The sequence below is a fragment of the Triticum urartu genome, chromosome 5A, assembly GCF_056163025.1.
Source record: "Triticum urartu cultivar PI428250 chromosome 5A, HENAU_Tu73, whole genome shotgun sequence".
Taxonomy (NCBI): domain Eukaryota; kingdom Viridiplantae; phylum Streptophyta; class Magnoliopsida; order Poales; family Poaceae; genus Triticum; species Triticum urartu.
The window spans coordinates 437,007,463-437,151,641 of record NC_141877.1 but is presented as its reverse complement, the minus strand read 5'-3'; positions in this window follow the sequence as shown (position 1 = coordinate 437,151,641).

Below are 144,179 nucleotides of genomic sequence, written 5' to 3'. Positions count from 1 at the left end.
CAGTAAAGTAGAGATAAGTATTTCCCTCAGTTTGAGAACCAAGCTATCAATCTGATACGTCTCCAACGTATCTATAATTTTTTATTGTTCCATGCTATTATATTATCTGTTTTGGATGTTTTATATGCATTACTATGCTTTTTATATTATTTTTGGGACTAACCTATTGACCTAGAGCACAATGCCAGTTCCTGTTTTTTCCTTGTTTTAGAGTTCCGCAGAAAAGGAATATCAAACGGAGTCCAAACGGAATGAAACTTTCGCGATGATTTTTCTTGGACCAGAAGACATCCAGAGGAGTTGGAGTACACGTCAGGCAAGCCACGAGGTGGCCACAAGGACGGAGGGTGCGCCCACGGGGTAGGGTGCGGCCACCACCCTTGTGGGCCCCTCGTGACTCCACCGACCTATTTCTTCCGCCTGTATATTCTCAAATATTCCCAAACCAATCAGGAGAGCCACGAAAACACTTCTCCACCGCCGCAACCTTCTGTACCCATAAGATCCCATCTAGGGGCCTTTTCTGACGTCCTGGCGTAGGGGGATTCGATCACGAAGGGCTTCTACATCAACACCATTGCCCTTCCGATGAAGCGTGAGAAGTTTACCACAGAGCTACGGGTCCATAGCTAGTAGCTAGATGGCTTCTTCTCTCTCTTTGATTCTCAATACCATGTTCTCCTCGATGTTCTTGGAGATCTATCCTATGTAATACTCTTTTTGCGGCATGTTTGCCGAGATCCGATGAATTGCGGATTTATGATCAGCTTATCTATGAATATTATTTGAATCTCCTATGAATTCTTATATGCATGATTTGATATCTTTTCAAGTATCTTCGAACTATCAATTTGCTTTAGCCAACTAGATTGGTTTTTCTTGCAATGGGAAAAGTGCTTAGCTTTGGTTTCAATCTTGCGGTGCTTGATCCCAGTGACAGAAGGGGAACTGACACGTATTGTATTGTTGCCATCAAGGATAACAAGATGGGGTTTTCATCATATTGCTTGAGTTTATCCCGCTCCATTATGTCATCTTACTTAATGTGTTACTCTGTTATTCATGAACTTAATACTCTAGATGCAGGCAGGATTCGGTCAATGTGTGGAGTAATAGTAGTAGATGCAGGCAGGAGTCGGTCTACTTGATATGGACGTGATGCCTATATTCATGATCATTGCCTTAGATATTTTCATAACTTTGCGCTTTTCTATCAATTGCTCGGCAGTAATTTGTTCACCCACCATAATATTTTCTATCTTGAGAGAAGCCTCTTGTGAAACCTATGGCCCCGGGGTCTACTTTCCATTATATAAATTTTCCGATCTACAATTTTAGTTTCCTATTTAATTCCTTTGCAATCTTTTACTTTCCGTTCCAAAAACCAAAAATACCATAAATATTACTTTATCGTCGATGCATCTCTATCAGATCTCACTTTGCAAATAATCGTGAAGGGATTGATAACCCCTTTATCGCGTTAGGTGCAAGTTAGTGTTTGTTTGTGCAGGTATTCATTGACTTGTGTGTTGTCTGCTACAAGATTTTTTTTGCCTACAAGATTGATACCTTGGTTCTCAAAACTGAGGGAAATACTTACTCTACTTTGTTGCATCACCCTTTCCTCTTCAAGGGAAAAACCAATGCGAGCTCAAGAAGTAGCACATTCCAGTAGGAGAAAACGCACAAATCACCGAATACCTGCACAAACAATCAAACAAATTGCATCCAACTCGATAAAGGGGTTGTCAAACCCTTCACAGTTACTCGCAAATGTGAGATCTTATAGAGATGGATAAACAATGAAGTAAATATTTTTGGTATTTTTAGTTTATAGATTGGAAAGTAAAAGATTGCAAAATAGTAGATCGGAAACTTATATGACGGAAAATAGACCCGGGGGCCATAGGTTTCACTAGAGGCTTCTCTCAAGATAGCAAATAATACGGTGGGTGAACAAATTACTGCAGAGCAGTTGATAGAAAAGTGAAAAGTTATGACGATATCTAAGGCAACGATCATGAATATAGGCATCATGTCCGTGTCAAGTAGACCGAAATGATTCTGCATCTACTACTATTACTCCACACATCGACCTCTATCCAGCATGCATCTAGAGTATTAGGTTCATAAAGAACGGAGTAATGCATTAAGTAAGATGACATGATGTAGAGGAATTAACTCAAGCAATATGATGAAAACCCCATCTTTTTGTACTCGATCGCAACAATACAATACGCCTTGCTGCCCCTACTGTCACTGGGAAAGGACATCGCAAGATTGAACCCAAAGCTAAGCACTTCTCCCATTGCAAGAAAAACCAATCTAGTTGGCCAAACCAAACCAATAGTTCAAAGAGAATTACAAAGATATCAAATGATGCATAAAAGAATTCAGAGGAGATTCAAATAATATTCATTGATAAGCTGATCATAAATCCACAATTCATTGGATCTCGGCGAACACACTGCAAAAAAGTATTATATCGAATACATCTCCAAGAACATCAAGGAGAACATGGTATTGAAAATCAAAGAGAGAGAGAGAGAGAGAGAGAGAATAAGCCATCTAGATGCTAGCTATGGACCCATAGGCCTGTGGTAAACTACTCACGCTTCATCAGAAGGGCAATAGAGTTGATGTAGAAGCCCTCCATGATTGAATCCCCCTCTGGCAGGGCATCGGAAAAGGTCCCTAGATGGGATCTCACGTTACAGAAGGTTGCGGTGGTGGAAAAGTGTTTTCGTGGATACCTCTGGTGGTTTGGGGATATTTGGGAATATATAGGCGAAAGAATTAGGTCAGGATGTGCTTGGGGGGCCCACAAGGGTGGGGGCGCGCCCTCCATCCTTGTGGCCGCCTTGTGGCTCCGCCGACTTCATCTCCAAGTCTCATGGTTGTCTTCTGGTCCAAGAAAAATCATCGCGAAGATTTTATTCCGTTTGGACTCCGTTTGGTATTCCTTTTTTGTGAAACTCCAGAACAGGGAAAAAACAGGAACTGGCACTGGGCTCTACGTTAATAGATTAGTCCCAAAAATAATATAAAATAGCATATTAATGCATATAAAACATCCAATACAGATAATATAATAGCATGGAACAATCAAAAATTATATATATACGTTGGAGACGTATCAAACTCCACTGTCATATGGTCCTAGAAGATGCTGACGTGCTGCTTACATGTGTGATCAGGCATTATTTCTTCGGTGATGATGTGTTGTCTCACCAGGCAACGGTTCTGACATGTGGGGCCATTGTTGTGTTAACATAGATGCTGGTAGGCGGGTGCATACATGGGTGGCTTCTTACAGTGGGACCATATGTTTATGATGCCATTAATGTCGGTCACAGTATTTAGGCGCGGTCAATTTGTATTATATTCCAATTGGCGGTCACATTTGATACAATATTATTTTATTTAAATAAATTTAATATGAATTCATGCAAAATTGGAATTTCAATCCAAAAATTCAGCAGGCACTACTTTTAGTAAATCGCAATCTTCACAATTGTCAAACAGACTGTATAAGACATTACAATAGCCAACCATGGGCCACAACTGCAGAATGAGAATTAGACACATATGACTTAGTTGCATTACTCACATCTCATAAGATGGTGTCGACGCAGTCCGGACGATGAACTTTAGCAATCCATCAATATCATCAAGCCTTTGTTCGAGAACCAAGGTTTTCACTTCCTTCACTTTCTTGACGAGGTCAGGTTCTTATTTTTTGCTCTACAAGGGCAGTGTTCATTGATACAAGACGGTTATGCAGATATAATATTCCCAATTTCAGACTTCCAATTTCAACCTATTGCTCTGCAGGGCCTTCTTGACACCTTATAGAACTTTTTCGGTCTCTACAAGAGTAATCTTCATAGATTCTTGGCCATGCTGCATATCTGGCATGAGATGCTTCGCAGCTACATGTTCTAGCTCACGCTCTTCCACGGCCTTGGCAATAGCTTGAAATTATAGTTGTTGCCATGTCAGTGCCTTCCCCATATCATCTACTTCATCATGCTTGTTAACCATGGCATGTTGCACGTCTTTTGGTTGTTCCTACTGCACTACCAAGGCGTTGATGACAATATTAGATTATTGTTTCTGGGGCCAAACATTAGATGTATTGTCATCATTTGAGAATCCTAAGTTTCCCTATAGATAAAATTTATAGAGGTTACAACATATACAATAATTCCAAATTGTACATGCATCTACCAGAGTATACAGTGGTTGGGTGAAGAAAGACAGTCTTACTAATTAAGCAAGTGTTTACAGAAAAGAGTTGAGCTACTCATCGGCTGAAACCGCTTTCTCTTTGTTGTTCTTGAGCTTGGGGTGCATCTGAAGTTAGATACATGGGTTTTTCGAACTCTTCATGTACCGTATGTATACCCTTAGTCACTACTTCAAGTTGATGACGGCAATTTTCCTGCCATAATATAGTTGAAGACATTAGACTGCAACAATTTACATTATGTATGCATTGTTACAGCAAGTAAACAGATTATAACCATAGCTGCAGGGCTTGCAATAACAATGTCCTCTACATTTGTAGTGGTGGCCAGATCTGCATCTTTGTGTTCACTTTTAGTGCCAATGCCACAGTCTATCACATCTTCTTGATGGTTTAGACAGCGAACGGGACCTCTGATATCTGAGAACACACGAAAATTTGTGAGATGATCTAGAAAGCAAGGTACAAACTTAGAAAACTCTCCATTTTGATACAGGTTATTCTTTTCATGCATTCACTAATGTTCTCCTACTCCATTCGTAACATGTTAGCATATGCTGCGTAAAGATTATGACTTGCTGAAAGTAGGTTCAATATGAGACAGTGGTAATTTTAAATATTGGTGCATACCGATTAAACATTCACGTACTTACACTAAGATGAAGGAAATGAACTAGTAATAAGAACCCTAGCTATATTGACCAGCATGCTTAACCCGAATACAACTTTCACATGAAAAGTAAGTAGATGCATAGGCCAATTAGGTTTGAGATAATGCAGTTGACATACCATGTGAGTGGACGGTCCCTAGCGGAATGCCGCCGGTCGGGTCTCCATGGTAACCGAGGGATTTGTGGTCGCGAGGCAAGAATGACCGGCCAGGACTGGATCAGATCTATAGACGAAGAGGAGAGATAGGAGGCGGCGTATTCTTTCTTCAAGGGGGAGGCGACTAGTGTTGAAATAAGAGGCATGATTTGCGGAGGTTTGGGGTTTGTTCTACGAGACGTTCCAAAATGATGAAACATGCACGTCAATGTTCTAAGATCCAGGAAATGAATTAGCAATCGGTATATTGTCAACATGGACTAGTTCAGAACCAAAGCATCTTGAGAGAGCATACGGCTGAGTCAAAGGAAGATGTACTCAAAGAACCATAGCTAGAATGACATGCAATGTTAACCAGAATAAGAACCATGACTTTTTTATTATTCATAAAAACAACACCGCAAATAGAACTCGTCGATTAGGATGATATCTTGGGGTAGTTTTACCAGTAGAGCAGATGGGGCTAAGCCAAACGCCGTGGGTTCTGAGAGACTCCCTCCCCGAATGATTTGTGGACATAGCTAGCGAGATCCACCGGCAGGAAGGGAGAGTCTGGAGGCACACACACACATAGAGAGAGAGAGGGAGAGGAAGAGGGAGGTATAGGAGGAGGCGGCTGGGAGATTAACAAAATTGATCAAAATTGACAAAATTGAGTGTTAACCAGAAAACAAAATTGACCAATAATAAAAATGTGTAAAACATGAGACCATGGGATATCAAACCCATGATCATTATGTTGGGGGACGTTGCATGGAAAACAAAACAAAAATTCTACGCATATGCAAGATCTATCCACGGAAATGCATAGCTACGAGAGGGGGAGAACATCTAATACCCGTGTATATCGCCAAGCAGAAGTGTTTATCAATGCGGTTGATGTAGTCGTACAACTTCAGATCCGTAGCGATCAAGCACCAAATGCACGGCACCTCCGCGTTCAGCACATGTTCAGCTCGGTGACGTCCTCGCCTTCTTGATCCAGTAAGAGAGGCGAAGTAGTAGATGAGTTCCGGCAGCATGATGATGTGGTGAAGGTGGTGGTGAAAACTATTCCCACAAGGCTTCGCCAAGCATAACGGTTTAGAGCGAAGGACGAACTAGAGGGAGAGGGGGCGCCGCACATGGCTTGGGGATTCATGGTGTGTGCACCCCCTCCCCTCCTCTCATATATATAGGTGGAGGGGGAGAGGAGGAAGCCCTAGGCGTGCCCCCTTTCCTTCCTTTAGGCATGGAGGAGAAGGCAGGAGGGGGGAGGCGGTTGCCCTGCCTTAGGCCCCCCTTCCATATTTGGTGCGGGGGGGGAGGGGGCGGCTGCCCTAGGGCACCCCTCCTTCCTTCTGACATGTGGGCAAGGGAGGTGGAGCGCGTCCAGCCCCCTTGTGGGCTGGTGCGCCTCCCTCCTTGGCCCATAAGGCCCACCAAGTAGATATAACCTACCGGTGGCCTCCCGGAACCCCTTCTGGCACTCCGATGGTAATCCAGTGCATTTTGAAACCCGAATACCTTCATCCTATATATCAATCTTTACCTCCGGACTATTCCGGAGCTCCTCGTCATGTCTGTGATCTCATCTGGGACTCTGAACAACATTCGGTCACAAACATACATAACTCATATAGTACAATATTGCCAACGAACGTTAAGCGTGCGGACCCTATGGGTTCAAGAATGATGTAGACATGACCGAGATGCTTCCCCAGTCAATAACCAATAGCAAGACCTAGATGCCCATATTGGTTCCTACATATTCTATGAAGATCTTTATCGGTCGAATCTTTATGACAACATACGCAGTTCCCTTTCTCTATCGGTATGTTACTTGCCCGAGATTTGATCATCCGTATCTCTATACCTGGTTCAATCTCGTTACCGGCAAGTCTCTTTACTCTTTCTGTAATACATCATCTCATAACTAACTCCTTAGTAACTTTGCTTGCAAGCTTCTTGTGATGTTGTATTATCGAGAGGGCCCATAGATACCTCTCTGTCATACGGAGCGACAAATCCCAATATCGATTCGCGCCAACTCAACAGACACCTTCGGAGATACATGTAGAGCACATTTATCATCACCTAGTTACGAAGTGACGTTTGATAGCACATAAAGTATTCCTCTGGTATCCGGGAGTTGCATGATCTCATGGTCTAAGTAATATGTATTTGACATTGAGAAAGCAGTAGCAATAAACCAAACGATCATATGCTAAACTAACGGATGGGTCTTATCCATCACATCATTTTCCTAATGATGTGATCCCGTTATCAAATGACAACTCGTGTCTATGTTTAGGAAACCTTAACCATCATTTGATCAACGAGCTAGTCTAGTAGATGCTTACTAGGGACTTGGGTATTTGCTTATGTATTCACACATTATTTAAGTTTTCGATCAATACAATTGTAGCATGAATAATAAACTTTTATCATGATTAAGGAAATATAATAATAACCACTTTATTATTGCCTCTAGGGCATATTTCCAACACATTATGTTTGTAGCATTAGTGGCAATACCATCCATGCTATACAATTGAGTTTTGAATTTCTGTGATTGTAAATTGTATTAAGGAATTAGCTAATTTAGTACCCTTTTGACCGTCGGATGGATGATGGACGCCTCACCTACGTCTACCTCCTCGCATACCTTTTCAACCACCTCCATTGCGTGCTCACTAGTTCAAGATCGCACCAGTCCACACTAGGCAACTGCTGAATATAAGGAGTGGTTCCATCAACGGTATCAACGAATCCCAGAGAAAACCCCACAACCCCATTTCCATCGACAATGGTGCGCACGCCCCCTACCGCCCCTACAACTCTATGGTCAGCGACATGCCGCATAGGTCACAAGGACCACACTATGTCGAGCCTGAACAAACCCAACCCACTCCTGGCTCCGACCCGGCACCAGCCGATGTTGCGTCTAATCTGTCCCCCTCATCAACGATGTCGTGTCAGGCACTTGGCTCATCATCGAGGAAACAAAAACCCATGGCCGAAGAGATGGGTGACATGAACTGTGAACAGGCCTCACAACTATGGCACATCAGTGACACATAGGAGGACTGCGCCGTTGAGGTCCTTTGTCAAATAGATGAGGTAGGCCATGAGTGCAACCAACTCTTAGAGTGAGTCGACGAGCTCTGGGTAGCAGCCCGCTGCCAAGTGGTAGACATGCACCGTGATATTGACGAACTCGAGCCAATATTACAGGTGCTTCGCCACGTCGTCGTTGAGGCAGAGATTGAGGCAGCGTAAAAGATCTCCAATGCGACAACGTGCGTCAAAGGAACCATGTGTGGGGCAGAATGAGCCACCGAAGAGACCGTGATTGCAGCCGAGATCAAGCTTTCCAGGGCCACGTCCTTTGCGGAAGAAAAAATCCGCCAGACAAGGGTTGAATGTAGGCACTACAAAAAAAACACTTCTATGATGATACATGTTTGTCATAGTAGGTCACGTTTTCTGTAATGCATGTTGATACGTCTCCAACGTATCAATAGTTTTTTATTGTTCCATGTTGTTATATTATCATTCTTGGATGTTTTACAATAATTTTATAATAACTTTACATCATTTTTTGGTACTAACCTATTGGCATAGTGCCCAGTGCCATTTGCTGCTTTTTGCTTGTTTTTTACTTCGCAGAAAATCAATATCAAACGGAGTCCAAACGCAGTGAAACTTTTTGGAGAATTTTTTTGGGCTAGAAGATACACAGTGGGCCAAAGAAGTACCATAGGGGTGCCCCCAGGGGGCACAACCCACCTGGGTGCACCTGGGGGCCCAGGTGGGTTGTTCCCACCTCGGTGGCCTCCCGCACCGCCTCTTTGCTCTATAAATACCCCAATATTCCAGAAACCCTAGGGGAGTCGGCGAAAATCAATTCCAACCACCGCCAGTTCCAGAACCACATATCCAATCTAGACACCATCATAGAGGGGTTCATCATCCTCATTGGTGCCTCTTCGATGATGCGTGAGTAGTTCATTGTAGACCTACGGGTCCGTAGTTAGTAGCTAGATGGCTTCCTCTCTCTTTAGATTCTCAATACAATGGTCTCTTGGAGATCTATTTGATATAACTCTTTTTTGTGGTGTGTTTGTTGGGTTCCGATGAACTTTGAGTTTATGATCAGATCTATGTTTTTATCCATGAAAGTTATTTGAGTCTTTTGATCTCTTATATGGATGATTACTTATAGCCTCGTATTTCTTGTTCGAATCTTTGGTTTAGTTAGGCCGACTAGATCGATTTTTCTTGCCATGGGAAGAGGTGCTTTGTGATGGGTTCGATCGTACGGTGCTCGATCCCAGTGACAGAAGGGGAAATGACACGTATGTATCGTTGCTATTAAGGATAACAAGATGGGGTCTATTCCTACATGAATAGATCTTGTCTACATCATGTCATCGTTCTTATTGCATTACTTTGTTTCTCCATAAACTTAATACACTAGATGCATGCAGGATAGCCACTGGTGCACGTCGGTCCTAACAAACAAAGTTTAACCCCTTTCCGCGACGGCATTTGGAACCGTCGCCAAGTGAGTGTGGGCGATAGGGGGGTCCTTCCCACATGACCCAGAAACCGCCAGGGATAGGGCCCCTACAGTACTCCTACTCATTTCTGCTCGCATTGCCATCGCAGTTGGTATTCTGTGGTGCTACGTTTACGATGCGCGGCCCATCACAAATGTTTCACTATTATAGAACGTGTATGACGCGCGGCCCATCACAAACGGTTCACCGTTAAGAAGATTAATCGCCGTACGAGTGTCAGATAGGATTAAGAAATGTCGGACCGTCGTAACATCGTTGTACACGACAACTATCATGCACACTATCCTGTCATGCAACATTTACGATGCATACTTCATCAGAAACAGTTCATGGTTGCGAATCGTGTACGATAAGGCAACTAACACAAATGTTTAGTTCGCCCGCACCGTTTGTGATATTGTCTGACATCGCACACGGTTTGCAAACGGCAACTGTGTGCATGCTTGCACACGTTTCCTCTCTGTGAATGATACGTCTCCATCGTATCTATAATTTTTTATTGTTCCATGCCAATATTCTACAACTTTCATATACTTTTGGCAACTTTTTATACTATTTTTGGGACTAACATATTGATCTAGTGCCCAGTGCCAGTTCCTGTTTGTTGCATGTTTTTTGTCTCGCAGAATATCCATATCAAACGGAATCCAAACGGGATAAAAACTGACACAGATTTTTTTGTAATATATATGATTTTTGAGAAGAAAAATCCACGCGAGACGGTGCCTGAGGTGGCCACAAGGCAGGGGGCGCGCCTGCCCCCCTGGGCGCGCCCCTGACCCTCGTGGGCCACCCGTACGGCGGTTGGTGCCCTTCTTTTGCCACAAGAAAGCTAATTTCCGGATAGAGATCGTGTCAAAATTTCAGCCCAATCGGAGTTACGGATCTCCGGGAATATAAGAAACGGTGAAAGGGCAGAATCTGGGAACGCAGAAACAGAGAGAGACAGAGAGACAGATCCAATCTCGGAGGGGCTCTCGCCCCTCCCATGCCATGGAGGCCATGGACCAGAGGGGAAACCCTTCTCCCATCTAGGGAGGAGGTCAAGGAAGAAGAATAAGGAGGGGGCTCTCCCCCCTCGCTTCCGGTGGCACCGGAGTGCCACCGGGGGCCATCATCATCACCGCGATCTACACCAACACCTCCGCCATCTTCACCAACATCTCCATCACCTTCCCCCCTCTATCTACAGCGGTCCACTTTTCCGCAACCCGCTGTACCCTCTACTTGAACATGGTGCTTTATGCTTCATATTATTATCCAATGATGTGTTGCCATCCTATGATGTCTGAGTAGATTTTCGTTGTCCTATCGGTGGTTGATGAATTGCTATGATTGATTTAATTTGCTTGTGGTTATGTTGTTGTTCTTTGGTGCCCATCATATGATTGCGCACGTGGATCACACCCTAGGGTTAGTTGTATGTTGATAGGACTATGTATTGGAGGGCAAGAGTGACAGAAGCTTCAACCTAGCATAGAAATTGATGCATACGGGATTGAAGGGGGACCAATATATCTTAATGCTATGGTTGGGTTTTACCTTAATGGACATTAGTAGTTGTGGATGCTTGCTAATAGTTCTAATCATAAGTGCATAGAATTCCAAGTCAGGGATGACATGCTATAAGTGGCCTCTCCCACATAATACTTGCTATCAGTCTAGTAAAGTAGTCAATTGCTTAGGGGCATTTTCACAACTCCTACCACCACTTTTCCACACTCGCTATATTTACTTTATTGCTTATTTACTTACAACAGCCCCTACTTTTTATTTACTTGCTTTTTATTATCTTGCAAACCTATCCAACAACACCTACAAAGTACTTCTAGTTTCATACTTGTTCTAGGTAAAGCGAACATCAAGCGTGCGTAGAGTTGTATCGGTGGTTGATAGAACTTGACAGAATATTTGTTCTGCCTTTAGCTCCTCGTTGGGTTCTACACTCTTACTTATCGAAAATTGTTGTGATCCCCTATACTTGTGGGTTATCAACACCTTTTTCTGGCGCCGTTGCCGGGGAGCAATAGCGTGGGGTGAATATTCTCGTGTGTACTTGTTTGCTTTATCACTAAGTAATTTTTATTTGTTGTTCTTAGTTGTTTTCTATCTTTAGTTATGGGTAGGAAACACAAAATACCAAAAAAAAAATAGTTGTACCTACTAAACCAATGGTTGAAGAACCACTCAAAATCTATCACACTGCTGAAGCTTATTACTTGGATCATCTTCGATCCCTATGTGCTCGTGCTGAAACGCCAACTAGCTTAGTTGAGGGCAAATCTTTAGATGAGCATGCTTATTATGTGCGACACCGAATATCTGAAAAAGGGAAAACTTTACTGGATCAAATTCATCGTTTGCAATGCTATGCTTGGAATTTATGTGAAATATATGATTATACTTGTTGTTCTGAAGACCCTAAGAAACACCTTCCCTACCAATGTTTGTTTAGAGATAATGGAATCGTATCCTCTTATGCTAAGGGTGTTTATAGTTACTATGATGTTCAACAAATCGAAGAATTTTTTTCTTTTAAGGGTGCTTATGAAATTGCTTCTTTGATTGAAAAGTATGATGCTACTCTTTACAAATCTGAAATTTTTGCCATACTTAAATATTGCTATGATAATTATGCTTCTAATGCCTATGTTGAACCATATATTGAGTACTACTCCGCTGTCCAAGAAGAGACTAATATTTTGCAGGAGTCTATGGAAGAAGAAATTAATGAAACTGTAAGCTCATTGGATGAAAAAGATGAGGAAGAGAGCGAAGAACAAAAGGAGGAAGAGCGGATTAGCTACCCGTGCCCACCTTCTAATGAGAGTAACTCTTCAACTCATACATTGTTTAATTTCCCTTCGTGCTTACCGAAGGATGATTGCTATGATGATTGTTATGATCCCGTTGATTCTCTTGAAATATCCCTTTTTGATGATGCTTGCTATGCTTGTGGCCAAGAAGCCAATATGAATTATGCTTATGGAGATGAACTTGCTATAGTTCCTTGCGTTAAACATGAAATTGTTGCTATTGCACCCACACATGATAGTCCTATTATCTTTTTGAATTCTCCAAACTACACTATATCGGACAAGTTTGCTCTTATTAAGGAATATATTGATGGGTTGCCTTTTACTGTTGCACATGATGATTTTGATGAATATAATATGCATGTGCTTGCTGCTCCTACTTGCAATTATTATGAGATAGGAACTATATCTCCACCTCTCTATGTTTCCAATACAACAAAATTGCAAGAAACTGTTTATACTATGCATTGGCCTTTACTTTGTGTGCATGAATTGTTCTTTTATGACATGCCGATGCATAGGAAGAGAGTTAGACTTCGTCATTACATGATATATGTTACCTTGTGCTCACCACTAAATTACAAATCATTGTTAATTAAAATTGGCTTTGATATACCTTGGGATCCGGGTGGATCCATTACTTGAGCACTATATGCCTAGCTTAATGGCTTTAAAGAAAGCGCTGCCAGGGAGACAACCCGGAAGTTTTAGAGAGTCATTTATTTCTGTTGTGTGTTTTTATAAAGTTTAGAAATAAAAATAATGTGCCAAGGTTTGCCTTTAGGATGTTTACATTTGCTTGATGGTTTGTACAGTGCAGGACAGAAACTTTGGCTGTAGTGCGTGATTTTAAATTTTTTGCTGGAACGTCAAATGGTTCTGATTATTTTTGAACTGTCTTCCTATACAAATTGTATATTTTTCCTAATTTTGGTAGAATTTTTTAAGTCTCAGAAGTATGGTGAATGTTCAGATTATTACAGTCTGTTCTGTTTTAGATAGATTCTGTTTTTGATGCATAGTTTGCTTGTTTTGATGAAACTATCAATTTATATTAGTGGATTAAGCCATGGAAAAGCTATATTACAGTAGACACAATGCAAAAAAATATGAATTGGTTTGCAACAGTACTTAGAGTAGTGATTTGCTTTATTATACTAACAGATCTTACCGAGTTTTCCGTTGAAGTTTTGTGTGGATGAAGTGTTCGATGATCGAGAAGGTCTCGATGTGAGAAGAAGGAAGAGAGGCAAGATCTCAAGCTTGGGGATGCCCGAGGCACCCCAAGTAAATATTCAAGGAGACTCAAGCGTCTAAGCTTGGGGATGCCCCGGAAGGCATCCCCTCTTTCTTCAACAAGTATCAGTATGTTTTCGGATTCGTTTCGTTCATGCGGTATGTGCAATCTTGGAGCGTCTTTTGCATTTAGTTTTCATTTTTCTTTTATGAACCATGCTGGTATGAGGTAGTCCTTGGTTGATTTATAGAATTCTCATTGCACTTCACTTATATCTTTTGAGTGTGGCTTTATAGAATGCTTCATGTGCTTCACTTATGTCATTTGAAGTTTGGATTGCCTGTTTCTCTTTACATAGACAACCGCCATTTGTAGAATGCTCTTTTGCTTCACTTAGATTTGTTAGACCATGGGCATATCTTTTGTAGAAAGAATTAAACTCTCTTGCTTCACTTATATCTATTTAGAGAGATGACAGGAATTGGTCATTCACATGGTTAGTCATAAAATCCTACATAAAACTTGTAGATCACTGAATATGATGTGTTTGATTCCTTGCAATAGTTTTGCGATATAAAGATGGTGATATTAGAGTCATGCTAGTGGGTAGTTGTGGATTGTAGAAATACTTGTGTTGAGGTTTGTGATTCCCGTAGCATGCACGTATGGTGAACCGTTATGTAACGAAGTTGGAGCATGAGGTATTTATTGATTGTCTTCCTTATGAGTGGCGGTCGGGGACGAGCAATGGTCTTTTCCTACCAATCTATCCCCCTAGGAGCATGCACGTACTACTTTGTTTCGATGACTAATAGATTTTTGCAATAAGTATGTGAGTTCTTTATGACTAATGTTGAGTCCATGGATTATACACACTCTCACCCTTCCATCATTGCTAGCCTCTCTAGTATCGCGCAACTTTCGCCGGTACCATAAACCCACCATATACCTTCCTCAAAACAACCATCATACCTACCTATCATAGCATTTCCATAGCCATTCCGAGATATATTGTCATGCAACTTCCATCATCATCATATACATGACTTGAGCATTCATTTTCATATTGATTTGCATGATCGTAAGATAGCTAGCATGATGTTTTCATGGCTTGTCCATTTTTTATGTCATTGCTACGCTAGATCATTGCACATCCCGGTACACCGCCGGAGGCATCCATATAGAGGCATACTTTGTTCTAGACATTGAGTTGTAATATTGAGTTGTAAGTAAATAAAAGTGTGATGATCATCATTATTAGAGCATTGCCCCAGTGAGGAAAGGATGATGGAGACTATGATTCCCCCATAAGTCGGGATGAGACTCCGGACTTTACAAAAAAATAAAAGAGGCCAAAGAAGCCCAAATAATAAAAAAAAGAGGCCAAAGAAGCCCACCAAAAAATGAGAGAAAAAGAGAGAAGGGGCAGTGCTACTATCCTTTTTCCACACTTGTGCTTCAAAGTAGCACCATGTTCTTCATATAGAGAGTCTCTTGAGTTATCACTTTCATATACTAGTGGGAATTTTCATTATAGAACTTGGCTTGTATATTCCGATGATGGGCTTCCTCAAATGCCAGAGGTCTTCATGAGCAAGCAAGTTGGATGCACACCCACTTAGTTTCAGTTGGAGCTTTCTTACACTTATAGCTCTAGTGCATCCGTTGCATGGCAATCCCTACTCACTCACATTGATATCTATTGATGGGCATCTCCATAGCCCGTTGATACGCCTAGTTGATGTGAGACTATCTTCTCCTTTTTGTCTTCTCCACCATCATATTCTATTCCACCTATAGTGCTTTGTCCATGGCTCACGCTCATGTATTGCGTGAAAGTTGAAAAGGTTTGAGAACGTCAAAAGTATGAAACAATTTCTTGGCTTGTCATCGGGGTTGTGCATGATGTGAATATTTTGTGTGGTGAAGATGGAGCATGTTATTTTGAAAAGACATGATTGATTTATTAGTAGGCTTGAAGTATTATTGTTTTTATGTCAAATGATAGACTATTGCTTTGAACCACTCATATCTTAATATTCATGCCATGATTAGATTACATGATCAAGATTATGCTAGGTAGCATTCCACATCAAAAATTATCTTTTTTATCATTTACCTACTCGAGGACGAGTAGGAATTAATCTTGGGGATGCTGATACGTCTCCGTCGTATCTATAATTTTTGATTGTTACATGCCAATATTCTACAACTTTCATGTACTTTTGGCAACTTTTTATACTATTTTTGGGACTAACATATTGATCCAGTGCCCAGTTCCAGTTCCTGTTTGTTGCATGCTTTTTGTTTCGCAGAATATCCATATCAAACGGAGTCCAAGCGGGATAAAAACTGACAGAGATTTTTTTGGAATATATATGATTTTGGGAAAGAAAAATCCACGCTAGACGATGCCCGAGGTGGCCATGAGGCAGGGGGCGCGCCTGCCCCCCTGGGCGCGCCCCTGGCCCTCGTGGGCCACCCGTAAGGAGGTTGGTGCCCTTCTTTCGCCGCAAGAAAGCTAATTTCCGGATAGAGATCGTGTCAAAATTTCAGCCCAATCGGAGTTACGGATCTCCGGGAATATAAGAAACGGTGAAAGGGCAGAATCTGGGAACGCAGAAACAGAGAGAGACAGATCCAATCTCGGAGGGGCTGTCGCCCCTCCCATGCCATGGAGGCCAAGGAGCAGAGGGGAAACCCTTCTCCCATCTAGGCAGGAGGTCAAGGAAGAAGAATAAGGAGGGGGGTCTCTCCCCCTTGCTTCCGGTGGCACCGGAGTGCCACCGAGGGCCATCATCATCACCGCGATCTACACCAACACCTCCGCCATCTTCACCAACGTCTCCATCACCTTCCCCCCTCTATCTACAGCGGTCCACTCTCCCGCAACCCGTTGTACCCTCTACTTGAACATGGTGCTTTATGCTTCATATTATTATCCAATGATGTGCTGCCATCCTATGATGTCTGAGTAGATTTTCGTTGTCCTATCGGTGGTTGATGAATTGCTATGATTGATTTAATTTGCTTGTGGTTATGTTGCTGTCCTTTGGTGCCCATCATATGATTGCGCGTGTGGATCACACCCTAGGGTTAGTTGTATGTTGATAGGACTATGTATTGGAGGGCAAGAGCGACAGAAGCTTCAACCTAGCATAAAAATTGATGCATACGGGATTGAAGGGGGGCCAATATATCTTAATGCTATGGTTGTGTTTTACCTTAAAGAACATTAGTAGTTGCGGATGCTTGCTAATAGTTCCAATCATAAGTGCATAGAATTCCAAGTCAGGGATGACATGCTAGCAGTGGCCTCTCCCACATAATACTTGCTATCTGTCTAGTAAAGTAGTCAATTGCTTAGGGGCATTTTCACAACTCCTACCACCACTTTTCCACACTCGCTATATTTACTTTATTGCTTCTTTACTTACAACAGCCCCTACTTTTTATTTACTTGCTTTTTATTATCTTGCAAACCTATCCAACAACACCTACAAAGTACTTCTAGTTTCATACTTGTTCTAGGTAAAGCGAACATCAAGCGTGCGTAGAGTTGTATCGATGGTCGATAGAACTTGAGGGAATATTTGTTCTGCCTTTAGCTCCTCGTTGGGTTGACACTCTTACTTATCGAAAACTGTTGCAATCCCCTATACTTGTGGGTTATCAGTGAACCGTCTCGGATTATGGTGCATATCGCAAACGTTTGTGTTTTACCAACCGTGTGTGCCGTAACAACGTGGAGAGTGTAATTTCACCCTAATTTAATTGATGCTTTTCCAAATTGTATCGGTTTTGGATTTGAATTTGAATGTATGCTACAACTTTATTCATATCCATCAGGTTCAAACAACCAATGCATTATTCGATTCATAGGTACATATGTTCAAGAATTACATAAGAACCAAATAAAGAATGATGAACCATAGTTGTATACTTGTTCTATTAAAGACGGTAAAGAAGCGAAATATATTCTGGTTGCTGAACAAGGTGAAGTGGAATGCCCATATTGTGCCCTCCTCCATGCAGAAGGCACGCACGACTCTAGTCCAACCCCTTGTAATGGCCGACCGCCCATCCTTCACGGTCTTCATGAAAACATCTAGATAATCATCGTGTTCTGGTAGAAATACTTTAACCTTTGCATGCCCACCAATCATGTAGTTTGAGAAGTAATCTTGAGTAAACTGCTTTGGCAACCACTGCAAAGGAAAAAGATTCAGACATTGTCATCTAACACAACTCATTATGGGCTGTAAAAAAGAAGGCTGGAGAGTTCTTACTTACCATCATGCAGTTCGCTGTTGTCTTGGATAAAGTGTAAACAAATAGTTTAATTGCCATCTTTGGACCCATTTTGCTAACAATCTTTATCAGCTTCCTCACTTGATGCTGGTTCATCGATATCTCATTGCCCCATACGCAGAAAGGGTCGAATCATGGATCTTTACCAATGACATATGTACCTAAAAGCACCAAGTTAATATTAGAAGCTAAAGAGCAATTGCACAATGATGTAGCACAACACTCTTTTATAATATGTCTATATACATCTGTATGTGGTAGTCCATTTGAAATCTCTAAAAATACAAATATTTAGGAACGAAGGGAGTATCTTATAACATCCAATATACTCACATATTAGATGAATTAACATCTTATATTATGGGCTAGAAGGAGTTTAGTGCATTCTTACAAATTATCGGTTGATTAACTGTTGCTATATCCATGGGTTACGGTTAGTTTGAGCTAGTTCGGGCTCAAATAGCCCTAAAGTTTATCTAAACATGAGGGCTAGTTTGAGCTAGTTGCATCTATAACCCACCCAAAAAAATATCCAACCCAAGAGGTGCTAATTGGAGCTAGTTCTCCTAGTGCATTTATTGTCAATCTAACCCTGCCATCCAAACAACTCTTTGGATGGAGTTAGTTCAGGTTTAGTAATGAGCTAGAAACTAACTCTAACCTCTAGCTAAGTTGAGTATCCAAACAGGGTTGTGTTGTTGTTATTGATGCTGCTGCTCTTCTACGTATATCTAGACATCATTAGAACATTAATGTAACACTCTTCCTTGTTGATATGTAGCCTAGGAATGCATATTTAGACATCAAGTACAGTGCATGTTGCTATGTAGCCTCAGATATATTACATATGGCCCTAGTTAACCTAATGATAAATGGGTTGCAGATATAGTCAGTTAAAAGTCTGATTCACCGATTAGCCCCTTATTAGCCGTCGGCCTATATGGTACCAGCTACTGATATCCTGAACAGTGAGCAGATATAAGCCATGGGATGAAACTAACCTCAATGGAAAACATTAGTCGTTCCCAAAATTGTCCTGTGTAGGTACATCGAGAAGCATGTTAATCACAATAGTTCATACTTGCACATATAGAACATCGCGTTGTGAATAATTGGAATAAACAAGGCATACTATGAACAACCAAAGATAGCATTTGAAATTGGACATATGCTAAATACAAACAACCGAAAAATCAAAAAACTTTAAAAGAGGCATATGCTAGCTATAACAGGCTTAACAGCAAGCAAATATATGCATTGCTATCGGTATGTTTAAAATTGGATTGATGAAATATACTGCACAGTAAATAATTGCATATATAAAGCATCACATTGTGAACAACTGAAATAAACAAGGCATATTGCAAACAACTAGATATAGCAATTAAAACTGGACATATTCTCACTACACTACAAAAGGGACTTGACAAAACAAATCATGGGTTTCCCCTTGTGAAGAGGCACAGCAAAACAAATCATGGGTTTCCTCACTTTTCACAGATGGGACCGTTCTCGTGGGAAGAGCACGAAGCCTGGATGCGCTCCATGTTGTCGCAGATGGGCTCCTTCCCCTCGGAAGAGCGCGGCTGTAGGGTGCCCTCCCTGATGTCGCAAACGGGCGCTTTCCCCTTGGAAGAGCATATGGGCTCTTTCCCCTTGGAAGAGCCGGAGAGGGTTCCCTCCTCGTGGTTGCCATCGATTAGGTCTGACTTGGAAGTTGTGGATCCCAAGCTAGCGTCGCAGAACGTGTCCTTCATAAATGACAAAAGGGGCTCGATGGCGATGTAGAATGGCAAATTGTTGACAGCGAGCGAGAGGAGATCAACGGTGGGGCCATGGATGAGATCGACGGCGGTTGAACCCGAGGGGTTGGGGTGGGCCACTTAACCTGTGACCTAGCCCGCCTTAGGCTATCGCTGTCGATGACCTCGATGTCGTAGCCGGTAGACGAGACATGCCTGCATACTCTAGCTGGCTGCTTGGGTGCCTACCGCCAGTAATGGTCGTCAGCTTCCTCGACGACATCGGGCGACGAGACCGCTATACACCTCTTTTGGGCCAGTCGCTCCTCGAGCTCCACGGGAAGCATAGCTGGGCTTAGGCTGCGACGCTCTGGAGTGGGGGTGGGGATTTGTGGGAAAGGGGGCGTTTGGTAGGCATCATCTAAGAAACTCAGGGCAGCCTGGGTATGGAGATCGGTGGGTAAGCTGCACGAGCAAACCGGTAGATGTTGACAATGGAGGCCTTGTGGAGGCAGCGGCGGCGGGGACCTTGCTAGGGTTTCGAGCGAGGGAGGGTGTGTGTGTGTGCGCGCACACGCCCGAGGAGGTTTTGGTGTGTGTGTGTGTGTGTGTGTTTGTGTGTGTGTGTGGAGGGGCGCGGGGTGTTTGAGGAAATGACGTGGGTGCTGAAAATTTTACTACGCGGGATTGAAATGCCGGGCTATTGAAAATTTTGATGATAGTGCATCGCACACGGTCCGAAGATAACAACCGTGTGTTATGAAACAAAAAAACCCTCGAGGCGGGCAGATATTTTCTAGGGATGCAGGCGGGATTGGAAAAAAGAAACATCGCACACGGTCCGGAGATAACAACCATGTGTTATGAAACAGAAAAACCCTCGAGGTGGGCAGATATTTTTGAGAGGGGGAGCCTCGTGGATCCCAATGTACTATGCGGATATGTGTGTAACAGGTGCACCGGCGTGGCACACGATTAGTTTGAGTGAAGCGTGTGTGTTGCATCATCTGACTTATCTAATGTTCATAAATTTGGTGAAAAATGACGCGAGAGAGGGTCAGAACACGAACACACTTGCATGTGGACCAAATTTATGTATCAAAAGGGCGGTTTGGTTTTCAAATACCAAATGCAACTTCGATGTGGCACCTCTCTCGCAAAGCGCACTGTATTGCTTGCCCCCCTGTGTCGGCATGAAGGGAATCCTAAGCTATGAATGCATGCCCCCTCCCCCCCAAGCGAGGTTCACCTAGCAAATTGCGAAGTAGCTAGCAGCCCCCCTCCTCCCTCGTGTCGGCACGAAGGGAATCCTAAGCTATGAATGCATCCCCCCAACCAAGGTTCATTCACCTAGCAAAGTGCGAAGTAGCTAGCAGCCCCCTCCCCCTCCCTCGTGTTGGCACGAAGGGAATCCTAAGCTATGAATGCATGTCCCCCCCCCCAACCGAGGTTCACCCTAGCAAAGCGCAAAGTAGCTAGCAGCCCCCCCCCTCGTGTTGGAACGAAGGGAATCCTAAGCTATGAATGCATGCCCCCCCCCAACCGAGGTTCACCCTATCAAAGTGTGAAGTAGCTAGCAGCCCCCTTCCCTTGTGTCAGGACAAAGGGAATCCTAAGCTATGAATTCATGCCCCCCAACCGAGGTTCACCTAGCAAAGTGCGAAGTAGCTAGCAGCCTCCCTCCCTCGTGTCGGCACGAAGGGAATCCTAAGCTATGAATGCATGCCCCCCCCAACCGAGGTTCACCCTAGCAAAGTCGAAGTAGCTAGCAGCCACCCCTTCCTCATGTCGGCACGAAGGGAATCCTAAGCTATGAATGCATGCCCCCCCCCCGACCGAGGTTCACCTATCAAAGTGCGAAGTAGCTAGCATCCCCCCTCCTCGTGTCGGCACGAAGGGAATCCTAAGCTATGAATGCATGCCCCCTCCCCCCAACCGAGGTTCACCTAGCAAAGTGAGAAGTATCTAGCAGCCTCCCACCCCCCCTCCCCTCGTGTCGCCACGAAGGGAATCCTAAGCTATGAATGCATGCCCCCCCCAACCGAGGTTCACCTAGCAAAGTGTGAAGTAGCAACCCCCCCCCCCACACACACACACACTTTCAGTCAGCGGGCCAGAGAGGCATATATCTCACGAAGATGGATCGTAAAACGGATCAAGAATAATCCACCTTGGTCGTACAACCTCTCTCTTGTTGTTGGTCAAAGTGATGGCCGTCCATGCAACCCCGGAGACGGGCTAGCTCACCAATAATCACGCAAGTAGCTAGTACCTGAAAACAACCACTGCATGTGTGTGGCCCAAACATATGTATGGAGAGGTGTGTTTTTGAGTAACAATGGGACAACTTTGATGTGGCACCGTGATTTCGAACTAGAAATCCCTAGACTGAGTGAGGGTTAGGTTGATGATGCATATGTATGTAGGTCAAAGTGATGCATGCATGCATCGACGATGGCCTCATGGGACCACAGATGGAAGCATCACACGTGAGTGTCCTAGCTAGGATATGCATGTGGCCCAAAAGGTGTTGTGTGATGTTTGAATAACCAATTTCACAATTTTGATGTGGCACGTGCCTCGGAAACCAAAAAGTCCCGACACTAAGTGAGGTGTACTTGTTCACGGACTCGTACGTATAGTATATATGCTAGTCCCCTCCCACCTCTTCGACGTGTACTATATACCACCATAACACAATCAAAAAAGATTCTACCTTGCTGTTCAAATTAACCTCACTGCCGGCTGTTCGTCAAAGTGATGGACGATGACCTCGCGGACCCACGGAACCATCAATTGCATGTGGCCAAAACATTTATGTATGACAGGGTTGTGTAATGTTTTCACGACTCTGATGTGGCACCGACCTGCCTAACAAAATGGCCAACCCACACAGTGGCTCACAACTCATAGTGTACTGCGAGCTACCCGCCACCCCCAGACGCACACACCCACACACACACCGCGAATCTACCGCACCTACAATGCATGTTAAATTAATTATCCCGTGGTGAACATACATGTTACCAAAGGAGGGACGTTTTAATTTCAAAAAAATCACAGAGATCATTAAGACGTTTTATTACATTGATTGATTGATTTTCTATGGGTATAATGTGCAAACATCAAATTTGAGCTACATGCACACGTGAGTGCACCTAAATGGATTGTAAAAACACATGTGTCTCACTGGGTGCATGTTTACTCCCCGTGCAACAAATTTCAAACATTGAGAATCTTGATTTTTAAATTCTAGTACATCCAAAACTTATTTGAAGTTCATGAAACTTATCATGTTGTCATATGGACACCAATACAAAATGGCATTGTATTTTTTTTGTCAAATTTGAGACCAGTTTTCATATAATCTTTATCTAATTACAGACGGGAGATTATTAATAATTGGAAACCAATAATCCAAACGGATTATTTATTCGAACCATGAGCGTTAGACCAACAATTGATATGTGTCATGCTTCGGTTAAGCAATAAAGCGGCGGCATTAATCATCCAAATAGAAAAATAATATACGTGTCGCCGCGTGACCCGTGTGGCGTGCGAGCAGGCATGAGTTGACGGGACGCATCCACCGCGCACACAGACGAGGAGGCATGCGTGCAGGTGTGTGAATTGACGGAGGCGTGCTCACTGCGCAGTGTCATCGGGAGGCGTGTGAGTAGTTGTGTGAAACTTTGCTAGGCATGCCAGCAGTCTGGTGCGCAGGCTCACCGGGAGGCGGGCCATCGGTTTGACCGCCGCCCGCCTCTCTCCCACAACTCCCACTATTCCATATTAATGGTGCGCCTGAGCGGCCGCACCCCCCATCCTCGCTACACACACACAATCCTCTCTCTCCGCTTGCATCCTTGACGCCGCTCTCATTTCTCAAAGCTGTCAATGTATGAGGATGTCGCCGAAGCGCCTCATCGGAGGGAGTGGCGACGCCGGGGCTGCTAAAGCACCGGAGCACGGCATGGAGATGGAGACAGAGGTTGCTGTCACCACCGGTGAGTTATCGCTGCACCCTGACGTCGTCAACGGTGTCGAGCTTCCACAGCCGGAGGCAGAGTTCCACACCGACTCCGACGACCACTCCGGCGACAAATCCGACGACGACGGACAGCTGGTTAGTCATCTATACCCATTTATGTGTCAAATAGATCATAGGGTTTCTCTAGTTACTCTTGCCTCCCCCTTTTTTGAATAGAAATCCTATGGTTATGTTCTCCTAATCCATGAAATCTAAGTAACTTTCGTTAAATCCGTGTAGTGTATTTATTGTTTGAATGGTACAGGTGATAAGTGATTAGTTGTTTTATCTATGCAAATGATTTCTGCTAGTAATCTGACTAGGTTAGTGTTTGTGCTAATAATTCCTAGCCAGGACTTGACAATTGATTTTCAATGACCTACATATGTTTGTGCCATTATTTTCTTCAAGATTGGTCTGTACATAGACGACTGCGCTTAAAAATCGAATCATAATCTCTGGATATGTATAAATAAATAGCCATAAATTCCTAATCCTACTTCACGGCATGTAATCATTGATTTGATGCCAAATTTGTTTTACTATTTGTATAGGTGTTGTCTGACTATGTGGACATTGAGGATGAAGATGTCCAGAGAAGGTACAACAGGCAAATCCTGAGGGAGCTTTATGCGGGAATGCATAACAGGCGTATTAGGACCTGGAATGGCGGCTATGGATGCCCATTTTGCAACCAGAAGCTTCATGACGCGTATCTAAGTGTTCTGACGCATGCAAGAGGACGGGCCGTTGGCTCCTTCTAGCAGAAGTATTCTCGCAGGGTGGCGCATGGCACGTACGCCGAGTACCTAGAGAAGCTTCAGGATCGTGCCGGCCTGTGAGATGAGATGTGGGATGGATGAAACTATATATGTACGCTTGAGTATGCTTAATACTGTTAAACTATGTACTACTTATGGTTGAACTATGCTTATCTACATGTACGCTTATTATCTATGTCTGAGTATATTAAATATTTCGCCAAATTTTGGTAAAAATTACAACAGGGGACCAATAAACCAGGACGGAGGTAGTACGTCTATCACACACGGTTCCCAAAATTGAAAACATGTGCAATGACTTTCATTTTGCCTGCTGCGTCAATCACACACGGTTCGCTCTAGCAAACCGTCGCCCCCAAAAAAATTTTGTGGGACAAAAAACCCTCACCACCCAATTCAAAAAAGAAAAAAGAAAACACTCATCATCTCCACGTCATAAAAACCCTCACCCTGCCCGCCACCCCCTCGGCCCCTCCGGTACATTCCTCATTCACACCTGCACAAACTCCTTCGCGTCTATGCCATGGCATCGCCTATCGCGGCGGTAAACACTTAGCTCGACGTCTGCCGCCGCCAGGCTGCCGGCAAAGCCCACCGTATTTCGCCACTTCCGCTTGCCGCCGCCTATCACCATCGACTTTCTCGACGCTGCTCACGGTCGACCCAGCTCCGCTCAATTGGGGAATCTGTCGTACTGGGGGTTCTTTCTCATGGACGACAAGGTAACTAGTTTAACGAGATATTATCTCATCTATTATCCTAGTTCATCTGCCTCCTTTAATCACCCGACGGAAATCGCTGTGAATTCATTTTTATTCGAGCTGGTTGGAGGGTTTTCTTTCATTCATAGGATGTACAGTGCACCGACACTTCAGGACTTTGCGACCGCCGCCAGAGATTCCATCTCTCCGTACCAGATAACTTGAGCCCGCGCGCGGTATGTTCAATCTCATCCTAAATCGGTTAGCATGGCCTACTTTCCAGAACATATTCTAAATATTGCTACATTTGGATAAAAGGTGCCACATGCACCATATACGTCAAAGGGGATTTTCCCCTCTTCTTTCTATATTAGGCAAATTAATGATGTATTGTTCTTTCGATTACTCTCATTTTTCCATGACATCATGTTTACCCTATCTGTTTAATTATAGATTTCTGTCCTTCGATTTGAACTGATGTACAGTTCTTTCAATTTGTGCCCATATTTGCATGTTACCATATTTTCTTTAACAATCCTATCATTTTCTGCAGAACATCCCTCGCTATGCAACAGATTATGTAGTGCACAATTTTTCCCTTTACATAGATCAAGGCTCCACGGATGTCATACTGCACACAAACCATGGATTTACAATCGTTGCTACTGTAAGACTTGATGAACATGGTGACTTCTATTTTGGCACTGGCTTTTGGAATGAAATTGCAAAGCTTTATGTACTGAAAGCTGACACTAAAATTGCACTGCACATAAAAGGGCTTGGTCATGAGATATATGCTAACTTCCCCGACAAAATCATCCATCCAGACTTTGTTCGAAGTAAGTCTTCTTTTCAACTATCTGCATATGTTGAGTTACCCCGCAATGTCAAATAAATTGTGTAGTATTTAAGCAACCAATTGTTATCCCCTTTTCTTACTATATTCCTACCTAATAACTTCTAGTTACCAATACACTTTTCTATTGCCCTGTTTTAACTAAATATTCTCAGTACTTCCATTTCTATCTGAAAGCGCCGCTGGCAAGGAGATTTCGGAGGTGGAGAACGGGGCTGCCAACAAGCGAAGGCGGGGCGAGCTAGAACCGCAAGCGACTCCAGCAGGCCTAGACTTAATCAGCAGCCTCCCCGATGATATGTTGAGAGTTATCATCTCCCTCCTCCCAATCAAATATGGGGCGCGGACAACCCTCCTTTCCCGGCGGTGGCGCCCCCTATGGAACTCCAGCCCTCTCGACCTCATCGACACCCACGAGCTCTGCCATGGCTATCGCAAAAGCTTGGATGCGTTCTCCAAGATCCTCGGCAGTCACCTTGGCCCAACCAAAGGCTTAGAATGGGCAAGTTCCGTTCCAACGACAAGGACCGAGCCAAGCTTGACGACTGGTTTCGATCCCCCGCCCTAGATCAGCTCAAGGAGCTCACTTTTGATGATGGGCATATGTGGTCGCTGCCAACAACCGCACTCCGCCTCGCGCCCACGCTGCGCGTCGCCAAGTTCAGGAACTGCCATTTCCCGCCCCTTAATGACGCGCCCGCTCTTATTCTACCACGACTGAGGCACCTCAAGCTCGGCGCCGTCTTCCTCTCAAAGGGTGACATGGATCGCCTGCTCCGTGGTTGTACTGCACTCGAGTACCTTCGTCTTCAGGCGATCAATGGGTTGAGTACCTTCCAGATCACCTCCATGACTCTCCGGACTATTTATGTGTGTTGCTGGTGCGGCAAGAAGACATCACAAGATGTGTACCACGGTATGGTCATCCAGGACATACCTGCATTTGAGAGATTACTTGTAGTTGATCAAGAAGGTCCAACAAGAATCAATGTTATTTTTGCGCCGAAATTGACAGTGATGGGCTACTCGTCTGGCAAATGCTCCGAACTTGTTATTGGATCCACACCCGTTCAGGTACAACAGCCGCCTTCTACCTCTCCTTCTACAATTAACATTATTTCTAATTTTGAAGATGTTTGTTCGTTTGTCATTCAGAAAATGATTCCAACAAGCTTGAGCCCGAAACTGCGCATAGTGAAGGTCTTGGCACTAGAATCTATCGGGCCCGACCTGGAGCAAGTTGTCAGATTTTCATGAGAAAATATATTGACACGCGAGCTACATAAAAATGTCAATTTTGAGATTTCAAAAACATGGACAGTGCATGTACTGTTCACTAAAAAAATAGTACTCCCTTCGATCCAAAATTAATTGATGCAGCTTTAGTACAACATCAGAGGGAGTATAAGTTATAACTTTTCTGTACAAAAAAAGAAGGGTAAAACGATAATCAATCATGCCAAAAGGGAGAACCAAACGACTGAACATGCATCACCTCATCAAGCTGGCCAGGAGACGCAAGGTACACATGGAGACAACGAAAGTGTGACTACACGATCAGCAGCGACGGCGATATCGACCGAGCCGACGATGAACTGTCCCAAAGCTGTGGCTCGAACATGCACACGCAGCTTCTACTGTATTAATCGTCATCCCTACTCAGACGTAAATGCGTAGACTGATCGCTCAGCGGGTCATAATTAGGATGGCCCTGGCATGAGCCCTAGGATGAGACCGGCTAGCTGTAGCTGATGCAACCAACCTCAGTGAGAAACACCAGGAATGCATGGGCTGCATAGCTAGCTAGGGCGTCGCTAGAGAACATCACGTACAGATTCCCGACTCTGTCCCCTCTCGTCGTCGGGCGTGACATGGACAATCCAACTTACACTATTCGCGCCCTCTAAAACTGAATTGCTGCGTACGTAGGTCGTGTGCTGCGGTCTGGGCCGATTTGAAATACCATGTCCTGACCTGCCTGACCTATTCTCCATCAGTGGATCGATCGTGCAAACGCGTGATGGGCAGCCGCGCATCACACTGCTCTGCCGATCGGAACGTTTCGATCGTGCCAAACCCCCGACGAGCCGTGTACACGCTGAACAGAATGTACAGGATCTATCGCCGAATGGGCGCAAGCATATACGTAGTACTAGCAAGCAAGATCGGTATGTAATGTACATACAGCGGTGTCAGTTATCGACATGTACGTACGTGCAGGATCGTGTATACCATATGCATACGGACACGGAGCAAAACGTATGGAACAGTCCTTGCCGTTGTCGAGCCTGGTACTTGGTACTGAGTAGTAAAGACCGAACGGCTAATCTTTGTGGGCCACGGTCACATGCATGCAAGTATAAGTCACTCACTGCCTTGTTTTTGCACGCGATGCATGCATATCTTCGGCGCAGCGCCACATATTTCAAGCCTACCAACCTCTACCTTACATTACATGGTCTCGATCTGTAGCTCAGGAGAAGGTACCTGGTGCCCATGTCGTCGTTGGCCTTTTGATCACAAAAGGCCATCAAGTGGATCGGCAAAGAATATATACACACAAAAAGCAGGGGCCAATCTTCTGCTTGCCCTCGGAAAGCGTTTAGATTCAGCGAGAAGCTTTGGCCGCGGCATGTGCACGGCTCATGGCGGCCACGGCCAGCGCGAGCGTCCGTACGCGCGCCCGCCGGCTTTGTTTATTAGAATGGCCACGGAATGGGGCGGTGATGGGGGGAGGCATCGGTCGGGATCACGTACACACATGCGAGCCTCCGCCTCGGCTAGCGATCGAGCGACCACGATTTTGGCGATCACGGCGGAGGCCATGATTCCTTCATGCGCCCGCACAAGAACCCTAATCATTATTCGACCCGATCGAAGGCTCACACACGCGAACCAAATCCCTTTATTCCCGAGAGATCCTGTCTTAGGCCTAGGAGATTTCGTTCCATATTCCCCATAAAGATTGAGGCCTTGAGCTTTACCAGGACACTAGCTGGTACGTACTCACCTACTCATTACCCTCTCAGTCTTAACAATGGATATATGGACGTGTCAAGGATGATGATGGCAATATGCTTGACAACCATGCAGAGAGGCAAGTGTCCGACTGTCCGGTAGCTAGCTAGTGTGGTATTGAAGCAACAAAGTGCCATGCATGCTGCTCGCTTTGGCACATGTATAAGCCTGTGGTCCTGCCCAGTTTAGCGAGCCCATCATCTCTAGTTGCCTTTGTCCTAGCTGGTTCTGGTTCACTGTTACAACACACACTCACACACATACATGTGCGGCACTTAGCTTAGAGTGTTCTCTAGTGCAAGCTAGCTACAAAACAACGGGAAGAAATTGTCCCATATACATGGCACGGCATATCATCATTGCCTCATGGACACATTTCCCTTGGATATGTATGCTGCAAACAAACTTATTTGCTCTAGAATCTGACTAGAATCCACACGGGCTCGTACATTTCTGTCCCTGTCTTCCCCTTGCCCTTTTCCGGCTGTCATTTACGCATGAGTTTGAACACTTCGGTTACATTATCTCGTCCTAGCTATTCCTATTTTTAGAGAAGTGGCAACACTTCAATGGAGGACATGGGCATATATGTTGTTGCATGCATGATGCATCGTCCATCGGGATATCCCGTGCAATGATGGTCTTGCTCTTGTAGCGGCTGCATGTTGGGCTGGGTTTGCTTTTGGCTAGGTCGGTGGTAGCACACCAGACTTTTGTGTAGCAAGGGTGGGATGGGCCTACAAACCGTAGGAGGGGGGAGCCAAGTTAATGCAACGGAGACAGACAAGAATGATCCAGCCCCTATCGCCTCTTTTTTATGCTACTCCTACACGGAGGACCACAAAGTTGTGGGGCAGTTGTACAAAGTTGAATTGTCAGGGCACGGAAAGAAATGGTGAATAGTCTCAAAATTACCCTCCCGGCAGGACCATTATTGCGGTTTTGCCACTCCCAAAAATTTGTGTTATGTCACCCACGGGTAAGTCTGAAATGTACTAATACTACTACCGAGCATTTGACAACCTTTTTTGCTTTAAGATGTCCCACTTTTTTTCTTGAACATAGTACAGACGTAAGTGTTCATACATACACATATACACTTATCCCTGTGAACGCACACACGCGCATCCTACCCTACAACCATCTCCGAGAGACTCAGCCGGCATATCATCTTGAGATTTTACGAAGTCATCGTAGGTGTCTCGTAGTTGATGGGAACGTCTTCTCCTATTAAATGTGCATCGCCGAAAATTCTGAAATAAATCCAGGATAAATACGAGCAGCAGGACTTGAATCATGATGGGCTGGGAATACCACTGTCCACCTAATCATCCAACTACAGATTAGTTCGCTAAGATGTCCCACTTACTAGGCATGGTGACTATAGCAAGATTGAGAATATTTGGATTTGCTAATTCTCATCTAGAAGAGAATTAGCAAAGTCTTATCTGATCCTTGTGTCAGTTGATTTTTGCACGGAGATTCATGTCCGTTTTTCTTTTTTTTTTTTATACTAGTGTCATCCAGATGAAACATAGTTCTTCTCAAACAAATTGCAAAAATGGCGTATATTATAGGACGAAGATAGTACATGCGAGCTAGACATACCCGGAAATATTATATACTAGATTTAATGTTCTCTCTCTCCCTCTTATTAATATAAAGACGTCCACATAATCTATGCATGATCTTTCGAGATGTAAATCTTCTTAGATTGCTAGAAAACCTAAAATCATACATAAGAAAAATATTCCCTAAAATATAAATAATTTTACGGAAACACTAACGCCCACACGTGTGGAACGTCTTCAACTCGCCCACACGCATGGATCGTCGTTGGTTGTTTTTTGCACGAATCCTGACACCAAAAGATGGATTTGGTGTGCCACGTAGGACAAGCCCGGTGTGTGGTGTGTAGGTAGTTCGTCCGCACGCTGTTTCTCCCTCGGACGAGACCGGTTGCGAGTCGGGGCGTGCGGTGGAACTGCTGTCGCGCCCGCACGCCGCGCACGACTTCTGTTCCCCATCTCCCATGACTGCCCTTTTTCCCACTCTCCCACACCAAGTTGTCATTTGCCATGTTTTCTGCAGGGTACATGGCAACTGCCCTATTTATGATTGTAAGAAGATGGCAACTCTCTTTACCCCGAACATGTTATTGTTGCCACGTCTGTTTTTGTAGCGCTAAATGGCAACTGTCCAGTGCTAGTGCGTGGCAACTGTCCTATTTGTGATTATAAGCAGATGGCAACTCTCTTTACCCCGAACATGTTATTGTTGACACGTCTGTTTTGTAGCGCTACATGGCAACTGTCTAGTGTTAGTAGGTGGCAACTCCTAAAGATACCACCGCCGCCCACATTCCCGTCTCCTCTCCCACACACCAAAAGCTATCAGTTGACATGTGTTTTTGCAGGGTACATGGCAACTGCCCTAGTGTGCTTGTAAGCAGATGGCAACTCTCTCTTTTATCCGAACATGTTTTTTGCCATGTTTTTGTAGTGCTACATGGCAAATGTCTAGTGTTAGTAGGTGGAAAATTCTAAAGTTTTTAAATCATGACAACTGTAGTAGACCAGACCATACATGGCAACAGTTACAGTTGCCCAAAAATGGCATCCGACACTTGACCTGAGATGGCAACTGCAGTTGAACAACCATGGCAACTGTAGTTGTCAGACATGGCAACTGCAGTTCAGCAACATGGCAACTACAGTTAAACGAACATGGAAGAGGGTTCAGACCATGGCAATCGCGGCGAGACGCGTGGTTACTGCCACGCGGGGCGTGTGGCTCGCAGGCGGGGAGGGGCGAGGGCCGAGACGGGTCGTGCGGGCCGTGAGGTCGCTTTCCCGGACGTGCTAGTGCGGGCGATTGCGTCGCACACCGAACGTGCGGGCTGTGGTGGGGTGCGCGCGGACGTGCTCGTGCGGGCGGGCCTGTGTCGATGCCACACGGGGCGTGCGGCACATACCTCCTAGATGCCACACGTGTGGCAGTTATCGTCGTTCTAATTTTATTGCGGGGGAATATAAACAATCTTTGAAGGAACGGGTGGTGTAATGGAAGGGCCGCCAAATTTGTTAAGGTTCAGACATACATGGAAGTGATTAGAAGGTCGCCTAAATATGAAAGATGGCAACCCCGCCACTTGCCTTCGCCATACAATCACAGAGTGCTGAACTTCAAAAAGAAGTTCACCGAGTGCCTAATTGATCATCATTTTCGCTATGGTTTTGCGGGAGAACCTGAAGCCCTGCACTTGCAAGACACGAAGAAAAAATGTGTCTGGTTGTTAGAGAAAAGTGGTTATTTATCTGTTGATTCTTTCTGTGTAACTCTCATATATTACTACTCATCAAGTGCATTCACCTTCTAAGAATATTTGAGAACACGAATATCCTTGAAAATTAAAACCAGATTTCATGTGGCTAGCGGTGCAAAAAAATAGTATGCTCACTAAGGACAATTTCATGAAAATAGTACAGCCACTAAGAATTGTTTTCTGTTCTAACATGGATGATTGTATTGACCACTCATGTTGTAGGGGGGAAGAAAATTGTCTCTCGGTTAGGTGGCTCACGATCCCCCGTAGGGCGCAAGCAAAACACCAAAAGCCAAACATAATATATGAGCATAAAAGATAAAGTCAAAAAAATCAAAGCCCATGTGGAAGAAGGGAGCACATAAATCCCATGGCTCACTATGCCAATGGACCAAGACCCCTCCATCTCATGGATGAAGTGCTTATGCAAATACCTTTGTTTTTCTCATTCCCTTGTAGGTAGACCAAGAGGCCCCTACTTCTCACTTCCCACCAAGGGTATTAGTGATCATTGTACAAGTCCAAAGGCTTATATGAGGCACCCCATGGGTCATTTGTAGCTCATCTTTCGTATGAATCAAGTGTTCTCGGCTATGGTGTGGTTAAAGCTTCTTTGAGGTGATCCGAATCAAGTGTTCTCGGTTATGCATGGTGTGGCTAAAGCTTCTTTGAGGTGATCCGTACATACAATCGGGTTCGAGGGAAATTTCTCCCGTGCGTTAGGGTGAGAGAGAAAAAAAGAATAGCTAAGAAAATCGCTTTTGTGCCGATGGATTGACCACCGACACCTGATTAACGTATCATACCCAAGGCCACGCCCTTGTTGTATCGAGACTAGGTGCTCTCACTAATGGGTCTTGACTGGACCAAATTATTAAATGCAACCATGCATCTAAATACTTAATCGTGATGTTGCATAGTACCCGCGCTTCATGTTGTTGCTCATTACAACAATAATTTAAATGTTCTTTAGCTAAGTATGTGTGGGGTGGAGTTTATGTAGCATTGAATCATGTGTCTGTACCACAGTATATACGTCACCTCAAATGCTTGGGTGTATTAGTCCCGTTTTAGAGAATGGATGATGATTCATGTAGCAGTGGGTGCTATGTTTCAGTCTATATGGGAAACAAGGAGTGTATCTTGTTTTCATGGTTTCATCCTAATGAGCCTACTGACCTGATTTACTTTTATGTGTTGCGGGTAGGAATAATGGGGGAAAAGCCCAAGAAAGAGTTGCAAAACAAATGCACATGGGAGCAAGGCTACTATCGTAAGGTTGTGTGTGTGTGTGTGAAGCTTATCACGATTGACATGGTTGGATGCTTTAGAGGAGTCGAGTGACTTTATGTATCAGACGGTTTAATTATATCGTAATTTGGGTTTGCTTCTTTCTCTTCAAAAAATAGCCGATGTTTTCTGCCACCAAAATTTTAGGTGACCAAGAAATAGGAAAATCCCTTAAACACTGCATGTTTAGGTGTGTTTGTCCATTTGGCGTAATTATATAAGGACACTTCCATTGTTGAATGTTTAGGCACAACTATATCCCGGTGCATTGTATCTTTGATATGGTTGATATTTCGGATTGCAGATCCCACTTCTAATGGATTATTTGAGTATATGATGACACAAGATTTAATTATCTATGCATCCTATTGCATGTTGAGAGGGTTTCATCCTATCCCATTGTTAATTCTACAGTACATAGGCAAAAATCTGAGGCAACAACCTATGAGGCAGCGCCGTGGTGTAACACTGAGAGCGCTTAAAAAACCATCCATTGACTCCTAGTCATGATTGCACTGCTTGGACATGAAAATTGCGTGACAGAGAAACAGGGTGTCACCCTGTTGGCTAAGCATGTAAGGAGCACACTAGGCCACCAGCGTTCGAGCCCTGAGTGATGCTAGTGCTTAGAGATTTTCTTCTATAAATATATAGATCCATGAGCTAGTGGAAAGAAAAAAAGGCTAGTCGTTCAAAAAAAATGGTGTGACCATGGTGAGGTCATCCTGGAAGAAGAACGGTATAAGGGCATCTTCAATGACATCCAATGCTAGCAACATACATTTCAAACATTTTTTCAACAAACCGGATGAAATTTCTGCAAACACGATCATATTTCATACAAACATGAAGGATTTTATACAAAAACGACAGATTTTACTACATTTCGAACATTTATAAAAAAAAAGACTCGCCCCTAAACCTATCCTATGGCGGCGGCACCCGGCGTCCAAGCCCGTGTCGTCCTTCTTCCGGCGTCTCCATAAGCACCGGCGATAAGACCGATGAAGTGAAGGTGCGGTCTCCGACGAGGAAGAGGAGAACACGGGAGACGGACTGGCCCACATGGGACACCAGGCCCCGCCGCCTCCAGTGGCCTACTCATCCTTGGAGGAGTCCGCGCCTTGTCCATTGCCAATGGATGTGAGGACCATGAGGGAAATGGTGGCGCCTTGGCTGTAGTCGTCCCACTGGGCCGACTGATGGTTCGTCGGCGGCGCGTAGGAGGCGCAGTTGACGTCGTTCTCCTCTGTGATCGCCTGCAGCTGCACATCCACGGTTGTCGCTTCCTGACAAGCAGCAGCTTGAGCGCGGACGGCATCGTTGATGGCACGTTGATACGCGATGAAATTTGGGTTTGTGGCGGCCATGGCCGTCACGGCCTCCTTGCTCACGCGTTCGCCGTAGATCTGTTCCTCCGCCAGCCAGTGCTGCTCCAGGAGGAACAAGTTGTACAGTTGTTTCTCCTAAACCTGCTGAAACGCCGACAAAGGCGCCGACGCAGGCTGTATTTCCGCCATGGCGGCGTTGAACCGCGCCTGTGCCTGCTCCATGGTGAGCCAGCGTGCACAGGAAGCGCGGGAGCCGGAGCGGAGTTGTCAGAGCCCGTCTCCATCGTGGTGTCGTCCTCCTCGTTAGAGATCTCGGATGAACTGGCCGGCAAGCCGGCCTCGATCCTCCTGGCACAGCGGCTATGCCAGGTAGCGGCAAGGGCGGCCACCACGGGCTTTATCCCGGGCGATGGGCTGTCCCACAATGCTTTCCCGCTGGCGGTCATGGCAGATGCAGTGCAAGTGAGGAGGATGCGGAGGGGCTTGTGTTGTCGTGTAGAGTTAGTCGGGCGTGGCCACCTTTATATAGCGGATTCCGATGAGGCGAGGTGTTTGGGTGCGTCAATGCGCTGCACCGGAGTGGGTTTCTCGGCCAACGAGCCTGCTTAATGGCGGCAAACGGACTGATCATTGAACTGGCGCGGTAGATATCCGTCTCGTCCCGTCCAGTCACGCGTCTCCGGCATTAAACATGCGCAGACACCGAAGACTCGTCGCGGGCGGCACCCTCAACCGGCGAGCCACTTCAATGTCGGAGGCAGTGAGAAGTCAAGTCCGTCCTGAGCCGTCTTTAACGTAGAGCGGCGCGCTCTACAGCGGCATGAATGCGGGCAGCTGGAGCCGAGCTGGAGTGCGTCCAGACCGCCCCACGAACCGATTTAGGTTGGCGTTGAATTGCTTTCGCGGTCCGGACCGTTGCGGCAGGTTTAGGAGTCCGGCTCCGTATTTTCCCGCTTAAATTAGCACGGCCAATTATCTGCGCTCTAGTCTCGTTTCTGTGCCGCATGCTGGCCGGCCGTACGTAGTAGTACCTGTCAGCCGCACAGTCCCGAGGGCTGAGGCAGAGCAGCCCCCGGGCGCGACCTGGCAGTCGCAGCGAGCACGAACCAACATGGGATGATCGGCGCAGCGAGACATTCGGGAAGGGCTAGCGACGCCCGGCACGCTGGCCGCTCCAATTCCCAGCGCGCTTCTTGCCACCCCTAGGCACGCACCGCACGGGACGCCCCGGCGGACGTACCGCTGCCCCCCTCGCTGCCGCGCGCGGACCGATCGAGATGCACGCACGTACGGCGACCCAGGCGGGGGCCGATCCATCGGCGCCGCGCGCTGACACGCACCACGCCGGCCCTGCCGGCCTGCTGCTCCGCCGCGTGGGCCGCCGGCCGGCTGCGCGCTGCGCCGCCTGGCCTCGCTGTAGCTCGGTTCAGTGCGGTCTTAAGTCTTAACCCCGTTTTCTGTCCTCGATCACCCCTGCAGTGACGCTGCAGGCACTGTGCCGTGCCGTGGCAAACCGGTCGCCCGCGGCAGGCAGTGTGGATCGGTGTGGGATGTCATTTGAGCTGCATGCATGTTCAAATGCAACGCGGAGGCGCTCGGTTTGACCGTGTGAGGGCAGGGCTAAAGTAAGCAAAGCATCTTTCACGGTCTCGGCCATGCATTAATGGCATTGGCCATTGGTGAAGCTTTGGCAGCATGCAGGGGCGATTCTACTGGGGGGCTTTAACAGGCTCAAGTCCCCCCTCCAGCACTGTAAAATTTGTTTCTATTACTAGTTTTAAGGCTCAGCCCAACTACTTGCAGGCCTAATTCAACACATATTTGCATGACCCAGGCAGCCCAGCCCGTTCTCCATTTTTTTTCTAGATTCGCCACTGGCAGCATGGTAGGTGACTGGCCGGAGCGCTTTCACCCTGAGCTAAGCTAAGCTAGCAGTAGGAGTGGCTCTTGACTGCCCCGCCCTGCTGACCCATTTGTCCTCACTCGTCCTCAGAGAAAGAAAGAGACAGGCAGCCGTGTAAAGCGTATCGTCTTTTTGTTCGCTTTAACTTTTCCTTCCCCCTCCTCCTCCCCACCCATCCATCTCTGAAAATGAACTACCGCGTGTTATCACGTGGTGATAACAAAGGGAGGGGCCGGGCACGTAGTGGTACGCATCTCTCTGATATCTATGTCTCCGTCGGTCCGTCCGTCCGTGGCGACGACGATCGGAGACCCGATGAAGAGTACGTACGTTTTCGTAGTTTCTCTCTCCACCGGATCGATACGGGAATCACACTCGATCACACACACGACACACATGCATGCATGCCGTGTATACATGCATGCGCGCGCAGAAATTTGAAGCGACGGCTTTGATGCATTGTAATTGCATGCACTCCTCGCTTCGAGCCGTGGGATTCAGGCAGGCAGGCAGGCAGGCAGGGGAAGCAAGCGCCAAACGGGCACCACCACGTCTAGCCGCTGCTACTCAGACTGCAGATTGACGCGACCGGCCGGTTGTCGCGTGGGTTAGCGGCTCAGCGCAGAGTTTCTCTGCTCGATGGTGATAAACACAAAAGGAAAGGCGAGCTAGCTACGCGGCTACTGCTTAGAGATTCCCGGCCGGCCAGCCGGTGAGATGACTAGATGGCCAGTACATGCATCTTGCATGTGGATAGCTCCGGTTTCCGGCCGTTTGCACGATGCGCCCGCGAGATTTGATCCGCCAAGAAATCACACCGCTCGTTCCAGCGGGTCAAGCTTGCTGGCTTGAGAGAACTGCATGCATGAACCGCACGCAGCTTCATGGCGGTCGACGTGGTCACGGATCACTCGGCGATGGGGAGGGGAGCCGCAGTGGTGCTGGTGCCAGTGCCGCGATGCCCACACAGACAGTACCACAGTGATCAGCAAACGGCCGGTCCGCACAGCACAGCCTGACAGTAATAAGCGGTCGATAATTAATTGAGGAATGAGCAACGTTGCTCTTCGCGTTGCGACCACCACCGGACACACCGGTGGCGGGCCGCGGCCTGCTACTGCTCTGCGCGTCTTAGTAGGAAACGGATCGATCAGGAGTGGCAGAAAGACAACGCATGGCCCATGGGAAGGTATGATGAAACGCTTGTATTATTGCCGATCATAATCCGGTTAGTTAGTTGCCTCCGTGATTCGAGGCTCCAAATACTAGCAAGGCATAGTGCCGATACAATGATTTGGCCCTTGACTCAAAAGACGCATGTGGTACACGTCGTATTTCGCAAAGCCAGGAGCCGCCAACGGCAACAAGACGGTACGCCGTACCCCCACTGCTGCTACATATCCTGCAATGATCGTTCGTGCATTACCTCATTGCGTTTGCGCTTTTGCATGCAGCCTAGCTTGGACCGGGTTTGTCCCGTCTGGGCTACAACGGGACAAAACGATATGGGATACACGTGGCGTGCGTACCACCTACGGGCCCTCCTAGCTCCGGGGCCCCGCCTGTCATCTCCGAGGAGCGAGCGTTTACTTCTAGACTAGAGTAGATACCTTCCCATGCATGCATGCAATGCATCGATGCGGGTATGCATGCTGCATGGACCGGGCTAGCTAGCTAGTGGTGGTGGATAGATAGTGGACGTGCCCAGCGATGGCTCTACCTCGCCCACTGTCCACCGATACCCCGCCACCGGCTTGCCAGCTCGGGTGATATTCTTCTCGGGCATAACACGACGAGGAGACCAAGTAGGTTAGCGCGGGACATTTGCTGGTGCCTTACTGTGCTGCTAGCCGCTAGTCTGCTACGCACTGTACTCCATCGCCAAACTTCTCGTCCAGACTCGAGAGCCTCTCTCTGATAGGACCCGGTGGAGAATGGCACAGGCACACTCGCACAGCCTGAAGGAAATGTGGCGTGTAGTTTATCGTCGAGTTCATGGTGTGTTTTGATGTTTTCTTCGTATGGACAGTGAGAGCAACTCCGACGGGCAACCCATTTCGTCCGTCCATACCCGTTTGGGTCACTGCGGACAAAAATACCGGCCCAACGCGCCGACCCAAATTTAAATTGAGTCTGTTTCGTGTCCGCGCCGATGCATTTCAAGCCTAAACGGACACGAAGCGGCTCGTTGCGCGTCCCCTCAATGTCCGCCACGGCACCACATGTCGGCCAGCCTACCACCGCACGCGGTCGTATTTAACGCGGTCACCAACCGCGGGCACACGCGTCAATGACAGGAAGCTAGGGGGCGTCCTTTTTTAATCCATGCGTGCGGCGAGAGGGGGGGGGGGGGGGTTGGGGCTCATCCACTTCCACTTCGGCTGCCCGTCCACAACTGGCCGCGTGCTCCCTCGCCGGCGACACAGCAAACCCTAGCCATGGGCTTCTTAGGCGGCACCTGCAAGAACAAGGGGAAACTCACCCCCGACGCTTCCTCCTCCACTGACGTTGGCGCCTACCGGCCCCGCCAAGCAGTGTCTGCACATTCTGGTGCACCAAGCGCGGTGGCACTGGCAATACACGCAGCCGCTGCCGTACCTGGACGAGAACCTGTCGCATGACTGGCATCTAGATCCGCAATGGATCTCGATGCCAGTGATGCTGCAGTCCCAGCCAACGCAAGGGGAGGAGGTGCGTAGCTGTGGGAGTTGCTCACGCCAGAGCAACGTCGGATGTCGGAGTACGCGTCGGACTCTCCCGATTGGGACGTCTGGTTTGCCCTCGAGCACGAGGAGCAATGGCGCCACGGCTTGCAGCACCACCACACCAACCCCTCGCTGCCCCCAGCCGTCAAGCCAGAGGAGGAGGAGGAGGCTGCCTACGAGGCGGCGCTGGCGGCGGCCATGCATACCTCCATCGAGGAGGAGCGGCGCAAGGCGGAGGCGGAGAAGGCAGACTACCAGGCGCGGTTGGCGGAGGCCCTCGCCCTCTCTGCGGCGGGCGACTGCGTGGTGCCGTCGTCGCCGCCATCGCCGCCGAGGCTTACTCCCCCGATGCCCAAAGCCGAGCCGCCGCCGGAGCGGACCGTCGCTACGTCTGGACTGGAAAGGTACGCGAGTGAGTCTGCGCCCTCCCCCCCCCCCCCCCCCGCCCCCCTCCCATCTGGTTCGGTGTGACCCCGGCGCAGGAGGCCGCTTACCTCGAGCAGTGGAGGCATCGTGCCTTGGCGGACGAGCACGCCGAGGGTGAGCGGCTTGTGCGGATGGAGCGCGAGAAGGAGGAGGAGGAGCGTCATGCCCACGACGCAGCAAGGCGACGTGGCATTCCCATGGGATGGCCCAGCACCGGAGCTCATCGACCTCACTGGCCCGGGGGAGGACGACAACGCCTAGGGCAGCGCGCAGGGATGCGACATTTTTTAAGTTCAATTAAGTTTAAGTGGATTTTGGCCGGCGACCAGAGTTTTAATGTTTAGTTATGGTTGCTTGGACTTCTAAATGCTGAGTTTTTTTTCCTGTCCACACGCAAAAAAATGCTTTGGGCCTGCGTTGGGTGCATGACCCAAATCCAAAATCGAACACGCCGACCCAAACGGACAAAAGACGGACAAATCACGCGTCCTTTTGGGTCGGCCGATTGAAGTTGCTTTGAGTTCTCCCCAAACAATGTCCCTTGACTGGTTAATTGGTAACTAGAGTAAGCTTGAACTTACTACGTGCTCTTTTACTTCCACCCAAGACCCAAGATGCCCTTGGCTAGGTCTCATTTCCCCTTGCTATCACCCATCAGTTGCTACTTGCCCCATCCTTTCGGTTGTTGAGTCCCTTTTTAGCCGAGCCACCACACCATGTGCCCCCATCGCCCTCACACCGTAGTGGTGGATCACCTCAACATGTCAGAGATCGACATATTAATGAAACAAAAAGAGAGCGCGCAGGAAAAAGATGGAGATGGGGCGAGGACAGGATAGGAAAGAGAAGTGGCATCTCAATCTCAGGGCTAAAACTGCCCTACCAAGGTCCTCGCAACGCAAAAAAACAGAAAGCGCGAAAAGAAAGGCTAGCTGGGTTGTCTCACTAGGGACGCAGGACAAATGGTGCTCCTCTACTGGCGCAGAGATAAAGCAAGCCAACTTTTTTATCCTTTTGTTTGCTTCAATGATAAGTCACTTGTTTGTTGCCATCTTTTCTTCAAAACAGGAAATTTTCGGTTCGGACTAGTTATGGGCTAGGCTAAACTGCCAACTTCAAATTTCAGATCAGCTGCCATGTGACTGTGAGTGATATATTTTTGGCATTTGTGCGCATGAAAAAGACTGTGATTCACTCCATTATTTCATTCGGGAGAAATTATAACCTCATGAACCAATGATAAGGTCTTTTTCTTTATTGCGCCCTTGGTCGGTGTTGCGTAACCCCACCCCGACCCCATCGTCCCTGTAATTTTGCTTCTTTTGGCATCGTTATCATCCCCTTTCATTGAAAATTTAGGTAACCTAGCTAACATATACATTCAGCTTTCTGTGAAAATTTAGGTAACCTAGCTAACCTAGCTAACATATGCTCCTCAAAAGAAAATGAATAAACTGTGAGAGTTTGTTCCTTAAAACTAGCCAGGACGCAAATGCGATGGAACATCATTAATTATGTTTATATTTTTTGGTATGCAGAATCATACGTGCTAACATATACACACCACTTTTTAGAGGACGTTGAGGACCGTTGCCTCGCTAATTGTAATCTTGATGGTTGAGTAATAGAAGTTTATTCACAAAAAAATGCTAAGCCGATTGGTCATTTTTACATGATAATAGATTGGTGCCATTTTGCACATGATTTTTTTTATCAAAACATGTATTTATATGTGACATCACATAAATATCGGGAATTAGCATTTAACGACCATTTGGTAATACACGTTATTAGATTGGTGCACATACTTTAATCTTGCGACTTTCTTATTCTTGTATAATACACATGAACAAAACAAGTGTGTATATCTTTCGATTTATTATTATTTCTGTTGCGGGGATCATTTCATTCATTTAGCGGCAACATAAGTCACTGTGCTTTGATCCTACCAAATAAATCAAGGGAAATTTAATTTTCGAGACTAATATACAAATTTATAGTCTAATATATTTGATTAAGAAACTATCATGGCAAACAATAATTAAGCAATGCATCGGTTTTACCCTATTGCTAATTCACTCACTATATCCTTGTGTTCATGACTTGAAATTAATGATGATGTACCGGGAAGTATATTAAAAGAACTCAACTTGTATAGATTATCTTAACTATTCGATTTTAAAAAATATTTGTTGGATTTTTTTTATTAACAATCACACATTGTTATTCATATGTTTCTTTTCCACACAATGTGGTTCACGTGGTAAGGTAATCACAAGTTGAACGGGGTTTCAAACGCCAAAACAAAAGAAATTCTTGAAATGAGCCTCGTATGTAATTAAGTAAATGTGTTAGCATATGCATACATACGTTGTTCTAACTTACACATGTTTGCACTACTTGCGCAAAGATTTCTTTGTAGTTTCTTTGTCATGGTGTACATGTTTTCTAGGTTAGGGATTGTGTGGACTTAAGAACACCTATCTAAAGATCCAACATAGTTCTTTTCTTTATCTATAATTATGATGGTCTAGAGAAGGTGATGTGTTTATGTACAATTATGTGAATCTAATGACTGTGATATATTTAAATACAAATATGAAGATCTAAGGGTCGTGATTTGCTTAGGTGCAGTTAGGAAGATGAACTAAGGTCGTGATTGTTTCGGTTTAGTTATGAAAATTTAAGGGCTGCGATGTGTTTAGCTACAATTATAAAAAAACATTTCACTGTTTTGTCAGAATTTGTTTAGTTATGAAAATTATTTCACTGTTTAGTTATGAAAATTTAAGGGCCGCGATGTGTTTAGCTAAAATTATAAAAAATACTTCACTGATCTGTTTATTACGTCAGATCAAGTTGTTGTAATTTGTTTATGCAGCTATATATAAAGATCTAGCGGATGCGTTCATGAGATATAGAGTGTTTCACTAAGTCAATAGACTGATGTTTTACTGTTTTGTCAGAATCTCTAGTGATGTCTCTAGCATGCGGTGATTTTAGCGTATTATAGATACATCGAAAAGAAAGATGAGAAGGATATCAAGCATCTAAAGTGCATGTACGTGCACAATACTCCATAGTAGTTCAGTTGGCTTTTGTGATGGTGGGCTAATGCATGTTTCTTCGCATGAAAGATATATAGGCCATGCATGATCATTCAGGAGGTTAGTTGGATCCTTCCAACCGGGGTTGGCTAGCTACTCCATTCACCCCCTGCCTGGACCGTGCAACCCAAGAGTAGGGTAGCTACAGTGTGCAGCAAAGGCCCTTTTCCTGAAAGGCCTTCTCAGGAGACCACCAGGTGGCCCCAAACACACAAACAGGCCATGTGAGCGGCTCATCGTAATGTCAAACGATATGGAATCTGTAGGTAGGTTGGTTTGGCCACCTAGTAGCGAGATGAAAAGGAGCCCCATCCTCTGGTGGTCACTCGCCGGTTTAGTTACAGTCGTTACTTGTTGCCTACTTAACTTATCAATAGGTGCGAACCTTAATTGGCTGGAAATCCAGCTGCTCTGAAGTGATCCTTCGTACTGCCATCCTGCCAATCAATTGCACGCTCCAAGTGAAGTGCAAAATCATCTACTCCTGGCTTTCTTTTTCTCTTGTTTTTGAGGCATGCCTTTTGACGGGAAAGGAAACGCTTCCGAATTCGTGCTTCTTGTTTAGTTGCTTCCTTTTATTGAGTGATGAATGAACTCGGTGTTTCTTGTGAAGCTGCGATCTTTATCTGGTTAGTTCAGCATTTTGGTCTTTTTTGATTTATGGGTTCATCATTTGAAGCCGTTCACATTATTTTATTTGAAAGGATTGAACCCGTTCAGATTTGCAAAAAAGCATCGAAGCCGTTCATTTTTATTGAGTTCTTTTTAGGTGAACGATAAGCTGGATATATATTAGTAGATAACAACCCGGTTCATTGTGGACCTGCGAAGAGACCGATTCAAAGCCAATAAGGCCTTGTACAATGGGAGATGCTTAGAGGGGTGCTTAGAAAAATAAACCAAGATTTTCTGAAGCACCGGTGCCTATTTCTACAGGAGAGACGCTTAGTTAAGCGTCTACCATGTACAAATAAGCACCGGTGCTTAAGAAAAGTCTGGTTTATTTCTCTAAGCACCTCCCATTGTACAAGGCCTAAGATGAAAGAAGTTGCCATCATGGTGGCCATGGTGACCTTAGGGGCCAGTCCTATCTGGCGCATAGGTGCCTCCTCACATGTCTGGTCCTCTGTTTGGGCCGGGCCAATTCCGGGTTTCCTCTCCCGTCGGTTTTGGGGAGATTCTAGAACCTTCCTTGAACCTTTTTTCCCTTTTCCTATGATTTTTCTTCCGGTTTTCTTTATTTTTATTTTCTATTACATTTCTTTTATTTTTCTTTTTGTTTTGCATTTTATTTTCTTTTTAAATTTTTTATTTTGTGAACACCTATCAAATTTGTGATTTTTTTACGCCGTGAACATTTTTGAAATCATGAAAATTTTCAAATTCACAATGTTTTTTTTAACAAATTCACGAATAGGAGGTCTCCTGCGGGACCTCCGATGTTTCAAATAGACGAGGCAATGCCCGTGGGTGAGCCGAGTTGGGCCGGCCCAGTAGGAGCCGATTGGGGGGTTGTAGGCTACTATTTCCTTTGACATTGTAGAAGATTTTTCCTTTTCTTTCTTTGTTTTGCTCTTTTTGCTCTTTTTGGGGTTTCCTATTTTGGTTCATTTTTCCTTTTTTATTTTTGATTTGGTTTTTATTCTAGTTTTCCTTTTCATATTTCGATATACTCTCAATATATTTTTATATGTGGTGAATTTTCTAAAAGACATATTGTTTATTAATTTTAATGTACAGTGATTTATTTTTATATACATAGTGAAGATGTTTAATATACAATAATTTTTTTAAAATACACTCTAACATTTTTAAAATAAGCTCTAACATGTTTAATATACAATACAATTTTTAAAATACACTCTAAGATCTATATTTTTTGTGCAAAAAAATATATCTATATTAAACAAATCCAAGAACATTTTTTGATAAAAAAAGAATTAGGAAACAGGATAGGGTAAAATGAAAAACAGAAATAAGCAGACTGCAAACTAGGCTGGCAGCCCATTGGCTTCGTCCAGTGCTCCTGTTCCGCGGAAAGTGTGCTCCGGACAGGATCACGGGAGCTGATATGACCGGGGTTCCTATACGGCGCGTACCGGGCCGGGGAGCGATGTAGCGCGTAACCCCCATTTGGCCGGCCCATTTCGGGGTTTCACCCCCAACCGGTTTTGGGAAGGTTCTACAACCTTCCCTGAACCGGGCTTTTCATTTTTTTTCTTTTTCCTTTTCTGTTTCCTTTTCGTTTTTTCTTTACTTATATGTTTTTATTTTTACTCTTTTTTTAATTTCCGAAAATCTATTAATTTGAGATTTACTTTTTAAGTCGTTAACTTTTTTTTGGAATGATGAACATTTTTTTCAAAACCGTGGTTTTACTTTTACTAATTCGTGTATATTCTCCAAAATCATGAACATTTTTTTGTAACCATGAACACTTTTTATAACTCACGAACATTTTTTCGAAATTGTGAACATTTTCTTAAATTTTTGAACATTTTTTAGAAATTTGTGAACATTCTCTTAAGTCGAGAACATGTTTTTAAATTCATGAACATTTTTTCTAAATAATGAACATTTTAAAATTATAGACTAAATTTTCAAAATCTTGTACATCTGTTTCCAAATTTGTGAACATTTTTGGGATTAGTGAATTTTTTTTCAATCATGAACATTTTCTTTCAAATTCGTGAACAGTTTTTAAATTAGCGAACAATTGTTTTTGAATCATGAACATTTCTTTTCAAAATCGTGAACTTTTTCGAATTAGCGAACATTTTTATGAAATTGACAACCATTATTTGACTTAGCAAAAAAATGAGTCGTGAACATTTTTCTCAAATTCGTGAATATTTTTTGAATTAGCAAATATGTATAGAAAAAGTTTGCTAATTCGAAAAATAATCACGATTCAATAAAATGTTTGCTAATTGAAAAAATGTTTGTCAATTTCAAAAAAATGTTCGCGATTCAAGAAAATGTTCGCTAATTCGAAAAAGTTCATGAATTTTCACGATTCCAAAAAAATGTCTGCTAATTCGAAAACTGTTCATGAATTTGAAAAAAAATGTTCATGATTCAGGGATGTGGTTCAGATTTGAAAAAAAAAGAAAAAAAACGAAAAACCCAGTTCATGGAAGGTTGTAGAACCTTCCCAAAACCGGTTGGGGGTGAAAACTTCACAGCACAAAACTTAACAGAAAACTCGTGAGCTCCATTAGTATAAGAAAACAAATCACCACTTAGATACTGTCAAGACAAGATTTATAATTTTTCTCACATGATTTCTACTGTAACCTATCATTTCTACAATTAAACTAGAAAACAAGCAAACTATGCATCGAAAACAGAATATGTCAAAAACAGGATAGTTTGTAGTAATCTGTAACTCTTGAATACTTCTATAACTACAAAAATTCTTAAAAATTAGTACAACGTGATAAATTTGTTTATTAATCTTCTACAAAAAGAATCAATATTTTATCACGCTTCTGTTAAAATTAGAATTGTTTTCCTGAGTGCAAACTTTTCTATTTTTCAGCAAGATCAAATCAACTATCATCATAGATCATCCCAAAGGTCTTACTTGGCACTTTATTGAAACAAAAGCTATAAAACTTGATTACTACATTAGCATAATCATGTGAACACACAAAAACATTAGGTAGAAAAATGGGTTGTCTCCCAACAAGCGCTTTTCTTTAATGCCTTTCTAGCTAGGCATGATGATTTCAATGATGCTCATATAAAAGATAGGAATTTAAACATAATGGGAGTATCATGAAACATATGACTAGTATATTTAAATCTAGCCCACTTCCTATGCATGAGGATTTTGTGAGGAAACAATTTATGGGAGCAAGAATCAACAAGCATAGGAAGGCAAAACAAACATAACTTCAAGATTTTCAACACATAGAGAAGAAACTTGATATTATTGCAATTCCTACAAGCATATAATCCTCCCTCATAATAATTTTCAGTAGCATCATGAATGAATTCAAAAATATAACCATCACATAAATCATTCTTTTCATGATGCATAAGCATATATTTTTATTACTCTCCACATAAGCAAATCTATTCTCATTAATAGTAGTGGGAGCAAACTCAACGAAATAACTATCATGTGAGGCATAATCCAATTGAAAATTAAAATCATGATGACAAGTTTCATGGTTATAATTATTCTTTATAGCATACAAGTCATCACAATAATCATCATAAAGAGCAACTTTGTTCTCATAATCAATTGAAACCTCTTCCGAAATAGTGGATTCATCACTAAATAAAGTCATGACCTCTCCAAATCCACTTTCATAAATATAATCATCATAAATAGGAGGCATGATATTATCATAATAAATTTGCTCATCAAAACTTGGGGGACACCAAATATCATCTTCATCAAACATAGTATCCCCAAGCTTGCGGCTTTGCATATCATTAGCATCATGGATATGCAAAGAATTCATACTAACAATATTGCAATCATTCTCATCATTCAAAGATTTAGTGCCAAACATTTTAATGCATTCTTCTTCTAATACTTTGGCATAATTATCAGAATCCTTATTTTTATGAAAGACATTAAAAAGATGAAGCATATGAGGCAACCTCAAGTCCATTTTTTGTAATTTTATAGACTAAACTAGTGATAAAATAAGAAACTAAAAGATTCGATTGCAAGATCTAAAGATATACCTTCAAGCACTAACCTCCCCGGCAACGGCACCAGAAAAGAGCTTAGTTGACGGGGTGTTAGTGCCGCTTACCTAACCTCCCCAGCAACGGCGACAGAAAAGAGCTTGATGTCTACTACGCAACCTTCTTCTTGTAGACTCGTGTTGGGCCTCCAAGCGCGGAGTTTTGTAGGACAGTAGAAAATTTCCCTCAAGTGGATGGCCTAAGGTTTATCAATCTGTGGGAGGCATAGGATGAAGATGGTCTCTCTCAAACAACCCTGCAACCAAATAACAAAGAGTCTCTTGTGTCCCCAACACACCCAATACAATGGTAAATTGTATAGGTGCACTAGTTCGGCGAAGAGGTGGTGATACAAGTGTAATATGGATAGTAGATATAGGTTTTTGTAATATGAAAATATAAAAACAGCAAGATAGCAAGTGGTAAAAGTGAGCGGAAACGGTATTGCAATGCTTCGAAACAAGGCCTAGGGTTCATACTTTCGCTAGTGCAGATTCTCTCAACAATGATAACATAATTAGATCATATGACAATCCCTCAACATGCAACAAAGAGTCACTCCAAAGTCACTAATAGCGGTGAATAAACGAAGAGATTATTGCAGGGTACGAAACCACCTCAAAGTTATTCTTTCTGATCGATCTAGTGGATATTCCTATAAGTGTCACAAACATCCCTAGAGTTCGTACTAAAATAACACCTTAAGATACACATCAACAAAAACCTTAATGTCACCTATATACTCCAATGTCACCACAAGTATCCGCGGGTTTGATTATACGATCTGCATCACACAATCTTAGATTCATCTATTCAAACCAACACAAAGAACTTCAAAGAGTGCCCCAAAGTTTATACCGGAGAGTCAAGACGACAATGTGTGCCAACTGATACGTCTCCGTCGTATCTATAATTTTTGATTGTTCCATGCCAATATTCTACAACTTTCATATACTTTTGGCAACCTTTTATACTATTTTTGGGAGTAACATATTGATCCAGTGTCCAGTGCCAGTTCCTGTTTGTTGCATGTTTTTTGTTTCGCAGTAAATCCATATCAAACAGAGTCCAAACGGGATAAAAACTGACGGAGAATTTTTTGGAATATGTGTGATTTTTGGGAAGAAAAATCAACGCGAGACGATGCCCGAGGGGGCCACGAGGCAGGGGGCGCGCCCTAGGACCTCATGGCCACCCCGTAAGGCGGTTGATGCCCTTCTTTCAGCGCAAGAAAGCTAATATCCGGATAGAGACCGTGTTAAAATTTCAGCCCAATCGGAGTTACGGATCTCCGGGAATATAAGAAACGGTGAAAGGGCAGAATCTGGGAACGCAGAAACAGAGAGAGACAGGGAGACAGATCCAATCTCGGAGGGGCTCTCACCCCTCCCATGCCATGGAGACCAAGGACCAAAGGGGAAAACCATTCTCCCATCTAGGGAGGAGGTCAAGGAAGAAGAAGAAGAAGGAGGGGGGCTCTCTCCACCTCGCTTCCGGTGGCGCTGGAGTGCCACCGGGGGCCATCATCATCACCGCAATCTTCACCAACAACTTCACCGCCATCATCACCAACTCTTCCCCCCTCTATGCAGCGGTGTAACCCCTCTTTTACCCGCTGTAATCTCTACTTAAACATGGTACTCAACGCTATATACTATTTCCCAATGATGTATGGCTATCCTATGATGTTTGAGTAGATCCGTTTTGTCCTATGGGTTATTTGATGATCGTGATTGGTTTGAGTTTCATGTTTTATTATTGGTGATGTCCTATGGTGCTCTCTGTATCGCGCAAGCGTGAGGGATTCCCGCTATAGGGTTTGCAATATGTTCATGATTTGCTTATGGTGGGTGGCGTGAGTGACAGAAGCACAGACCCGAGTAAGTAGGTTTACGTATGGGATAAAGAGGACTTGATACTTTAATGCTATGGTTGGGTTTTACCTTAATGATCTTTAGTAGTTGCGGATGCTTGCTAGAGTTCCAATCATAAGTGCATATGATCCAAGTAGAGAAAGTATGTTAGCTTATGCCTCTCCCTCATATAAAATTGCAATAATGATTACCGGTCTAGTTATCGGTTGCCTAGGGACAAATAACGTTCTCGTAACAACAAGCTCTCTACTAAAACTAATTTAGTTGTGTATTTATCTAAACAGCCCCTACTTTTTATTTACGTACTCTTTATTATCTTGCAAAACTATCCAACAACACCTACAAAGTACTTCTAGTTTCATACTTGTTCTAGGTAAAGCGAATGTCAAGCGTGCCTAGAGTTGTATCGGTGGTTGATAGAACTTGAGGGAATATTTGTTCTACCTTTAGCTCCTTGTTGGGTTCGACACTCTTACTTATCGAAAGAGGCTACAATTGATCCCCTATACTTGTGGGTTATAGCGTGGGGTGAATATTCTCGTGTGTGCTTGTTTGCTTTATCACTAAGTAATTTTTATTTGATGTTCTTAGTTGTTCTTTATCTTTAGTTATGGATATGGAACACGAAATACCAAAAAAATTAGGTGTACTTGCTGCTCATGGAGATGATGAACCTCCTAAAACCCTCGATGCTCGTTATGTGACAGATATTATGTACTACTTTGATAATCCAGAGAAAACCCCATTCAATTTGGTAATGGGAGACACGTTGGATCAACGTGAATACTTTAGGGATTATCGCTTGACTAAAAAATGGAAACTATTATGGGATCAAATTTATATGTTGTATTGGTATGCTTGGCAACTTTGCTTGAGATATGATTATACTTGTTGCTCCAGGATGAAGGCTGCACACCTTCCCTTTTCATGCAAATTTAATGATAATTAAACCTTGGCTTCTTATGCTAGAGGCATATATGATTACTATGATGTGGAACAAATAGAAGAATTTGTTGCTTTTAAGGGTGCTTATGAAATTGAATCTTTGTTTGAAAAGTATGAAGCTTTTGATGATGATGTTTATAGGCCTGAAAATTTTGCTATATTGAAATATTGCTATGATAATTATGAATACAATTCCTATATTGATGCACTTATTGAGAAAGTCTCCGTTGTCCAAGAAGAGACTAATATTTTGTAGGAGTCTATGGAAGAAGAAATTGATGAAACTGTGAGCTCATTGGATGAAAAAGATGATGAGGAGAGCGAAGAACAAAAGGAGGAAGAGCGGATTAGCTACCCGTGCCCACCTTCTAATGAGAGTAACTCTTCAACTCATACATTGTTTAATTTCCCTTCATGCTTACCGAAGGATGAATGCTATGATAATTGCTATGATCCCGTTGATTCTTTTGAAATATCCCTTTTTGATGATGCTTGCTATGCTTGTGGCCAATATGAATTATGCTTATGGAGATGAACTTGCTATAGTTCCTTATGTTAAACATGAAATTGTTGCTATTGCACCCACACATGATAGTCCTATTATCTTTTTGAATTCTCCAAACTACACTATATCGGACAAGTTTGTGCTTATTAAGGATTATATTGACGGGTTGCCTTTTACTACTACACATGATGATTTTGATAGATATAATATGCATGTTCTTGCTTCTCCTACTTGCAATTATTATGAGAGAGGAACTATATCTCCACCTCTTTATGTTTCCAATACGATAAAATTGCAAGAAACTGTTTGTACTATGCATTGGCCTTTACTATGTGTGCATGAATTGTTCTTTTATGACATGCCGATGCATAGGAAGAGAGTTAGACTTCGTTGTTACATGATATATGTTGCTTTGTGCTCACTACTAAATAACAAATCATTGTTAATTAAAATTGGCTTTGATATACCTTGGGATCCGGGTGGATTCACTACTTGAGCACTATATGCCTAGCTTAATGGCTTTAAAGAAAGCGCTGCCAGGGAGACAACCCGGAAGTTTTAGAGAGTCATTTATTTCTGTTGAGTGCTTTTATATAGTTTAAAAACAAAAAAACAGGGGAACCTGAAACTTTTCAAAAAGAAAAGCGAAAGTGAGAAATACAAGCATTGTTGAAGTGGGAGCTAGCCTTGAACTTTGTTCATGCTCACGGAAACTTTGTGAATCTTGATTACAGAAACTTTTCAACAAAAATAATTATCCCCTTGTACAATTTCATTGTATTATAAAAATAATTTGCCAAGGTTTGCCTTTAGGATGTTTACAATGCTTGTTGGTTTGTATGGTGCAGGACAAAAACTTTGGCTGTAGTGCGCGATTTTACATATTTTACTGGAACGTCAAATGGTTCTGATTCTTTTTGCACTATCTTTCTATACAAATTGTTTATTTTTAATAATTTTGGTAGAATTGTTCAAGTCAGAAGTATGGTGAATGTTCCGATTATTACAGACTATTCTGTTTTAGACAGATTCTGTTTTTGATGCATAGTTTGCTTGTTTTGATGAAACTGTCGATTTAAATCAGTGGATTAAGCCATGAAAAAGTTATATTACAGTAGCTACAATGCAAAAACAAAATATGAATTTGTTTGCAACAGTACTTAGAGTAGTGATTTGCTTTATTATACTAACGGATCTTACCGAGTTTTTTTGTTGAAGTTTTGTGTGGATGAAGTGTTCGATGATCGAGAAGGTCTCGATGTGAGAAGAAGGAAGAGAGGCAAGAGCTCAAGCTTGGGGATGCCCGAGGCACCCCAAGTAAATATTCAAGAAGACTCAAGCGTTTAAGCTTGGGGATGCCTCGGAAGGCATCCCCTCTTTCTTTAACAAGTATCGGTATGTTTCGGATTCGTTTCGTTCATGCGATATGTGCAATCTTGGAGCGTCTTTTGCATTTAGTTTTCATTTTTATTTTATGCACCATGCTGGTATGAGATAGTCCTTGGTTGATTTATAGAATGCTCTATGCACTTCACTTATATCTTTTGAGTATGGCTTTATAGAATGCTTCATGTGCTTCACTTATATCATTTGAAGTTTGGATAGCCTGTTTCTCTTTACATAGAAAACCGCCATTTGTGGAATGCTCTTTTGCTTCACTTATATTTGTTAGAGCGTGGGCATATCTTTTGTAGAAAGATTTAAACTCTCTTGCTTCACTTATATCTATTTAGAGAGATGACAGGAACTGGTCATTCACATGGTTAGTCATAAAATCCTACATAAAACTTGTAGATCACTGAATATGATATGTTTGATTCCTTGCAATAGTTTTGCGATATAAAGATGGTGATATTAGAGTCATGCTAGTGGGTAGTTATGGATTAGTAGAAATACTTGTGTTGAGGTTTGTGATTCCCGTAGCATGCACGTATGGTGAACCGTTATGTGATAAAGTCGGAGCATGATTTATTTATTGATTGTCTTCCTTATGAGTGGCGGTCAGGGAAGAGCGATGGTCTTTTCCTACCAATCTATCCCCCTAGGAGCATGCGCGTAGTACTTTGTTTCGATAGCTAATAGACTTTTGCAATAAGTATGTGAGTTCTTTATGACTAGTGTTGAGTCCATGGATTATATATATGCACTCTCACCCTTCCATCATTGCTAGCCTCTCTAGTATCGCGCAACTTTCGCTGGTACCATAAACCCACCATATACCTTCCTCAAAACAGCCACCATACCTACCTATCATGGCATTTCCATAGCCATTCCGAGATATATTCCCATGCAGCTTCCATCATCATCATATACATGACTTGAGCATTCATTGTCATATTGCTTTGCATGATCATAAGATAGCTAGCATGATGTTTTCATGGCTTGTCCGTTTTTTGATGTCATTGCTACGCTAGATCATTGCACATCCCGGTACACCGCCGGAGGCATTCATATAGAGTCATATCTTTGTTCTAGTATCGAGTTGTAATATCGAGTTGTAAGTAAATAAAAGTGTGATGATCATCATTATTAGAGCATTGTACCATGTGAGGAAAGGATGATGGAAGCTATGATTCCCTCACAAGTTGGGATGAGTCTCCGGACTTTACCAAAAAATAAAAGAGGCCAAAGAAGCCCAAAAAAAGAGGCCAAAGAAGCCCACCAAAAAAGATAAAAAAATTTAAAAAAAGTAAAAAATGAGATAAAAGAGAGAAGGGACAATGTTACTATCCTTTTACCACACTTGTGCTTCAGAATAGCACCATGTTCTTCATATAGAGAGTCTCTTGAGTTATCACTTTCATATACTAGTGGGAATTTTCATTATAGAACTTGGCTTGTATATTCCGATGATGGGCTTCCTCAAATGCCTGAGGTCTTCATGAGCAAGCAAGTTGGATGCACACCCACTTAGTTTCAGTTTGAGCTTTCATACACTTATAGCTCTTAGTGCATCAGTTGCATGGCAATCCCTACTCACTCACATTGATATCTATTGATGGGCATCTCCAAAGCCCGTTGACACGCCTAGTTGATGTGGGACTATCTTCTCCTTTTTTGGCTCCTCCACAACCATCACATTCTATTCCACCTATAGTTATATCCATGGCTCACTCTCATGTATTGCGTGAAAGTTGAAAAGGTTTGAGAACGTCAAAAGTATGAAACAATTGCTTGGCTTGTCATCGGGGTTGTGCATGATTTGAATATTTTGTGTGATGAAGATGGAGCATAGCCAGACTATATGATTTTGTAGGGATAACTTTCTTTCGCCATGTTATTTTGAAAAGTCATGATTGCTTTATTAGTAGGCTTGAAGTATTATTGTTTTTATGTCAAACGATAGACTATTGCTTTGAATCACTCGTATCTTAAAATTCATGCCATGATTAGATATGTGATCAAGATTATGCTAGGTAGCATTCCACATCCAAAATTATCTTTTTTATCATTTACCTACTCAAGGACGAGCAGGAATTAATCTTGGGGATGCTGATACATCTCTGTCGTATCTATAATTTTTGATTGTTCCATGCCAATATTCTACAACTTTCATATACTTTTGGCAACTTTTTATACTATTTTTGGGACTAACATATTGATGTAGTGCCCAGTGCCAGTTCCTGTTTGTTGCATGCTTTTTTTGTTTCGCAGTAAATCCATATCAAACGGAGTCCAAACGGGATAAAAACTGACGAAGATTTTTTTTGGAATATTTGTGATTTTTGGGAAGAAAAATCAACGCGAGACGATGCCCGAGGGGGCCACGAGGCAGGGGGCGTGCCCCAGGGGGGCAGGCGCGCCCTGGGCCCTCGTGGCCACCCCATAAGGCGGTTGATGCCCTTCTTTCGCCGCAAGAAAGCTAATATCCGGATAGAGATCGTGTTGAAATTTCAGCCCAATCGGAGTTACGGATCTCCGGGAATATAAGAAACGGTGAAAGGGCGGAATCTAGGAACGCAAAAACAGAGAGAGACAGAGAGACAGATCCAATCTCGGAGGGGCTCTCGCCCCTCCCATGCCATGGAGACCAAGGACCAGAGGGGAAACCCTTCTCCCATATAGGGAGGAGGTCAAGGAAGAAGAAGAAGAAGGAGGGGGGCTCTCTCCCCCTCGCTTCCGGTGGCGCCGGAGTGCCACCGGGGGCCATCATCATCACCGCAATCTTCACCAACAACTTCACCGCCATCATCACCAACTCTTCCCCCCTCTATGCAGCGGCGTAGCCCCTCTTTTACCCGTTGTAATCTCTACTTAAAAATGGTGCTCAACGCTATATATTATTTCCCAATGATGTATGGCTATCCTATGATGTTTGAGTAGATCCGTTTTGTCCTATGGGTTATTTGATGATCGTGATTGGTTTGAGTTGCATGTTTTATTATTAGTGCTGTCCTATGGTGCTCTCCGTGTCGCGCAAGTGTGAGGGATTCCCGCTGTAGGGTTTGCAATATGTTCATGATTTGCTTATGGTGGGTGGTGTGAGTGACAGAAGCACAGACCCGAGTAAGTAGGTTGTTTACGTATGGGATAAAGAGGACTTGATACTTTAATGCTATGGGTTGGGTTTTACCTTAATGATCTTTAGTAGTTGCGGATGATTGCTAGAGTTCCAATCATAAGTGCATATGATCCAAGTAGAGAAAGTATGTTAGCTTATGCCTCTCCCTCATATAAAATTGCAATAATGATTACCGGCCTAATTATCGATTGCCTAGGGACAAATAACTTTCTCGTAACAACAAGCTCTCTACTAAAACTAATTTAGTTGTGTCTTTATCTAAACAACCCCTACTTTTTATTTACGTACTCTTTATTATCTTGCAAACCTATCCAACAACACCTACAAAGTACTTCTAGTTTCATACTTGTTCTAGGTAAAGCGAACGTCAAGCGTGCGTAGAGTTGTATCAGTGGTCGATAGAACTTGAGGGAATATTTGTTCTACCTTTAGCTCCTCATTGGGTTCGACACTCTTACTTATCGAAAGAGGATACAATTGATCCCCTGTACTTGTGGGTTATCACCAACCCCTATGAATAAGTTTACAAGGTCACAGAACCCGCAAGCTGATCACCAAAACATACATCAAGTAGATCACGTGAATATCCCATTGTCACCACATATAAGCATATGCAAGACATACATCAAGTGTTCTCAAATCGTTAAAGACTCAATCCGATAAGATAACTTCAAAGGGAAAACTCAATCCATTACAAGAAGGTAGAGGGGGAGAAAACATCATAAGATCTGACTATAATAGCAAAGCTTGTGGTACATCAAGATCGTGCCAAATCAAGAACATGAGAGAGGGAGATCAAACACATAGCTACTGGTACCTACCCTTAGCCTCGAGGGTGAACTACTCCCTCCTCGTCATGGAGAGCGCCGGAATGATGAAGATGGCCACCGGTGATGATTCCCCACTCCGGCAGGGTGCCAGAACAGGGTCCCGATTGATTTTTGGTGGCTACAGAGGCTTGCGGCGGCGGAACTCCCGATCTAGGTTTCTTTTCGGGGGTTTATGTATTTATAAGAATTTTTGGCGTCAGTTTCACGTCAGGTGGGTCCACGAGGGGCCCATAAGGACGGAGGGCACGCCCAGGGGGTAGGGCGCGCCCTCCACCCTTGTGGAGGCCTCGTGGCTCTTCTGGCCCAACTCTTTTGCTTCGGGGGCTTCTTCTGGTCCATAAAAAATCACTGTAAATCTTCAACTCATTTGGACTCCGCTTGATATTCCTTTTCTGCGAAACTCAAAAAGAAGGACAAAACAGAAACTGGCACTGGGCTCTAGGTTAATAGGTTAGTCCCAAAAATCATATAAAATAGCATATAAATGCATATAAAACATCCAAGATAGATAATATAATAGCATGAAACAATAAAAAAATTATAGATACGTTGGAGACGTATCAGGGCTATTATTGATTGCAACAAAAGCAAGGTCACTTTTCATATCAATGGTAATGAGCATACGGTCCACTTTCCGAAGAAACAATTTCAAGTGAAAGGTGTTAATGTTATTGAAAAGACTCTGACAATTACTGTTGAAAGTTTTCAACTCCCTCTACCTACTGTCAAAAAGAAATATGGAACACTTATTGTTGGGGAGATACATCCCCGTTGAGGTAACTTAGTGTTTTACGAAAATTCTTCGGATTCATGCTAATCGAAAATGGTTGTTAATAAGACTTGATCAACCTTATTAATGGATTATTTTCTAGAGGCATGGGTACGATGAATTTAGTAGGCACAACCTTCTGTACCCACTTTTATTTTTTCTATTATTTTTAGTTAAATACAACAAAATGCCATGAATATTCTGTTTTCTGAATTATCTGTGCAATAAAAAAGTGCCCAAAAATGAAAGTGCTCAAAATGACCTGAAATTTTAACACGATTTTCTCTCTCTGAATATTTGAGAATTTCTAGTACTGAAAACACCATAGCGGGGTGCCCCAAGTGCTCACTAGGCACCATGGCGTGCCCTGGTGGGTAGTGGGCCCCACAAGTACCCCCTCACTCTCTCCCATACCTCACGTCGTCACTCACCTCTTGAAAAAATCACTCTAGCTCTCTCTCTCTCTCTCTCTCTCTCTCTCTCTCTCTCTCGTGTTCTTGCTCCCAAAGCTAAGATTTTTGATCTCTTTGCTCGGGGTTCCGTTTCCGAAACTGTTTTGGGCGATTGCTTCTTGGTATGTGACTCCTCCATTGCTCGAATTAGTTTTTGTTTTAGTGGTTTATATTTTGAGTAATTAGCTACTCTTGGTGCTATTGTAAATGAGCTTGCATGTTACATTCTTTGAGCTCCAAGTAGTTTGAATGCTTGATATAGGCTCTGGACATCCATATGAGTAGTTACTATCAGTTTTGTGAAGTTTTGATGACATCATTTTGTGACCCAATTTTTTTCCAGAAATTGTTCACAGATAAACTGCACATCTTTAGGAGGAGTTCTTCAAGGTGGAGGTCCTCGGAGGCATCGTCGAGCGAGAGTTCGATACATCAAGCCTATGTTGAACCAAGGGCAAGCTTGGTGCGGGATACCGACACCAGACCGTGCCTATGGCCGTGTGACGAGTTCATGATAGGAGCGGGTATTAAAGAAGAATTTGATCAGTATGTCTACAACACCGAGCTCGCTCCCTTCATTGCAGATAACTATGTCCAGCATTACAACCTTACTGACTTGTTCACCAAACAATTTAAGTATCATTCTCATGATTCTAGAGTCTCATTTTTCCTTTATGATAGAACCTATAGTATGCCTTTAGAAGAATTCTGTGATGCATGCAAAATTCCATACTGGGGTTCATTAGACTAACCACCAAAATCTGAGTATGAAATGTTCTTGAGCAACCTTTGTTGTGGTGAGGATGGGGGGGTTGCACAAGCTAGAATAAAAGGCATACAATTCCCCTCCATCCTTTACTTTGCACTCTTTAATGGCAAATGCGTCATGGGTAAACAAGCTTACAATGCCACCGCAAGGTCTGCAATGAACTACTCACGCATCATCGGGGAGGCACCAATGAGGATGATGAACCCCTCCATGATGGTGTCTAGATTGGATCTGGTGTTTCTGGAACTTGCGGCGGCTGGAATTGTGTTTTGTTGACTCCCCTAGGGTTTTTGGATTTTCAGGGTATTTATAGAGCAAAGAGGCGGTAAGGGAGGCGGCCGAGGTGGGCACAACCCACCAGGGCGCGCCTGGGCCCCCAGGCGCTCCTAGGTGGGTTGTGCTCCCCTCGGAGCCCCCCTCTGGTACTTCTTTGGCCCATCGTGTGTCTTCTAGTCTAGAAAAAATCTCCAAAAAGTTTTGTTGTGTTTGGACTCCGTTTGGTATTGATTTTCTGCGAAGTAAAAAACAAGCAACTGGCACCGGGCACTATGTCAACAGGTTAGTCCCAAAACATGATATAAAGTTGCTATAAAATGATTGTAAAACATCCCAAAGTGATAATATAACAGCATGGAACAATAAAAAATTATAGATACGTTGGAGACGTATCAGCATCCCCAAGCTTAATTCTTGCTCGTCCTCGAGTAGGTAAATGATAAAAACAGAATTTTTCATGTGGAATGCTACCTATCATGTTCATCACATATTATTTCTTTTGTAGCATGGACATTTGAACTTTTATATGATTCAAAGCAATAGCCTAGTTTTGACATGAAGATTTCAATACTCAATCATATCAACAAGCAACCATGTCTTTCAAAATATCAACACTAAAGCAAGTTATCCCTAGCCCATTATGCTCAATCATTGATCCATTCATGAAACACACTCGCATATTAGCTACACCTAATGCTCAAGTACGATCGTAGTGCCCCTTAGTTGGTGCTTTATAAGAGAATATGGAGACTCAAATAAAAAATTGCATAGAGTAAATAGAAAGGCCCTTCACAGAGGAAGTAGGGATTTGTAGAGGTGTCAGAGCTCAAAGCAGAAAAAGATAGACATAAAACATTTTGGGTGGCATGCTTTTCCTGTCAACGAAAATGATCGAGTAGTTCCCAATACTTTCCATGCCAGATAGATCATAGGCGGTTCCCAAATAGAAAATAAATTGTATTCCTTTTTCCACCATACTTTTACATTCCACAGCTAACCGTATCCACGGGTGCCGTCCATACCAACACTTTCCAAGGAATTTATTATTTGACAACATAAAGTAAATTCATTTTTCATTTCGGGACTGGGCATCCCTAATACATTTGCCGTACTCTCGTGCAATGACAAGTGAATAAACACTCATCTTTAGAATAATACATCTAGCATGGAAAAATATAAGCTACCCCCTACCGTTTCATGAGCGGTACGAGCACACAAAAACGAAATTTATTTTGAAAATTAGAGATGGAACATACAAATTTGCTTAGAATGGCACGGAAATACCACATATAGGTAGGTATAGTGGACTCATATGGAAAAATTGGGTTTAAGGATTTTGGATGCACAAGTAGTAATCCCGCTTAGTACAAGTGAAGGCTAGCAAAAGATTGAGAGAAGCATCCAACCAAGAAACGAAAAATCTCATAAGTGAGCATTAAGCATAACTAACACCGAATAATGCACCACAAGTAGGATATAATTTCATTGCATAACTATTGACTTTCATGCTTGCATAGGGAATCACAAACCTTAACATCAATATTCTTACTAAACAATAATTACTCATCAACATGACTCACATATCACTATCATCATATCGCAAAACTATTACAAAGAATCAAGTGTATTTTGTCCAATGATCTTCATGAAAGTTTTATTATATTCCTCTTGGATATCTATCACTTTGGGACTAATTCCATAAGTTGCTTTTGATAGCTCAAACAAATCTAAGTGAAGATGAGCATAAAAATTTTCTTCTCTCAAAACAATTTAAGTGAAGCATGAGAGAATTTATTAAAAAAATACTAACTATCAAACAAATCTGAGTGAAGCATGAGAACATTTCTTCAAAAGTATTAAAGCACACCGTGCTCAAAAAGATATAAGTGAAGCACTAGAGTAATTCCATAGCTCAAAAAATTTAAGTGAAGCACATAGAGCAATTCTAACAAATCATAGCATAATTTTGGCTCTATCTAATAGGTGTGTCTAGCAAGGATAGATGAAACAAACTAGAAAGCAAAACAAGCAAAGACTCATATAATACAAGATGCTCCAAGCAAAACTCATGATATGTGACGAATAAAAATATAGCTCCAAGTGAAATACCGATGGTTGTTAGAAGAAAGAGGGGATGCCACTTGGGGCATCCCCAAGCTTAATTGCTTGTCCCTCTTTGGATAATAATTTGGGGTGCCATGGACATCCCCAAGCTTAGGCTCTTCTTACTCCTTATTCCTTCACCCATCGTGATCTTACCCAAAACTTGAAAACTTCAATCACACAAAACTCAACAAAACCTTCTTGAGATCCGTTAGTATAACAAAACAAATCACTACTCTAAGTACTGTTGCAAACACATTCATATTTATTTTTGCATTATATACATTGTATTCCAACTTTACCATGGCTTATACCCTCCAATACAAACCATAGATTCATCAAAATAAGCACACAATGCAAAGAAAACAGAATCTGTCAAAAACAGAACAGTCTATAGTAATCTGAAAACTTCAAATACTTCTGTAACTCCAAAAATTCAGAAAAATTAGGAAAATGTGGGAAATTTGTATATCAATCTTGTGTACAAAATTCAGTATTTTATCGCGCTTCTGTGATTAACTAAAATTATTTTACTGGGCGCAAAAGTTTCTATTTTTCAACAAGATCAAATCAACTATCACCCAACATGATCCCAAAGGCTTTTTTTGGCACAAACACTAATTAAAACATAAAAACACAATCATAAGAGTAGTATAACTTTGCAAACACTCAAGAACAGAAAGAAAAAGACAAAAATATATTTTATTCATTGGGTTGCCTCCCAACAAGTGCTATTTTTTAGGTCCATTTGCATTTCTGTCCCTAACTCGAACCACCTAATCAGATATACCCCTAATTCGAAAGCCTGCTCAAATTTTCCCCTCCGCCGTTAGGTGCCCTTATAGAAATGCCTTTTTGCGCCGTTACCGTCTGGTCAAACAGCTTTGACCGTCCTGAAAAAATAGCAAAAAAAATCTAAAAAATCTAAAATTTTGTGAGATCGAAGATACTCATGTGCCCAAGGTGTGTGCAAATTTTCGTGCTATTTGGACATTCCAGGAGCTCGTGGCGAGGAAAAAAGTTAATCTGCACGCTTGTGAACAATAAATTTGAAATAAAATAGCAAAAAAAATAAAAAAAATATGAAATTTTTTGGCATCAAAGTGGCTTGGGTGCACAAGGTGCTTGCAAGTTTTTGTGATCAAATGACATGCGAGGAGCTCTAGCAAGAAAAAACAAAATAGTCATTTTTTCCCAAGTTTTTTCCTGAGCCAAATTTTGTTTTTTTCTCCACAAGCCCCTCCAATGTCCAAACACAACAAAAATTTGCACGTAGCTTGCAGACCCGAGCCTCTTTGATGCCAAAAAATTTCATATTTTTTTGAATTTTATTACTATTTTTTTGAATATACTGTTCATAGGCTTACATATTTATTGTTTTTTCTCTGACATGAGCTCTTGGAATGTACGAACAGCACGAAACTTTGCACGGACCTTGCGAACCTGAGTATCTTTGATCCCACAAATTTTCAGATTTTTTAGAAGTTTTTGGCTATTTTTTTCAAGATGGTCAAAGCCCTTTGACCGGCTTTGACCTGCTTTGACCGGACGGTAACGGCACAGAAGGGTATTTCTATAAGTGCACCTAATGGCGGAGGGGCAAATTTGAGCAGGCTTTGAAATTAGGGGTAAATCTGAGAGTGGGCGCATATTAGGGGCATAGATGTAAATGTCCCATCTTTTTATGCCCCCAGCTAGGTAAAATACATTGATCTAAGTGTTATCATATTTCTTCTTATTCTTCATGGATGTGTTCTTATTAGGAGGTTTTGCAAAAATAACTTGAAACACATTATCCATAGAAATTTTAGCATTATTAAGTTGCCCGTCTATGTATCCCCTTTGATTTCCAGCAACAATCCAAGAATAGTGTTCATTAACATCATTAAAAACTTGTTGGATTATATGTAAAACAGGGATTTCCTTTTTAAGACTGTCATAATTTTTTTGATTATTTCCAAGCAAATGCCTCAACATATAATCACTATTATAAAGGATCTCATTTATCACCGGTTTTTCATGGCTCATCCCATAAAATTCAAAAATTTCCCTAGCTTCCCGTACTATATAGTCAAATTCATTCATAAGAACAAGGGTAGCTAGCTTTTTAGCCTTAGGATCCTTTATAACGGGTGGCTCGTAAAACAATCTTTGCATGCTAGGATGGGTACGGATAAATCTATTTTCAAGTTTCAGAACTAGTGCTGAAATAGCCTTGGCATAATATTTGGTTATTTTAAGTATGGGAGCATCATCAAGAGTCAAATTTCCAACACAATTGAAAAATTCCTGAAAATATGTTCTTTTCTCATAACGTTCCCTTGTCCCAAACAAAAGTTTTAGCATCCAGATTGTCAGATCATCCAATTTTAGGAGTTAGGCCATCATCTGTTTCTGCCATACCAAAGTCACTCATGATGACATGTTCAAGCAAATAAGAGATCTGACGAGAAGACGGCGAACGAAAAAGAGGGCGAATAAAACTACATTTTTTGTGAAGTGGGGGAGATGAAAACGAGAGGCAAATGGCAAATAATGTAAATTGCAAGGAGATGAGATTTGTGATTAGGAACCTAATAGGTGTTGATGATGTCTCCCCGACAACGGCGCCAGAAATTCCTTTTGATGTGGCTTGAACTACATCGGTATTTCCCCAAAGAGGAAGGGATGATGCAGCACAACTACGGTAGGTATTTCCCTCAGTGATGAGACCAAGGTTATCGAACCGGTAGGAGAACCACACAACACTATGTAAACGGTACCTGCACACAAAGAACAAATACTTGCAACCCGACGCGTAAGAGGGGTTGTCAATCCCTCCCGGGTAAAAGATAGATTGGTTTGTAGTAGATTGGATAAATAGATCTCGCGGAAATGCAAAATAAAATAAATAACAAAAAATTGCAGCAAGGTATTTTTGGGTTTTTGGAATAATATATCTAAAAATAAAAGCGAATAAAAATGGATCTCGAAGGCAAATATGATAAAGAATAGACCCCGGGGCTGTAGATTTCACTAGTGGCTTCTCTCGAGAAAAATAACATACGGTGGGTAAACAAATTATTGTTGGGCAATTGATAGAACTTCAAATAATTATGATGATATCTAGGCAATGATCATTATATATGCATCACGTCCAAGATTAGTAGACCGACTCCTGCTTGCATCTACTACTATTACTCCACACATCGACCACTATCCAGCATGCATCTAGTGTATTAAGTTCATGGAGAAAACGGAGTAATGCAATAAGAACGATGACATGATGTAGACATGATCTACTTTTCCTAACGCTTTTCCTCTTGTTTTGGACTCTAATTTGCATGATTTGAATGAAACTAACCCTGGACTGACTGTGACGCCTGGATATTTAAGCTACAGTAATTCCCTGATAATCATGCCGTGTCATCTTAGTTACTGTTGCTAATCTCATGTTAGTTCAAAACCGATTCAATATTCAAATTCAAAATCAAGTCAAACGATTAAAGTTTTCCAAAGTCAAAACTAAAATGTTGTAAAGGTATTAAATAAATCATGAATAATAATGGTGGAGAAACCTAAATTTAATAAAATGTTTAAGTGTTCAAAATAATTAAAATAGAGGTTTAAATATTAAAATAAATGCCTTTTGAATTTTATAAAATATTAAACTATTTTAATTTGGGATGAGAATTAATGTGGCAGTAGTATATTTAAAAGTACTAATTTAGGTGCTATTGATACTTTTTATAAAACTAAAATAAAAGAAGATTAAAAGTAAAACAGTAAAAGAAAAATAAATAAAAAGTAAAAACAAAACAAAAATAAAAGAGAAACCCCCCTCTCCCGCTGGGCCCTGGCCCAGCTGGCCTCTAGTCCAACCAGGAGGCCCACTCCACTCCTCCTTATCCCCCGGTCCACCCCTCCCTCCCCGCAAACCCTAGGCCTCACCCACTCTCTCCCGCACGATCCCACACTCTCCCCCGTTCCCTTCTCGCGCCGCCACCCACGACGCGCACACACACACGCCGACGCACGGAGGAGGGGCACTCCTGTTCGATCCCCTCCTTCTACACGCCCGCGCCCGATGGAAGCCACCACTCCGCTAGGGCCACCGCCAGCCGGCGCCGGGGCCGCCCCTTCCGGACACCTCCGCGCCCCTCCTCTCCCTCGCGCGGCTCCCGCCTGAGCCGTGGCCTCGCCTTGTCGCCGACCCCATGCCGTCGCCCATCGTCGCCATCACCATGTCGCCGGAATGCTTCCTCGCTGGATCTCCTCCCCACCGTGTATCGTCCCTGTCCTCCGCCTCGACAACCGATGCCCCGTGCCCTACGCCCTGCCGGTGAGTCCCTCGACCTCTGCCTCTCCTTTCTCCGTCGCACGCCCCGACGTTGTCCGCGCCTGTGGACCTCTCCACGCCCATGCTCCCCGCCGCGGCTCTCCTCGCCTTGCCGCTCTAGCCGCGCGGCCCCGCAATCCACCGTTGCGCCCACCGCGCCACTGACCACCTCGGCTCCCGCTGTCGTGCGCGCATGCGCCGGTCCACCGCTACCGCTGCCCGCTGTGTCCCGTAGCTCGTCAACCGCGCCCAGCCACGCAGTCCTGCACCCCCCGCTGGCCGCACCCCTGCCCTGCGGCCACTGCCGCCGCTCGCCTCCGCCCCGCCGCTGCCTGCTCACCGCCGCCGGCCCTCCTCCTCGCCCGCCGGCGCACATTCCCGTCTGTCGCCACGGGCCATCACTGCCCAGCGCCCGCGGCCGCCGTGCACGTCTGCTGCTCGCCCCGCGCCCGGCCACCACCTCCCCTCATGCTCGCCGCTGCGCCTCCCCTGCTCTTCGCTCCGGCCACCTGGCCGGCGCCGTGACCATCGGCGCCCCGCTAGTCTCGCCCCTGGCCTGGGCAGGCCGCCTAACGGGTGGGCCCCCCACTCGTAATCGCTGCGCCCAGCGCCCGTCGCCCGACCCACTAAGGCCTCTGTGCCACTGGACAAAGGGCCCCACGCCCAGAACGTTAAAAAAAGATTAAAAATAAAATAAATAAATAAATTTAATTGATTAATTAACTAACTAAATTAATTAACCTAATTAATCATGTTTAATTAACCTAAATAGCTAATTAACTTAATTGGCTTTTGTTAATTAATTGAACAGTCTATGACCAGTGGGACCCACATGTCAGTTTGACCTAGTCAACACCTGTGTTGACTGCCGACATCATGATGACGCCAGCAAGCACTATTCTGGATAATGTTGAATTAAAATAATTAAATAAATACTAAAAATGATTTAAATCTTTTAAAATTAATATAAAATAAACCATAGCTCGGATGGAAAAACTTTGTACATGAAAGTTGCTCAGAACGACGAGACGAATCCCGATACGCAGCCCGTTCGTCCGCCACACATCCCTAGCATAGAAAACACACAACTTCCCCCTCCAATTCAGTTGTCCAAAAAACGCGAAACACCGGGGATACTTTCCCGGATGTTTTCCCCCTTCGCCGGTATCACCTTGCTACCTCTTGAGCACTGCGTTGGTTTTCCCTTGAAGAGGAAAGGGTGATGCAACAAAGTAGCATAAGTATTTCCCTCAGTTTTTGAGAACCAATGTATCAATCTAGTAGGAGGCTACGCGCGAGTCCCTCGCACCTGCACAAAACAAATAAATCCTCGCAACCAACGCGATAAGGGGTTGTCAATCCCTACACGGTTACTTACGAGAGTGAGATCTGATAGATATGATAAGATAATATTTTTGGTATTTTTATGATAAAGATGCAAAGTAAAATAAAAGCAAAGTAAAAAGCAACGGAAATAACTAAGTGTTGGAAGATTAATATGATGAAGATAGACCCGGGGGCCATAGGTTTCACTAGTGGCTTCTCTCAAGAGCATAAGTGTTTTACGATGGGTGAACAAATTACTGTTGAGCAATTGACATAATTGAGCATAGTTATGAGAATATCTAGGTATGATCATGTATATAGGCATCACGTCCGAGACAAGTAGACCGACTCCTGCCTGCATCTACTACTATTACTCCACACATCGACCGCTATCCAGCATGCATCTAGAGTATTAAGTTCATAAGAACAGAGTAACGCCTTAAGCAAGATGACATGATGTAGAGGGATAAATTCATGCAATATGATAAAAACCCCATCTTGTTATCCTCGATGGCAACAATACAATATGTGCCTTGCTGCCCCTACTGTCACTGGGAAAGGACACCGCAAGATTGAACCCAAAGCTAAGCACTTCTCCCATTGCAAGAAAGATCAATCTAGTAGGCCAAACCAAACTGATAATTTGAAGAGACTTGCAAAGATAACCAATCATGCATAAAAGAATTCAGAGAAGATTCAAATATTGTTCATAGATAAACTTGATCATAAACCCACAATTCGTCGATCTCAACAAACACACCGCAAAAGAAGATTACATCAAATAGATCTCCACAAGAGAGGGGGAGAACATTGTATTGAGATCCAAAAAGAGAGAAGAAGCCATCTAGCTAATAACTATGGACCCGAAGGTCTGAGGTAAACTACTCACACTTCATCGGAAGGGCTATGGTGTTGATGTAGAAGCCCTCTGTGATCGATGCCCCCTCCGGCGGAGCTCCGGAACAGGCCCCAAGATGGGATCTCATGGATACAGAAAGTTACGGCGGTGGAATTAGGATTTTGGCTCCGTATCTGATCGTTTGGGGGTACGTAGGTATATATAGGAGGAAGGAGTATGTCGGTGGAGCAACAGGGGGGCCACGAGGGTGGAGTGCGCGCCTGGGGGGGGGGTAGGCGTGCCCCCTACCTCGTGGCTTCCCTATTGGTTGCTTGACGTAGGGTCCAAGTCTCCTGGATCTTGTTCGTTCCAAAAATCACGTTCCCGAAGGTTTCATTCAGTTTGGACTCCGTTTGATATTCCTTTTCTTCGAAACACTAAAATAGGCAAAAAAAACAGCAATTCTGGGCTAGGCCTCCGGTTAATAGGTTAGTCCCAAAAATAATATAAAAGTGTAATAAAGCCCAATAATGTCCAAAACAGAAGATAATATAACATGGAGCAATCAAAAATTATAGATACGTTGGAGACGTATCAAGCATCCCCAAGCTTAATTCCTGCTCGTCCGCGAGTAGGTAAATGATAAAAACAGAATTTTTGATGTGGAATGCTACTAGGCATAATTTCAATGTAATTCTTCTTAATTGTGGCATGAATATTCAGATCCGAAAGATTCAAGATAAAAGTTTAATATTGACATAGAAATAATAATACTTCAAGCATACTAACTAAGCAATTATGTCTTCTCAAAATAACATGGCCAAAGAAAGTTCATCCCTACAAAATCATATAGTTTAGTCATGCTCCATTTTCGTCACACAAGAATGCTCTCATCATGCACAACCCCGATGACAAGCCAAGCAATTGTTTCATACTTTAGTAATCTCAAACTTTATAAACCTTCACGCAATACATGAGCGTGAGCCATGGATATAGCACTATGGGTGGAATAGAGTGTAATGATGGAGGTTATGTGGAGGAGACAAAAAAGGAGAAAGTCTCACATCAATGAGGCTACTCAATGGGCTATGGAGATGCCCATCGATTGATGTTAATGCAAGGAGTAGGGATTGCCATGCAACGAATGCACTAGAGATATAAATGTATGAAAGCTCAACAAAACAAACTAGTGGGTGTGCATCCAACTTGCTTGCTCACGAAGACCTAGGGAACTTGAGGAGGCCCATTGTTGGAATATACAAGCCAAGTTCTATAATGAAAAATTCCCACTAGTATATGAAAGTGACAAAACAAGAGACTCTCTATCATGAAGATCATGGTGCTACTTTGAATCACAAGTGTGGAAAAAAGATAGTAGCATTGTCCCTTTTCATTTCTCTTTCTTTTTTCTATTTTTTGGGCCTTCTTTTTTTATTTGGCCTTTCTTTCTCCTTTTTTATTGGGACAATGCTCTATTAAATGATGATCATCACACTTCTATTTATTTACAACTCAATGATTACAACTCGATACTAGAACAAGGTATGACTCTATATGAATGCGTCCGGCGGTGTACCGGGATATGTAATGAACCAAGAGTGACATGTATGAAAGAATTATGAACGGTGGCTTTGCCACAAATACTATGTCAACTACATGATCATGCTAAACAATATGACAATGATGAACGTGTCATGATAGGTGGAAAGTTGCATGGCAATATATCTCGGAATGGCTATGGAAATGCCATAATATGTAGGTATGGTGGCTGTTTTGAGGAAGATATAAGGATGTTTATGTGTGACAGAGCGTATCATATCACGGGGTTTGGATGCACCAGTGAAGTTTGCACCAACTCTCAATGTGAGAAAGGGCAATGCATGGTACCGAAGAGGCTAGCAATGATGGAAAGGTGAGAGTGCGTATAATCCATGGACTCAACATTAGTCATAAAGAACTCACATACTTATTGCGAAAATCTACAAGTCATCAAAACCCAAGCACTACGCGCATGCTCCTAGGGGGATAGAGTGGTAGTAAAAGATCATCGCTCGTCCCCGACTGCCACTCATAAGGAGGACAAACAAAGAACACCTCATGTTTCAAATTTTTTACATAGCGTTTACCATACGTGCATGCTACGGGACTTGCCAACTTCAACACAAGCATTTCTCAAATTCACAACTACTCAACTAGCACAACTTTAATATCACTACCGCCATATCTCAAAACAATCATCAAGCATCCAACTTCTCTTAGTATTCAAAACACTCATAAGAAAGTTTTTACTAATCTTGAATACCTAGCATATTAGGATTATTTAAGCAAATTACCATGCTATTTAAGACTCTCAAAATAATCTAAGTGAAGCATGAGAGATCAATAGTTTCTATAAAACAAATCCACCACCGTGCTCTAAAAGATATAAGTGAAGTACTAGAGCAAAACTATATAACTCAAAAGATATAAGTGAAGCACATAGAGTATTATAATAATTTCCGAATCATGTGTGTCTCTCTCAAAAGGTGTGTACCGAAAATATGATTGTGGTAAACTAAAAAGAAAAGACTCAAATCATACAAGACGCTGCAAGCAAAACACATATCATGAGGTGAATAAAAATATAGCTCCAAGTAAAGTTACCGATGGAAGTAGACGAAAAGAGGGGATGCCTTCCGGGGCATCCCCAAGCTTTGGCTTTTTGGTGTCCTTAGATTATTTTGGGGGTGCCATGGGAATCCCCAAGCTTAGGCTCTTGCCACACCTTGTTCCATAATCCATCAATTCCTTACCCAAAACTTGAAAACTGCACAACACAAAACTTAATGTAGAAAATCTCGTGAGCTCCGTTAGCGAAAGAAAACAAAACACCACTTCAAGGTACTGTAATGAACTTATTCTTTATTTATATTGGTGTTAAACCTACTGTATTACAACTTCTCTATGGTTTATAAACTATTTTATTAGCCATAGATTCATCAAAATAAGCAAACAACACACGAAAAACAGAATCTGTCAAAAACAGAACAGTCTGTAGTAATCTGTAGCTAGCGCAAGATCTGGAACCCCAAAAATTCTAAACTAAATTGCTGGACGTGAGGAATTTATCTATTAATAATCTGCAAAAATAATTAACTAAATATCAATTTCCAAATAAAAATGGCAGCATTTCTCGTGAGCGCTAAAGTTTCTGTTTTTTACAGCAAGATTAACAAGACTTTCCCCAAGTCTTCCCAACGGTTCTACTTGGCACAAACACTAATTAAACACAAAAAACACAACCAAAATAGAGGCTAGATAAATTATTTATTACTAAACAGGAGCAAAAAGCAAGGAAAAAATAAAATTGGGTTGCCTCCCAACAAGCGCTATTGTTTAACGCCCCTAGCTAGGCATAAAAAGCAAGGATAGATCTAGGTATTGCCATCTTTGGTAGGCAATCCATAAGTGGCTCTCATAATAGATTCATAAGGTAATTTAATTTTCTTTCTAGGGAAGTGTTCCATGCCTTTCCTTACCGGAAATTGGAATCTAATATTTCCTTCCTTCATATCAATAATTGCACCAATCATTCTAAGGAAAGGTCTACCAAGAATAATAGGACATGAAGGATTGCAATCTATGTCAAGAACAATAAAATCTACGGGCACATAGTTCCTATTTGCAACAATAAGAACATCATTAATTCTTTCCATAGGTTTCTTAATAGTGGAATCCGCAAGGTGCAAGTTTAAAGAACAATCATCAAAATCGCGGAAACCTAATAAACCACACAAAGTCTTTGGAATCGTAGAAACACTAGCACCCAAATCACACAAAGCATAGCATTCATGATCTTTAATTTTAATTTTAATAGTTGGTTCCCACTCATCATAAAATTTTCTAGGGATAGAAACTTCCAACTCAAGTTTTTCTTCATAAGATTGCATCAAAGCATCAACGATATGTTTGGTAAAAGCTTTATTTTGACTATAAGCATGAGGAGAATTTAGCACGGATTGCAACAAGGAAATACAATCTATCAAAGAGCAGCTATAATAATTAAATTCCTTGAAATCCAAAATAGTAGGTTCATTAACATCTAGAGTTTTGATCTCTTCAATCCCACTTTTATCAAATTTAGTATCAAGATCTAAAAACTTCGAATTTTTGAAACGCCTTCTAGGTAAAGGTGGATCATATTCAGTACCATCATTATCAAGATTCATATTGCAAAACAAAGATTTAATAGGGGACACATCAATAACTTTTAGATCTTCATCTTTATTTTCATGGAAACTAGAAGAACACGCTTTTATAAAGCAATCTTTCTTGGCACGCATCCTAGCGGTTCTTTCTTTGCACTCATCAATGGAAATTCTCATGGCTTTGAGAGACTCATTGATATAATGCTTAGGTGGAATAGATCTAAGTTTCAAAGAATCAACATCGAGAGAAATTCTATCAACGTTCCTAGCCAACTCATTAATCTTAAGCAATTTTTCTTCAATCAGAGCATTAAAATTCTTTTGCAAAGTAATAAATTCTTTAATATTAGATTCAAAATCAGAGGGCATCTTATTATAATTTCCATAAGAATTGTTGTAGGAATTACCATAATTATTAGAGGAATTGCTAGGATAAGGCCTAGGATTAAAGTTTCCTCTATACGCATTGTTACCAAAATTGTTCCTACCAACAAAATTCACATCCATAGATTCATTATTATTCTCAATCAAAGTAGACAAAGGCATATCATTAGGATCAGAAGAAACAATTTTATTAGCAAATAATTTCATAAGTTCATCCATCTTTCCACTCAAAACATTAATTTCTTCTATCGCATGCACTTTCTTATTAGTGGATCTTTCAGTGTGCCATTGAGAATAATTAACCATAATATTATCTAGGAGTTTAGTAGCTTCTCCTAAAGTGATTTCCATAAAAGTGCCTCCCACGGCCGAATCTAAAAGATTTCTAGAAGCAAAATTCAATCTGGCATAAATTTTTTGTATAATCATCCACAAATTCAAACCATGAGTAGGGCAATTACGTATCATTAATTTCATCCTCTCCCAAGCTTGTGCAACATGTTCATGATCAAGTTGCTTAAGATTCATAATATCGTTTCTAAGAGAGATGATCTTAGCGGGAGGAAAATAATTAGAGATAAAAGCATCTTTGCACTTATTCCAAGAATCAATACTATTTTTAGGCAAAGCCGAAAACCAAGCTTTAGCACGATCTCTAAGCAAAAAAGGAAATAGCTTCAATTTAACAATATCATTGTCCACATCTTTCTTCTTTTGCATATCACACAAATCAACGAAGCTATTTAGATGGGTAGCGGCATCTTCACTAGGAAGGCCGGAAAACGGAACTTTCATGACAAGATTCAGCAAGGCAGCATTAATTTCACAAGATTCAGCATCGGTAAGAGGAGCAATCGGAGTGCTAATAAAATCATTGTTGTTGGTATTGGTAAAGTCACACAATTTAGTGTTATCTCGAGCCATCGTGACAAGCAAGCAATACAACACACAAGCAAACAAGAAATGTGCAAAAAAGGCAAATAGAGAAAGAGAGGGGGGATAGAGAGAGAGAGGGCCAATAAAACGGCAAGGGTGAAGTGGGGGAGAGGAAAACGAGAGGCAAATGGCAAATAATTTAATGCGGGAGATAAGGGTTTGTGATGGGTACTTGGTATGTTGACTTTTGCGTAGACCTCCCCGGCAATGGCGCCAGAAATCCTTCTTGCTACCTCTTGAGCACTGCGTTGGTTTTCCCTTGAAGAGGAAAGGGTGATGCAGCAAAGTAGCATAAGTATTTCCCTCAGTTTTTGAGAACCAAGGTATCAATCCAGTAGGAGGCTACGCGCGAGTCCCTCGCACCTGCACAAAACAAATAAATCCTTGCAACCAACGAGATAAGGGGTTGTCAATCCCTACACGGTCACTTACGAGAGTGAGATCTGATAGATATGATAAGATAATATTTTTGGTATTTTTATGATAAAGATGCAAAGTAAAATAAAAGCAAAGTAAAAAGCAACGGAAATAACTAAGTGTTGGAAGATTAATATGATGAAGATAGACCCGGGGGCCATAGGTTTCACTAGTGGCTTCTCTCAAGAGCATAAGCGTTTTACGGTGGGTGAACAAATTACTGTTGAGCAATTGATAGAATTGAGCATAGTTATGAGAATATCTAGGTATGATCATGTATATAGGCATCACGTCCGAGACAAGTAGACCGACTCCTGCCTGCATTTACTACTATTACTCCACACATCGACCGCTATCCAACATGCATCTAGAGTATTAAGTTCATAAGAATAGAGTAACGCCTTAAGCAAGATGATATGATGTAGAGGGATAAATTCATGCAATATGATAAAAAACCCCATCTTGTTATCCTCGATGGCAACAATACAATATGTGCCTTGCTGCCCCTACTGTCACTGGGAAAGGACACCGCAAGATTGAACCCAAAGCTAAGCACTTCTCCCATTGCAAGAAAGATCAATCTAGTAGGCCAAACCAAACTGATAATTCGAAGAGACTTGCAAAGATAACCAATCATGCATAAAAGAATTCAGAGAAGATTCAAATATTGTTCATAGATAAACTTGATCATAAACCCACAATTCGTCGATCTCAATAAACACACCGCAAAAGAAGATTACATCGAATAGATCTCCACAAGAGAGGGGGAGAACATTGTATTGAGATCCAAAAAGAGAGAAGAAGCCATCTAGCTAATAACTATGGACCCGAAGGTCTGAGGTAAACTACTCATACTTCATCGGAAGGGCTATGGTGTTGATGTAGAAGCCCTCCATGATCGATGCCCCCTCCGGCGGAGCTCCGGAACAGGCCCCAAGATGGGATCTCGTGGATACAGAAAGTTACGGCGGTGGAATTAGGGTTTTGGCTCCGTATCTGATCGTTTGGGGTATGCAGGTATATATAGGAGGAAGGAGTACGTCGGTGGAGCAACATGGGGCCCACGAGGGTGGAGGGCGCGCCTGGGGGGGGGGGTAGGCACGCCCCCTACCTCGTGGATTCCCTGTTGGTTGCTTGACGTAGGGTCCAAGTCTCCTGGATCTTGTTTGTTCAAAAATCACATTCCTGAAGGTTTCATTCCGTTTGGACTCCGTTTGATATTCCTTTTCTTCGAAACCCTAAAATAGGCAAAAAACAGCAATTCTGGGCTGGGCCTCCGGTTAATAGGTTAGTCCCAAAAATAATATAAAAGTGTATAATAAAGCCCAATAATGTCCAAAATAGAAGATAATATAGCATGGAGCAATCAAAAATTATAGATACGTTGGAAACGTCACACCTCCTACTGCGTTAGGGCACACCTAGCACCGTTAACTGCCATGTCATGCATCGATATGCTTCTGTTTGCATTGTATTCATTGTTTCTTCCCCCTCTTCTCTCCGGTAGGCTACGAGACTGACGCCACTGCTGGTGCCCCGATCGACTACGCTGTTGACGACCCCTCTTTCTTGCCAGAGCAACCAGGAAAGCACCCCCTTGATCACCAGATATCGCCTACTCTTCTCTCTACTTCTTGCATTAGAGTAGTGTAGCATGTTACTGCTCTCCGTTTATCCTATTCTGATGCATAGCCTGTCATTGTTGCTACAGTTATTGATACCTTACCTGCAATCCTAAATGCTTAGTATAGGATGTTAGTTTATCATTAGTGTCCCTACATTCTTGTTCGTCTGCCATGCTATACTATCGGGTCGTGATCACTCGAGAGGTGATCACGGGTATATACTTATATACATAATATATGATACTTGTGGTGACTAAAGTCGGGTCGGCTCGTAGAGTACCCGCGAGTGATTCACGGATTGGGTCCAAATGGACGTTTGTCCCGACGGCCCTCTGAGTGGATCTTTGTGGCGGAGCGACAGGGTAGGTTGAGACCACCTAGGAGAGAGGTGGGCCTGGCCCTGGTCAGCGTCCGCGGTTATTTCAAAATAACACGCTTAACGAGATCTGGGTATTTGATCTGAGTCTGGCCACTGGCCTATACGCACTAACCAACTACGCGGGAACAGTTATGGGCACTCGACGTCGTGGTATCAGCCGAAGCCTTCGTGACGTCAGCGACTGAGCGGCGCGCGCCGGGTTGGACTAGAACGCCTACTCTTGTATAAGGGAGGCTAGGTCTGCTTGCCGGCCGCGTACGCAACGTGCAGGTGTGCAATGGGCGATGGGCCCAGACCCTTGCGCCATAGGATTTAGACCGGCGTGCTGACCTCTTTGTTGTGCCTAGGTAGGGTTGCGACGTGTTGATCTTCTGAGGCCGAGCATGGCCCAGGAAAGTGTGTCCGGACAAAGGGGATCGAGCGTGTTGGGAAATGTGGTGCACCCCTGCAGGGAAGTTGATCTATTCGAATAGCCGTGTCCCTCGATAAAAGGATGACCCGGAGTTGTACCTTGACATTATGAAAACTAGAACCGGATACTAAATAAAACACACCCTTCCAAGTGCTAGATACAACCCGGTGATCGCTCTCTAACAGGGCGGCGAGGAGAGGATCGCTGGGTAGGAATATGATATGCAATGATACTTGGTGAACTTACCATCTACTCTCTTCTACATGTTGCAAGATGGAGGTTGCCAGAAGCATAGTCTTCGATAGGACTAGCTATCCCCCTCTTATTCCGGCATTCTGCAGTTCAGTCCACATATGCTACCCCCTTTTCCAGTTGATACCGATGCATACATATGTAGTGTAGCTCCTTGCTTGTGAGTACTTTGGATGAGTACTCACGGTTGCTTTTCTCCCCCCTTTTCCCCTTTTCTATACCCGATTGTTGCGACCAGACGTTGGAGTCCAGGAGCCAGACGCCACCGTCGACGACGACTCCTACTACACTGGAGGTGCCTATTACTACGTGCAGGCCGCTGACGGCGACTAGGAGTAGTTTAGGAGGATCCCAGGCAGGAGGCCTGCGCCTCTTTCGATTTGTATCCCAGTTTGTGCTAGCCTTCTTAAGGCAGACTTGTTACTTATGTATGTACTCAGATATTGTTGCTTCCGCTGACTCGTCTATGATCGAGCTCTTGTATTCGAGCCCTCGAGGCCCCTGGCTTGTAATATGATGCTTGTATGACTTATTTTATTTGTAGAATTGTGTTGTGATATCTTACCGTGAGTCCGTGATCTTGATCGTACACGTTTGCATGTATCATTAGTGTACGGTCAAACCGGGGGCGTCACACTGACGTTGTTTTTAGCAGAACTACCATGGTGTTGTTTTTGTGCAGAAATAAAAGTTCTCGGAACGGAACGAAACTTTGCGAGGATTTTTTATATCAATAAATAGAATGTCTGGAGCCAAGATCCACCGGAGGGGGGCACCTGGGTGGGCACAACCCACCAGGGCGCGCCCCCCCTCCTGGCGCGCCCAGGTGGGTTGTCCCCACCTGGTGGCTCCGCAGACCTTGAAACCCACGCTATAAAATCCTATTTTTCCAGAAAAAATGGAGGAGAAAGAATTATTGCGATCCACGAGACAGAGCCGCCGTCACCTCCTGTTCCTCATCGGGAGGCTAGATCTGGAGTCCGTTTCGGGCTCCGGAGAGGGGGGTCTTCGTTCTTCGTCATCACCAACCCTTCTCCATCGCCAATTCCATGATGCTCCCCACCAGGAGTGAGTAATTCCTTTGTAGGCTCACTGGTCGGTGAGGAGTTGGATGAGATTCATCATGTAATCTAGTTAGTTTTGTTAGGGCTTGATCCCTAGTATCCACTATGTTATGAGAATGTTGTTGCGATAACTTTGCCATGATTAATGCTTGTCACTTTGGGCCCGGGTGCCATGATTTCAGATCTGAACCATTTATGTTATCACCATTATATCCATGTTCTAGATCCGATCTTGCAAGTTATGGTCACCTACTACGTGTTATGATCCGGCAACCCTAGAGTGACAATAGTCGGGACCACTCCCGGTGATGACCGTAGTTTGAGGAGTTCATGTATTCACCGCGTGTTAATGCTTTGTTCCGGTTCTCTATTAAAAGGAGGCCTTAATATCCCTTAGTTTCCATTTGGACCCCTCTGCCACGAGAGGGCAGGACAAAAGATGCCATGCAAGTTCTTTCCATAAGCACGTATGACTATTTACGAAATACATGCCTACATTATATTTATGAATTGGAGCTAGTGCCATATCGCCCTAGGTTATGACTGTCACATGATGAATATCATCCAACAAATTACCGATCCAATGCCTACGAATTTATCTTATATTGTTCTTGCTAAGTTACTACTGCTATCGTTGCTATTGCACTTGCTATAAAACTATTGCTATCACAGTTACCGTTACCATTGCTGTTGTCACTATTATCAAAACTATCATATTACTTTGCTACTGATCATGTTGCTGCAGATAATTAATCTCTAGGTGTGGTTGAATTGACAACTCAGCTGCTAATACCTTCAAATATTCTTTGGCTCCCCTTGTGTCAAATCTATACATTTGGGTTGAATACTCTACCCTCGAAAACTGTTGCGATCCCCTATAGTTGTGGGTTATCAAGACCTTTTTCTGGCGCCGTTGCCGGGGAGCATAGCTATATTTGTTGAGTCACTTGGGATTATTATCAATTTATCACTATGAAGAATCCGAAGGATGCTAAGACTAAGATTTATCCGTCTAAGACGAGGGGAGGTAAGGAACTCCCATCCAGTTCTGCTTTAGATTCACCTTTTGTTATAAGTAAACTTGCAACACCACCACATGCTATTAATCCTGATATGTCACAAGTTATTGATGATGCTACTTCTGCTATGAGTTATACTTATGATGATGCTAGTACCTTGCTTGATGATAATGATGTGCCACTTGGTGATTATCTTGGTGAACAAATTGCTAGAGTAATTTAACGTGATGTTGTTGAATCTGATGATGAGCTTGAAGCTGAAAATCTTGAAACACCAAGTAGAACTAGACCTCCTAGATATGAATTTCCTAAGGTATCAGAAGGCTATGTTATGAATGAAGAGACAATTACTAGAGACATTCTTGCTTGTAAGGATAGAGATGATCTAGAGAAATTATTATGCAAGTATACAGAAAAATCTCTAAATGCTAGAATGCAATATGATCCTAAGTTTGCTACCTCACCTATCTTTATTGATGATAAGGATTATGAATTCTCTGTCAACCCAGAGTTAATCAGTTTGGTTGAATCTGATCCTTTCCATGGTTATGAAACTGAAACTGTTGTGGCACATCTTACTAAGTTGAATGACATAGCCACCCTTTTTACTCATGATGAGAAGACCCGTTATTACTTTATTCTCAAATTATTTCCATTCTCATTAAAGGGTGATGCTAAAGCTTGGTACAATACTCTTGCTCCTGGTTGTGTGCGTAGTCCCAGGATATGATTTATTACTTCTCTGAAAAATATTTTCCTGCTCATAAGAAACAAGCTGCCTTACAGGAAATATTTAACTTTGTGCAAATTAAAGAAGAGAGTCTCCCACAAGCTTGGGGAGGCTTTGCCAGTTACTTAATTCCTTGCCTGATCATCCTCTTAAGAAAAATGAAATACTTGATATCTTCTATAATGGACTAACCGATGCTTCTAGGGATTTCCTAGATAGTTGTGCTGGTTGTGTTTTTAGGGAACGAACTATTGGGAAAGATGAGGAATTATTGAATAACATATTGAAAAATATGATGATTGGACTCTTCCTGAACCACCGCCTAAACCCACTCCGAATAAGAGGGGTATATTATATCTCAATCCTGAAGATATGCAAGAGGCAAAGAAATCTATGAAGGAAAAAGGTATTAAAGCCAAGGATGTTAAAAATTTACCTCCTATTGAAGAAATGCATGGGCTTAATGCACCACCACTTCCTAAGGTGGCAGAGGTAAATTCTCTAATGAAGTTTAATGATAATGACAATCCTCATAATATGCACCCTAGCCAATGCCTTTATGAGTTTGAAAACTATATTAGAAAACAAGATCACTTCAATGCAAATGTTATGAAACAATTGAAATACAATTCTGATATGATTGCTCGCTTGAGTGACTTGTTATTTAGTATCTCAAATGATGTTAGAGGTGTTGGAAAGCATGCTTCTATGGTACAAACCCAGTTAGAACAAGTTGCTAAATCCCAAAGAGAGTTGCTAGATGAAATGAATAACAATATACACGACTTTGTTGTTAGAGTTGCAACTAGAGGAGGTAAAATGACTCAAGAGCCACTTTATCCTGAGGGACACCCAAAAAGAATTGAACAGGATTGACAAAGGAACAACACCACTACACCTAGTCCTTCTAAAAAGAAAAAGAAGAAGAAAAATGATAGGACTTTGCATGCCTTTAGTAAACCTAAAGTAGAAAAACCTCCTGATAATGAAGTCTCTATCTCTGATGCTGAAACTCAACCTGGCAGTGAACACTCGCCTTCTGATAATGAAAAGTTAATGATGAGGTTCATGAAGATAGTCAACCAAATAATGAAGAACCAGATAATGATGTTGAGATAGAACCACCACTTGATCTTGATAACCGACAACCTAAAAATAAAAGGTATGACAAAAGAGACTTTGTTGCTAGAAAACACAGTAAAGAAAGAGAACCGTGGGTTCAAAAACATATGCCCTTTCCACCTAAGTCAACTAAAAAGAAAGATAATGAAGAATTTGAACGCTTTGCTGAAATGCTGAGGCCAGTCTTTTTGTGTACTCGCTTGACTGATATCCTTAAAATGCCTCCTTATGCAAAGTATATGAAATACATCATCACCAATAAGAGAAAATACCAGAAGCTGAAATCTCCACCATGGTTGCTAATTATACTTTTAAGGATGGAGTACCTAAAAAACTTGGAGATCCGGGGATACCAACTATACCTTGCTCTATCAAAAAGAATTATGTGAAAACTACTTTATGTGATTTAGGAGCTGGTGTTAGTGTTATGCCTTTCTCTTTATATAAAAGAATAGATTTGAAAAAGCTCACACCTACTGAAATATCATTGCAAATGGCTGACAAATCTACTGCCATACCTATCGGTATCTATGAGGATGTGCCCATTATTGTTGCTAATGTTACTATTTTGACTGACTTTGTTATATTTGAGATGCCTGAGGACGACAACATGTTGATTATCCTTGGTAGACCCTTCTTGAATACTACAGGGGCTGTTATTGATTGCAATAAAAGCAAGGTCACATTTCATATCAATGGTAATGAACATGCGGTGCACTTTTCGAAGAAACAATTCCATTAGAATGGTATTAATGTTATTGAAAAATCTCCGACAATTACTATTGGAAGTTTTCAACTACCTCTACCTACTGTTCAAAAGAAATATGAAATGCTTATTGTTGGGGACATTCATATCCCCGTTGAGGTAACTTAGTGATTTATGGAAGTTCTTCGATTTCATGCTAATCGAAAGTGGTTGTTAATAAGACTTGATCAACCCTATTAATGGATCATTTTTGAGAGGTATGAAGTTGATGAATTTAGTAAACACTACCTTCTGTCCCTACCTTTTCTTTTCTGTTTTTATTAGTTAAATAAAATAAAATGCCATGTTTTGTCTGTTTTCTGAATTTCCCGTGCAATAAAAAAATGACCCAAAAATAAAAGTTCTCAGAATGCCCTGAAAATTTAATATGATTTTTTTCTGAATATTTAAGAATTTCTGGTGCAAATAATATCAGAGGGAGGTGCACCAGCTGGGCAAAACCCACCTAGGCACGCTAGGACCCCCAAGCGCGCCCTGGTGGGTTGTGGTCCCCACGTGGGCCCCTCACTTATCTCTTTACACCACACCATCACCAACCTCTAGAAAAAAATTCTCCATTGCTCTCTCTCTCTCTTCTATTCTTGCTCTCAAACCCGCGGATTTCGATCTCTTTGCTTGAAGCTCCGTTTTCGAAACTGTTTCGGGGGATTGTTGCTTGGTATGTGACTCCTTCGTTTGTCCAATTAGTTTTTGTTTTAGTGGTTTATATTTTGAATAATTAGCTACTCTTGGTGCTGCTGTAGATGAGCTTGCATGTTGAATTCTTAGATTTCCAAGTAGTTTGAATACTTGCTATGGCATCTATGTATCCCTATGAGTAGTTGCTATCAATCTTGTAAAGTTTTGTTGATAAATTTTTGTCACCCAAAATTTTTCAGAAAACTGTACGCGAGCATGATGAATCTATTTGGAAGGAGTTCTTTGAGGAGGAGATCCTCGGGGGCATCTTCTAGTGACAGCTCCGCTCGTCGGTGTTATGTTGAACCAAGTGAAAGTTCCATTCGAGATGCCGCCACCAAAACATGCCTATGGCCATGCGATGATTATATGGTGCGTGTGGGCCTTAAGGAGAAATTTGAGCAATATGTTCACAATGCCGGTCTCGGTCCCTACATTTCAGACAAGTGTGATCAGCACCACACTCTCACCGAATCATTTGTCAAAGGATTTAAATTTCATCCCCGTGAGTCTAGGGTGTCATTTAAACCGTATGAAAATCCATTTACCATATCACTAGAGAGATTTGCTCACCATTGCAAACTCCCATTCTGGGGTTCGCTTGACGAACCGCCAAGGGCTGAGTACCAATCATTCTTGACTTGTCTTTGCTACGTTGAGACGAGGGGAGTGATACAAGGTAGAGTAAAGAGCATTCATTTTCCCGCAATTCAATACTTTGCTTTATTCAATGGGAAATGTATTGTAGGCAAACAAGATTGTAGTACACTTTGTGCTCCAGACTTGAGCCTCATACGCACCGCTCTCACCGGTGATGGAATTTATAATCTTGGGGCAATTGTTGCATGCAGGTTACAACACAACGCTAATAGTGGCTATTTCTATGGTGGGATTTATGTCACACGTTTAGCAAGAGAGCTAGGTGTTTCACATTTGCCCTTTGACCCTATCCTATCCACGCAGTATTTAGACTTTGATGCTATGAAAAATCATAAGATCCTTAAAGGAGATATTCATAATTTCACCTATAACTTGTTGTTTAACCAAGCATCTGTTGTGCACACATATTTGCTTGCGCCTACTCTTTTTGATTATCACAACAAGGGAAGATATTTTGTTCTTGAGAGCGAGGCTCGAGCCCACAACGCGACAGTTGAGGCGGCATCCGCACCGAGAGCCTCCATGAGCCACACCGACTACTATCCAGGCTTCTGATCGACTGCCAAGTTAGGCCAAAATCCTAAGCTTGGGGGAGTACGTGTTTCCACCGACTTTATATTCATGTCCACTTATTCTAGTTGTCAGTATCTCCACTTTTTCATTGTATCATCCATGCTTAATTTTATTTTCTCACTTTCTTCTTGTGTGTTTTAAAAACCTTAGAAAAACCAAAAAATATTATTACTAGTTGTAGCTAGTTTACTTTCTATGCATGCTTAGTTATAGTACAAAAAAGAAAACCCAAAAAGATTTCCTTGTTCTTCTTTTGCTTGTTGGGATCTTTTCCTGTAAATAGTTTTTCTTGTTTTTGCTTTTCCCTTTTATTTGCTTGTTCAAGAAAACCAAAAAACTCCAAAAATATTTCGGTGTGTTTCTCTGAACTTATTTTACTTTTATTCGAGTCTTACTGAGGACAAGACCACGATGAAAATGTTGAGTGGCTCTCATATGCACTATTGTTGATCTAACAAAGAGCCCATTTTACCTTGTCTTCTCCTGTTGAATAAAATGTTTGCAGATTCTAGCTTAGTCCACGACACTCTTGCACTATTATTATTTTCACATCGTTTGGTCATGCAAGTGAAAGGCAATAATGACGATATTTGATGAACTAGCCGTGGCAGAGAGAAACTGGTATGAACTCGACTTGTTCTATTTTTGTAGATATGTTTAACCTAGTATACATGATTCAGCCCATTATGATTAAACATGTTTGCATTGACAATTAGAGATTATAGTTTCTCATGCCATGCATAAGTAGCTAGGAGTGGATAATGATTTATCTTGGATATCAACATTGCGTTAAAATGATTGTGATGTAGTATCATGATATGGTATCCTCCTCTGAATGTTCGAGTGGCTTGACTTGGCACATGTTCATGCATGTAGTTGAATCAAAACCAACATAGCCTCTATGATATTTCTGTTCATGGTGTTCATATGCTACTCATGCTAGTGTCCAATGTTACTTATGCATAATGCATGTTCATGACTGTTGTTGCTCTCTAGCTGGCCGCTTCTCAATCTAATTGCTAGCCTTCGCCTGTACTAAGTGGGAATTCTGCTTGTACATCAAAAACCTTGAACCCGAGTTATTCCAGATGAGTCCACCATACCTACCTATATGCGGTATTACCATGCCATCCTAAGTAATTTTGCATGTGCCACCTCTAAAAACTTCTAATAACTATCCTTTTTGTGTGCCCGGATCGTTCATGGAACGATAGGAGGTGGTCGGTATCTTCCATGCTAAGCGGGTTATTCTCAGGTCGAGTGTTTATTTACTCACCATCGCACAAGAAAAGGGCGGTAATAGGGATGCCCAGTCCCAAACCGCAAACAGAAAAAGCTTACAAATAATCAAACAAAAACTCCCAATGGAGTCAAAACCTTTACTTTTATCGCGTGGGAACCGCCACTAGCGTGCTTAGCATGGAATATATTGATAACTGATGGTCGTGAAGTAAACAAGAAGGGTGCACATCTCAAAATATTATTTACCTCTGTTTTAGAACTTGAGCTCTGACACCTCTGCAAATCACTGCTTCCCTTTGCGAAGGGACTATCTATTTATTTTTATGTTGTGTCATCACCTTCTAAAATAAGGAACCTGAGAGCACTGCTGTCCTGCTTATGTATTGTGTGTAGCTAATGTTGGGTGCATCATGGCTGGATCTTTTCTACCATGAATTACAATGTTTAGTCGTTGCTTGAACTTTGGAGGTGCTCTGCATTTATGTTTTGCGGTCTCAGAAAGGGCTAGCGAGATACCACTATTGTCATATTATATCATGGTTGTTTTGACAACATGTTGCTGTTTGAGATATCTTATTATTGGTCGCTAACTGATTATGTCATTGATATGAGTTAATATAATCTTTAAGAGTTATTGTCGGCATGGTTAGTTATAATAGTGGCTGAAACCTGGGTGTTGTTTAAGCTTATTTATGCAAACAAGAGCATAAGAGTTCGTAAAAGTTTTTCTTTTTCACTTTCAGTTTATCAACTGAATTGCTTGAGGACAAGCAAATGTTTAAGCTTGGGGGAGTTGATACGTCTCCAACGTATCTACCTTTCCTAACGCTTTTCCTCTTGTTTTGGACTCTAATTTGCATGATTTGAATGAAACCAACCCCAGACTGACGCTGTTTTTAGCAGAACTACCATGGTGTTGTTTTTGTGTAGAAATAAAAGTTCTCGAAATGGAACAAAACTTTGCGAGGATTTTTTATATCAATAAAGAGAATTTCTGGAGCCAAGATCCATCGGAGGGGGGCACCTAGGCGGACACAACCCACCAGGGCGCGCCCCCCTCCTGGCGCCCAGGTGGGTTGTCCCCACCTGGTGGCCCCGCAGACCCTGAAACCTACGCTATAAAATCCTATTTTTCTAAAAAATGGGGGAGAAAGAATTATCGCGATCCATGAGACGGAGCCACCGTCACCTCCTCTTCTTCATCGGGAGGCCAGATCTGGAGTCCGTTTGGGGCTCCGGAGAGGGGGATCTTCGTTCTTCGTCATCACCAACCCTTCTCCATCGCCAATTCCATGATGCTCCTCACCGGGAGTGAGTAATTCCTTCGTAGGATCGCTGGTCGGTGAGGAGTTGGATGAGATTCATCATGTAATCTAGTTAGTTTTGTTAGGGCTTGGTCCCTAGTATCCACTATGTTCTGAGATTGATGTTGCTATAACTTTGCCATGCTTAATGCTTGTCACTTTGGGCCCGGGTGCCATGATTTCAGATCTGAACCGTTTATGTTATCACCACTATATCCATGTTCTAGATCCGATCTTGCAAGTTATAGTCACCTACTACATGTTATGATCCGGCAACACCGGCGTGACAATAGTTGGGACAACTCCCGGTGATGATCGTAGTTTGATGAGTTCATGTATTCACCGTGTGTTAATGCTTTGTTCTGGTTCTCTATTAAAAGGAGGCCTTAATATCGTTTAGTTTCCATTTGGACCCCGCTGCCACGGGAGGGTACGACAAAAGGTGTCATGCAAGTTCTTTCCATAAGCACGTATGACTATTTACGAAATACATGCCTACATTATATTTATGAGCTGGAGCTAGTGCCGTATCGGCCTAGGTTATGACTGTCACATGATGAATATCATCGAACAAATTACCAATCCAATGCCTACGAATTTATCTTATATTGTTCTTGCTAAGTTACTATTGCTATCGTTACTGTTGCACTTGCTACAAAACTATTGTTATCACTGTTACCGTTACCATTGTTGTTGTCACTATTATCAAAACTATCATATTACTTTGCTACTAATCACGTTGTTGCAGATAATTAATCTCCAGGTGTGGTTGAATTGACAACTCAGCTGCTAATACCTTCAAATATTCTTTGGCTCCCCTTGTGTCGAATCTATAAATTTGGGTTGAATACTCTACCCTCGAAAACTGTTGCGATCCCCTATACTTGTGGGTTATCAATAGACCCCATCTTGTTATCCTCAATAGCAACAATACATACGTGTCAGGTCCCCTTCTGTCACTGGGATTGAGCACCGTAAGATTGAACCCATCACAAAGCACCTCTTCCCATGGCAAGAAAAATCGATCTAGTCGGCCTAACTAAACCAAAGATTCGAAGAAGAAATACGAGGCTATAAGTAATCATGAATATAAGAGATCAAAACTCAAATAACTTTCATGGATAAAATAGATCTGATCATAAACTCAAAGTTCATCAGATCCCAACAAACACACTGCAAAAAGAGTTACATCAAATAGTTCTCCAAGAGACCATTGTATTGAGAATCAAAAGAGAGAAAGGAAGCCATCTAGCTACTAACTATGGACCTTGAAGGTCTACAATGAACTACTCACGCATCATCAGAGAGGCACCAATGAGGATGATGAACCCCTCCGTGATGGTGTCTAGATTGGATCTGGTGTTTCTGGAACTTGTGGCGGCTGGAATTGTGTTTCGTCGACTCCCCTAGGGTTTTTGGATTTTCGGGGTATTTATAGAGCAAAGAGGCAGTGTGGGAGGCGGCCGAGGTGGGCGCAACCCACCAGGGCGCACCTGGGCCTCCAGGCACACCCTGGTGGGTTTTGCTCCCCTCGGAGCCCCCCTCTGGTACTTCTTTGGCCCATCATGTGTCTTCTGGTCCAGAAAAAATCCAAAAATTTTCGCTGCGTATGGACTCTGTTTGGTTTTGATTTCTTGGGAAGTAAAATACAAGCAAAAAACAGCAACTGGCACTATGTCAATAGGTTAGTCCCCAAAAATGTTATAAAGTTGCTATAAAATGATTGTAAAACATCAAAGAATGATAATATAAAAGCATGGAACAATCAAAAAATTATAGATAAGTTGGATACGTATCAATAGCCTCCACGATATTTATGTTCATAGTGTTTATATCCTACTCATTCTAGTATTCAATGTTAATTATTCATAGTGCATGATTATGACCGTTTTTGCTCTCTAGTTCATCGCTTCTCAACCTATTTGCTAGTCTTTGCCTGTACTAAGCGAGAATACTGCTTGTGCATCAAAATCCTTAAAAGTAAAGTTATTCCAGATGAGTCCACTATACCTACCTATATGTGGTATTACTCTGCCGTTCCAAGTAAATTTGCATGTGCCACCTCTAAAAATTCAAACGAACCTCTGTTTTGTGTGCCCATATCGCTCATGGAGCGACTGGGGCGGTCAGTATCTTCCATGCTAAGCAGGTTATTATCATGATGAGTGTTTATTCACTCGTCCTTGCACTAGAGGGGCTGGTAATCGGGATGCCTAGTCCCATAATCAAAATTACAATAATAATGAAACAAACTCCCTCAGACTGTTGATGGTATGGAGGGCACCCGAGGATTCGGCTAGCCATGGCTTGTGTTTGTTGGTGGAGGTGGAGTAAAATTTACCTTTTTTGCTTGGGAACTATCTAGTGTGTTTAGCATGGAAGATATAGATAACTCTTGGTCATAACATTGACAGGAAAGGTATACCTCCCAAAATTATATTTATCTCTGATTTAAGCTTTGAGCTCTCGCACCTCTGCAATTCCCTGCTTTCCTCTGCAAAGGGCCTATCTATTTACTTTTATGTTGAGTCATCACCTTCTCAAATAAGCACCAGTCCTGAGAGCATTGTTTTCATTCTCATGCATTGTGTATAGTTAATGTTGTGTGCATCATGACTGGATCTCTTCCACCATGAATTACAATGTTTACTCGCTGCTTGAACTTTGGAGGTGCTCTGTGTTTATGTCTTGCAATCTCAGAAAGGGGTAGCGAGATACCATTATTCTCATATTATATCATGATTGTTTTGACAAAGTGTTGGCATTTGAAATATTTATTATTGCTCGCTAGTTGATTATGCCATTGATATGAATAAATATAATTTCTAAGATTTATTGTTTGCATGGTTAGTCATGATCTTTGCTAAAAACCTAGGTATTATTTAAGCCTATATATGAACACAAGAAAAAAATAGGAGAGGAAGTTTCATCGCGTTTCATCTCTATAAATTATATCCAAACCTTGAGGCTCTGCTGACCCTAGTTCCAACTCTATAAATTCCTATTTCTCAAGAAAAAATAGGAGAGGAAGTTTCATCGTGTTTTACGATACGGAGCCACTGCCACCTCATGTTCTTCATCTGGAGGCCAGATCTGGAGTCCGCTCGGGGCTTCGAAGAGGGGGATCTTCCGTCTTCGTCACCATCAACCATCCTCCATCACCAATTTCACGATGCTCACTGCCAGGAGTGAGTAATTGAAGGAAAGATACCCTAGAGGCAATAATAAATTTGTTATTTTATATTTCCTTATTCATGATAAAGGTTTATTATTCATGCTAGAATTGTATGGATCGGAAACCTAAATACATGTGTGAATACATAAACAAATACCATGTCCCCAGTAAGCCTCTACTTGACTAGCTCGTTATTCAAAGATGGTTAAGGTTTCCTAACCATGGACATGAGTTGTCATATGATAACGGGATCACATCATTAGGAGAATGATGTGATGGACAAGACCCATCCATTAGCTTAGCATAATGATCGCTCAGTTTTATTGCTATTGCTTTCTTCATGTCAAATACATATTCATTCGACTATGAGATTATGCAACTCACGAATACCGGAGGAATGCCTTGTGTGCTATCAAACATCACAACGTAACTGGGTGATCATAAAGATTCTCTACAGGTATCTCCGAAGGTGTTTGTTGAGTTGGCATAGATCGAGATTAGGATTTGTCACTCCGAATATCGGAGAGGTATCTCTGGGCCCTCTCGGTAATACACATCATAAGCTTTCAAGCAAATGACTGGAGTTGGTCATGAGGTGATGTATTACGGAACGATTAAAGAGACTTGCCGGTAACGAGATTGAACTAGGTATGCAGATACCGCCGATCGCAGGCAAGTAACATACCGATGGTCAAAGGGAGTAACATATGTTGTCATAATGGTTTGACCAATAAAGATCTTCGTAGAATATGTAGGATCCAATATGAGCATCCAGGTTCTGCTATTGGCTATTGACCGGAGAAGTGTCTCGGTCATGTCTACATAGTTCTCGAACCCGTAGGGTCCGCATGCTTAACGTTCGATGACGATATTGTATTATATGAGTTATGTGATTTGGTGACTGAATGTTGTTCGGAGTCCCGGATGAGATCACGGACATGACGAGGAGTCTCTAAATGGTCGAGAGGTAAAGACTGATATATAGGACGATAGTATTCGGACACTGGAAGTGTTCCGGAATGTATCGGGTATTTATCGGATTACCGAGGGGGTTACCGGAACCCCGGGGGGAATATATGGGCCATATGGGCCATGAGAGGGGACCACACCAGCCCACAAGGGGTGGCATGCCCCCTCTATGGCATGTGGCCGAATAGGAGAGGGAAAAGGGTGGGTTCGCCCCCCTTCCTTTCTGTCTTTCCCCTTCCCTTTCTTCTCTGGTGAAAAAAGGAAAAGGGGCGCCACTTGGGGTGCCCCCTGGTTGCCTCTCCTCCCCTACCACCTATATATATGTGGGGAGGGGGCACCTAGAACACACAGAACATCAATTGTTAGCTGTGTGCGGCGCCCCCCCTCCACATTTTACACCCCGGTCATATTCTTGCGGTGCTTAGGCGAAGCCCTGCGCGGATCACTTCACCATCACCATCACCACGCCGTCGTGCTGACGGAACTCATCTAATTCCTCAACATCTTGCTGGATCAAGAAGACGAGGGACGTCACCGAGCTGAACGTGTGCAAAACTCGGAGGTGTCGTACGTTCGGTGCTTGATCGGTCTGAGCTAGAAGAAGTTCGACTACATCAACCGCGTTGCCAAATGCTTCCGCTTTCGGTCTATGAGGGTACGTAGACACACTCTCCCCCTTGTTTCTATCCATCTCCATGAATAGATCATTGCGTGTGCGTAGATTTTTTGTTTTCCATGCAATGTTTCCCAACAGTGGTATCCGAGCCAGGTCTATGCGTAGATGATATGCACGAGTAGAACACAAAGATCTGTGGGCGGTGATAGTCATACTGCTTACCACCAACGTCTTATTTTGATTCAGCGGTATTGTGGGATGACGCGGCCCAGACCAACCTTACATGTCCACGCACATGAGACCGGTTCCACCGACAGACATGCAACTAGTTTTGCATAAAGGTGGCTGATGGGTGTCTGTTTCTCCTACTTTAGTTGAATTGAATTTGACTGCGCTGGTCCTTGAAGAAGGTTAAAACAACAAACTTGATGAAACACCATTGTCGTTTTGATGCGTAGGTAAGAACAGTTCTTGCTAGAAGCCCGTAGTAGCCACGTAAAACTTGCAACAATAAAGTAGAGGATGTCTAACTTGTTTTTGCAGGGCATGTTGTGATGTGATATGGTCAATACATGATGTGATAAACATTATTGTATGAGATGATCATGTTTTGTAAGATATCTGACAACCGGCAGGAGCCTTATGGTTGTCTCTTTATTGTATGAAATGCAAATGCCATGTAATTGCTTTACTTTATCACTATGTGTTAGGATAGTTGTAGAAGCAATAGTTGGCGAGACGACCACGACGCTACGATGGAGATCAAGGTGTCGAGCCGGTGACGATGGAGATCATGACGATGCTTTGGAGATGGAGATCAAAAGCATGAGATGATGATTGATACATCTCCAACGTATCTATAATTTTTGATTGTTCCATGCTATTATATTATCAACCTTGGATGTTTTATATGCATTTATATGCTATTTTATATGATTTTGGGGACTAACCTATTAACCCAGAGCCCAGTACCACTTTCTGTTTTTTCCTTGTTTTAGAATATCGCAGAAAAGGAAAATCAAACTGAACCTAATTGACCTGAAACTTCACGGAACTTATTTTTGGATCAGAAGAAGCCCAGAAGACTTGGAGTCCATGTAAGGGAAGCTTCGAGGAGGCCACGAGGTAGGGGGGCGCACCCTCCACCCTCGTGGGCCCCTCGTGGCTCCCCTGACGTATTTCTTCCGCCTATATATCTCCATATACCCTAAAACGATCGGGGAGCACAATATATTGGGAGTTCAGCCGCCAGAAGCCTCTGTAGCCACCGAAAGCCAATCTAGACCCATTCTGGCACCCTGCCAAAGGGGGAAATCCCTCTCCGGTGGCCATCTTCATCATCCCGGTGCTCTCCATGACGAGGAGGGAGTAGTTCTCCCTCGGGGCTGAGGGTATGTACCAATAGCTATGTGTTTGATCTCTCTCTCTCTCTCTCTCTCTCTCGTGTTCTTGATTTGGCACGATCTTGATGTATCACGACCTTTGCTATTATATTAGGATCCTATGATGTTTCTTCCCCCCTCTACTCTCTTGATGGATTTAGTTTCCCCTTTGAAGTTATCTTATCGGACTGGGTCTTTAAAGATTTGAGAACACTTGATGTATGTCTTGTCGTGCGTATCTGTGGTGACAATGGGATATCACGTGATTCACTTGATGTATGTTTTGGTGATCAACTTGCGGGTTCCGCCCATGAACCTATGCATAGGGGTTGGCACACGTTTTCGTCGTGATTCTCTGGTAGAAACTTTGGGGCACTCTTTGAGGTTCTATGTGTTGGTTGAATAGATGAATCTAAGATTGTGTGATGCATATCGTATAATCATACCCATGGATACTTGAGGTGACATTGGAGTATCTAGGTGACATTAGGGTTTTGGTTGATTTGTGTCTTAAGGTGTTATTCTAGTACGAACTCTAGGGCTGTTTGTGACACTTATACGAAGAGGCCAACAGATTGACTGGAAAGAATAACTTTGAGGTGGTTTCGTACCCTACCACAATCTCTTTGTTCGTTCTCCTCTATTAGTGACTTTGGAGTGACTCTTTGTTGCATGTTGAGGGATAGTTATATGATCCAATTATGTTATTATTGTTGAGAGAACTTACACTAGGGAAAGTATGAACCCTAGGCCTTGTTTCAACGCATTGCAATACTGTTTGTGCTTAATTTTATCATTAGTTACCTTGCTGTTTTTATATTTTCAGATTACAAAAACCATTATCTACTATCCATATACCACTTGTATCACCATCTCTTCGCCGAACTAGTGCACCTATACAATTTACCATTGTATTGGGTGTGTTGGGGACACAAGAGACTCTTTGTTATTTGGTTGCAGGGTTGCTTGAGAGAGACCATATTCATCCTACGCCTCCTACGGATTGATAAACCTTAGGTCATCCACTTGAGGGAAATTTGCTACTGTCCTACAAACCTCTGCACTTGGAGGCCCAACAATGTCTACACTAAGAAGGTTGTGTAGTAGACATCAACCTCTTTTCTGGCGCCGTTGCCGGGGAGGCGAGGAAAGCGGCACTAACACCCCGTCAACTAAGCTCTTTTCTGGTGCCGTTGCCGGGGAGGTGAGTGCTTGAAGGTATATCTTTAGATCTTGCAATCGAGTCTTTTAGTTTCTTGTTTTATCACTAGTTTAGTCTATAAAAGAAAACTATATAAAAAATGGAATTGAGTCTACCTCATACACTTCATCTTTTTAATATCTTTCGCGAGTATGATGGAAAGGAAAATTGTGATCAAATGCTAGAAGAAGAATTACATAGAATGGTTGGCATAAAATATGTGAATGATGAGCATGATTTCAATGTTGTTAGTATGAATTCTTTGAATATCCATGATACTAATGATGATTGCACTAGTTATGATGAAAATGTCTCCTATAAACATGTCAATTTTTGTGGAGTGCATTGGGTTTGCAAGTACACACCAAATAGGGAAGATAGATATTGCAAGAGGCATAAGTACTTTGAAACTAAATTGTTGCAAGAAAGGCTAGATGTTTGTGCTGAAGATTTAAATTTTCTTGGCCATACTTGTGAGCTTTGTAATGAACGTGGTCATTTAACTATCCGATGCAAATTGTTTCATGATCTAATCGTGTCCAAAAATTGTGATGACTTGATTTCCCTTGCACATTATAATGAACTTAGTTTGCTTATGGGCTACGAAGAAATGAAACGTATAACTAAGGATATTCCAAAATTTGCCCTTGATAGAGTTCTTCATTTTGATCTAGAGGAAATTTATATGTATTGTGCGGTAAATTGCATTAAAAATCCTTATATTGCCAATTACATAAAGAAAAGAAACAAATAGAAGATGAAGAGAATAATAATGAAAGGGAAGAGACTTCCCAATATCCTCCTATTATTTCTTATGATGAATCAGGTAACGAGGAGGAGCCTCCTGTTCAACCAATCTCATTAATAAGGAGCTCCAAAAAGAGGATTGAACCCACACATGATGTGGTGAAGAAGAAGAAAAGAAAAAGGAAGAGAGGTAAAAAGATATCTCTCCCAAATAATGCTGCTCCTATTACTATTGTGCCTCATGAAAATATAATTGTGGAAAATAATGATACTTCTTATGATCTTTAAAATCTTTTTGGCACTTTCCTGGAAGAATATGATAATTGCTATACTATTGGTGCTATCTATACTATTAATGATGAGAGTGATTATGCTTATGATATGAAAAGGCCAAGCTTGGGGAAGCTACATTTGATGAAGATGATGTTTTTGAGAATATATTTTCTGCAATTAATGTTTGTCCCAAGCTTGGGGATGCTATGTTTGATGAACATGATATTTTTAGTCTCCCAAGTTTTGATATGCAAATTTATAATGATGATAGCATGCCTCCTACTTATGATGATTATTGTGATGATACTTATGCTATAAAAAGTAGTGATTATATTTATAAAAATTGTCATGATTATGGTTACCCCTTTTCTGAACATTACTCTTTTAATGTAGAAACAATTTATAGTATTCGAGTCTCTTATGATACTCCCACTATTCCGAATAAGAAGAATTTTGCTTGTGTGGAGAGTAATAAAATTTCTATGCTTATAGATCATGAAAAGAATGCTTTTGGTGCTGGTTATATTGTTGAATTCATTCATGATGCTACTGAAAATTATTATGTGAGAGGAACATATGCTTGTAGGAATTGCAATAATATCAAGTTTCCTCTCTATGTGCTTAAAGTTTTGAAGTTATGCTTGTTTTACCTTCCTATGCTAGTTGATTATTGTTCCCACAAGTTGTTTTCTCACAAAATCCCTATGCATAGGAAGTGGGTTATACTTAAATGTGCTAGTCATATTCTTCAAGATCCTCTCTTTATGTTACAATTCTTATCTTTTATGTGAGCATCATTGAAATCATCATGCCTAGCTAGGGGCGTTAAACGATAGCGCTTGTTGGGAGGCAACCCAACTTTATTTTTGTTCCTGTTTAGTAATAAATAATTCATCTAGCCTCTGTTTAGATGTGGTTTTATGCTTTTAATTAGTGTTTGTGCCAAGTAGAACCTTTGGGAAGACTTGGGGAAAGTCTTGTTGATCATGCTGTAAAAAACAGAAACTTTAGCGCTCACGAGAATTGCTGACATTTTTACTTGGAGAGTGCTATTTAGTTAATTATTTTAGCAGATGATTAATAGATAAATTCCTCACGTCCAGAAATTTATTTTATAATTTTATGAGTTCCATAAGTATACGTTTGATCCAGATTACTACAGACTGTTCTATTTTTGATAGATTCTGTTTTCATTGTGTTGTTTACTTATTTTGATGAATCTATGGCTAGTAAAAGAGTTTATAAACCATAGAGAAGTTGGAATACAGTAGTTTTAACACCAATATAAATAAAGAATTAGTTCATTACAGTACCTTGAAGTGGTGTTTTGTTTTTTTCGCTAACGGAGCTTATGAGTTTTCTGGTAAGTTTTGTGTTGTGAAGTTTTCAAGTTTTGGGTAAAGATTCGATGGACTATGGAATAAGGAGTGGCAAGAGCCTAAGCTTGGGGATGCCCAAGGCACCCCAAGGTAATATTCAAGGAAAACCAAGATCCTAAGCTTGGGGATGCACCGGAAGGCATCCCCTCTTTCGTCTTCGTTCATCGGTAACTTTACTTGGAGCTATATTTTTATTTACCACATGATATGTGTTTTGCTTGGAGCATCATTTTATTTTACTTTGTTTTGCTTGATTTTTGAATAAAATACCAAGATCTGAAATTCTTTAATGTTAGAGAGTCTTCATATAGTTGCATAATTATTCGACTACTCATTGATCTTCACTTATATCTTTCAGAGTAGTTTGTTGTTGCTCTAGTGCTTCACTTACAACTTTTTAGAGCACGGTGGTGGTTTTATTTTGTAGAAATAGATGAACTCTCATGCTTCACTTATATTATTTTGAGAGTCTTTAGAACAGCATGGTAGTTTGCTTTGGTTATGAAACTAGTCCTAATATGATGGGCATCCAAGAGGGATATAATAAAAACTTTCATATAAAGTGCATTGAATACTATGAGAAGTTTGATACTTGATGATTGTTTTGAGATATGAGAATGGTAATATTAGAGTCATGCTAGTTGAGTAGTTGTGAATTTGAGAAATACTTGTGTTGAAGTTTGTGATTCCCGTAGCATGCACGTATGGTGAACCGTTATGTGATGAAGTCGGAGCATGATTTATTTATTGATTGCCTTCCTTATGAGTGGCAGTCGGGGACGAGCGATGGTCTTTTCCTACCAATATACCCCCCCTAGGAGCATGCGTGTAGTACTTTGTTTCGATAACTAATAGATTTTTGCAATAAGTATGTGAGTTCTTTATGACTAATGTTGAGTCCATGGATTATACGCACTCTCACCCTTCCACCATTGCTAGCCTCTCTAGTACCGCGCAACTTTAGCCGGTACCATAAACCCACCATATACCTTCCTCAAAACAGCCACCATACCTACCTATTATGGCATTTCGATAGCCATTCCGAGATATATTGCCATGCAATTTTCCACCTTTCCGCTTATTATGACATGCTTCATCATTGTCATATTGCTTTGCATGATCATGTAGTTGACATCATATTTGTGGCAAAGCCACCGTTCATAATTCTTCCATACATGTCACTCATGCATCATTGCACATCCCGATACACCACCGGAGGCATTCATATAGAGTCATATCTTGTTCTAAGTATCGAGTTGTAATTCTTGAGTTGTAAGTAAATAAAAGTGTGATGATCATCATTATAGAGCATTGTCCCAGTAAATAAAAGTCGGGATGAGACTCCGGACGAAAAAAAATAAAAGAGGCCAAAGAAGCCCAAATAAAAAAATAGAAGAGAAAAGAGGCCATAAAAAAGAGAAGGCCCAAATAAAAAAAATAAAAAAATAAAAAAAAATGAGAGAAAAAGAGAGAAGGGACAATGGTACTATCCTTTTACCACACTTGTGCTTCAAAGTAGCACCACGATCTTCATGATAGAGAGTCTCCTATGTTGTCACTTTCATATGCTAGTGGGAATCTTTCATTATAGAACTTGGCTTGTATATTCCAATGATGGGCTTCCTCAAAACGCCCTAGGTCTTCGTGAGCAAGCGAGTTGGATGCACACCCACTAGTTTCTTCTGTTGAGCTTTCATACACTTATAGCTCTAGTGCATCCGTTTCATGGCAATCCCTACTCACTCACATTGATATCTATTGATGGGCATCTCCATAGCCCGTTGATACGCCTAGTTGATGTGCGACTATCTTCTCCTTTTTGTCTTCTCCACAACCACCATTCTATTCCACCTATAGTGCTATATCCATGGCTCACGCTCATGTATTGCGTGAAGATTGAAAAAGTTTGAGAACATCAAAAGTATGAAACAATTTCTTGGCTTGTCATCGGGGTTGTGCATGATTTAAATATTTTGTGTGGTGAAGATAGAGCATAGCCATACTATATAATTTTGTAGGGATAGCTTTCTTTGGCCATGTTATTTTGAGAAGACATGATTGCTTGGTTAGTATGCTTGAAGTATTATTATTTCTATGTCAATATTAAACTTTTATCTTGAATCTTATGGATCTGAATATTATTGCCACAATAAAGAGAATTACATTGATAAATATGTTAGGTAGCATTCCACATCAAAAATTCTGTTTTTATCATTTACCTACTCGAGGACGAGCAGGAATTAAGCTTGGGGATGCTGATACGTCTCCAACGTATCTATAATTTTTGATTGTTCCATGCTATTATATTATCAACCTTGGATGTTTTATATGCATTTATATGCTATTTTATATGATTTTTGGGACTAACCTATTAACCCATAGCCCAGTGCCAGTTTCTATTTTTTCCTTGTTTTAGAATATCGCAGAAAAGGAAAATCAAACGGAGTCCAATTGACCTGAAACTCACGGAACTTATTTTTGGATCAGAAGAAGCCCAAAACACTTGGAGTCCACGTAAGGGAAGCTTCGAGGAGGCCACGAGGTAGGGGGGCGCGCCCACCCACCCTGGGTGCGCCCTCCACCCTCGTGGGCCCCTCGCGGCTCCCCTGACAAATTTCTTCCGCCTATATATCTCCATATACCCTAAAACGATCGGGGAGCACAATAGATCGGGAGTTCAGCCGCCAGAAGCCTCCGTAGCCACCGAAAGCCAATCTAGACCCATTCCGGCACCCTGCCGGAGGGGGCAATCCCTCTCCGGTGGCCATCTTCATCATCCTGATGCTCTCCATGACGAGGAGGGAGTAGTTCTCCCTCGGGGCTGAGGGTATGTACCAGTAGCTATGTGTTTGATCTCTCTCTCTCTCTCGCGCGTTCTTGATTTGGCACGATCTTGATGTATCGCGAGCTTTGCTATTATATTTGGATCCTATGATGTTTCTTCCCCCCTCTACTCTCTTGTAATGGATTGAGTTTCCCCTTTGAAGTCATCTTATCGGATTGAGTCTTTAAAGATTTGAGAACACTTGATGTATGTCTTGTCATGCATATCTGTGGTGACAATGGGATATCACGTGATTCACTTGATGTATGTTTTGGTGATCAACTTGCGGGTTCCGCCCATGAACCTATGCATAGGGGTCGGCACACATTTTCGTCATGATACTCCGGTAGAAACTTTGGGGCACTCTTTGAGGTTCTATGTGTTGGTTGAATAGATGAATCTGAGATTGTGTGATGCATACAGTATAATCATACCCATAGATACTTGAGGTGACATTGGAGTATCTAGGTGACATTAGGGTTTTGGTTGATTTGTGTCTCAAGGTGTTATTCTAGTACGAACTCTAGGGCTGTCTGTGACACTTATAGGAATAGCCCAACAGATTGATTGGAAAGAATAACTTTGAGGTGGTTTCGTACCATACCATAATCTCTTTGTTCGCTCTCCGCTATTAGTGACTTTAGAGTGACTCTTTGTTGCATGTTGAGGGATAGTTATATGATCCAATTATGTTATTATTGTTGAGATAACTTGCACTAGGGAAAGTATGAACCCTAGGCCTTGTTTCAACGCATTGCAATACCGTTTGTGCTTACTTTTATCATTAGTTACCTTGCTGTTTTTATATTTTCAGATTACAAAAACCATTATCTACTATCCATATACCACTTGTATCACCATCTATTCGCCGAACTAGTGCACCTATACAATTTACCATTGTATTGGGTGTGTTGGGGACACAAGAGACTCTTTGTTATTTGTTTGCAGGGTTGCTTGAGAGACACCATCTTCATCCTACGCCTCCTACGGATTGATAAACCTTAGGTCATCCACTTGAGGGAAATTTGCTACTGTCCTACAAACCTCTGCACTTGGAGGCCCAACAACGTCTACAAGAAGAAGGTTGTGTAGTAGACACCAATGATGGCCATATCATGTCACATATTTTGATTGCATGTGATGTTTATCTTTTATGCATCTTATTTTTCTTAGTACGACGGTAGCATTATAAGATGATCCCTTAACTAAATTTCAAGGTACAAGTGTTCTCCTCAAGTATGCACCGTTGCGACAGTTCGTCGTGTTGAGACACCACGTGATGATCGGGTGTGATAGACTCTAGTTCACATACAACGGGTGCAAGACAGTTTTGCACATGCGGAATACTCGGGTTAAACTTGACGAGCCTAGCATGTACAGACATGGTCTCGGAACACTGGAGACCGAAAGGTCGAACATGAGTCATATAGTAGATATGATCAACATGAAGATGTTCACCATTGAAGACTACTCCATCTTACGTGATGATCGGACTTGGTTTAGTTGATATGGATCATGTATCACTTAGACAACTTGAGGGATGTTGATTTAAGTGGGAGTTCATTAGTAATTTGATTAATTGAACTTAATTTATCATGAACTTAGTCTTGACAGTATTTGCATATCTATGTTGTATACCAATTGCTCACGATATAGATCCCCTATTTTTGATATGTTCCTAGAGAAAACTAAGTTGAAAGATGAAAGTAGCAATGATGCGGACTAGGTCTGTGATCTGAGGGTTATGCTCATTGGTGCACAGAAGAATTACATCCTTGATGCACTGCTAGGTGACAGACCTATTGCATGAGCAGATGCCAAAGTTATGAACGTTTGGCAAGCTCGATATGATGACTACTTAATAGTTTAGTGCACCATGCTTTACGGCTTAGAACCAGGACTTCAAAAACGTTTTGAATGCCACGGAGCATATGAGATGTGATATGTCTCCGTCATATCTACTTTTCCAAACACTTTTGCCCTTGTTTTGGACTCTAACTTGCATGATTTGAATGGAACTAACCCGGACTGACATTGTTTTCAGCAGAATTGCCATGGTGTTATTTATGTGTAGAAACAAAAGTTCTCGGAATGACCTAAAACCCCACGGAGATTATTTTTGCAAATAATAATAAAATACTGGCAAAGAATCAAGGCCAGGGGGCCCACACCCTAGCCACGAGGGTGGGGGCGTGCCTGCCCCCCTAGGCGCGCCCCCCTGCCTCGTGGCCCCCCTGGAGCTCCACCGACCTCAACTCCAACTCCATATATTCGTGTTTGGGGAGAAAAAAATAGAGGAGAAGGATTCATCGCGTTTTACGATACGGAGCCGCCGCCAAGCCCTAAACCCTCTCGGGAGGGCTGGTCTGGAGTCCGTTCGGGGCTCCGGAGAGGGGAATCCATCGCTGTCGTCATCATCAACCATCCTCCATCACCAATTTCATGATGCTCACCGCCGTGCGTGAGTAATCCCATCGTAGGCTTGCTGGACGGTGATGGGTTGGATGAGATTTATCATGTAATCGAGTTAGTTTTGTTAGGGTTTGATCCCTAGTATCCACTATGTTCTGAGATTGATGTTGCTATGACTTTGCTATGCTTAATGCTTGTCACTAAGGCCCGAGTGCCATGATTTCAGATCTGAACCTATTATGTTTTCATGAATATATGTGAGTCCTTGATCCTATCTTGCAAGTCTATAGTCACCTACTATGTGTTATGATCCGGCAACCCCGAACTGACAATAATCGGGACCACTCCCGGTGATGACCGTAGATTGAGGAGCTCATGTGTTCACAATGTGTTAATGCTTTGGTACGGTACTCTATTAAAAGGGGGCCTTAATATCCCTTAGTTTCCGTTAGGACCCCGCTGCCACGGGAGGGTAGGACAAAAGATGTCATGCAAGTTCTTTTCCATAAGCACGTATGACTATATTCGGAGTACATGCCTACATTAAATTGATGAATTGGAGCTAGTTCTGTGTCACCCTAGGTTATGACTGTTACATGATGAACCACATCTAGCATAATTCTCCATCACCGATCCAATGCCTACGAGCTTTCCATATATTGTTCTTCGCTTATTTACTTTTCCGTTGCTATTTTTATCATCACTACAAAATACCAAAAACATTACTTTTGCTACCGTTACTTTTGCTATCGTTACCACTACTATCATATTACTTTGCTACTAAATACTTTGCTGCAGATATTAAGTTATCCAGGTGTGGTTGAATTGACAACTTAGCTGCTAATACTTGAGAATATTCTTTGGCTCCCCTTGTGACGAATCAATAAATTTGGGTTGAATACTCTACCCTCGAAAACTGTTGCGATCCCCTATACTTGTGGGTTATCAAGACTATTTTCTGGCGCCGTTGCCGGGGAGCATAGCTCTATTCTTTGAGTCACTTGGGATTTATATCTGCTTATCACTATGAAGAACTTGAAAGATCCAAGAACCAAGATTTATCCCTCAATTACGAGGGGAGGTAAGGAACTGCCATCTAGCTCCGCACTTGATTCACCTTCTATTTTGAGTAAGCTTGCGACACCTAAACATGCTTCTGCTATTAATTCTAATATGTCGCATATTATTGATGATGCCACTTCTGCTATGCATGATACTTATGATGAAACTACTTCTATGCTTGATACTACTGTGCCACTTGGTGAATTTCTTGATGAACAACTTGCTAGGGCTAGAGAGAATGAAATTATTGAAACTGATAATATTGATGAAAGTGATGATGAAGGCTCTCCTAATAAATATGAATTGCCTCTTGTGCCTGAGGGCTATGTTATGGATGAAGAAACTAAAAGAGACTTTCTTGCATGCAATGATAGAAGTGATCTTAAGAAATTATTAGCTAAGCTTAAACAAAAAAACTTTGAATGCTAGAATGAAATATGATCCTGCTTATGCTACTTCACCTATCTTTGTTACTGATAAGGATTATGAATTCTCTATTGATCCTGATATAATTACTTTGGTTGAATCTGATCCTTTTTATGGCTATGAATCTGAAACTGTTGTGGCATATCTTACTAAATTAAATGATATAGCCACCCTGTTCACTAATGATGAGAGAACTCACTACTTTTATATCCTTAAAATATTCCCGTTCTCATTAAAGGGTGATGCTAAGATATGGTTTAATTCTCTTGATCCTGGTTGTGTGCGTAGTCCCCAGGATATGATTTATTACTTCTCTGCTAAATATTTCCTTGCTCATAATAAACAAGGTGCTTTAAGGGATATATATAATTTTGTGCAAATTGAAGAAGAGAGTCTCCCACAAGCTTGGGGGAGGCTTCTCCAATTACTTAATGCTTTGCCTGATCATCCTCTTAAGAAAAATGAAATACTTGATATCTTTTATAATGGACTAACCGATGCTTCCAGAGATTACCTGGATAGTTGTGCCGGTTTTGTTTTCAGGGAAAGAACACCGGATGAAGCTGAAATTCTATTGAACAACATGTTGACAAATGAAAATAATTGGACACTTCCTGAGCCTATTCCTAAACCAACTCCGAAGAAAAGGGGTGTTCTGTTTCTTAGTCCTGAAGATATGCAAGAGGCAAAGAAATCCATGAAAGAAAAGGGTATTAAAGCTGAAGATATTAAAAATTTACCTCCTATTGAAGAAATACATGGTCTTAATCTACCGCCTGTTGGAGAAATATATGGTTTTAATCCATCACCTATTGAAGAAACACATGGTCTTAATAACCCGACACGGGTAGTAAAGGTAAATTCTCTCTATAGATATGATAAAGCTGAAATCCCTCCTACTAAGTTTGCTAGCCAATGTTTGGATGAGTTTGATAGCTTTATGGTTAGGCAAGAAGACTTCAATGCTTACTTTGGTAGACAATTGAAACAAAATGCTTATATGATTGAACACTTGGGTGATTATATGTCTAGAGTTAAAGGTGAACTTAAACTCATTAGTAAACATGCTTCTATGGTTACCACTCAAGTAGAACAAGTACTTAAAGCTCAGAATGATTTGCTCAATGAATTAAATAGTAAGAAAAATGATAATGCTGTTAGAGTTATGACTAGAGGTGTTAAAATGACCCAGGAACCTTTGTATCCTAAGGGCCATCCTAAGAGAATTGAGCAAGATTCTCAGATAAATAATATGGATGCACCTAGTCCTTCTAAAAGGAAGAAAAAGAAAAATGATAGGACTTTGCATGCTTCTAGTGAACCTGTTATTGACACACCTGAGAATCCCAATGATATCTCTATTTCTGATGCTGAAACACAATCTAGTAATGAACATGAACCTAATGAAAATGTTAATGATGATGTTCATGTTGATGCCCAACCCAGTAATGATAATGATATAGAAATTGAACCTGTTGTTGATCTTGATAACCCACAATCAAAGAATCAACGTTATGATAAGAGAGACTTTGTTGCTAGGAAACACGGTAAGGAAAGAGAGCATTGGGTTCAGAAACCCATGCCTTTTCCTCCTAAGCCATCCAAGAAAAAGGATGATGAGGATTTTGAGCGCTTTGTTGAAATGATTAGACCTATCTTTTTGCGTATGCGTTTGACTGATATGCTTAAAATGAATCCTTATGCTAAGTACATGAAAGATATTGTTACTAATAAAAGAAAGATACCGGAAGCTAAAATTTCCACCATGCTTGCTAATTATACTTTTAAGGGTGGAATACCTAAAAAGCTAGGAGATCCAGGAGTACCAACTATACCATGCTCCATTAAAAGAAACTATGTTAAAACTGCTTTATGTGATCTTGGAGCCGGTGTTAGTGTTATGCCTCTCTTTATATCGTAGACTTGATTTGAATAAATTGACACCTACTGAAATATCTTTGCAAATGGCTGATAAATCAACTGCTATACCTGTCGGTATTTGTGAGGATGTGCCTGTTGTGGTTGCAAATGTTACTATTTTAAATGACTTTGTTATTATTGATATTCCCGAGGACGATAGTATTTCTATTATTCTTGGAAGACCCTTTTTGAATACTGCAGGGGCTGTTATTGATTGCACCAAAGGCAATGTCACTTTTCATGTTAATGGTAATGAGCATACGGTACACTTTTCGAGGAAACAACCTCAAGCCCACAGTATCAATTCTATTGGAAAAATTCCATCGATCATTTTTGGAGGTTTTGAATTTCCTCTTCCTACTGTCAAGAAGAAATATGATATTCTTATTAGTGGAGATATGCATATCCCCGTTGAGGTAACATAGTGTCAGTCGAAATTTCTCCGGTTTCATGTTACTTGGAATGAGTTTGTTAGCAAGACTTGATCAACCTTGTTAGTGGATTCCTTTTGATGAGCATGAGATGGATGAAGTTAGAAAGCACAACTCTCTGTACCCTCTTTTTACTTTCTGTTATTTATATTAAATAAAGCAAAAATAGTAATTTCTGTCTATTTTCTGAATTATCCATGTAATAAAAAATACCCCGAAAATAAAAGTTCTCCAAATGCCCTAAAATTTAAATATGATTTTTCTGGAATATTTGACAATATCTGGCACTGAGAACACAACAGGGGGAGATGGCACCTGGCCATGAGGGTCCACGGCGCGCCCCCCTGCCTCGTGGGGCCACGGTGGCTCCCCTCCACTTATTCCTGCACCCACACACTCCTTCCTCCCAAAAAAATCACCATCCAGCTCAAGCACGAGTTCTAGCTCATTTTGCTGCGATTTTCGATCTCCTTGCTCAAGGCACCTCTCGCAAAACTGCTTTGGGGGATTGTTCCTTGGTATGTGACTCCTCCATTGGTCCAATCAGTTTTTGTTCTAGTACTTTATTCATTGCAAACTTGTGCTGCCTAGGTAACCATGTTCTTGAGCTTGCGCGTCAAATTTATATGGTTCCAAGTAGTTCTAATGCATGATATAGGTCCTAGGCACTTGTAGGAGTAGTTGTTATCAATTTTGTTGAGCTTGGTTCACTTTTATTTGAAGTTACTAAAAATTTCAGAAATTTTTCAGAAGAAGAAATATGTTTAGGAAAATGTACCAAGGTGGTCCTTCAAGGAAGCAAGGACCCAGGCTTGCAATGCGTGATGCTGATGATGAGCCACCGAGGGACGCTCCAGTGCGGCCCTGTGAATGGCCTTCAGAGGACTTCGTGGATCGAGCAGGAATTAAGGAAGAATTTAACGCATATTTGCGTAACGCTGATCTTGTGAGCTTCGAGGCAGAAAAGTGCCATCAGTACCACTATCTCACTAGTTCCTTTGTGAGGAGGTTTGAATTTTCATCTTCACGCAATTCCCAAACTGTCCTATTTGATCTTTATGAAAATTATTAAACTATGGACTTAGAGGATTTTACCACTGCTTGCAAACTTCCACAATGGGGTAGTGCTAGTGAACCTCGCAAATCTGAGTTTAGAGATTTTCTTGCTTGTATAACTGTGGGGAATCTAGAGATATAGCACAAGCTACCATAGGGAGCATTCATTTTCCTGCTATACATTATTTCGCTCTCTTCATAGGTAGGTGCATAAATGGTAAACATGAAGCATGTCATATGTGTGTCCCTGACCTTAGTATTCTTAGGAGTGCTGTGTTAGAAGATAAATCTTATAACTTGGGAGCTATTGTTGCATGTAGGTTGCATCATAATAGATTTAATGGAGATTTCTTTGGTGGAATTTATGCAACCCGTATAGCTAATTTTCTTGGTATAACCATACGTGAGGATGATATTGAGTTGCCTCCTACTTATTTGTATTATGAGGCTATGGTTCGTGTAGGATCGAAAGTATGTCTAGAGGGGGGGTGATTAGACTACTTGACCAAATAAAAGCTTAACCTTTTCCCAATTTTAGTTCTTGGCAGATTTTAGCTATTGTAGGACAAGTCAAGCAATCATCACACAATTCAAGCAAGCATGCAAAGAGTATATTGGTAGCGGAAATTAAAGCATGCAACTTGCAAGAATGTAAAGGGAAGGGTTTAGAGAATTCAAACGCAGTTGGAGACACGGATGTTTTTCCCGTGGTTCAGATAGGTGGTGCTATCCTACATCCACGTTGATGGAGACTTCAACCCACAAAGGGTAACGGTTGCGCGAGTCCACGGAGGGCTCCACCCACAAAGGGTAACGGTTGCGCGAGTCCACAAAGGGCTCCACCCACGAAGGGTCCACAAAGAAGCAACCACCCACAAAGGGTCCACGAAGAAGCAACCTTGTCTATCCCACCATGGCCATCGCCCACACAGGACTTGCCTCACTAGCGGTAGATCTTCACGAAGTAGGCGATCTCCTTGCCCTTACAAACTCCTTGGTTCAACTCCACAATCTTGTCGGAGGCTCCCAAGTGACACCTAGCCAATCTAGGAGACACCACTCTCCAAGAAGTAACAAATGGTGTGTAGGTAATGAACTCCTTGCTCTTGTTCTTCAAATGATAGTCTCCCCAACACTCAACTCTCTCTCATAGGATTTGGATTTGGTGGAAAGAAGATTTGAGTGGAAAGCAACTTGGGAAGGCTAGAGATCAAGATTCATATGGTAGGAATGGAATGTCTTGATCTCAACACATGAGTAGGTGGTTCTCTCTCAGAACATATGAGTTGGAATTGTGTATGTGTTCTGATGGCTCTCTCCACGAATGAAGAGGAGGTGGAGGGGTATATATAGCCTCCACAAAAAATCCAACCATTACACGCAGTTTTCCAATCTCGGTGGGACCGAATCAACAAACTCGGTCGGACCGAAAATGTAAACCTAGTGACCATTAGAGATTTTCGGTGGGACTGACATGCAACTCGGTAGGACCGATATGGTTAGGGTTTGGGCATAACGTAATCTCGGTGAGACCGATTACACAAACTCGGTGGGACCGAATTTGGTAATTAGCTAACCAGAGAGTTGGTCAGGCGAACTTAGTGGGACCGATTTGCTCTTTCGGTGAGACCGAAAAGTTACAAAAAGGAAACACTGAATTTACATTGCAATCTTGGTGGGACCGATTCGCTCTTTCGGTGAGACCGAAAAGTTACGAAAGGGAAACAGAGAGTTTGCAATCCCATCTCGGTGAGACCGAGATCCCTATCGGTAGAACCGAATTGCTAGGGTTTGGCAGTGGCTTATGACAAGTGAGACTCGGTGGCGCCGGATAGAGAGAATCGGTATGACCGAGTTTGGCTTAGGGTTTAGGTCATAAGTGGATATGGGAAAGTAGTTGAGGGTTTTGGAGCATATCACTAAGCACATGAAGCAAGAGACTCATTAAGCAACACCTCATCCCTCCTTGATAGTATTGGCTTTTCCTAAGGACTCAATGTGATCTTGGATCACTAAAATATAAAATGAAGAGTCTTGAGCTTTTGAGCTTGAGCCAATCCTTTGTCCTTAGCATTTTGAGGGTTCCACTTTCACATCCATGCCATGCCAATCATTGAGCTTTCCTGAAATAATCATCTTGGAATAGCATTAGCTCAATGAGCTATATGTTGTTATGAATTACCAAAACCACCTAGGGATAGTTGCACTTTCAATCTCCCCCTTTTTGGTAATTGATGACAACATATAGATCAAAGCTTCGACAAATGATAATAAGCATGAAATATATCGTCGCTTTGAGAATTATGTGACAAGTAAGAGCTCCCCCTAAATTTGTGCATATTTAAAATTTGCTTTGGACTGCAAATGCACAAGGAGTTAGAGTCATGGGTTACTCTTCCATGTCACATACATCTTGGTGGAGCGCTTAAAATGATAAGAAAGAAATACATGCACTCATCACCAAGAATAGTGAATGATCACATAAGATAGATAAGATAATAGCATTAAGCAAGCATTAAGTGTAGCTTATGATCAAACACATGATCATCAATGTCTCACAAGCAATGACATAGTATCTCAAGCACTCAAAAGCAAACAAAGTTCGAAAGACCACCAAATAAAGCAAGAGAGAAAAAAGCAACACTCTCTCTCTTGAAGCCTATGATCTATACATCTTCTCCCCCTTTGGCAACAAGTTACCAAAAAGTTCCTAGAAAATGCATAGTGCTAGATCGACGCTCAGGCTAGATCTTCAGGTGGTGGTGGAGTCCGGATCACTCCAAGGACGAAGGCTTCCGTAGACGCTGAAGTAGACGCTGGAGTTGGAGCTGAAGTAGATGCTGGAGCTGGTTGGGCTGGTGCTACGGCTGGAGCTGAGGCAGTTGCTCTTGTGTCAGGAACTGGCACTGCAGACGACCTCGCACCTCGTGGCACTCTGGCAAAGGCATCAGTGGTTGTCTTCCCTTTCCTCTCATGCATATCATCCTGGAGCTACTCCACTGCAGTCTGAATCTCTGTCACCTTGACATCCAAGTCATAGAACTTTTGTTCCATGATTCTCTCTAGGCTTTCCTGGTTTTGAGTTAGGGTGGCTAGTCCTTTCTCAATCCGCAGGGTGGATGCAATCAGGTAACCAAGCTTCTCTTGTTTGGTTTTCAAGAAATACTCAGATGCCTCCTCTTGAGTTAGCATCTTGGCAGCTTTCTCCTTCCTTGCCTTCTCCTTCTTTGCTTGTGCTTGTGCAGACGATGGTTCATTTTCAGTCATCACAACTTGATTGTCCTCAAAATATGGACGGATGGGCAGGTGTTCCTTGTCCAATAAGTATATGCCTGTGCCCATCTTGGAGTTGATGAGCTCCTGAATTTGTGGGGCATAACCACAGCTCCTCTTCTGATCTGCTGCAGTCCTCTTGATAGTCTCTACTATGAGGCTCATCACCTTGAATTTCTGTGGCACATCATATATATGAAGCAAATTGATTGCATGGCCTCTGATCATCTTGTGATCACCTGACTTGGGCAAGAGAGTGTGCCTCAATATCCAATTTATAGTTGGCAGCCCTGACAGAAGATAATGCACAGACCCAAACTTGAAAGTATCAAGAGCTTCATTGGGAATCTCCTTGTACATGTTGGACATTGAGTTATGATCCATCTTCTTCTTGGCATAAATATCCAAGTCATCTACTTGCTCCTCTGGGGCATTGATCAACTTGGCCCATTCCTCAACAGTTGATTGGTACCTTGTACCTTCAGACATCCATGTGATCCTTCCATCTGGGTAGAAGTGTGCTGTGGAGTAGAACTGCATGATTAGCTCCTTGTTCCACTTTGTGAGCTTCTGCCCAACAAAGTCTGTAACTCCACACGCACTAAAGCTGTCATACACTCCAGGGTAGTGTTCCTCATTTTCCTTCATGTAGGTCCAGTCGACCCATCTCATGTCACAAATAATTGGCTTCTTGTCCAACAAAACTGTCTCATAGAAATCTTGCTGTTCCTTGGTGTGAAATCTGTAATCCACAGCAGTTTTTCTCCTTGAAGCATACGGATCTGCTTCTCTCCACTTCCTGAGCCCTGAGTCTCTCCTGAGCTTCATACCCTCAGCCACAGGATGAGCATCATTGTGGTCTGGGATCTTGGGCTTGAGTTTTCTGAGAACTTGCTCTTCATCCTCTTCTTCAGTAGCTTCAGGCACTGGGGCCTTGTTCTTTTCAGCAGCTGGGATGCTTCTTGTATTTCTCTTTGGTGTAGACTTGGGCTTGGAGGCAGCTTTGGGTGCTTCTTTGGGCTTAGATGTGGCATCCCCTGTCCTGATAGCATCACCCATAAGCTTAGGTGCCTTAGGTGCTGGTGCAGCAACCTCTTCTTCCCCTTCCTCTTCCATGATGGAAGCCTTTCCAAGCACTCTGGCCACGGTCTTCTTGACCCTTTCCTTCCTCTTCTTGCCTTCAGCAGCAACTGGCTCTTTGGGTGCAGGCTTTTCAGTTGAAGCTCTAGCCTTTGACATAGGCTGCCTGCCTGCTGGCCTTTTGATCTTTAACCCTGGCTTTGTGCCTTGAGCTGGCTCAACTCTCTTTGATGTGGCTTCCTCTTCTGCCACATAATCTTCATCCTCAGAATCTGACGTTCTCTTATTCCTCTGTCTGGTGGCAGCTTTTGGCAGATTGCTTGGGGTACTCCTGCTGCCATCATCTGAAGAACTTGAGGGACTAGTGCCCTCACTCATCTGCACTTGCTCTTCTGACATGTTCTGGCTATCACTTTGGTCTGACATGATGAACAAGCTGACTGCTGACCCTGTGAATAGTTTATAGATGAGGTAGAATAGATGAGCATCACAAAATGCAGAGATTTTTGCAAAAGAATGATCCAAAAACTTAGTTTTAGTTTCCCACTGAAATCATCTCGGATCTACCGATTTTCAAACTCGGTGATATCGAAGAAGTTTTGGAACCTAAACTAGTGAACTCGGTCAGACCGAGTCGCAGTTCGGTGGCACCGAGACTGCTAGGGTTTCACAAAGTTCCAAAATCGGTCACACCGATAAGTAATTCTCGGTCAGACCGAGTCTCACTTGTGCAATGGCATAAGCCAAATCGGTGGGACCGAGTTTTTCAACTCGGTGGGTCCGAGATGGTTTCGACGGAAACCTAAACCTAGAATTTTCGAATCAAACCTAATCTACGAGTTCATTGACTGGATAGAAGTTTGTCAAACGTGGCTAGAATCAATATGATCACAATGTGCTAGGAATCAGATTGGGGAATAGCACAAAGATCGAGTCCATACCCTAGTTCGGCGGAGACTCGCTACGGCGGCAACGGCGGGGTAGAATTCCCGTTGACGGCGACGGAGACCAGCGACTGGAGGCAGCTGGCCGCGAGAAGACGATCCGGAGACCACGTTGGCAGAGCAGGCTATCGCAGGCGAAGGGGTTCGGAGAAATTTCCAAATTTTTGCCCGTGACTATATAGCCCGACCCTATCGGTGTGACCGAGTGGAACAACTCGGTGGCACCGAGATTCATAACTGCAAGCAGTTACTGAAACTCAGTGTGACCGAAAAGTTCAAATCGGTTGCACCGAGATCGAAAATCTAGATCAACTTAATGATCTCGGTAGGACCGAAAGTGGGGTATCGGTCAGACCGAGAATCATAAAGAGGTTTTGGAAGTTTAAGTCTATGACGAATTGGGGACTCCGAGCGCTCCTCACACAGAGTGGTTCGAATCTGACTTGATCAAATTTTGTGATGTAGCATGAATAGAGTTTGAGACGAGAAAAGCATAGATAGCTAGAGGAGGTTCTTAGGCATTCTTGTCCATCCACTTGGCAAAAGGAAATAAAACCGAACAATCAAAACAACAAGTGGATGTCCTCGAATGAGTAAAATATGCAACCAGCATGCTCACACAATAAGATGGCAAATGAAATATGTGACAAGGCATGCACAACCAATTCTAGCATCTACCAAGCAATTTGCGATGACAAGGTCATCTATATATGAGTATATTGACTTAGGATTCAAGTGAGAACACTTGATCATAGGTCATACTCATTGTTTAAGCTCAAGTGGGGTTACTACTTTTACATAAAGCATTGTTGTGTTCACATCTTTATTGCTTTAGCTCAAGTCTTAGAGTAAAGCTCCCCCTAGATGTGATATCCCCCCTAAGAGGGATGAACTAACCTCGGGTTTTGTCGATGATGACTTCATGTAGATGTCGAAGATGTGGATGCTCAATGTTGATGTAGATCACTTGGAGCTATCCATTTGAGTGAATTGCACTTTCAATACCTACATGGGTTAGTCCCACAAGGAACAAACAAGGATATCCATAGACACAGAGTGATGCACACACAAGATGATGTCCATGAAAACTTTTAGGTTACCTTGTCCCTTGTCTTACCAACAAGAGGGTTTGTGACTCCTTGAACTAGTGCAAGATGTGGAAGTTGATTGCACTTGTTCTTGCCAAAATGATAAGAGTGAAGTATGTTGGTGGAGTCACCCTCAAGAACTCTCTAGTTCTTCTTCTTTTGGATCCACACCATCTTGATGGGAATCCTTGGAGTTGTAGTCGTACTTGATGAAGTGGAACTTGAAGTAGTCTTGGGAATCCACTTGACTAAGGTCTTAGGAGCTTCTTCAAATGCATCAATTTCCTCTTGAAGCTTGTCCTTGCCTTTTTGCTTGTAGTCTTGTGGTGGAAGATCATCTTGAGCTTGTGTCCCCTTGAAAGAAGTATCATACTTCTCTTGTTGAGGAACAAACTTTGTCTTGGGGTATTGATCTTCTTCCCACTCAACTCCATTGGCATTGAACTTTCGTTCAAAACCAACACCTTGATTCTTCCGGTGCATTCCTTGCTTGCGCACAATTTCCTCGAATTGCTTACTCCCGGCAAGGCTTTTGTACACTCCTTTCTCTATAATTCCCTTCAATAAGCTATTTTCTTGCTCAAGTGTAACTTGGCTAAAAGAATCATTAGTGGAATCAAGAGAACTACTAGAAGCAACAATATTGGATTTAGCATGATCATTGTTACTACTAGAGGAAGAATCTTTCTTGTCCTTGTTACTAGACTTGACTTGAGGCATGTAAGTGGATAAGAGTAAACGCTTGGCAATGTAAGAAGAACTTTTCTTGCGGAGATCATCATTGATTGCTTTTAAGAACTCATGCTCTTGCTCAAGATTGAGCTTTTCAAAGCGTAATTTCTCATGAGCTCTTAAAAGTTCTCGATGATCTTCGAAGATAGTTTCATGAGCTAACTTAAGAGTGTTTAGTTCTTTAGTTAGAGCCTCAATCTTCTCCTTATCATTGTCATTCGTTTTATCTTGATTAGCATGATTAATTAATGTTTCATCATAGTATTCATCACTAGAGTTGTCAACAAGCAAATCATCACCTAACAAGTCATCTTCATCACTATTGAAATCAACATACTCGGGGTGTGTTACCTTAGGGCCTTTGGCCATGAAGCATCTTCCAATTCCTTCATTTGGTGAGTTAAATATGTCGTAGGAGTTGGTTGACACAAGTGCTAGACCGGCAACACCTTCATCTTGAGTATCTTCGGAGTCGGAGTGATAACTTCTCTCGGAGTGGCTGTCGGAGTCGGAGCCGGATACCCATTCACCAACATGAGCTTGATGTCTTCGTTTTGTGTAGCTCCTTGATGATTTTTCCTTCCTGTCCGAATCCTTGCTTCTCCGTGAGTATCTTCGTTCATAACGATCATCTCTACTCCTTCTCTCTCTTGGTGGTGATTCTTTGCTTCTTCTTTTTGGAGAATCTTCTCTTCTCTTGTAGGGAGCCGTACACTCATTGGAATAGTGTCCGGGTCTTCCACAACTGTAGCAGTTTCGCTCTCGACTAGAAGATCTTTTGTCATTGTAGGACCTTGATTTGAAGCTTCTATCTTTGCTTCTACTCTTGTAGAACTTGTTGAAGTTCTTCACCATTAAGCTCAATTCTTCATTGAAGTCTTGTTTCTCACTTGATGATGTAGGGGCTTCACATGAGGCTTTATAGGCACCACTTGATTTGTTGTGAAGTTCCTCTTTATCCTTAAGCGACATCTCATGAGCAACAATTCTTCCAATCACCTCCGTTGGCTTGAGATCTTTGTAATTGGGCATCATTTGGATCAATGTGCACACGGTATCATATTTTCCATCCAAGGCTCTTAGAATCTTCTTGATGATGAATCTATCGGTCATCTCTTCACTTCCTAAGCCGGCAATCTCATTTGTGATGAGAGCAAGCCTAGAGTACATTTCAGCGACACCTTCACCATCCTTCATTTTGAACTTGTCAAGTTGACTTTGAAGCACATCCAACTTGGATTCCTTGACGGAGTCGGTACCTTCATGCATATCAATCAAAGTGTCCCAAATTTCCTTTGCATTCTCAAGATGGCTGATTTTGTTGAATTCTTCGGGGCACAATCCGTTGAAGAGAATATCACAAGCTTGAGCATTGTATTGCAACATCTTCAACTCTTCCGCGGTAGCTTCACGGTTTGGTTCTTTCCCATCAAAGAATTCACCTTGCAAACCAACACACACAATAGCCCAAACGGCGGGGTTATGTCCAAGAATATGCATTTTCATTTTATGCTTCCAACTAGCAAAATTAGTACCATCAAAGTAAGGACCTCTACGGTGATAATTTCCCTCGCTAGACGCCATACTCTCCTAGGTTGTGAAACCAAGGCTATGACCACCAAAAGCTATGGACATCAAAGCAAATGGAGACCAAAGCTCTGATACCACTTGTAGGATCGAAAGTATGTCTAGAGGGGGGTGATTAGACTACTTGACCAAATAAAAGCTTAACCTTTTCCCAATTTTAGTTCTTGGCAGATTTTAGCTATTGTAGGACAAGTCAAGCAATCATCACACAATTCAAGCAAGCATGCAAAGAGTATATTGGCAGAGGAAAGTAAAGCATGCAACTTGCAAGAATGTAAAGGGAAGGGTTTAGAGAATTCAAACGCAGTTGGAGACACGGATGTTTTTCCCGTGGTTCGGATAGGTGGTGCTATCCTACATCCACGTTGATGGAGACTTCAACCCACAAAGGGTAACGGTTGCGCGAGTCCACGGAGGGCTCCACCCACAAAGGGTAACGGTTGCGCGAGTCCACAAAGGGCTCCACCCACGAAGGGTCCACAAAGAAGCAACCACCCACAAAGGGTCCACGAAGAAGCAACCTTGTCTATCCCACCATGGCCATCGCCCACACAGGACTTGCCTCACTAGCGGTAGATCTTCACGAAGTAGGCGATCTCCTTGCCCTTACAAACTCCTTGGTTCAACTCCACAATCTTGTCGGAGGCTCCCAAGTGACACCTAGCCAATCTAGGAGACACCACTCTCCAAGAAGTAACAAATGGTGTGTAGGTAATGAACTCCTTGCTCTTGTGCTTCAAATGATAGTCTCCCCAACACTCAACTCTCTCTCTCATAGGATTTGGATTTGGTGGAAAGAAGATTTGAGTGGAAAGCAACTTGGGAAGGCTAGAGATCAAGATTCATATGGTAGGAATGGAATGTCTTGATCTCAACACATGAGTAGGTGGTTCTCTCTCAGAACATATGAGTTGGAATTGTGTATGTGTTCTGATGGCTCTCTCCACGAATGAAGAGGAGGTGGAGGGGTATATATAGCCTCCACACAAAATCCAACCGTTACGCACAGTTTTCCAATCTCGGTGGGACCGAATCAACAAACTCGGTCGGACCGAAAATGTAAACCTAGTGACCGTTAGAGATTTTCGGTGGGACTGACATGCAACTCGGTAGGACCGATATGGTTAGGGTTTGGGCATAATGTAATCTCGGTGAGACCGATTACACAAACTCGGTGGGACCGAATTTGGTAATTAGCTAACCAGAGAGTTGGTCAGGCGAACTCGGTGGGACCGATTTGCTCTTTCGGTGAGACCGAAAAGTTACAAAAAGGAAACACTGAATTTACATTGCAATCTCGGTGGGACCGATTCGCTCTTTCCGTGAGACCGAAAAGTTACGAAAGGGAAACAGAGAGTTTGCAATCCCATCTCGGTGAGACCGAGATCCCTATCGGTAGAAACGAATTGCTAGGGTTTGGCAGTGGCTTATGACAATTGAAACTCGGTGGCGCCGGATAGAAAGAATCGGTATGACCGAGTTTGGCTTAGGGTTTAGGTCATAAGTGGATATGGGAAAGTAGTTGAGGGTTTTGGAGCATATCACTAAGCACATGAAGCAAAAGGCTCATTAAGCAACACCTCATCCCTCCTTGATAGTATTGGCTTTTCCTAAGGACTCAATGTGATCTTGGATCACTAAAATATAAAATGAAGAGTCTTGAGCTTTTGAGCTTGAGCCAATCCTTTGTCCTTAGCATTTTGAGGGTTCCACTTTCACATCCATGCCATGCCAATCATTGAGCTTTCCTGAAATAATCATCTTGGAATAGCATTAGCTCAATGAGCTATATGTTGTTATGAATTACCAAAACCACCTAGGGATAGTTGCACTTTCAGTTCGTCATCATTTTGTTGAGAGGAACGATCAGTTCCTCCAATACCGACTAATCTTTGACAGACGACGCACCTATCACGTCGCCCTCCCTGCTTCTAATTTCTTTGACTTTCAGGCAAAAGGGAGATATTTTATAACCAGAGAGGAGGCGGAACAGTATAAGAGGAGGGCCGAGATAGCTCGCCTCCAAGCTGCAGCCCACGATGCAATGACTACTGCATCTCAGTATGACCCCAACTACAACTTTGGATATCCGCCAGGCCATCCGTGGCAATAGACCAACTTAGGCCAAAAGCCTAAGCTTGGGGGAGTACATATTTCTCACCGACATTACATTTATGTTCACATACTCATTGCTAGATGTCGGTGCTCATACTTTTTCATTGTAATATCCATGCTAGTTTATTTCTTTTTTATGCTTTCTTCTTGTGTGTTTGATAAACCTTAAGAAAAACAAAAAAATAGTAGTAGCTTTTAGCTATTTTATTTTTCTTGTTGTAGTAGTAATAACTAAAAACAAAACTCAAAAAGATTTCCCTTTCTTCTTTTGTTTGTTGGGAGCTTTCCCGTGTAAATAGTTTTATTTCTTTTCTTTTCTTTGGGGGTCGGGAGGACAAAACCATAATGAAAATGTTGAGTGGCTCTTATATGCATTATTGTTGATCTAACAAAGATCCCATATTACCTTGTCTTCTCTCTTGAATTGAATGCTTGCAGATTCCAGCTTAGTCCAAGGCATGTGCACTATTATTATTATTATTCACATCATTCGGTCGTGCAAGTGAAAGGCAATTATGACGATATATGATGGACTAATTGAGATGGAAGAAGCTGGTATGAACTCGACCTCTCTTGTTTTTGTAAATATGATTAGTTCATCGTTCTTGATTCAGCCTATTATGAATTATGTTTGCAATGACAATTAGAGATTATAGTTGCTTATGCCATGCTTAATTAGCTAGGAGCTTATAATGGTTTACCTTGCGTGCCAACATGCTATTAAAATGGTTGTGATGTGGTATGATAGGGTGGTATCCTCTTTTGAACGATTAGAGTGGCTTGACTTGGCACATGTTCACACATGTAGTTGAAATAAAATCAACATAGCCACTATGATATTTATGTTCATGGTGCATTATATCATACTCATGCTTGCATTCGGTGTTGATTAATTTTAATGCATGTTCATGACTGTTGTCGCTCTCTAGCTGGTCGCTTCCTAGTCTTTTTCTAGCCTTCACCTGTACTAAGCGGGAATACTGCTTGTGCATCCAATCCCATAAACCCCAAAGTTGTTCCATATGAGTCCACCATACCTACCTATATACGGTATCTACCTGCCGTTCCAAGTAAATTTGTATGTGCCAAACTCTAAACCTTCAAATGAACATTCTGTTTTGTATGCTCGAATAGCTCATGTATCAACTAGGGATGTCCGTATCTTCCATGTTAGGCGGGTTATTCTCAAGAGGAGTGGACTCCGCTCCTCACTCACGAGAAAATGGCTGGTCACCGGGATGCCCAATCCCATGCGTTATGCAAATCAAATCAAAATAGTTGCAAACAAAACTCCCCCGGGACTGTTGTTAGTTGGAGGCACTCGTTGTTTCGAGCAAGGCATGGATTGATGCTTGTTGGTGGAGGGGGAGTATAAACTTTACCATTCTATTTGGGAACCGCCTATAATGTGTGTAGCATGGAAGATATTACCAGCTCTTGGTTGTTATGTTGACAATGAAAGTATACCGCTCAAAATATTATTCACCTATATTTCAAAATCGAGCTCTGGCACCTCTACAAATCCCTTCTTCCCTCTGTGAAGGGCCTATCTATTTACTTTTATGTTGAGTCATCATCCTCTTATTAAAAAGCACCAGTTGGAGAGCACCGCTATCATTTGCATTCATTACAGTTAGTTTACATTGAGTATGACTTGACTGGATCTCTTTTACCATGAATTTCAATTTCTAGTCAGTCCTTGATCTTTAAAGGTGCTCTGCATTTATGTTTTGCAGTCTCAGAAAGGGCTAGCGAGATACCATGTTGTTATATCATATTATGATTGTTTTGAGAAAGTGTTGTCATCCGAGATTTATTATTACTGCTCGCTAGTTGATTATGCCATGGATATTAGTAAACATGAGACCTAAGGGCATCTCCAGCCGTTGGCCCCCCAGGGGGCATCAAAAAGCGCCGCCTGGGGGTGAGCCGGTGCAAAAAATGGCCCTGGGGGCGAGTCAGTCCCCAGCCGTCGGCCCCCAGGGCCGCCTCCAGGCGCGTATTAAAAAAAGAAGGACCGTTCGGCGAAATTATGATAAAAACTAGTTAAATTTCGGCCAAACATGGCAAATTTCGGCGAAATTCGCGCATTTTCATTACATTAACCTAATCTAAAAAAACAAAGGGGCTGAAGTCGTCGCCGCCGTCGCCGCCATCGTCGTCATCGGCCTTCTCCTCCTTGACGCGGGCGCCCCTGCTGGACCCCTGCCCGGTGTCGCCATGGCGGACTGGTGGCGGCGCGTCGTCGTTGTCGTCGCTGTCGCATAAGACGACGACCCCGCCTTCATCGCAACTGCGTCGGCGCTCCTCGAAGCGGCGTAGGGCGGCGCACTGGCGCTCCTTCTCCTTCTCCAACGCGCCTTCTCCATCGCAATGGAGTCCTGGCGCGCCCATTCTAGGGCCGCGTCGTTGTCCTCGAACTCCGCCTTCACCGGCGCCAGCCCCGGCTCCGTCTTCACCGGCGCCAGCCCCGGCTCCGTCTTTGGATTGACGAAGCGTGGAGGAGCCGACGAGGGGGAGGCGCGCCGGCCGCCCTCGTTGATGACGATGCTGGCGCTGCGAGTGCGCCGGCCGAGCGGCGTCTCTGCCGCGGGCTCGGCCTTGACGCCGAGCAGGGCCGGAGTGCCGGAGGAGTGCGACGAGGATCGGGAGGAAGAAGAGGAGGAGGAGGACCCGAACCTCCTTGGCACCCACGGCCCGGCGCGTCGGTGCTGCGCCGGGGCGGCCACCCTCGCCGGGGGGTACGCCAACGGCGGGTCGTTGCCGCCCTCGAGGTACGTGAGCACGCCCTCGAGTGTGCGGCCGGGGACGCCCCACCACAGGTGGCGCCCCTCGCTGTTGTGTCGGCCGCCGACCACCGGCGCGCCGTTGGTGGACGCCAAGCGCTGCTGCTGGCGGCGCTCGAAATACGCCGCCCATGCCGCGTGGTTGTCGGCGGCGTACTGGGGGAGGGAGAGTTGCGCGTTGAGGGAGGCGCGCATGACCTCGACTTCCTCGGCGAAGTACTTCGGCTTCGCCGCGGCGTCGGGCAACGGGGGAATGCGCACTCCCCCAGTGCTGAGTCTCCACCCCGTCGGCCTGGCGCGCATGTCCGGCGGCGCCGGGATGTTCTCCTGGAACAGGAGCCAGGACTCCTGTTCGCGGAGTGAACGGCGGCCGAAGCCGTTAGCCGCCGCCTCGTCTCCGGGGAAGCGTTCTGCCATGGCGACGGTGGGGCTGGGCGGGCTCGGGAGAGGTAGAGGGAGGGGCTGGGCGGCGGCGCTCGGGAGAGGTAGGGAGAGGGAGGGGCTGGACGGCGGCGAGGGGCGGGGCTAGTGTGGGCACAGGCGAGTGGAGGCCACCGGCTTTTATAGCCGCGCCGCGCCCGTGTGTACGCGTGCGAGGGAGGGGAGGCGTCGACGCACCGTCCCGTGACGCGCCGCCCGTGAGGAATCAATGGCAAGGCTGACCGGCGGCAGCCTTGCCATTGATTCCCCACGGGAACCGAGGCCGTTGGGGGAAGACGAGGCGCCGAGTCGCTGACGCGGCTGGCCCGCGGCTTTTTCGCGACAAAACAGCTCGCCCCTGCGCCCCCAACGCGCCGGGTTCGGCCTGGGTCCGCCGGCGCTGTTTTCGGCTCAAGCCGGCGAAAATCGGGCTCCTGGGGGCGCGACTGGGCCGTTTTTTCGGCGCCGGCGCGAAAAAATCGCCTGGGGAGGCCTTCCTGGGGGCGCGGCTGGAGATGCCCTAAGTGTTATTGTGAATATGGTTAGTTCATAATCTTTGCTGAAAACTTGAATGTTGGCTTTACATATTTACAACAACAAGAGCAAACAGAGTTTGTAAAAGTTTTTCTTTATCAGTTTCAGTTTGTCAACTAAATTGCTTGAGGACAAGCAAAGATTTAAGCTTGGGGGAATTGATACGTCTCTGTCGTATATACTTTTCCAAACACTTTTGCCCTTGTTTTGGACTCTAACTTGCATGATTTGAATGGAACTAACCTGGACTGACGCTCTTTCAGCAGAATTGCCATGGTGTTATTTTTGTGCAGAAACAAAAGTTCTCGGAATGACCTGAAACTCCACGGAGATTATTTTTGTAAATAATAAAAAATACTGGCAAAGAATCAAGGCCAGGGGCCCACACCCTAGCCACGAGGGTGGGGGCGCGCCCCCTGCCTCGTGGGCCCCCTGGAGCTCCACCGACCTCAACTCCAACTCCATATATTCGTGTTCGGGAAGAAAAAAATAGAGGAGAAGGATTCATCGCGTTTTACGATACGGAGCCGCCGCCAAGCCCTAAACTCTCTCGGGAGGGCTGATCTGGAGTCCGTTCGGGGCTCCGGAGAGGGGAATCCATTGCCGTCGTCATCATCAACCATCCTCCATCACCAATTTCATGATGCTCACCGCCGTGCGTGAGTAACCCCATCATAGGCTTGCTGGACAGTGATGGGTTGGATGAGATTTATCATGTAATCGAGTTAGTTTTGTTAGGGTTTGATCCCTAGTATCCACTATGTTTTGAGATTGATGTTGCTATGACTTTGCTATGCTTAATGCTTGTCAGTTGGGCCCGAGTGCCATGATTTCAGATCTGAACCTATTATGTTTTCATGAATATATGTGAGTTCTTGTTCCTATCTTGCAAGTCTATAGTCACCTACTATGTGTTATGATCCGGCAACCCCGAAGTGACAATAATCGGGACCACTCCCGGTGATGACCGGAGTTTGAGGAGTTCATGTGTTCACTATGTGTTAATGCTTTGGTACGTACTCTATAAAAAGGGGGCCTTAATATCCCTTAGTTTCCATTAGGACCCCGCTGCCACGGGAGGGTAGGAAAAAAGATGTCATGCAGGTTCTTTTCCATAAGCACGTATGACTATATTCGGAATACATGCCTACATTACATTGATGAATTGGAGCTAGTTTTGTGTCACCCTAGGTTATGACTGTTACATGATGAACCACATCCGGCATAATTCTCCATCACCGATCCAATGCCTACGAGCTTTCCATATATTGTTCTTCGCTTATTTACTTTTCCGTTGCTATTGTTATCATCACTACAAAATACCAAAAACATTACTTTTGCTACCATTACTATTGCTATCGTTACCACTACTATCATATTCGTTATCTACTAAATACTTTGTTGCATATATTAAGTTATCCAGGTATGGTTGAATTGACAACTCAAGTGCTAATACTTGAGAATATTCTTTGGCTCCCCTTGTGTCGAATCAATAAATTTGGGTTGAATACTCTACCCTCGAAAACTGTTGCCATCCCCTATACTTGTGGGTTATCAAGATGTTCCAAGAGTAGAAATTGGTATTTCACAGTCATGCCCATGTTGAGAGGTATGAGACCTCTAACAAGTACTTTGACTACAAGATGGAGGAGAATAGCTCAGCTAGTGAGCATGTGCTCAGAATGTGTGGGTACTACAATCACTTGAATAAAGTGGGAGTTAATCTTCCAGATAAGATAGTGATTGACAGAGTTCTCTAGTCACTATCACCAAGCTACTAGAACTTCATGATGAACTATAATATGCAAGGGATGATGAAAACGACTCCCGAGCTCTTCGCGGCGCTGAAACCGGCGAAGGTAGAAATCAAGAAAGAGCATCAAGTGTTGATGGTTAACAAGACCACTAGTTTCAAGCAAAAGGGCACACAAGGGAAAGAAAGGGAACTTCAAGAAGAATGGCAAGCAAGTTGTCACCCCCGTGAAGAAGCCCAAAGCTGGACCTAAGCCTGAAACTGAGTACTTCTACTGCAAAGGAATGGTCACTAGAAGCGGAACTGCCCCAAATACTTGGCGGATAAGAAGGATGGCAACGTGAACAAAGGTATATTTGATATACATGTTATTGATGTGTAACTTACTAGTATTCGTAGTAGCCCCTCGGTATTTGATACTGGTTTAGTTGCTAAGATTAGTAACTCGAAACAGGAGTTGTAGAATAAACAGAGACTAGTTAAGGGTGAGGTGACGATGTGTGTTGGAAATGATTCCAAGGTTGATACAATCACCATCGTACACTCCCTCTACCTTCAGGATTAGTGTTGAACCTAAATAAATATTATTTGCTGTTCGCGTTGAGCATGAATATGATTTGATCATGTATATTGCAATACAATTATTCATTTAAGTCAGAGAATAATTGTTGTTCTGTTTACATGAATAAAACCTTCTATGGTCATACACCCAATGTAAATGGTTTATTGAATCTCGATCGTAGTGATACACGTATTCATAATATTGATGCCAAAAGATACAAAGTTGATAATGATAGTGCAACATACTTGTGGCACTACCATTTAGGTCATATTGGCGTGAAGCTCATGAAGAAACTCCATGCGGATGGACTTTTGGAATCACTTGATTATGAATCATTTGATACTTCCGAACCATGCCTTATGGGTAAGATGACTAAAACTCCGTTCTCCGGATCAATGGAGCGAGCTAATGACTTATTGGAAATAATACATACCGATGTATGCGGTCCGATGAGTGTTAAAGCTCGCGGCAGATATCGTTATTTTCTCACCTTCACAGATGATTAAGTAGGTATGGGTATATCTACTTGATGAAACACAAGTCTGAAACATTTGAAAACTTCAAAGAATTTCAGAGTGAAGTGGAGAATCATTGTAACAAGAAAATAAAGTTTCTACGATCTGATTGTGGAGACGAATATTTGAGTTATGAGTTTGGCCTTCATTTAAAACAATGTGGAATATTTTCATAACTCATGCCACCTGGAACACCATAGCGAAATGGTGTGTCCAAACGTCGCAATCATACTTTATTAGATATGGTGCAATCTATGATGTCTCTTACCGATTTACCACTATATTTTTGGGGTTATGCATTAGAGAGAACTGCATTCACGTTAAATAGGGCACCGTCTAAATCCGTTGATATGACACCATATGAACTATGGTTTGGCAAGAAACCTAAGCCATCGTTTCTTAAAGTTTGGGGTTACGACACTTATGTCAAAAGGCTTCAGCCTGATAAACTCGAACCCAAATCGGAGAAGTGTGTCTTCATAAGTTACCCTAAGGAAACAATTGGGTACACCTTCTACCACATATACGAAGGCAAGATTTTTGTTGCCAAGAATGGAACCTTTCTAGAGAAGGAGTTTCTCTCGAAAGAAGTGAGTGGGAGGATAGTACAACTTGATGAGGTAATTGTACCTTCTCTCGAATTGGAAAGTAGCTCATCAGAGAAATTCATTCCTGTGATGCCTACACCAACTAGATAGGAAGCTAATGATGATGATCATGAAAATTTAGATCAAGTAACTATTGAACCTCATAGGTCAACCAGAGCATGATCCGCACCATAGTGGTATGGTAATCATGATCTGGAAGTCATGTTACTAGACCATGGCAAACCTACGAACTATGAAGAAGCTATGATGAGTCCAGATTCTGATAAATGGCTCGAGGCCATGAAATCTGAGATAGGATCCATGTATGAGAACAAAGTGTGGACTTTGGTGGACTTGCCCGATGATCCGCGTGCCATAGAGAATAAATGGATCTTCAAGAACAAGACTGGTGCTGATGGTAATTGAGGGAGTCCTGGATTATGGGGTCTCCGGACAGCCGGACTATATCCTTTGGCCGGACTGTTGGACTATGAAGATACGAGATTGAAGACTTCGTCCCGTGTCCGGATGGGACTCTACTTGGTGTGGAAGGCAAGCTAGGCAATACAAATATGTATATCTCCTCCTTTGTAACCAACCTTGTGTAACCCTAGCCCCCTTTTGTGCCTATATAAACCGGAGGGTTTTAGTCCGTAGGACAACAGACAATCATACCATAGGCTAGCTTTTAGGGTTTAGCCTCTCTGATCTCGTGGTTGATCGACTCTTGTAATACTCATATCATCAAGAACAATCAAGCAGGACGTAGGGTATTACCACCATCAAGAGGGCCCGAACCTGGGTAAACATCATGTCCCCCGCCTCCTGTTACCATCCGCCTTAGACGCACAGTTCGGGACCCCCTACCGAAGATCCGCCGGTTTTGACACCGACATTGGTGCTTTCATTGAGAGCTCCATTGTGTCGTCACCATAAGGCTTGATGGCTCCTTCGATCATCGCTAGCGATGCGGTCCAGGGTGAGGCTTTCCTCCCCGTACAGATCTTCATATTCGGCGGCTTTGCACTGCGGGCCAATTCGCTTGGCCTTCTGGAGTAGATTGAGAGCTACGCCCCTGGCCATCAGGTCAGATTCGGAAACTTGAACTACACGGCCGACATTCACGGAGACTTGATCTTCGATGAATTCGGGCCCATGTCGGACGCGCCGTACAGTCGTGACGAGCATGACGTAACTCTGTCGTCGGACAATGTTCGGGAGATAGCATCCGCAACTACTCCGTCCATCAATCCGGAGCAAGTCGCGCCATCCGAGAGTGGAGGAATGGACCCCGCCATAGAGGTTGCACTCTCAGTGGCGTTAGAGCCGGATACTGACATCACTCCTTACGAGAGCCGTGTCGCCGAACCACTGGATTCATCTCCGGCCATGGACTCCGAGCCGCTCATATCCGTGCCTGTCGAATCCGACTGGGCGCCGGTCATGGAGTTCACCTCCGCGGATATCTTTCAGCACTCACCTTTCGGAGATGTGCTAAATTCATTAAGGTCTCTCTCCCTTTCAGGAGAACCTTGGCTGAACTATGTCCGGCTAGAATGGGATGCAGACGACGAAGAAATTCGCTGCCCACCCACCACCCACTTAGTAGCCACCATGGACGACTTAACCGACATGCTTGACTTCGGCTCCGAAGACTTTGACGGTATGGACGACGAAGCCGGAGACGAACGTGATCCACCGCCCTCGGGGCACTGGACCGCCACCTCATCATATGATATATACATGGTGGACACCCCCAAAGAAGCCAATGGCGACGAGACAGCGGAGGATGACCCCTCCAAGAAGCAACCCAAGCGCCGACGTCAGCGGCGCCGCTCTAAGTCCCGCCACAGCAAGAGCAGTGATACTGGCACAAGAGATAATAACAATCCGGATAGCGCCAAAGACAACAACAATCCCCTCCAGCACGGTGCAGAGCTAGAGGACGAACAAGCTAGCCCTCCAGAGCAGGCAGCAGATGGAGAACAGGAGGAGGACAATTACATGCCTCTCTCCGAAGACGAGGCGAGCCTCGGCGATGACGAGTTTACCGTGCCCGAGGACCCCGTCGAGCAAGAGCGCTTCAAGCGCCGGCTCATGGCCACGACAAATAGCCTAAAGAAGAAACAACAACAACTTCAAGCTGATCAAGACTTGCTAGCAGACAGGTGGACCGAAGTCCTTGCGGCCAAGGAGCATGAACTCGAGCGCCCGTCCAAGAGTTACCCAAAACGCAGGTTACTACCTCACCTCGAGGAGGAAGCATTGAAACCTCATTCACCAGTGTATGATGCGGCTGACCGGCCACTACGCGGCCGAGCCAGGGAGGCGTTTCAGCCTAAAGATCAGACCGCACCCCGTCGCCACTCAGTCAAAAATACTAAGGCCCAGGGCAACACAGAGGACCTGCGAGACATCTTGGACAGTAAGGCAAAAATCGCAAGGTCAATATACGGGACACGGGCACGTGCACCCACACGGGACGATGATCGTCGCGTCGGATACACCAAGAGTAAATCCGGCCGGGCCGAATACAGCAGACAAGACTCATACGAACTACGTCGGGATATAGCCCGGCACAGAGGTGCCGCACACCCCCTATGCTTCACTGATGAAGTTATGAATCATGAATTCCCGGATGGTTTCAAAACCGTAAATATCGAATCATACAATGGCACAACAGATCCCGCTATATGGATTGAAGATTTCCTCCTCCACATCCACATGGCTCGCGGTGATGATCTACATGCCATCAAGTACCTCCCACTAAAACTCAAAGGACCAGCTCGGCATTAGCTGAATAGCTTGCTAGCAGATTTCGTTGGCAGTTGGGAGGATCTGGAAGATGCATTTCTTGACAACTTCCAGGGAACTTATGTGCGGCCGCCGGATGCTGATGACTTGAGCCACATATCCCAGCGGCCAGGGGAATCGGCCAGACAATTATGGACACGGTTCCTGACTAAGAAAAATCAAATTGTAGACTGTCCGGATGCAGAGGCCCTAGCGGCATTCAAGCATAACATCTGTGACGAGTGGCTCGCCCGCCACCTCGGCCAGGAGAAGCCGAAATCTATGGCAGCCCTCACGACACTCATGACCCGCTTTTGCGCGGGCGAGGACAGCTGGCTGGCTCACAACAACAACACATCAAGGAATCCGGATACCTCGGTTACCAAAGATGCTAACGGTAGGAAGCGTCATAATAGACCAAAGCGCCGCAATAACGGCGATAACACCAAAGATATGGAAGTTAATGCCGGATTCAGAGGCTCTAGATCCGGTCAGCGGAAAAAGCCATTTAAAAGAAATACTCCGGCTCCGTCCAGTCTCGATCGCATACTGGATCGCTCGTGTCAAATCCACGGCACCCCCGACAAGCCAGCCAATCCCACCAACAGAGAATGTTGGGTGTTCAAGCAGGCCGACAAGTTAAATGCCGAGAATAAGGACAAGGGGCCGCACAACGATGACGAGGAGGATCCCCGACCGCCGAACACAGGAGGACAGAAGGGGTTTCCCCCACAAGTCAAGACGGTGAACATGATATACGCAACCCACATTCCCAAGAGGGAGCGGAAGCGTGCACTAAGGGACATCTACGTGATGCAGCCCGTCGCCCCAAAGTTCAACCCATGGTCTGCATGTCCGATCACCTTCGATCGCAGGGACCACCCCACTAGCATCCATCATGGCGGATCCGCCGCACTGGTCCTAGACCCCATCATTGACGGATTTCACCGCTCTCGAGTCCTTATGGATGGCGGCAGCAGCCTGAACCTGCTTTATCAGGATACAGTGTGAAAAATGGGTATCGATCCCTCGAGAATCAAACCCAGCAAAACCACCTTTAAAGGCGTCATCCCAGGTGTAGAGGCCCATTGCACAGGCTCAATCACACTGGAAGTGGTCTTCAGATCACCGGATAACTTCCGAAGCGAAGAGTTATTCTTCGACAATGTCCCGTTTCGCAGTGGCTATCATGCACTGCTCGGACGGACAGCATTTGCAAAATTCAATGCAGTGCCGCATTACGCATACCTCAAGCTCAAGATGCCAGGACCTCGCGGGGTTATAACAGTAAATGGAAACACAGAACGCTCGCTCCGTACGGAAGACCACACTGCGCCCCTTGCAGCAGAGGCACAAAGCAGCCTGTTCAGGCAGACCACTCATTCACTGTCACAGCCCCCGGACACCTTCAAGCGAGTCTGGAACAAGCTGCAACAGGATCGCCTGGCATGATTAGAGCTCGCCTAGCAATCCGGCCCCCGTCCCAGTCCCAGTGAAGCGACGAAATCCGCGCCGCGCGTACATAACTACGCATTGAAAATACCATGGACATAGGCGGGGGCACAATCAGGACATGCCCCGCATTGTGGCTTAACCACACTAGGGGTTGTACACCTGTGACATTCCTTTTCTCTTTCAGGGCCTAACTCTTCGAAAGCCCTTTCCGGCAGTACGATTGTCGGACACATTCCGGAAGCGACAACCAAGGTGGCAAAACACGGGAACCGCCAGGTGGTCTCTAGTAATACTTGATATACCTGTTTTTCACTATTTATGCATAGCTTGCCCTGGGATAGGACATTTCGAATTGTCCTACTTTATGCTTATTGCACTACTTGTACCAGTACGCTTCGACGTATTATTCAAATAACAATGCATATCATTAATCTGTCATTGCATTATTTAAGTTTTTCTCTTTTCTCTTATACGTCCATTTAAGACAATCCGCACCCGCACGTTCGGGTACGGTTAGTATGCCAGGGGCTCTCGTTTACCCCACAATACGGTGCATGAAGTCCGAACACTTTCGATAGTGCGGCACCCCGAACTTATAGCATTATATGCATCAGCTCCGAATCATGTCTTTGGTCAAATGTTGGGTCACCCGGCTCCCATGCTTTGGTACCTTACGTTCCGCTATATTGGCTAAGGTAGCGGTGGGAGAACTACTGCGATTGTGTCCCGGTTCTTCCGGACGAGCACCTCAGTAGAGAAAGCCAAAAACTGACTGTCATGATAAGGCGAGAGACTGGTCGCTGTTCGAGAGGTCTCAAGTCCTTAAAGACTTTTTCCGCTTCAGGCGAGGAGTCGGCCTTGTCCGGCTTAGGCGTGTATAGTGCCCCAAATTCGGCCCTCCGAATACCAGGGGCTTCACCAAAAATTTAAAATTATAGACTTGTATGGCTAAGTGAGAGTGATAAAGCATTATAGTCCGATTGCCTGGTTCGTTGCGCTGAGCACCTCCCTTGAAGGACCCAAAATTGGGGTAAAGAGTGTTCAGATTTACCCCGAACACCCCAGTACTAGTTACATGGGGGTAGAAGCCGACGACTGGCCAACTCTCAGATTTTATAAAAACGGCCGCACAAAAGGTAATATTTTAAATTAAGAAAGCATCGCATGGCGCATAAGAACTCGTTTCATATTACAGGATCACATGGGCATGTTCGTTCAAAAGTTACATCCTTGGCACATTCATCTGCCACTAAGCGGGAACCCTTCAGGACGCTCTCATAGTAATTCTCGGGGTAGCGATGCTCCTTGCCCTCCGGCGGCCCCTCCTTCACCAGCTTCACGGCGTCCAGCTTCGCCCAGTGCACCTTTGTCCGGGCAAAAGCCCTGCATGCACCTTTGATGCAGACGGACCTCTTGATGACTTCAAGCCGTGGGCAGGCTTCCACAAGCCGCCTCACCAGACTGAAGTAGCTGCCAGACAGGGACTCGCCAGGCCACATCCGGACTATAAGGCCCCTCATGGCCTGTTCGGCCGCCTTGTGAAGTTCGACCAACTGCTTCAGCTGGTCGCTCAAGGACACGGGGTGTTCGGTCCCAGTATACTGAGACCAGAACAAGTTCTCCGCTGAGCTCCCTTCCTCAGCCCGGTAAAACTCCGCGACATCTAGTACACTGCGGGGAAGATCTGCAAATGCTCCTGGAGAGCTCCGAACTCGGGTAAGAAAAAGGAAATCACTACAAAAAAAGACACATCCGTGACATTTTGGGCCGAACGAAAAAAATTTCTGTCATACATATGACACTTCTATGACGATAATTGTGACAAAACCCGATATCATCATAGATGTGGTGGGCTCCTACTTCTATGACAAAAAATCATGACAGAAAATGGGCTTTTCATCCTGGGCGGGCCGGAGACACAGCTGCATGACATTCTTTGGGCCGTCCATAACGGAAAATTTCGGGGAGTTCCCGGTTACGGTGGGAGGTCGGGGGCCGAGTGATGCATGTTTCTCTCGTACACATACGCGCGTGTGTGCGAGGCGTTGGTTCTAACTGAACCCGAGCGAGGCGTTGGGCTCTAACTGAACCCGAGCGATTGCACTGCAGGCTACGCATTACTGAACCCGAGCGGTCGATCGATGGCTGTTAACTGAACCCGATCGAGCGATTCCTTTGCTACTGCTGCTAACTGAAGTCGATCGATGGGATGAACAATGAGCGTTGCGGGGGGGGGGGGTTGGATGAACAGTCAGCGGTGGCGTTACCTCTGGATGAGCAGGACCCCGTGGTGTGGTGGAGGGCTGGATGAATAGTAGACGGTGGAGGGGTGCCCATGGAGGGGTGGATGAACAGGACCCCATGGTGTGGAGGGCTGGATGAATAGTAGATGGTGGAGGGGTGGTTGAACAGGACCCCGTGGTGTGGAGGGCTGGATGAACAGTAGACGGTGGAGGGGTGCCCGTGGAGGGGTGGTTGAACAGGACCCCGTGGTGTGGAGGGCTGGTTGAACAGTAGACGGTGGAGGGGTGGTTGAACAGTAGCCGGTGGAGTAGCGCGCGGTGGAGGCTGGATGAACAGGAGCCCGTGGAGGCTGGAGGAGGTCGACGGTGGAGATGAACAGTATCCCGTGGAGTCCCGTTTTGCGGTATTCCCCACCCCTCCCGATGAATAGGACCCCCGTTTCGACTGTAGCGCTCCAACACAAGTATGTTTCCTCCGTTTTGCGGTACGCCACACCCCACCCGATCAACAGGACCCCCATTTCGATCGTAGGAGGCCTGTTTCTCCGTTTTGCGGAACGCCACACCCCTCCCGATCAACAGGACCCCCGTTTCGACCGTAGGAGGTCCGTTTCCTCCATTTTGCGGTACGCCACACCCCTCCCGATGAACAGGATCCCGTTTTGAATGTGGCCGGTCGAACACAAGGCCGTTTCCTCCATTCTGCGGTATGCTAGGCCTCGTTTCCATCGCCTGTTCCATCCAAGCCTCCCGATGAACACGACGCATTCCGTTGCCTCCCCATGAACACGACGCATTCCGTTGCCTCCCCATGAACACGACGATGACGTTGTTTCTCTGTTCCGACCCAGCCATGTACACGAGCCCTGGCCATACGTATGCGTGAGTAGGCGTTCGAGACCCCGCCCGTATGTACACATACGTGGCCGTATTTTCTTTCTTGCACCCTGGCCGTTGTACGTACGTGTACATGCTACGTGCGTGCCTCTACTACGACACGTGCGCGCCTCTACATCGACCAGTATGTACGTACACGTTCGCGACCAGAATGACAATGCTACGTACGCTTCGACCAGGTGGGTCCCGACTGTCAGGCACTTCCTTGCCTGCGAAGATGTAGCTGGTGGGTCCCAGCAGTCAGGGGGCAAATCATTTTTTGCTCGGACGCACTTCCTTGCGTGCGAAGGTGTAGCTGGTGGGTCCCAGCAGTCGGGGGCCTGGTGGGTCCCAGCAGTCAGGGGGTGAATCGTTTTTTTTCGGACACACTTCCTTGCATGCGAAGATGTAGCTCGTGGGTCCCAGCAGTCAGGGGGCGAATCATTTTTTCGCGAAATACGGTGGCCCGTCCGGTGGGTCCCCGCTGTCAGGTGGAGGAATAATTATTTTGCGCGTAATAAGGAGGCACTTCCTTGCGGCTGCCGTGGACCCAGCTGTCAGCCTCTCCACGTACAGTACTCTTCCGATGGAAGTCGGTCCTTAACCACGTTGACCACGCCACGCCGAGAGCACCAGGGCGGTGGTCTGGATGACGGCGAGGCCTAGGAAGGGGACGACGCGGATCCGGGGAAGACGCAGAAGTGGAAGCCCGCACGGTGAGGAGTACGAGGGTTCACTGGTTCAGCTGCGGTGTGAGGCTGCCGTCGCCGCAGAATAACAGGGGGTGTGGGTGAGTAGAGATATGGCCTGGCCAGCGGTGGGAGTAGTACGGGGCGGTAAGGCCTCCGCGGCATCACAGCCGGCCACGGGAGGCAGGAGCACACGACACGACCGGCGCTGCTTTGGGCGGCTGGAGCAAGAACACCAGAGGTTGAAGAAGCACTACGGCCATTGGATGGACATCGTACGATCACTGCAGCTAGAATCGTTTATATTGACTAAGTTGACAAAGCCATTGGTACGTGCCAACTTAGTAGGCCCACAGCTCGGATTTGGCAGAGAACATATATCCCATTTGCGATTTGTAAGAATGTACAACCCATTTTTTAATTCTAATGGAATTTACTACAACCCATTTACAGTTTGTTAAAAGTACATCCCAACTTCTAGCTAGGACAACAATTAATAATTTCAAACAACCGCTCAAAACAGAATTCAAAAAAAATTCCCACATTTTGATGGGATCCGATATATTTTTATTCAAAATTTCTAGTCAGGTTAAATATAATTTCAAAATAAAGTTGTATTACGTTAAAATCCAACGAAATATTGCGTGCGCAACAAGTAATGAAATTAAAATTTTCAAATTCCAAAAATAATATATTTTCAAACTAATTACGTGTTTGGTGCATAGTAACTATCCAGTTATTATAATTACATCCCATTTATTATTTCTTAAAGTCCATTTTCTTCTTAAGCCTAATGCATACCTCCTAGGATAGTTTGTAGCCCAATGGGGCGGAGAATAACAAGTTCACCCGGATATTGTGTACAACTGTCGGCCCAGTTACATTGCTGATGTTGAAAAAAACTATTTTTTATACACACATTAAAAAAATTGTATAGATAAGGAACATTTTTATACACACATTTAATAATTTTTAAATACATGATTAATACTTTTTAAAACATATTTTTTAGTCAACAGTGGGCCCACAGCGAGCGGAGGAGGTCACAATACACATATTTTTTAAATACATGATTAACACTTTTATAAAAACAATTAGCCCACAGCGAGCCAATTAGCTCCACTCGGCCCACAGTGGCCGACAGGGGCCAGTCGGCCAGCTGTAGGCCGACTGGAATCCAATCGGCCTGCTGTGGGCCGACTAGGCCCAGTCGGCCTGCAGCGGGCGGACGGTGTATTATTTTTGAAAAAAAATTACCCAACGTAATATTTATGAAACTTAATAAAAAATGTATTATTTTAAAAAATAGCGAAAAAGGCATGTGTAGTACAGTACAATCTAACATGGTTACTCAGCCCACATTCAGCGACGCCGGAAAAGCCCAAACAAGGCTTCTGTACAACTTTTTGAAGTCACTGAGCTCAATTAATAACTTAAGAAAAAAAGTTAGATTACAGTGGAACCTAATTAAAAGCTGTCACGAGCAAATAAATAATTCAACAGGTCCCACTTGTGTGTGTGCGTGTGTGTGTGTGAGAGAGAGAGAGAGAGAGACCCATCGGCCGATGCTCGTAAATACATTTTTCAGCCATATGCATTGCTGATGCTCAGTAAAAACTTATATAGTTGACACAATCATATAGAACATCATAGCACACTGAACTTGCATACAAAAATTTCACGTAGGCGGCACAATCAGCATGGAAGCAGTGGATCGCTACGGGAAGGGCTATGTTGAAACCAACGAAGTCGTACATAACGGTTCATCGTCTTTATCAATGACGGGGAAATATCTTGAATGTTGTGCAAAGAAAACAGACAGACAACACAATAAGTTCTCCTAGCACATTAAGTTGACGTACAACCCTTTCTAAAAAAAGTTCAGGTACAAAATTAGAACAGGTCACAATCAAATGTACTGGCATATTAGTGCTTCACACCCATAGCTCGGATTTAACTAGTATCTAACAAGATTCAGTTGTTACCTCAAATTAGAGCACATCTAGGAAGCCAGCCCTGCCTCTTCTCCCAAAGAAGCAGTGGCCTCCGCCGCGCAATGGAGTAGGCCCTGTGCCATCCATCGTTCCGAGCAACACGGGGAAAGTCTGACATTGACTCCTGTAATGGACGTCGTCGACGGACCCTGGCACCAGCGGCGGCGGCAGGACTTCGATTGATGGATTGACCACTTCTTCGACATGCACGAACACTCGATACAGGTACATCCCTAACGTGGTCCGCGGCGGCCTTGGTGGGGACGAATAGTACAACCCCGGTTCCTGCACCGGTATCTCAACACCAATCACCTTCGGTATGGTGGACGGCTTCTTCATCCATGCCATAACCGTCAGAGCCCAGCTGTCTGGAGGAACAAACATACTTACGAGCTCACCTCCAAGGTCGTTGATAAGCTCGTTCATGGACTCGCTGTTCCAAGCATGTCGAGGCATGCCGTGGAAGGTAAGCTTTGTTAAAAACTCAAGCTCAGAGGGCACCGAGCCCCATCCTGGGTGCCACCGATCAAAGCTCACCAGTGCGCCATCGCAGAACAAACGCCGGGAAGATTCGAACACACGACTGCAGTCGAAAGTTGTCCGGAACCTGATGAATAAATCAGCCAGTGGCGGACAGACTTCGACGAGCAAGTCACTTATTTGGATGCCGTGCGCAATGCCAAGAGCTTTGACAAGGTCATCCGGCGAGATGGGAGGCCGGTCGTCGTTGATGGTTACCATCAGCACTTTGCCGGCGAACTGGTCGTCAAGCGCCGCCATGCCACTGCTGAGCGACAGCACGCAGCGACCGAAGGCAGGACGGACCTCAGGATCTCCGGCTCGGAGATCCGCGTTGACCGGCAACATGATAGTGCGCTTGAGTACATGGAGTACAGGAGGGGGATTTGGGGGAACTGGAATAGGAATCGATATTCCATAGGTGGGGGAGGGGCGGGAGACTGCGGATGAAAAGGTAGCATGAATTTCGAGCACGCGCCAATATGCTTTCGGCGCGCAAGCGCACGAAAACACCGGTGGCGCCCACATGTCGGCCTAAGAGTCCTTATTCATTCTTTTTTGGAGAGCCCGGCCTTTTTTTCCAGGATCTTTTGAGAGCCCGGCCTGAGAATCATAATTGACCTGTTTGGCATTGCGTTACTACTCGGCCCATATTCAACGACACCTCACTCGCCCAAACAAGTGTAAATCATCGAAAAGACACTGAGCTCAAATTATATAACTTGAAAAAAGGAGATATACTCTGAACACGGGAGAATGGTGATGCCCTCATTTAGCCCACCAGTAGTTCGAGACAATAAACAGTTCGAAACAACGATATATACAACATTGAAACACTGACTAGTGACTACTACTGACATAAACAGCAAGACATGATAGTTCATAAGAAGTCTTGCTACACCACCAAAACGCACCCATCTGCAGCGCTCAGACTCTCGTGATCTAGACGAGAATGACATTCTAAACAGAAGCAACTATTACATGGTAAGAGTGACATAGACGAGGATGACCAAATGGCAAGGAATATGCATAACAAAAGAAAGAACTACCCATCCAGAACCAGCAGCAAAGACAACAAAGTCATTCAAAGAGATGATCCAACACCATCATAATTTGCAGCCCCGCTTTAGCGACCAGTGATCCGGAGACACCAGTACTCCACCCTTTCGATGCAACAACCCAATTACCTATCAACCTGAAGGCCCGAACCACATCACTGCCTGTCGTAATTGAGACATCCAAGGATCAAAGTTAATCCGGATGCCTTTGTCATTCTCACCTTCTTTTGGCTGCAGGTTGTATCGTTGACAATCAGGGGAGTTTGCTCCCGAACTCCTAGGGCTCGCCGTGTAGACACAGTTTTCCATAGCAAACAGAGCCTCTCTGCCATCAAGGTCCTTGCCAACGGTGATCTCCTGGTTAATCAGATAATTGAGTCTGAGAAACAGAGAGTGTGAACCAAGGCTGTTTACCCGCCTCCAACTAAAAAATCCTAAAGGCCCCAACAAGCTGGTATCCTGCTCATAGACGTAACAGCCACTGTCCGGATACTCACGTATTACACGGTGCTTGTATACAGTGGGGTTTTTGCAATATAACTTTTCCGGCTCATGTGTCCGAATGATCATCAGTCTTTTGCCGTCGTCTGATCGAGCGAGGAACCAGTTGTGCTTCCCTGTTTTTGGCAAAGGTGGTGTGATTACAAAGGGCAGTAACTGTAGGGACACTGCATCATATCAAAAAGGACAGGCATTGTTAATGTAAGATCAGCATTGTTCAGAGTATGAGTAGAATAATGCAAGAAATAGCATTGATATGTCCCTTTTGGAACTGGGAGGAAAATACAGGGAAATGTATACTGGGTTCGAAAATATAGAAGTGCCATGCATGGTTATACTCATGTTATCTCGCAATCGATTCTTCACAGGAAACTACCATGTCATGCATGTTATGTAATCATGTTCTGTCCTCACAAACAAATTCTTCAAGGTAACTTGTGTTCTGTGGGAAAAAATTGTGTGAGGATATTATTCTAGCCATTGATTGCTGAAGGGCAAATATAGGTATGTACACATGGTAAGCATTGCAGGATTTCACTACTTCCAAATATAGAGTTCTCCATATGCACATTTACTTCCCTAATGTATGGTTAGATGAAACCAACAGTGTGGTGCATGTTTCTACATCATGAAAATGAGGAAACTAACATGGCCATTGATACACACTCATATTTAGTAGTAGTATATAGATTACTGTAAAATAAGGATAATATCCATATATTCCTAACCATTTGATTATTCAGGGTACAAATTGGCTGTAATGACATGGTCACAATCGCATGAATTAACTCATTCCAAATATAGCTGGTTTACGGCATCTCTAATACATTGCCATAGTTCTACTCAAATTCTGCTCAAACAGAGATATGCCAATCATCACAAAAAGTTCAAACAGTGTCATGGCGTCATCATTAACATGAGAGGAAACAACTTACACGCGTCGTCCCAGCAATACATGGTGCCATCTGCTTTGTCGATCGCGTAGATGATGCCATTGTGTTCAATAGCATCACAGAAGTGTGTATCAGCTTTGACGATGATCCACTGCGAGCCGAGTTGTCTCTAGCTAAAGAAGGCACTGGCGTAAAGATAGGCGAGTCCGCGGTCGAACAAGGCAATTAGCTTGAAGTCTGCGTAATTCGCATGTCGTGTGGGCACTTGGTAGATTACAATCTTCTACAAAACAAGGTCCGTCCAACTGATGTAGTAATCTAGATGACTTGGACCGCGATGGTAATACTCTATATAATCCAACGGAGGAAGGATAATCTCATGGGAGGTCTGGAAGTTCACGAGCACCAACTTTTTACCGTCTTCTCTGAAGGCAGCCATCCAGTGGGAGTTCATGCCGACCCAGTACATACCTGCCAAGAAGTTTCGGGCGATGGTGATCGGATCGATGTCGAGGGAAATGATGTACGGCGACCCACTACATACCTGCAAAGAAGTTTCGGCTAATGGAGATCGGATTGAAGTCGAGGGGCATCATGCACGCCTCCGTATCATGGTGAGCCAATCTCGCAAGACCAGATAGCAGCAAGCAGGTGTCTTGAAAAGCTTAGGCCTCGCTTCGACGATGGTTGTGTGCATGTCCCTCGAGTATGCAGCCAGCCGCAGGGCGCTCAACATATCCATACATGAACAACAGAGGTCGAGGATGTCACTGGGGAGATTGCTCCAATCGCGGCTCATATGGATGCTGCGCGGTTCGCGTTCGGTCATGGTGGAGTTTGGAAGGGGGCTTGATTTATGGGGGAGAAGGATGTCAGTGCTGGAGCGGCTAGCGAGGGAATAGTGGTACTGGGGGAGGCGAGTGAGGCGACGGTACACGGGGCCACAGGGAGATGGAGACGGAGAAGGAGATGGAGATGGAGTGGTGCTATGGGAGCGGAGTGGGAGATGAGGCGAGGCACCAATGTGCTGTACAGCGGCGGTGACAGACTGCACTGTGCACAGGGTGAGGCTGACTTTCGTAACCCGAACACGCCGCCTGGACTAGTGTCAGGCGCAGGGTGTTGTCACTTCACTATGAGGACCGGATGAATAGTATTTTGACCATCAAGTGTACCACGGTTGTACTACTACTACTACTACTAGTAGGTACATGAGTACTCCAGTATTGTATAGCGTAAATAGGTCTCCTGTGCTAGCATGCCTGTTCACTTCATCGTTCAAGTATCATCCATATTGTGAGCAGAACCAAATTCTCGTGCATGCCCAATCAACGCTCTGCCGCGATGCATGCAGTGGTCGTTCTGGTGCATCAAGGACGGCATGCAGATTGTTCCACACTTGAGAAGAGGAAAAATGGAAAGGTAGAACGCGACAGCAGAGGAAGAGAACGCTGGCTAACGAGGCTGGGAGGGGATCGAGCAGGAAGTTAATGCTCCACGCCTAAAGGTTTTGGGAAAACCTGATTTTCATAAGGTGACTTATACTCACCTAAGCGGAGGGAGTATTCCTCAACCAGAGAATGTTGTGTCTCCCACTCACGCGCTCAAAAAAAACTACGACACATTTTTTATCTGTTTGCATAGGTCCCACCTATCAGGAAGGATGGGCACGTACACGAACAGGTACGACTCATCAGTCTACCTGCATAGCCTTTTTGTTTAGTCTACCTAGCCGTCTAATCAACTGCCTGCACGCCACTTCTCCCATTTACTACTCCATCGGGAACCGATTCTCCTCGGCTTCTTCACCTCCCATTCGTCTTCATTTGCATCCAAACCCCACTGCGTTCACATTGTTTTAACCTCTTTAAATAATCATCTACTACTTTAGTTAGACTAGCCATCTAATCCTAATTCTCCAAACCATAGCCCTCCGTTCCAGCGGTTCCAAATGGCGATAGAGATCGAGATGCAGGTTTTTAGCGTCCAACATGTCCTCGTCGAAGGCTCGATGTGCATAGTTGCCACCGTCACCGTCCACCCAAGGGTTGTTCGGCAGTGGATCAACAATGTATCCAACTCCCTCGAAAAGGTAGAGACGAGGGTCATCGGTCTCGACGCAGAGTACACGGAGCGTGCCCCTGGGAAGATCCAGCGCGCCGCCGTCCTTCAGCTGTGCCTCGAAGATGATGTTTTGGTGTACCACATCATACACTCGCCCTCCATACCAGGTGAGCTTCACGATTTCTTGTCTCGGGAGGACGTATACTTCTGTGGGGCAGCCATCGAAGGGGACAAATAGAACCTAGAGCCGTACAACCTAGATTTGAATAGCATCGCTGACCTACAAACCAGAATCAAAATTCCTGTAGAAGTTTGTGATAAATAGACACCATCCCTATTCGACATAGCAAATCTTGTGCTTGGTACAAATCTTCAGAAGGGTGACGAGACGGTGGCATTAAGGTCGTCTGGATGGGAGAATTATCCCTTGACGTACGAGCGGATAAAATATGCTGCCCTCGATGCCCGTGTGAGTTACGAGATAGCTGCAAGGTCCAAAGAGCTTGTTGAGAAGCCGTCTCCCACAAAGAATGAGAAGAAGAAGAAGAAGAAGAACCAAATTGTACTACTACTACTAGTAGTAGGTACATGAGTACTCCAGTATTGTATAGCGTAAATAGGTCTCCCGTGCTAGCATGCCTGTTCACTTCATCGTTCAGGTATCATCCATATTGCAAGCAGAACCAAATTCTCGTGCATGCCCAATCAACGCTCTGCCGCGATGCATGCAGTGGTCGTTCTGGTGCATCAAGGACGGCATGCAGATTGTTCCACACTTGAGAAGAGGAAAAATGGAAAGGTAGAACGCGATAGCAGAGGAAGAGAACGCTGGCTAACGAGGCTAGGAGGGGATCGAGCAGGAAGTTAATGCTCCACGCCTAAAGGTTTGGGAAAACCAGATTTTCATAAGGTGACTTATACTCACCTAAACGGAGGGAGTATTCCTCAACCAGAGAATGTTGTGTCTCCCACTCACGCGCTCAAAAAAAACTACGACACATTTTTTATCTGTTTGCATAGGTCCCACCTATCAGGAAGGATGGGCACGTACACGAACAGGTACGACTCATCAGTCTACCTGCATAGCCCTTTCGTTTAGTCTACCTAGCCGTCTAATTAACTGCATGCACGCCACTTCTCCCATTTACTTCTCCGTCGGGAACCGATTCTCCTCGGCTTCTTCACCTCCCTTCATCTTCATTTGCATCCAAACCCCATTGCGTTCACATTGTTTTAACCTCTTTAAATAATCATCTACTACTTCAGTTAGACTAGCCATCTAATCCTAATTCTCCAAACCATAGCCCTCCGTCCAGCGGTTCCAAATGGCGATAGAGATCGAGATGCAGGTTTTTAGCGTCCAACATGTCCTCGTCGAAGGCTCGATGCGCATAGTTGCCACCGTCACCGTCCACCCAAGGGTTGTTCGGCAGTGGATCAACAATGTATCCAACTCCCTCGAAAAGGTAGAGACGAGGGTCATCGGTCTCGACGCAGAGTACACGGAGCGTGCCCCTGGGAAGATCCAGCGCGCTGTCGTCCTTCAGCTGTGCCTCGAAGATGATGTTTTGGTGTACCACATCATACACTCGCCCTCCATACCAGGTGAGCTTCACGATTTGTTGTCTCGGGAGGACGTATACTTCTGTGGGGCAGCCATCGAAGGGGACAAACAGAAGCTAGAGACATACAACCTAGATTTGAATAGCATCGCTGACCTACAAACCAGAATCAAAATTCCTGTAGAAGTTTGTGATAAACAGACACCATCCCTATTCGACATAGCAAATTTTGTGCTTGGTACAAATCTTCAGAAGGGTGACGAGACGGTGGCATTAAGGTCGTCTGGATGGGAGAATTATCCCTTGACGTACGAGCGGATAAAATATGCTGCTCTTGATGCCCGTGTGAGTTACGAGATAGCTGCAAGGTCCAAAGAGCTTGTTGAGAAGCCGTCTCCCACAAAGAATGAGAACAAGAAGAAGAAGAAGAAGAAGAAGAAGAAGAACCAAATTGTACTACTACTACTAGTAGGTACATGAGTACTCCAGTATTGTATAGCGTAAATAGGTCTCCCGTGCTAGCATGCCTGTTCACTTCATCGTTCAGGTATCATCCATATTGCGAGCAGAACCAAATTCTCGTGCATGCCCAATCAACGCTCTGCCGCGATGCATGCAGTGGTCGTTCTGGTGCATCAAGGACGGCATGCAGATTGTTCCACACTTGAGAAGAGGAAAAATGGAAAGGTAGAACACGACAGCAGAGGAAGAGAACGCTGGCTAACGAGGCTGGGAGGGGATCGAGCAGGAAGTTAATGCTCCACGCCTAAAGGTTTTGGGAAAACCTGATTTTCATAAGGTGACTTATACTCACCTAAACGGAGGGAGTATTCCTCAACCATAGAATGTTGTGTCTCCCACTCACGCGCTCAAAAAAAACTACGACACATTTTTTTATCTGTTTGCATAGGTCCCACCTATCAGGAAGGATGGGCACGTACACGAACAGGTACAACTTATTAGTCTACCCGCATAGCCTTTTCGTTTAGTCTACCTAGCCGTCTAATCAACTGCATGCATGCCACTTCTCCCATTTACTTCTCCATCGGGAACCGATTCTCCTCAGCTTCTTCACCTCCCCTTCGTCTTCATTTGCATCCAAACCCCACTGCGTTCACATTGTTTTAACCTCTTTAAATAATCATCTACTACTTCAGTTAGACTAGCCATCTAATCCTAATTCTCCAAACCATAGCCCTCCGTTCCAGCGGTTCCAAATGGCGATAGAGATCGAGATGCGGGTTTTTAGCGTCCAACATGTCCTCGTCGAAGGCTCGATGCGCATAGTTGCCACCGTCACCGTCCACCCAAGGGTTGTTCGGCAGTGGATCAACAATGTATCCAACTCCCTCGAAAAGGTAGAGACGAGGGTCATCGGTCTCGACGCAGAGTACACGGAGCGTGCCCCTGGGAAGATCCAGCGCGCTGTCGTCCTTCAGCTGTGCCTCGAAGATGATGTTTTGGTGTACCACATCATACACTCACCCTCCATACCAGGTGAGCTTCATGATTTGTTGTCTCGGGAGGACGTATACTTCTGTGGGGCAGCCATCGAAAGGGACAAACAGAAGCTAGAGACGTACAACCTAGATTTGAATAGCATCGCTGACCTACAAACCAGAATCAAAATTCCTGTAGAAGTTTGTGATAAACAGACACCATCCCTATTCGACATAGCAAATTTTGTGCTTGTACAAATCTTCAGAAGGGTGACAAGACGGTGGCATTAAGGTTGTCTGGATGGGAGAATTATCCCTTGACGTACGAGCGGATAAAATATGCTGCCCTCGATGCCCGTGTGAGTTACGAGATAGCTGCAAGGTCCAAAGAGCTTGTTGAGAAGCCGTCTCCCACAAAGAATGAGAACAAGAAGAAGAAGAAGAAGAAGAAGAAGAACCAAATTGTACTACTACTAGTAGTAGTAGGTACATGAGTACTCTAGTATTGTATAGCGTAAATAGGTCTCCCGTGCTAGCATGCCTGTTCACTTCATCATTCAGGTATCATCCATATTGCGAGCAGAACCAAATTCTCGTGCATGCCCAATCAACGCTCTGCCGCGATGCATGCAGTGGTCGTTCTGGTGCATCAAGGACGGCATGCAGATTGTTCCACACTTGAGAAGAGGAAAAATGGAAAGGTAGAACGCGACAGCAGAGGAAGAGAACGCTGGCTAACGAGGCTGGGAGGGGATCGAGCAGGAAGTTAATGCTCCACGCCTAAAGGTTTTGGGAAAACCTGATTTTCATAAGGTGACTTATACTCACCTAAACGGAGGGAGTATTCCTCAACCAGAGAATGTTGTGTCTCCCACTCACGCGCTCAAAAAAACTATGACACATTTTTTTATCTGTTTGTATAGGTCCCACCTATCAGGAAGGATGGGCACGTACATGAACAGGTACGACTCATCAGTCTACCTGCATAGACTTTTCGTTTAGTCTACCTAGCCGTCTAATCAACTGCCTGCACGCCACTTCTCCCATTTACTTCTCCATCGGGAACCGATTCTCCTCAGCTTCTTCACCTCCCCTTCGTCTTCATTTGCATCCAAACCCCACTGCGTTCACATTGTTTTAACCTCTTTAAATAATCATCTACTACTTCAGTTAGACTAGCCATCTAATCCTAATTCTCCAAACCATAGCCCTCCGTTTCAGCGGTTCCAAATGGTGATAGATCTCGAGATGCAGGTTTTTAGCGTCCAACATGTCCTCGTCGAAGGCTCGATGCGCATAGTTGCCACCGTCACCGTCCACCCAAGGGTTTTTCGGCAGTGGATCAACAATGTATCCAACTCCCTCGAAAAGTTAGAGACGAGGGTCATCGGTCTCGACGCAGAGTACACGGAGCGTGCCCCTGGGAAGATCCAGCGCGCCGCCGTCCTTCAGCTCTGCCTCGAAGATGATGTTTTGGTGTACCACATCATACACTCGCCCTCCATACCAGGTGAGCTTCACAATTTGTTGTCTCGAAGGACGTATACTTCTGTGGGGCAGCCATCGAAGGGGACAAACAGAAGCTAGAGTCGTACAACCTAGATTTGAATAGCATCGCTGACCTACAAACCAGAATCAAAATTCCTGTAGAAGTTTGTGATAAATAGACACCATCCCTATTCGACATAGAAAATTTTGTGCTTGGTACAAATCTTCAGAAGGGTGATGAGACGGTGGCATTAAGGTCGTCTGGATTGGAGAATTATCCCTTGACGTACGAGCGGATAAAATATGCTGCCCTCGATGCCCGTTTGAGTTACGAGATAGCTGCAAGGTCTAAAGAGCTTGTTGAGAAGCCGTCTCCCACAAAGAATGAGAACAAGAAGAAGAAGAAGAAGAAGAAGAAGAAGAGGCTGCACCGGCACAAGAGCATTATGGATGGATGAACTATTTCCTCTCTTGTAAAAAATAATTCCCTCTTGGTGTATATTGATATAGATGGACTATTTCGACGGTGTGCATGTCTTTGGAACAGAGTAGTAGCGTGGGTCCGCTTGACTATAAGGAACTATTTATCCGCATATATAGCTTTCTCTGCTACTCCTTCCAGTGATCGGTATGCAGTGCATGTGTCCGTAGACATGACAGCTTGTCCATGGAAGTTCAACTACGATGACCATCACGTTTCATCTCGCAATTCCCACGACGCCTCTCCAACCCATGACACCACGCCCCCCGACGTGCGCCTCACCCCTCTCGGCCGCACCGCCCCTCTGCCTTTGTGTGCATGACATGTGGGCCACCTAAAATGCGGCGAGCATCAAGTTTCTACCACAGCCACCCACGATTCCCACGACGTTGCTCGAACCCATGAAACCACACGTCCCCTGACCTACGGCTCACCCCTCTTGGCCCCACTGCCCCTCTGCCTACGGGAGCATTACATGTGGACCAGTCACCTATCGGGTCCACATGTTATTGACTCAAAGGTAGGTGTAGTAAGGCGATGAAGCTTAGTCCCGGCGGCCCTGAGAGGGAAATGTAACTCCTGTGCCAGGGCTTGTGGTGCTCCCGCAACACGAACTCGTGCCAAACTCAAGATTTGATTCTTTACTATACATGCACGCAACGATTTAATGGACATTGTAATCTCAACATGTGATGGGGAGCTCTAAATTTGAATTTGAAACTTATAAAACGAAAAGATTCAAAACAAATAAACTGGGAGAGAGGGAGTATATTGTAGGATGTGTCCCATACAAAATAAGTCCCCTGGTTTGTCACCGCGAAGATGCGGTTAGAAAGGAGCACAGCTTCTTCCTACTCGTACGACAACAAATCGGCCGCAGACAGCATGGTCCGTCTTTGACCGCCATGTGCAAGGTTCGTGCTATCTTATTCAATCTCACCATGGTTCCATCGTACCAATTCATGCGGTGGCCCATTGCATGTCTGATCCCAATGTTGGACAAAGGTTCTACGGGAACGGTTTCGCCGTTGTAAATGTTGTGCAAATTGATGTTGGTACCCTCCCGTAC